The sequence below is a fragment of the Anoplopoma fimbria genome, chromosome 6 (genome assembly GCF_027596085.1).
Source record: "Anoplopoma fimbria isolate UVic2021 breed Golden Eagle Sablefish chromosome 6, Afim_UVic_2022, whole genome shotgun sequence".
Taxonomy (NCBI): domain Eukaryota; kingdom Metazoa; phylum Chordata; class Actinopteri; order Perciformes; family Anoplopomatidae; genus Anoplopoma; species Anoplopoma fimbria.
The window spans coordinates 979,990-1,098,859 of NC_072454.1; the positions used below are offsets into that span (position 1 = coordinate 979,990).

Here is a 118,870-nt window from a genome sequence, read left to right on the forward strand (position 1 = left end):
CCACACATATGTTTTTGCAAATGAGACGTGTTTCCAAGCATCATTTGAGCCATAAACATTTCCTTTTTTTATCTTGTTCATTGTCCAGTCATGACACAAATCCTTAATTCCACAACAATGTATTCAAGATTCAACAGCAGCCATTTTATTTGTTTACATCTGAATAAAAACAGCAGGATGTTCCAGATTACAGCTTTAAGAGAAAGACGCTCACGTTGTGGAGGACGAGACGAGGATTCTATTTCAGGCTGAGCTTCAACAAGAGAATCATCCTGAGGACTGACGTCTGCTGGACCCACACCAGCCTGATGATCCATCATCCATCATCCATCATCCATCATCCATCCATCATCCATCCATCATCCATCCATCATCCATCCATCATCCATCATCCATCATCCATCATCCATCCATCATCCATCATCCATCATCCATCATCCATCATCATCATCCATCATCCATCATCCATCCATCCATCATCCATCCATCATCCATCATCCATCATCATCATCATCATCCATCATCCATCCATCATCCATCCATCATCATCATCATCATCCATCATCCATCATCATCATCATCATCATCATCCATCATCCATCCATCATCCATCATCCATCATCCATCCATCATCCATCATCCATCCATCATCCATCATCCATCATCCATCCATCATCCATCATCCATCATCCATCATCCATCATCCATCATCCATCATCCATCATCCATCCATCCATCATCATCATCCATCATCATCCATCCATCCATCATCATCCATCATCATCCATCATCCATCATCCATCATCCATCATCCATCATCCATCATCCATCCATCATCCATCATCCATCATCCATCCATCATCCATCATCCATCATCCATCATCCATCATCCATCCATCATCCATCCATCATCCATCCATCCATCATCATCATCATCCATCATCCATCATCCATCCATCATCCATCATCCATCCATCCATCCATCATCATCATCCATCATCCATCATCCATCATCCATCATCCATCATCATCCATCATCCATCATCATCATCCATCATCCATCATCATCCATCATCCATCATCCACCATCATCCATCCATCATCCATCATCCATCATCCATCATCCATCATCCATCATCCATCATCCATCCATCATCCATCCATCATCCATCCATCCATCATCCATCCATCATCCATCATCCATCATCCATCCATCATCCATCATCCATCATCCATCATCCATCATCCATCCATCATCCATCCATCCATCATCCATCATCCATCCATCCATCCATCATCCATCCATCCATCATCCATCATCCATCATCCATCATCCATCATCCATCCATCATCCATCCATCATCCATCATCCATCATCCACCATCATCCATCCATCATCCATCATCCATCATCCATCATCCATCATCCATTCATCATCCATCATCCATCATCCATCCACCCATCATCCATCCATCATCCATCCATCATCCATCCATCCATCCATCCATCATCCATCATCATCCATCATCCATCATCCATCATCCATCATCCATCATCCATCCATCATCCATCCATCATCCATCCATCCACCATCCATCATCCATCCATCATCCATCCATCATCCATCCATCCATCATCCATCATCCATCCATCCATCATCCATCATCCATCCATCATCCATCATCCATCCATCATCTATCCATCCATCATACATCATCCATCCATCATCCCTCCATCATCCATCATTCATCCATCCATAGTGTGCACCTCTGTCTGTCCACTCGTCTCTCATTCTGCTGCATTAACTTCTTCATATTCTTCCAGAGACTCAGTGAGGGAAACAAATTGCACATTTTTATTGTTTTAGATGGAGTGTTTCAGCTAAGCGCTAACCGCTAACCACTAACAGCTAACAGCTAACATCTAACAGCTAACAGCTAACAGCTAACAGCTAACAGCTAACCTCCTCCTTCTCCTCCTCCTCCTCCTCCTCCTCCTCCTCCTCCTCCTCCTCCTCCTCCTCCTCCTCCTCCTCCTCCTCCTCCTCCTTAACCATGATGGCACCATCTGAGCCTTAATGAGATCAGTGCAGAGGTAAGTGGATTAGGTGGAGGTCCGGTGGGAGGAGGAGTCGGTGTAATTGACAGCAGTGATGGGACACAGATCCCTGCTGGAAGAGGAAGCTGATGGAGGAAACATCAGCGTTATTACGTTGATGGAATGTTCTGAAGAGAACGTTCCTATGGACGAGGAGCAGGAGGACATCCAGATGTAACGTCTTCTTTATGGTTCTGATATCATTCCCCCGTCACATGATCACCTGGTCACATGGTCACATGGTCACCTGCAACCAGTGATGGAATGTAACTAAGTACATTTACTCAACTACAGTATTTAAGTACAAATTGTACTTTATTTGAGTACTTTCTGCATTTCCTTCACTGAATCTCAGAGGTAAATAGTGTACTTTTGACTCCACTACAAGTTTTACTACTGCTACTATCAATGCTCTTTTAATAATACTACCCATAGTACTACTGACACTTCTTCGCTCTACACTGTTTCCTCTACTACCACTTCTACTTTTACTGCAATTCTTTTAACTACCTTCACTATAACGAGCAGCAGCACAACCCCGTCTACAGCTACCACTAACACTAATTTATCTTAAGGTCACTTAAGACTAAGATGTATATATATGTATATATATATATATATATATATATATATATATATATATATATAAATGAATAAAATCCTATGCGCTGACGGTCAATGGTGGTCGTCTCCCTCATGAGACACTTTGCATCAGGACTCTCAGCAGTGTGATGAGGGGAATCCCCGACTGAGAGCCTCGTCTGCACCACATTATCCAATTAACCACTCTGATGGCACATTACTTACTGACTCACCCTCTCTCTCTCTCTCTCTCTCTCTCTCTGTCTCTCTCTCTGTCTCTCTGTCTCTCTCTCTCTCTCTCTGTCTCTCTCTCTCTCTCTCTCTCTCTCTCTCTCTGCCTCTCTGTCTGTCTGTCTCTCTCTCTGTCTCTCTCTCTCTGTCTCTGTCTCTCTCTCTGTCTGTCTCTCTCTCTCTGTCTCTGTCTCTGTCTCTCTCTCTCTCTCTGTCTCTGTCTCTGTCTCTCTCTCTCTCTCTCTCTTATGTATGTGACGTGGAGTTATGGAATACAGGTTCTGAGGTAAGATGGAGATGTGGAACGATAGAAAGAGTGTGAAAATGTAAAATGTATATAAATTGTATATTTTTGTTGCTATCAGAATAAGATCAAGATAAACACACATTATTTATTGTGTTATAGCTGATAAGAGACAATAGCAATTAAGAATTTACTTAAAGTTTATTATTGCAAATGTTATAATATCTGAAATGTTGTATGAAGTATTTGTTAATGATAACCAAAATATGTGTAAAACATCGGTTAACATTCCACATTCCAAAGTTCTAACTATCTATTTCAATAATATTTATAGAAGTTTAACAAGTATCTATTAACCATTTAACAAAGTTTTAAATATGTATTTAAATGTTTTTTTCCTTAATGTTTGTCCGAACCATTTAGTAAAGTGTTAACTAGCTATCTTAATTATGGTAATAGATGTTTTACAAAGTATTTATTAATCATTTAACACAATACTATGTTTATTTCTGGTTAACAAACCAATTGTTAACAATTAACAAAGTGTTACAAATATCTGTTGCGTCATGTTTATAAATGTTTTACATAATCAACAAATACTTAACATAGTGTATAATGTTAATGTGTAAAACAATAAACTGCTCAAACAACATAAACCATAGCATTACTAATGATGAATAAACATTGTTAATATTTGGTTCATTGTTTGTTACAGTAAAATAACTATTAACTAAAGCTTGCTAATTTATTAAGCAGCTTCTTTTTTTATTTACACAAATTTAAGTAAGATATTTTTACACAAACACACTTCAACAACTTCATATTTTGGATCCAACATATATAGTAATAGTTCCCTACTTTGAGTCTCTTGAATAGAGCTTCTACCGATCGTCTCTTCATAGAAACTGAGCTGAGATCAACGTTTATATCTTCAAAATGCAAACAGAGCCATAGAATAGTATAAATAGTATTATGGTTATAGTTATGTCAGAAACAAATGATCTGTATCACAATACACAGGAGTAGACAACCATGGGATTCATGAACGTGCTGAGAAAAAAGTGTTCAGACATACTTTAATTATTATCACCTCGTTAAAAAAGTAATGTAACAGAGGAACACAAAGTCTTATCGGCACAAACAACCATATTTGGTGTTTTTCAACCTGAATCTTTTATCCACATCGCGCTGCCTCACCTGTCCAAACGGATGATAAATGAGTGAATGCTTCGTTCTGTTTGTGTTGATGGAGAGACATGAATGCATCACTGTGCTGCAGGATGAGTAACATCCATCGCTCTAACAGTGTTTGGCCGGTGAAGTCGGCATCGTCCCTCCACGGACAGACGGCCTGGACGCTCATCTGTGAAGCCGTCACAGGTTCCGGTGTCAGACCTTTGTGCTCCTGGATCAGCCAGGACCCGGTTGGGTTTGGGTGATGGATTGCCCTCCACAACCAGAGGAGATTACTCGGATAAATTAGGGCTAAACTCCCCTGATGGCTGAACCTGGTTTTCTGCAGCAGGAGACAGGCTGCGTTCAGAGCCGGAGAACGGAGACGACGGGTCAACGTGGCCGGATCAGATCTGGGAAATGAGCAGCATTAACGCTGTAATGCAAATGATGTGTTTACGAACACAAACCGCGTGGACACAACTTCCTCCCAGATGAGCTGGATAATAGCATTTACCGAGTCCGTGCCAGTTCCACCGGTCCAGCTGCTCTCTGCTGGTCTCCTCCGGCGTTCGTGGAAGTTCCTCCCAAAAGTAAAGCCCCACAAATCATAGATATCCCACAAAATGATGTTGTATGTTATTAACGTGATCAGGATCAACGATAAAGGCCACTAAAGCAGACACAGTGCAGGTGAGAGGGCTGGTCCAACAAGCAGAGATCTTTCCTCCAGGAGGTTCATATGGAACAGGAACTCAGTGTGGATTTATCTGTCAATGCACTTTTGAACTTCACATTTCCGTAGTAATTTCAACCCAAACAATGATCTTTTCTTGAACCTAAGTGAGTTTCTTTGTTGTCTAAACCTTACTGAGTTGTTTCCTGTAAAGACAGAAGTTTATTTTGAGATATTTGCTTATTTGTTTTCTTATCGAGCATGAGCTGAGAAGATCAACGTCTCTAACCGTTCTCACGATATCTTCGTAAAAGTTATTTTGAGTTATTTTGCGTGCGTTTTTAAATAAATGTGAATCTGAACTTATTGAAACAACTTGGTTAGGTTTAGGAAAAAAGATTGTGGTTTGAGTTTAAATAAATAAGTGTCTTACGTATTAAATAAAGTCAACATTGACATCTGGCTTCACTCAGGACATTAACGGTGGTCTGCTGGGTGAAAGTCTGCTCTTTTTATTACCAGACTTTGTAGGATTCAAGATACAGATCAATACTTTTTGTAACTATATGTAAGAACGATCTGCGAGAACCTGAGAAGATTGATATCAACATTCTGTGGTTAGCCTAGCTTAGCATAAAGACTGAACGCTCACGACTTCACGACTCCTTACCTCATGGTCACACCATTAAATAGCCTGAGCTTCTTTTGCTGTCTTACAGTGGTTCAACCCTGTCTTCTACAAAATGACGTCCTCAAACAACTAAACTTTATTCTCCATTACATTCTGAGGTACAAGTGTTTTCTCCCGGATTACAGTTGCAGGTTTAAACACAAAGTTGTAATTTGTAACAACAACACAGAAACAACAACAAACAGGATAACTTTGTTATATTTTGTAAAACATCATGGTTTGGTTTCAAACAAGAATTTAAGAATTCAAGTTACAGAAATGACAAAAAGGTCAACAGCGAACTTGGAGAAACACAGACTTTGATTCGAGATGTATTTGTGATTCGTGAAAAACATTCCAGGAGAAAATAAGTTTCCTTCAAAATGTAGTCGCAGGTTCGTTGTATTGGAACGACATTTTTAGTTTACCAGACTGCTTATACGACCTTTAGGTGGAAAACGTGATATTACTCCTCCTGACACAATCCTACAAAAGAAACAAACACAAATAGTGACTCTTCCTTTTTACTACGTCCAGTTTTTCATCTCTCTCTCTCTCTCACACACACACACACACACACACACACACACACACACACACACACACACACACACACACACACACACACACACACACACACACACACTCCCCGTCATCAGAGCCCGGCTCCCTGGAGGTTCCTTTAATGGACGCCTTGTTTTTGCGTCCTCCTGTACAGATGAATTAGAGCAGCAGAGCTCCATCGCTTCCTAAATGAACTAAATACATAAAGAGGTTTGGCCTGGATTCAGACCCACCGCAGACATTACGTACAGCAATGCCATCTAGAGACTTTAATTACCGCAACACACACACACACACACACACACACATCTCCATCATTAGATGTCATTAACCAGCAAAACCCTACCCATAATGCACTTGGGTCCGGCTCTCACTGGGACCAATCAGATTACATTGCTCTCCCTGTTCTAGAAAACGACGTAATCTATCTATCTATCCATCTATCTATCTATCTATCTATGGAGGTAAAGTGTGATAACGTCACACCAGATTGAAATCTTCACGCTCACTTTTTCCCTCCTCTGCAGACATTTTAACCCGTCGCACATAATAACATAATAGCGGCTGCGTTCCATTCAGGTGGTGCCCCGCTATAGTGTCAGCAGCACACCTGGATGTATCATGCTGTGTTCAATGACATAAGCTGTTCCTTTCTGCTGTGACATGTCAACATGTCTCTACCTGATGGAACCACAAACTGTTCACTGCATGTCCCAGAAGTCACTGAAGAAAGTTTTTCATTAGTTCTGAAGATAATCTGAACATATAAAGTTCCTTTTAGAACCAATGACTGATGATGTATCTTATCCCTCTTTGTGCTGGAGGTGTTTGGGTTGCACTTCATTGACAGGGCTCTAATCTCATTTACATGTTGTGTATATTCTTCAGATCTACAGTTTTGTGGCATCCTGGTTTTTGACTGTGGCCATCTTGTTTTTGAAAGGAGAGATTGGAGGCTGCTTTATGGTCTGTTTGACTCTAAATGGAGCATCATTTACTAAATGAACATCATGCTGTATTGAAGAAGACTTGAAACTAGAGATTGAGACCATAAACTCATGTTTACAATGTTTACTGAGGGAATAAATCAAGAGAGAAGTAGAGTCATTTTCTCATAGACTTCTATACAACCAGAGGAGTCGCCCCCTGGTGGACACAGAGAGAATGCAGCTTCAAGACTTTGCAGAACTTGAGGTTGTCTCCTGGTAATGACAATAAATCTGAACCTTGAACTTTCATGCACATAGGATTTGATAAAATATAAGAAGCAGCTTTCACAACAATGTAACTCAACCACTCCTTTTACAGGCTTTAATATGACAGTGGAGCTCAACCAGCACCTCTGTGATGCAGCAAAATGAGTCCATGTTTGTATGTGATGCATTGCTAAACTGCATCCTTCCCTCAGTGCCAGAGAAAGATCTGTGACGGACTGAAACATTGCAAACAATCAAAGCGTCCATGGCAGCGTGGTCCTCTCTGGGTGCCTGGTCTCGCAGTAGGAAAGCTGCAGCAGAGAGCGACTCCCTCCACGGCGGCTGCAGTGCGTCACCACAGACGGCTGTTGCTCTCGGATGCTTCAGCAGCTCTGCAGTAATGAAATCTGAGCGCCTGTTATGGCAGGATGACCTCACCTCAAACAGCCAACCCGCCGCAGCTAAATGAATATAATGAGGTGTCCGTCATGGATGTCTGGGCGGTAGTTGGTCTGGTTACAGTGCTGCAGAACTTAGTTTCCTTGTTTTCATGGAAAGGCAGCATGAAAAAAGGACAATTTTACACAACTTAATAACACCTTGTCCAATAATTATTGGAACATGAACTCTATTTTTCTTTCTGTTTGATATTCAGAAAGTCTGATGGCATCAGTACGACAATAATATTTGCAGATTAAACTGTACAATATTTCAGAAGCAAATCAAATACACTACCGGTGAAGAGTGTAAAATATATATATATATATATATATATATATATATATATATATATATATATATATATATATATATATATATGGTGAGAACGTCCTTCTCCCCAGCAACAGGAGGAGCTGGAAAGTGTTGCTGGGGAGAAGGACGTCTGGAGGAGCCTCCTTAGCTTGCTGCCCCCGCGACCCGGCCCCGGATAAGCGGAAGGAAAGGATGGATGGATGGATATATATATATATATATATATATATATATATATATATATATATATATATATATATATATATATATATATATATATATATATATATATAAATAATAACAGATATCTATGTGGAACTTCAACAATAAATTGCTTACATTAAGAGTATTAATTAATGTATTACATATTTGTTAAATGTTATGTTATGTTATGTTATGTTATGTTAGAGCTAATAGTTATAATAGTTATTCTGTCTGTATATATAAGATTTCAGTTATTGTGGATTCTTTACTGTTTTTATTGCTTATTTACTTATTTATGATACTTGTTCTGATCTTGTTTTTTTACTTATGTCTCTAGTTTGCTGTGTCCTCTCTGCTGCTGTAAATCCTGTGACTTTCCCCGCTGTGGGACTAATAAAGGATTATCTTATCTTATTTTATCTAATTTAATCTAATCTTATCTTTAAAATGCATATGAGCCATTATCTTATTTAGAAGAAATACTAATTTGCATACATTTCCTGTTTCATTTAGTTGACATATGAGAGTCAAAAAGAAATTCGTAAAGAATTTGGGATATCTCTTTGTATCACTCCATAAATCAGAAAATACTGTCAACAGCCATAAAACAATTCTCCATGTTTTCAGTAATATAATGTTGTATAAATCAGGCTGTGAATGATATATGAACAAACCCCTCTGTAGAAACCTTCAGAATATAGAGAGGAATGAAGCTGTAAAGTTTGGTGTATGTAAGAGCTACTGAAGTGGAGATTTATGGATCAGAGTCTGAGAAAAAACTCATTTAGAGAAAACGTCCTTTAAAGAAATGTTTAGTTAAATTACATACATGTTGAAGACTCTACAGGTGAATAGGGTAAAAAAATAACTAATAGATATCAACATGAAACTTCACCAGTTCATTACTGACATTAAGATGATTATTTTTTGTATTACAAGTTTTCTGTAATGTTTTAAATATGTAAATGAGGCATTATCTAATGGTAACTTTTAGTGAATGACACAAACAGACAAAGTAGTAAAATAAATGTTTTCTAGGCTGAAAGAAGTTATGGAAGAAAATTCTAACAATGTCTCTGAGCTGAGTGCATGAAAACTACGTTTTGTCTGTAGTTTCTCACCTTAATTGCACATGTTTTTCTAAGGTCCAAATATATATATACAATATATAATAACAGTCATACTTTAGTTTTCATGTAATACCAAGAAATATCTTCAGTGTTGTTGACATTAAAAGCTTATTTTCCTGAGAAATTCACTCAACACAATTAATCACTCAATGTTCTGGACGCGATGAATGATGGACTCATAAAAACAAAGCTTTTTACTACAGTTTGAGAATATATGTAAAATGAATGTCTTCACCTTCCTCACCCCAAATGGATAGAAATCCCCTTCAGTCACTTAAATTCATTTAGAAAAAACAGAGCGGAGAGACGAGGGAACGTGTGTGAGTCAGAGACGAAGTCATCAACGCAATATTGAGTCAGACCTGAGAAGACTTTACCTTTATGTGTCTTTTCTCATTCTCACCGTCCCTTTTATTGATTTCCCTCTGACACACACACACAGCACTCAGGGAGCTCCGCTGATATTGTCTGGGAGCGTTAACTCGGTCAGATCAGAGCGCGTTGTTGTGCGACATCCATCACCTCCATCAGCACCAGAAACACACACAAACACACACACACACACACACACACACTCCTCATTTTCCACTCAGGTGTAATTTCTGCTGATCTGATGGAAGCAGAGAGCAGAAGAGTCTGTTTACTCCACACTGGAGCTTCATGCTAGGTTGACATGTTTGAAAGTATATATAAGATAATATAAGATAAGATAAGATAAGATAAGATAAGATAAGATAAGATAAGATAAGATAATCCTTTATTAGTCCCGCAGCGGGGAAACTTACAGGATTTACAGCAGCATAGAGATAGTGCAAACAAGAGACATAGTAAACATTTTTTAAAATAAACAAGATCAAAACAAGTATTATAAATAAGTAATAAAAGTAATAAAACAGTAAAAAATATTAAATAAGTAAGAAAGTAAAAAAAAATCCACAATAACTAAAAATATTATATATACAGACAGAATAATTATAGTATTGCACAGAATCTTTAGTGCTTTGTGGTCTACTGGGATGGTAGATATATATATATATATATATCATATATATATACATATCAAGGAATAAGAGGACAAAGATGAAGATTTACTTTGTTAATAATTTTCTTTTCAATGGCTAACACACTGAAATGAAACATAAAGCACAATTATTGAGACTGAGGCCTTGTCCACACGACTACGTTTCCATTTTGAAACGCATTTCTTTTGCTGCGTTTACACTAGGTTGTAATTTTAGAGCTCTGAAGGGATGGGTTTAAAAAACTCCCTTTACATCCGAGTGTAAAACAATGACAGCAGTGTGTAACTGCAACTGCTACAAAATATGTTTTTTATAAATGATCATATAGTTTTGAATAAAGTGTTTCTTTCTGCTAAAAGTGTTTTGCTACTTACGTGTGTGTGTGAATCACCTGTGTTTTGACAAAATGAGACCTGTGTTTTAAAAATCCTGCTTCGTTAAAAAACCTTTATTGTACTTTCTAATAAGAGTAACAGTCTTAACAGCATGCTGTTTTTTGTAAACACACAGCTTAGTATTCACTGAAACAGAGTCTGAGTCTGAATCTTGGTGTGACTTTAGACAGACGCTGCTAATTACTCACCTCTTCAGCGCATAAATATCAGCGTGTTTATTCCTAATTAGAGAGACAGTGATCCTCTCTGCAACATTCATTAGTGTCCTCCATAATAAAGCCTCTTATCAAGGCTGAAAGTCAAGAAAACTTCAGTGTTCCTCTTTGTGTTATAATCAGAATAATTTAGTAAAGAATATATCTGATCAGCATGTTAACAGCAGGATCGCTGTGTTAAATCCACATGTAGCTCCTCAGCTTTGAGATGTGACCTTCATCTAATAGACAGATCCTGATGCTGACCAGATGTTTGTCCTCTCTGGATCTCACTGCTGGATTGTAAAAATCAAATCTCTCTAGTTTGTAGATAAACAATAAAAAAAACATATCAAGTAAAGTGACAACTTATGTTTTCAAGAATATGATTTTTATTTTTCTTTAATCAATGCATATATAATCTTTTTAATGCACAGTGGCAAAACTTAAATATTAGACTGTTTTGAGACCAATACATTTACAATAAATAAAAAAGAAAGAAGGAAAGAAAGAAAGCTTATTTCGTTGATTGATGTCTATTAACCAAAATATGCAATTAATTCAACGATGACATTCACATTTTGTGGGTGCAAACTGCAGTAAAAGTACTAATAACTAACTAAATACCTAAATTCAAAAAAAAATTCAAAAAAATAAAATAAACTTAAAGAACCAAAAGTACTCATTATGCAGAATTATATATATATATATATATATATATATATATATATATATATATATATATATATATTTAATTCTGCATAATGAGTACTGAAAGGAAAAGCAGCAAATCTTCATCTGGAATCTGGAACCACAGAAAGTTTATGCATAATTTAAGTAAAATACAATATTTCCCTCTGAAATGAAGTGGAATAGAAATCTAAAGTAACACAGAATGGTAATAAACCTCTGCTCCCAGCCGACCACATGATACATGACAATAAAAACATGACAATAAAAACCTGTGCAATACATTACACTGTGCAATAATAGTTAAAATAGTTAAAATAGTTTTTTTCTGTCTGTAAATATAATATTTCAGTTATTGTTGTTTTTCTACTGTTTCTTACTGCTTATTTATAATACTTATATTTATTTTTATTTTTATCTTGTCTTTCTTCTACTATGTCTCTTGTGTGCACTTTACTCTCTGCTGCTGTAAGCCTGCAAATTATTGATGACTAATAAAGGATTATCTTATCTTATCTTATCTTATCTTATCTTATCTTATCTTAATACTCCATAAGTAAAGTACAAGTACCTCAACATTACTTAAGAACAGTACTTTAGTAAATGTACTTAGTTGCTTTCCATGCCTGGACTGAGAAAAGAGATTTATGAATGGAGCTGCGCTGATTGAAGGCAGCCAATCAGCGCCGTCCTCCTCTCCTGCTCGCCTCTGATTGGTCGGCTCGGACAGGAAGAGGATGTCGGGACAGCAAAGATGTCCGCGCCCGTTTGAAAACCTGCGGCAGCCAAATCCTCCGTTTGGCTCCCGACCCGAGCCAGACCCGCCCAGAGGACAGGCCAGGACCAGGACCCGAGCCAGACCCGCCCAGAGGACAGGCCAGGACCAGGACCCGAGCCAGACCATTCCGTACTATCAGGTCAGCGGCTAACGTTAGCTAGCGTGCTAACAGAGCCGGAGAAAGCAACGGCGCTCTATGGGGACTAGCGTTAGCATGCTAGCATTAGCATGCTAACGCTAGGTAGCCTCTTGTAGCCGAGCTGCTAAACTGTCAACACCAGAGAAACAGGCAGTCAAGTGTCAGAGAAACAGGCAGTCAAGTACCAGAGAAACAGGCAGTCAAGTACCAGAGAAACAGGCTGTCAAGTACCAGAGAAACAGGCAGTCAAGTGTCAGAGAAACAGGCAGTCAAGTACCAGAGAAACAGGCAGTCAAGTACCAGAGAAACAGGCAGTCAAGTACCAGAGAAACAGGCTGTCAAGTACCAGAGAAACAGGCAGTCAAGTGTCAGAGAAACAGGCTGTCAAGTACCAGAGAAACAGGCAGTCAAGTACCAGAGAAACAGGCAGTCAAGTACCAGAATACTGGCTGTCAAGTACCATACAGGCTGTCAACATCAGAGAAACAGGCAGTCAAGTACCAGAGAAACAGGCAGTCAAGTACCAGAGAAACAGGCTGTCAAGTGTCAGAATATACAGGCAGTCAAGTACCAGAGAAACGGGCTGTCAAGTGTCAGAGAAACAGGCAGTCAAGTACCAGAGAAACAGGCAGTCAAGTACCAGAGAAACAGGCAGTCAAGTACCAGAGAAACAGGCTGTCAAGTACCAGAATACAGGCTGTCAAGTACCAGAGAAACAGGCAGTCAAGTACCAGAGAAACAGGCAGTCAAGTACCAGAATACAGGCTGTCAAGTACCAGAGAAACAGGCAGTCAAGTACCAGAAAAACAGGCTGTCAAGTGTCAGAGAAACAGGCTGTCAAGTACCAGAATACAGGCTGTCAAGTGTCAGAGAAACAGGCTGTCAAGTGTCAGAATACAGGCTGTCAAGTATCAGAATACAGGCTGTCGAGTGTCAGAGAAACAGGCTGTCAAGTACCAGAATACAGGCTGTCAAGTGCCAGAATACAGGCAGTCAAGTGTCAGAGAACAGGCTGTCAAGTACCAGAGAACAGGCTGTCAAGTACCAGAGAAACAGGCTGTCAAGTACCAGAGAAACAGGCAGTGAAGTGTCAGAGAAACAGGCTGTCAAGTGTCAGAGAAACAGGCAGTCAAGTGTCAGAGAAACAGGCTGTCAAGTACCAGAGAAACAGGCTGTCAAGTACCAGAATACAGGCTGTCAAGTGTCAGAGAAACAGGCTGTCAAGTGTCAGAATACAGGCTGTCAAGTGTCAGAATACAGGCTGTCAAGTACCAGAGAAACAGGCAGTCAAGTACCAGAGAAACAGGCAGTCAAGTACCAGAGAAACAGGCAGTCAAGTACCAGAGAAATATAAACATTTTGGTGGGAAACGTGTTTTTTATGTGTTCGTTCAGGCTGCAGTTCAATAAGGAGCTTTATACTTCATTGTATTGTAACATTTTTTTAACTACTTATGCATTTATGAATTTTAATATTTGTATATTTATTTTATGACAGAGTCGTCCCTCTTCTGTCTCAGCTCTCCTTCTATCTACGTATCTTTCTTATCTTTCGTCTGGACATCTATATCTAAATGTGATAAATTAATCACATTTTTCAACTTCATGACTTTCATCTGTTTCAGTGTTTGTCATTTTTAAACTTGAATGAATGTTTTCTTTTTTTCCCTCAAATCAGTGGAAGAGTCTGATAGTTTATGTTCAGATTGTGCTGTGACAAAAACATAAATGATAAAGTAAACATTTGTCTCTCTTCCTCATCCCCCTGTTCCTCCCAGAAATAATGCTGATATCTGGAACTCATGTCGGAAGTCGTGTATGAAGAGACAGCCACGATGATCGCAGCAGGGGAATTGCAGTCGTTTGTCCCGTTTGGCCGCGAGCACTGCAGGAACCATCCGAACGCCTTCAACCTGCAGCTCAGAGAGCTCCAGCCCGCCTCCGAGCTCTGGTCGTCAGACGGCGCCGCCGGCCTGGTGGGGTCGCTGCAGGAAGTCAGTCTGCAGGAGAGGGAGAGGGTGAGACTGCATGGATCATGTTTATGTTTTATGTAATCATACTTTTATTCCACTCGTACAAGCAGTTTGGTTTCTAAGATATTAAAGACGATAAAAGCAACAAGGAGTTAAATATTAGAAAGGATTCAGATGTTGTTTTCTATCAGGTGTGTTGCTTCAACTACTTTTCTCGTATGACACTGAAGGCAACATAGGAGTTGACATAACTGCATTAGATGGGACTACCAGATTTGTAAAAGTCATGAAAGCAACGCTTAATCATAACTTGTAGTTTGTATTATTTTATTCACTCACTGATTGGATCTGTTTTGTTTGTCAGGAATGCTGGCAGCTCAGGAAAGGCTGCAAGGGAGTCCGCCAGGAGGATGTGGAGTTTGAAGAGGAGCTCTACACAGCGGGGACCGTGGTGGTCTGGAGTCAGGGCAGTCGGATCCAAGCCTCCAACGTGTACAAGGCCTTCACCGTCGACAGCCCAGTGCAGCAGGTCGGTTTACTGGAGCTTCTACTGGAGAAAAGAGAAAACTGTCCTTCAAGTATTTTAGTATTTTATGAGAATCACTGGAAGATGTAGATGGTGATTAATGTGTCAGTCACATTTCATCCTCTAAGGTAAAACAAAAGCTTTTGACAAATCTAAAGGGATGTTTGAAAGTTTGTGAATGAGATTATGAGAATTGTGTCTTTTTGTATGGATGCATCAGTATATTTAATTCAAGCCGTAGTGTGTTTGGTTAACCCGAATCAGAGCGAAATTTATACTTTTGGTTTGTTTTCTATTTAATTTCACAGTGCTCAAATGAAAGCCGACTAAATAATCAATTTTCTGAGGAGTGTGTGCGAAGGAGCGTATCGATCTCCTCGGCACACAAATCCCTTCTGCTCTAGTTCATCTCCAATTACTTTGTAAACCTCACTGTTTCTGTAGACATGTTTGAAGCATGTTCTGTGTGTCAGATGACAAGTAAACATTGTAGTTTAAGATAAGATAAGATGATCCTTTTATTAGTCCTGTAGTGGGGACATTTGCAGCAGAGAGGATACTGCAAACAAGAGACATAGTTAAAAACAAGTATTATAAATAAGTAATAACACAGTAAAGAATATTAAATAAGAATCCACAATAACTAAAATATTACAGTCCAAGTCCGTCTTAAAACAATCTGTTGTTTGTGTCCATGTCAACAAATGCCCTGCAGGCCGCCTGCGTTTTGGTTCACTTCCTGCTAATGTTAAGGATTTTGTTCTCACTGCAATCAAACTAAACGGGTTGCTTTGAAACGTTCCACCTCTCAGTGTTCTTGGCTCGGTTCTTTTGGTCTGCACCAACTATTCCATTAAAACGGACTAAATGTTGGCTTGTGAACGCGTCATAAAACCCTCATTTCTAAGCACAGTTGAAGTGGATTCAAACATTTTTGTCTTTGCAAAACGTTGACCCTGTTTTTTTTTTCCGTCTGCAGGCCTTATGGTGTAACTTTGCTGTTCCTCAGAACAAGAAAGACGGTAATGAATCATTTAAAAAAAGCCCTTCAAGTTATCTATTAATATTTGCTGCAGTTCTGTTGACGTGCATCTTTGATGTTGTTTTTGCAGAAGAGGAAGTGGAGCAGACGGTGTGTATCGTCCAGAGTAGCTGCGTCAACGTTCACAGCGTGACCGGGAAGGATTTCATCTCTCCGCTGCCGTTCCAGGTGAGGAACCTTTTCTCCAACAGGAAGACGGGAGCAAAGAGAGATCAAACAGAAACATTTGATCTTTACCTTTAAATCCTCCGTGGTGACTTTCCTGACTCACCACAGCACAAACACAATGGTGATGTTTTATACTTATTAAAGTCTTTAAACTTTAATATCCAGGAACATGTTGGAGCTCCGTCTGGCTCCACCAGCGACTTCATCCAAAACATTTCTGTTGAGCGTAGTTTTCACTTTCCAACCTAGAGACATTATACCATTCTCACTGACTTTAATATTACACCAAGTACTTTACTTTCCTCCTCTCTCTCTGTGTGTGTGTGTGTGTGTGTGTGTGTGTGTGTGTGTGTGTGTGTGTGTGTGTGTGTGTGTGTGTGTGTGTGTGTGTGTGTGTGTGTGTGTGTGTGTGTGTGTGTGTGTGTGTGTGTGTGTGTGTGTGTGTGTGTGTGTGTGTGTGTGTGTGTGCTGCTCCCTACATTGAAACTTGTTATAAAACTCATCTGACTGCTGGTTTCACTGTGTGTTTACATGCACCAAAATATTCTGTTTGCCACATATGTGCTTCCTGTATCCATAGACTGAGATCAGACATGTCAAAGAGATTCTGGGCTTGATAGCATTAGTCTGATATTCTCCAGGGCAGAAACGATGCCTGACTCACCAATAATAATGGAAATTTTGGATCACTGACAAAGAGAATGAACTCAATCAATATCAGGTGTGTGTGTGTATTGGACTCATTAGTCTGTTGCACAGCAACAAGATGTATTTTGTGTTTTTACCAGTATGTAGCAGAAACAGTGTTGTTTGTTTTTCTTGCTTGAGGCCTGTGAAGATGGAGATGTGTTACTATTATAGATATATATTCACTATGGAGAGTGAGATTTCAATTAAACTATTAAAAAGATTCAAGAGGCAAAGAGACGACATGTTGGTGTTTATCTACAGCTGAGTAAGAAAAAACCTTTGTGAATGGAAGCATCATCACTGTTCTCTAGTTGACCCTTTAACTCTCTGTGGAAGAGGAGCTTTTCCTTATTCTGTTCATTTAAAATACATAATGAAACATCACAAAAAAGGCTGCAATTAAGGATTATTTTACCACGTGTGCGTGACGTCAGAGCGAGTCGGGTTCAAGTCGGACACAAATCTAACCAGCATGCATTTGTCAGGTGATCGATTCAGACTCATCTCAAAGGAGTCTTTGTCCCAACGTTGTTTCAAACGAGTCTGTAGTCGCAGGTTTGAAGAGTTTTCTTCAGCTCATCTAGAAGGTTGTAGGTTAAGTTGTAGAAATGGTTCTTTGTTTCTGTACTTAATCATTAATCACCATGTCTCTCCTCTTGTCTCCTCTTGTCTCCTCCAGGTCTCAAATGTCTGGGCGACAAAGTTTGGACTTCTGTTGGAACGAAAAAACACAGCAATCGATGCTCAACTCAGCACCCCCGGGTACACACCAACACTCACACACATGTGAAGTGATGCAGACACACACACACACACACGTACCATGTTCATCTAGCAGGTCACTGAGGTTCTGCGTTCTCTTTCTCTTCAGGGAATCTCTTCCCACGGTGTTCAGCATGCTGCATCCTCTGGACGAGATTGCACCTGTTGTGTGTAAACCTACAGGTACGACACACACACACACTCTCCGTCTCTGTTCAATGAGTCATCCTCATGTTCTGATCATAGACTGATTATAAGAAGTGGACGTAGTCATCATGACGTCACCCGTTGGTTTGTGGACGTTATGAAGCATTGAGTTTGGCGTCGCCATGTTGTTGTTTTTTTTTTTTTTTTTTTTTTTTTTTGCAACTAGTGAACAGGAAGTGACCATATTTTTCCATAATTTACTAAATGAACATCATGCTGTATTGAAGAAGACTTGAAACTAGAGATTGAGACCATAAACTCATGTTTACAATGTTTACTGAGGGAATAAATCAAGAGAGAAGTAGAGTCATTTTCTCATAGACTTCTATACAACCAGAGGAGTCGCCCCCTGGTGGACAGGAGAGAGAATGCAGCTCTAACACATGAAGCGTTGACTTCACTTTTCCGAACCGGAAGTTGCCGCCTGGTTATGACCTGTTTTTTCTGTGTGTGTGTGTGTTTAGGTCTGTTTGAAGGCTCCCGGGTGCAGTACGCGTCCGACTCCACCATGACGATGGTGTTCAGCTGCTCTCAGCCCTCAGTAGTCGTCTCCTATGACACAGTGCAGGGAACACACTCTGTCTGGGCGCTGCGCAAAGTCACACAGGAAGTGAGTGAACACACACACACACACACACACACACACACACACACACACACACACACACACACACACACACACACACACACACACACACACACACACACACACACACAGTCTACCTGTAACTCACCTGGAGCCTCTGACCTCCATCAGGAGCGCTCCTCAGTCCTGCGGTGTTCAGTGGATCCGGTCGGCACCCCGCTGGGTCTGATGGCGTCGGGCTTGCTGACCTCTCACCTCCGTAATATCTCCCGTCTGGACTCCCCCGGTGGACCCGGGGCAAGCAGGCTCGGAACCGGAACCGGAACAAGGTAAAAGTCACGTCAGTTTAAATGACGGATGTTTGAAATATGGAAATGTCTCATTATGTTTAAAATGAAAAGTTTTCTACTATAAAACGTCCGTCAGAAACAGAAACATGACAAACATGGCAACAATAGCAGTGTGATTAAAATGCATACGCAGAGAATTAACGTGAGAACACGTTCTGCAATACGACTATCTGCACGCTTTATTTCTTTTTTTCATAATATTTCCACTGGTGACTCTGAAAGGAATACTTCTCCCCCAAAACTTAGTGAAAGAAGAATAAAAAAACCCAGAGAAAAGTCTTGAAGAATTGAAGTAAATGGAGATAAAACTCAAATCATCTGTTTACAAACTCTGACTCAACTCCTCAGTTTAATCAGTCGCATGTTCACCACTTCACAAACATGCATCTTCACTGGAACATCATTCCAGATGTTTGTGACGTAGTGAACATACGACAATGGATGAATGAGACTTGGGTTATTCTGCACCAGTTAGTAAACAGGTGTTTTGATATAGTTTTTCATTCTTTTACTTCCATACACCAAGACTTTTTTATGTTTTTTCTCAGTTCAAAGTAGAGAAACATTTTCTTCAAAAAGATCAAGGTAATTTAATTTTGTGGCTTATGGTCAAGGATATGTGTGTTTATGCAGGGACAACTTTCCAAGAAAATATTTGTTGGTTAATTTGACCATATGTGTCTGATTTGTTATGTGTTGTTGTTTGAAAAAACTAAAACAAATAGGGGGGAGAGCTTTATTAACCCCGTCTGATCCCGTCTCCGTGTCTTTCGGCTCCTAGTTGCTCCGTTGGTCCCGGCTCTCCTCTCCACTACAGCGCTCTGCACAGCCACCAGAGCCGGATCATGACCTCCTCACCAGGATTACACTCCCGCGTTCATTCCCCGAGTATATCCAACATGGCTGCCCTCAGGTCAGTTTGAAGAGGATCGTAAATCTATTTTATTATAGTCAGATAACAATTTAAAACATGATGCGTTGATGTTCATCCCATTTCTAATGGGCCTAAAGCCAAAGAACTAAAATATTTATTATTGCCATCCACTATTTCCATGTATTTTAAGTCATCTATTGTGGTGATTTGCACAAAAACACACAATTCAAATGATTAAGAAATAAAATATTGTATTTTTATGGATTAAAACATCTTAAAATTAGTCATTTTAATGATGTATTATAATCTGTTTAGAGCTACTGTTAGGAAGTTAAACAGCTCATAATTCATCATTAATATCTATTTTATATTAATGTGAAAACATCTCCTTCAAACGACTGGATTTATTCTAGTTTATCACCAAAAACAAAATTTTACAAGATCAAAGATGTCCCAAAAACATTAAATATCATTTTTTCAGCACAACTGATAAATATTTTTAGATCAAAATGATTAAAATATAAAGTCAGCGTTCAACAGGAGTCATTACTCTGTGAACTCACTCTTCAGTCTTCAGAACTACAACCTTTGCTTCATCTCCTCTCTGAAGCCTCCACTGTGTTTCCTCCTCTGTCTCCCAGCCGGGCTCACTCTCCAGGCATGGCGGCTCCGTCCTTCTCCGGAGCGTCTCGTTTCAACACGTCGCTGCACAGCCCGTCTCCCAGAGGCCACCACGGCCTCGCCACGTCGCCCAACAGCACCGTCAACGACACCATGCTGGCGCCGGAGATGGAGCCCATCGTACCGGACCTCTGCATGGAGCAGCTGTGGAGCGAGACGGTCGCCGCCGGCTGTCACAGGTGATCACCAGGACAAATTGATTTCAACTTTGTCTTCTGAGTATTGGCCTTTATCCGAAGAGTTCAGAAGTGTTGCTTCTTAGCTTTCTAAGATATTTTAGCATCTAAACTTTAGGTATAGGCTGTAAAAAGATATATTTGGTAAATGGACTTGTATAGTACCTTTTATTGTCTTCGGACCACTCAAAGAGAACAGCCGATCTTCTGATATACCAATGTATTTAGGTACAAAGCTTTACAAGTAAAAACCAGAAAACATATTGACCTATTATCATACTATTGTGTCATCTGTGTTCACCAATGTCAGCTAACGTTAGCATCAGCTCGTCTCTCAGCTCCTAACGGCGTCAGAGAAACACATATCTTTAACGTGAAGCTTCATTCAGTGTTTTAATCAGAGGAGGTTAAAAACAACCTCCTGAACCATGAACAATGTAGGATGAAGACAACAACTCCCATGATCCCACGCTGCTCCACCACCTCACCAAACTACAGTTATTGTTTAAACTGAAACCCATAGTAGCAGAACATAACATACTGTTTGTTTAATCAACTAATCAAATCTATAAAATGTCAGACGATGTCCCTCAAAGTAACGTCTTTAAGTTGCTTCTTTTGTCCGACTAACACTCCAAAGTGTAGATTAATAATAAGAATCCAGTAATAATTACCCGACATTCATCACTTAACATAATTTGATGTTAAATTATAAAACTGTGAGTCCAATTTCCTTAAAAGTTGCTGTAAATTTAGACCGATCAATGCCGGCGTCAACAAGAAAACATCAGTCTCTTCTAATTTTTTCCAGCTCTGAAGTTGGAGATGGTTTCTAAATCACTGATCAGTTCAGGGCTCCTCACACAGATTATTCACATTGTCTCACATGAATCTTCACCTTCTTGTGTTTTTCTTTTAGGGAGATGAGCAGCCAGGCGTCCAAAGTATTTCTGACCTCAGACCTCTGCGAGAACCGCTACCTCTGTTTCCTGGTGGAGTCTCACCAGCAGCTCAGGTCAGTTTCCAAACACAATCAATATATTAGATCAATCAATCAATCAATCAATCAATCAATCAATCAATCAATCAATCAATCAATCAATCAATCAATCAATCAACAGAGCCCCACCTCATTCTGCTTCGTCTCTCTCACTCGTTGTTTCCACAGATGTGTGAAGTTTATCGAGAGCAACAACACGTCTCAGCTCATCTTCACTTCTGTCACCACCATCTCTGCCAAAGATGCCGAGCCTCTGCAGGTACGTCACTATATTTAGGCTTCATGTCTTTTGTATTTGTGATATCTGTTTGGATTTCATCGCTGGTCTGCAGCATCAGCATGTTTATTAAATATCATATCATTGCGTGGGAATGATTGAACGAGGTCTGATTTAACCTCGTTAACGCATCAGGATGTTTTCTTCTGATGTAATTAGTCTTAACTTCCTCCAATTATCTTTAGAAACCACAGTGTGAAGGTTTATCTGAGCTAATCTCAGTCTCATTGGACCAGAGATCAATACAACTAGTTAATAACCTGATTTATGGATCAATGAAGTTGTTGATCTGTGAGCTGAACTGTGTTTTAATTTGTCTTTAGTTTTGTATCTTGGACTTTAATTCCAGTTTATCTTGAAAAGGTTTGTATTAGATCAGGTTTATGTTTTAATAATTTCTATTAATAATAAGTTATGATAATGATCTTACAGTTTACTCCACTAATCACCTGATTCACTGAATATAAATCATGTTAATTATAAGATACTCTGACTAACCGATAGAAGAGAAGCAAAACAAACGTTACAGTCCTCAACACTTCAGTGAAAAACTGTAATACAGGTTTATATGTTGACTTAATTTTTCTTCTTTTGGTGACTTAAAGCAGAAACGAATCATACATTTACAAAAAATGAATCTGCAACAATTCAAATAGTAATACAGCTAATTATGGCCATTGTAGGTAAAAAAAATGATGATCATGGAGCCGAGGGAATGGGTTACTATTTACAAGAAAAAAATCCTTAGTTATATATTATATTAGTTTACGAAAAACAACTTTAGTTTTTTTTTTGCTTCACTTTGCCGCCATTTAACAATCCACTAACATGAGCTTTTTATTAATTAATTATTAGTATTTATTTATGTCAATAAAAGAAGATGAAAGACAACAAGTATATTTATCTTTCAGGACCTTCGTTGTGCTCACTTTTGGATCAACTAAACTGACACGGCAGCTGGCGTTTTGCACAATATATGATTTTCCTTCTCTTAAATTTATGACTTTATAATCTCAGAATATTTGCATGTTTTTATCAAGTAAATTTGCAATTTTAATTCAAAGTTTTCCTCTGAATATTACCCCCTCCGCCTGGCTCTGTATTTATTATCGTTATTGTTTACCTTTTATTGGCCCTAATACCCGGTTGTACTAATATAACAAATATTATATAAATAAAAAAAATAATAAATATACATAAAACAGTTGGTCTAGATTGTCACATCTGAATATTTGCCGTCTGTTTTGGGGGTTTTTGGACAGGTGGTCCAACAAAACAAGGAATTTAAATAAGTCAAGTTGGGCTTTTGGGAAATTATAAATTAATAGATATTATAAATGCGATGAATCAATAACAAACTCAAATGTTTGTGGCAGTCTGAGTGACTTAATAACATGTTTGTGACATCAGAATATCGACGCCATGCTGGTTCTGGAGGCCTGTGGCAGTCTGGTCCTCTACACAGGAGTCACCAGGGTAAGAACCAATCAATCACATCGGCTTCTTTTACACGCTGGAGATAACAAACACTAACGGACATGCCTGCTCGTTGACCTCCAGGTCAGCAAGGTGTTCGTCCCCGGCCTCCTGTCGCCCACCTTCAGCCTGACCAACCACCTGTCTCACCTCAGCACGCCGGCGGAGAACGTCAGCACGCCGGCCAACGCTGGCAGCCGACACCTCCAGAGACTGGATGAGGTACGGCCATAGCGTTGGAAACATATTGACCTTTATGCATTGATGCTTTTTGGATTTTTTCAAGTGGTATTGTATAAATACTGTGTCCTGAATGGTAAAATTATTGTTTTTGTGAATGGAGTCTTGTGGCTTTGAAGAGAGCGATATAACAGCAAATAATGTATTTAAGACACGTAAAAGAATCAGAATCAGTTCAGCATTATTAAGTTTACTCTATATTTAGAATATTTTCACCTCTTTACTTTGCTGTCAGACAGAACTTTGACAGTGAACTGAAGCCGTTATGTTGCTCTCTTCAAAGACACCAGACATTCACAAGTCATTTTACCTCTCGGATCACAGGAGTTGTTGCTTTTTTGGGGCGGCTGTGGCACATGAGGTAGAGCGCTTGTCCCGTAACCACAAGGTTGGTGGTTCAAACCCCTCTACCGGCAACATGCCGAGGTGTCCTTGAGCGAGACACCTAACCCCAAGTTGCTCCCCGGGCGCTTCATTGCAGCCCACTGCTCCTCCGGGATGGAGGTTAAATGCAGAGAAATAATTTCCCCATTGTGGGACTAATAAAGGATTGATTATTATTATTATTATTTACCTCTGCCTCCATCTGTTAGTTTGTTTCTGTTATTATGTGACTTTTCTGTCGGAAACAATTTCCACAATCTGTCACAGTCAACACGGAGGCTTGATTTGGTTTCCTGTTTTTATAATTATTCCATTTTTCCTGCTCGATAAAAATCAGAAAATGAATCTCCCCGAAACATTAACAGCGTGCAAACGGTTTAGTTACAGCCACGTCTTTTTGTTTCACCTCTTTGTTTCCCGTCTCCGTCAGTCCGTGATGCCGTCACCGGTGATGGAGCTGAGAGGGCTAAACATGAAACACCACGAAGGTTCATTTTTAGACGATTACACCTTCCAACATGCCACGCCCTACATCCACGCGCTGAGGGACCCCGTCTGCAACCGGGTCACTTTGGTAAGTGTGTCTCAGATGTTTTTCTACAGATCCAGTTTGTCTTTTAACGAGTAAGGGACTGATATTCCGTTTAAATTGCACCAACTTGGACTTAAAAAGGACGTCATCAACATGATTCCTACCTAAAATACATGTAGATGGATGGACTAAACGTCATTTATGGAATTTATTTTAGCAATTATTGAAAAATCTGAAGTCTGTCCGTCTTCTGTTTCGTGTGTGTTGACATGAAAAGTGACCGAACGGTTTGTGTCGTGTCTCTGTTCATCTTTTCTCTATATTCCTTTTGTAAATTAACAATCTATAAGCTCGTTTTATATATTAATGATTAAAAAACACACACACACATACAGTGCTGTGAGTACTCTTCAGCCCAAAACTCTCTATTGTAAGTATTGAAAAAACATTCAAAACATGTATTTATCTAACTGAATATCCTGCTTCAATCCATATTTATGGGTGTTCATCCTTTCAAAAACAACATCTTCACTGTGGTCAATGTCTTTGCTCTCTCACTTGCTGCTGCACACAAAGAAAGACTCTCACCTGAAAGAACAGAAACTGTGACCTTCATTCAAACCCTAAAGAGAAGCTTGAATGTATGAAAATGATAAGTACAGAGCTAGTGGCTTGTTTCCCGTTTACAGAGCAGGACTGTGTATGAACACCAGATCTTTACCCAGGCCACACTGAACAGACCAGATGTTCACTGAATCTCACAAAAAGTGTTGTGGATCAGAATCACAGACACCTCCTTTAAATACGTCTTTAGCCTTTCTGTCGTAAAATAATTATACAGAATTTTTACAACAATGCAACGAGACTCCTGCTGGGACAAGACGACTATTCTGAAAACATGTTCTCTTTCAACAGTCGTCAAAACTACAGCGTTTATCACGGCCAGAAGCTTTAAAAACCATCATGTCAGATTTACATCTTTCTGACGGTCCTTGAACACATCATGTGTGACGAACGCCTCCGTAAAATAAAGCAGCCAGAACAAAGCTTAAAATTGTGATATTTCAACAAAAACATTTTGTTCTACATGTCTCATTTGAATTCTCGCCCCCCCAAAAAAGTTTGCTTTAATCAGATTCTGTAAAAAACATTAAATTCTGAGCTCCTCAGTGAAACTATGAAGTCATGGTTGATTCATCTGAGACCAACAGTCATGTGACAACAAATCTGTGAAACTGTGACTGAACTGCTGCTGAACACAGAGCAGAGAGGAGAGGAGAGGCTGGAAATATATATAACATGTGAAGCCTCCATTTTTTACATTGGTAACACTTGTCGACACTTGAAAACATGTTGGATATATAGATTTTATTGTTTTCCAATTTTTGTAAAACAAATAATCAGAGAAATTAAAATTGCGTTTTTTTTACTTCACTATGACTCATAACTGTGTTATTCTGCACTAAAGACATGTTTGAGTTCTCTCTACTTCTAGTGATGATTGTTCTGTTTCCATAGAGGAGCAGGACTTTTATATAAAGTAGTGAAAATCAAGACCACAGAGAGAAAAATATGACATGAGCAAATGCCCCAAACTTGTTGGGCTTCAGAGGGTTAACGGGGTTTAATTCAATGTCTGCAGCAGTTTAAACCGTCGCTGATCGTGAAGTCTTCGAGGTCGAATAGATTCGTAATGTTTGTCGATGTTTTTTTGTTGCAGAAAATAAACACTAACTTGTGTCAGGTTAAATTATAAATATGAAGTGGCTTTATAGCGTAACTCCCAAAGAGAAACTCGTCCGTTCTGCCCGGTGAACATCAGACTGCAGCTCTGCTCCTTTTATAGAAAACCGCTCTGTGTGGGATTGTTTCTAGTTAGGTGTGTGTGTGTGTGTGTGTGTGTGTGTGTGTGTGTGTGTGTGTGTGTGTGTGTGTGTGTGTGTGTGTGTGTGTGTGTGTGTGTGTGTGTGTGTGTGTGTGTGTGTGTGTGTGTGTGTGTGTGTGTGTGTGTGTGTGTCCTGTCAGCCGTGGGACTCTGCAGAAAACACTGCTGCTTTGTGACAGGTGGCCTCTGTTCATTGATTTCTTTCCTTTGACCCCTCCGACGTGTCGATCTGAGGACTAATTGTTTTCTGACGCAGCTCTCTGGAGTCTTCAGAGCTCCAGCTGAAGTCTGCTCGCTGTCAGCAGGTCCACGCTTTACATTCTCATCAGGGTTTCCTTTGTCTAATCAGCGGCGACGAGAACGGGACCAAACCTCAGGGAGGAAATGTGACGTTAAAGTCCCAGTTTAATGATTCCTCTTCAACACACCTATTCATGAGGAACAATCTGAGCGGTGCTAAAAATATGGTTATTCATCTAGAACAAAAGGGATTTTATTGGCATGAAGTATCTGTTAAAACACAAAATCACTGTTCGACGCTTTATACGTTTAATGGTGAATGCTCCTGCAAATAACAACATAATATAAAATGTAAAACACACTTTGGTGCTTTTCATTTAACCTCTGAACTGCAGTTTTTTATTTTTTGTTCTACACAATGTTAACATTTACAATGTGACTGATCAGCGAGTGCTGCCCCTATTTGGGAAACAAAAATAATATTAAGAGTATTCTTTCAGTGGGTTGTAAATTATGACGGATAATTCAGGTTGGACACATATTAAAGGAAAACTTCACCCACAAAATGATCAACTGTACATCAGTTTCTTTCCTTGTGTTTCCTTGAATTCTTAAAGAAAACTTCTCTCACTAAGACCAAAGAATAAAAAAACTGAGAAAAGTCTTGATGAATTGAAGAAAATGGAGGCTATGTTTCAGCTTAAGAGTAACTTAAATTAATTCATAATTAATTAGGAATTTTAAAAAATTTAATTATTTTGGTTAAAGTGTTCCTTTTAAGAAAGAGGTCTAGGGGAAATTCTGAGTGTCAAAAACTTAATTTCCTGTTTTCTGGTGAATTTTTATGCACCAATTTATGGTGTTAAAGTCATCGCCATGTTGTTGTCTTCTCTCTCTCTTTAGGAACTCAGCAGTGGCTCGATGCTGAGGATCTCCATCCCAGAGATCGCTACCTCAGAGCTGGGTGAGACACACACACACACACACACACACACACACACACACACACACACACACACACACACACACACACACACACACACACACACACACACACACACACATAACCAAAGTGACGTTCCCATATTTTTTTACATTTTCATTCTTTTAATCTTCTTTATCTTTGGTGCACACGTTGGTTTAAAGTGGACTATAAATACATCTGACAGTCTCCATTTGGAGCTTTACGTTCTCCATTAACCCTTTAAATAAGACATGCTGATAATTATCTCCTGGGGGATTTAGAGAGGAAGCTTCATGTTTATGGATGAACTGAGAGACCAATTCACACGGGACCCGGTTTGTGTGGGAACCGCCGATAATTAACAAATGATGACCTCTGTTAATCAGCTCAATAAAATTCACTCCTCATATTTAAACACTTTACAAAAAGCATAAAACATAAAGAATATACCAATTTACATTTTAGATGTTATAAACAGATTAAAAAATGTTTTTTGTCATATATTTTAATCATGAACTTTTCAAAATAAAAGGCTGAGGACAAATATAAAGAAATGTGTTTCTGTCAAAAGGGGGATTAAGAACGTATAGTTAAGACATAATTAAGTATTATAATTATTGTGAATGAAACATTTGGGACTGTTTTCATAAACCTAGCACTTTCATAAAGCTCCACTTGGTATTTATAATAAGCTTCAGCCTACACCTTTAAATGAATACTTTACTGTTATTTAGTTATTTTTATTTTTGTCCATTTTTGGGGCGAAATTTGTTTATAAGGACTGAAATAAAATACTACTACTATTTAAATACAATCTAAAGTACTTTAAACAATATGTACTTGGCAATCCAGATCGTTAAATCAATTTCTTTTTACTTAAAATTCAAATGTTGGTAGAGTTTTGTGTCTGACATTCTTATAAATTAGTTTTTTTTCTGCAGACGCTGGTGTAGTTTTATGTCTCCTCAGCAAAAACTATCTGATAACCAAGAGTTTAGGAATAATTAATATGCATTATACTGACAGTATGTTACATTTATTAGAGCGTCTACCGGTGCATCTTTCATTTTGTCCGTTCAGCTCACAAACCTCCACGTTTCTCAATCTGCTCCATCTTAATTTAAAGCCTCCATCACGTGTGTGTGTGTGTGTGTGTGTGTGTGTGTGTGTGTGTGTGTGTGTGTGTGTGTGTGTGTGTGTGTGTGTGTGTGTGTGTGTGTGTGTGTGTGTGTGTGTGTGTGTGTGTGTGTGTGTGTGTGTGTGTGTGTGTGTGTGTGTGTGTGTGATGTCTCCGTCTGCCTCGGTGTCTTCTCCATCCGTCGCTCCCCATTATTTAGTAATCGACCCTCCAGACGAGGCTTTCTCCCTCTAATGAAATGGCATTTATCCCCCTCTTCCTCTGACCTTTCCCACTCTGGATGTCCAATTAAGATGCTGATTGGTCCGAGTCGTTAGGAGACACAGTAACTCTGATTACTGTTGTAATGCTGCTTCTTTTTTTTGTCCTTTTCTTCTTTTCTTTTTTTTTAAATGTCCTCACATTGAGGCGAAGAGGCCTAAAGAGAACAAAAATATATTCTGTTAGAATGAAGGAAATGTGATTTTTAAAGTTCTTTTCATCCAAGGAAACACAAAAGTTGAAAACACGCTACGCAAAAAAATATAACTTTTAGATCCTTGATCACTCTTTTTGGTCTCCATTACTAATTACCGATCATTGATGATCCATATTGTCAGATACAGATCAATATTGTTGTTTGATTTTAGCAGCTGGTCTGCAAGGATCCAGAATATTTTCATTTTCAAACATCCCAAAAATCATTTCAACGCTCTGAAGTCAGTAAACCATCAAAAATACTAAATGTTATACTTTTACTTTGTTTTAGTAATTTAAAGTGTTTTTTTCTTCATAAAAACACACAATTCAAATAATAAGGAACCAAAAGATTGTATTTTTATGGATTAAAACAAGTAGATAGTAGTTTTATTGATGTATTATAATCTATAATCATCTCCTTCAAACTACTGGATGTATTCTAGTTTATCACCAACACTACATTTTACACAGTTTTTGTACTTTAGTACGTTTAGTAAAGATGTGATCAGACAAATAACGCAAAATCGAAGGATCCGAAAAAAAACAAACAAACAAAAAACTATAATGAAAGATTTATTGCAAAATGAGAACAAGCTCAATTATTGGTCAGTGTTGCGTTATGGTCCTTTTTTCCATTAGAATAGGACTATTGGGACTTCATTTGATAGGTATTTCCTCCATAGAAACAACTGTCCTACTTCTTAAACTTGCATCTTTTCATTTCTCCATTGTCATCTTTTCTGTCCCTTTTGTCCTCTTGATTTCTTTCAGTGAGGAAATGCCTTCAGGCCGTGCGTTTCATTCTGCCAAAGGACGCTGCCATGAAGGTTTGTAGAACTGACGGTTAATCCTGGTTTAAGAAAAGAACTGTAAAAATAAACCGGATCACATGGATGTAAATCTTTAGACGTCTCTGAACAAACTGCTGAAATTTGAGCCCTAAGATTATAGTCATGATTATTTATAACTCGTTCTTTAATTGGCTTTCAGCTCTGGACTGCAGCTGTTACATTCAGGGAGGTTTTTCACAAGCTGTTGCTGCAGGGTGTGCTTGTTTTTTGAAGCCAAAACATGTTGATCGCTCCCTGGTGGCTGGCTGTTATAGCAACTCTACATTTCAAATAGAGCACTTCCTAAACTGTGACCAAGCATTTAACCCTCTGAATCCTCAAAACACGCCAGCAGGATCAAAAAGATTGTTTTCTTTAAACAATCGCCAAAACTACTCCGTTTATCAAAGCCAGTAGCTGTAAAAGTTAAGGTCTGGTTTTCATCTCTCCAACGCTCCTTGAACACATCTGTGCTACGAAACCTTCTGTCAGAAAAAGCAACCAAAACAAAGCTTAAAGTTGTGATTCATTTTGTTATAAATAAACCATATCTAGTGACCAGATTCTGTAAAAAACATTAAATTCTGACACCATGATTGGTTCTTCTGAGACCAACAGTCATGTGAGCGGAGAAGAGAGGCTGTAAAAATGTAAATAGTTCAATCTATATATATATATATATATATATATATATATATATATTTATTTTAAATATATACAGTGCTGTGAAAAAGTATTTGCCCCCTTCCTGATTTTTTATTTTTTTGCATATTTGTCACACTTAAATGTTTCAGATCATCAAACAAATTTTAATATTAGACAAAGATAACCCGAGTAAATACAAAATGCAGTTTTTAAATGATGATTTCATTCATTAAGGGAATAAAGCTATCCAAACCTACCTGCCCCTATGTGAAAAAGTAATTGCCCCCTAAACCTAATATTGTGCAACCCTTGGCGGCAACAACTGCAATCAAGCGTTAGTGATAACTGGCAGTGAGTCTTTCACATCGCTGTGGAGGAACTTTGGCCCACTCGTCTTTGCAGAATTGTTTTCATTCAGCCACATTGGATGGTTTGAGCATAAACGGCTTGTTTAAGGTCCTGCCACAGCGTCTCAATCAGATTCAAGTCCGGACTTTGACTAGGCCTCTCCAAAACCTTCATTTTGGGTTTTTTGAGCCATTCAGAGGTGGACTTGCTGGTGTGTTTCAGATCATTTTCCTTCTGCATAACCCAAGTGTGCTTGAGCTTGAGGCCACGAACTGATGGCCGGACATCCTCCTTCAGGATTTTCTGGTAGAGAGCAGAATTCATGGTTCCATCAATTATGGCAAGTCGTCCAGGTCCTGAAGCTGCAAAGCCGCCCCAGACGTCACACTACCAGCACCATGTTTGACTGTTGGTAGGATGTTGGTTTTATGAAATGCTGTGTTAGTTTTACGCCAGATGTAACGGGACGCACACCTTCCAAAAAGTTCAACTTTTGTCTCGTCAGTCCACAGAATATTTGCCCAAAAGTCTTGGGGATCATCAAGATGTTTTTGGCAAATGTGAGACGAGCCTTTGTGTTCTTTGGTCAGCAGTGGCTTTCGCCTTAGAACTCTCCCATGGATGCCATGTTGCCCGGTCTCTTTCTTATTGTTGAATCATGAACACTGACCTTACCTGAGGCCAGTGAGGCCTGCAGCTCTTTAGATGTTGTTCTGGGGTCTTTATGACCTCCTGGATGAGTCGTAGATGTGCTCTTGGAGTCATTTTGGTCAACTTCACTTTGTCACACAGGTTCTATTTAAGTGATTACTTGATTCAACAGGTCTGGCAGTAATCAGGCCTGGGTGTAGCTATTGAAATTGAACTCGGCTTTCCTTCATCATTCATGATTTATTAAGGGGGGGCAATTACTTTTTCACATAGGGCCAGGTAGGTTTGGATAGCTTTTTTCCCTTAATAAATGAAATCATCATTTAAAAACTGCATTTTGTATTTACTCGGGTTATCTTTGTTTAATATTTAAATTTGTTTGATGATCTGAAACATTTAAGTGTGACAAATATGCAAAAATATAAGAAACGAGGAAGGGGGCAAATACTTTTTCACAGCACTGTATATATCATTTTTTTAATATATAGATTTTTTTTTATATATATATATATATATTTTTTATATAGATTTTTAGATATATATTTGACGTAAAGCAACAGTTTTGTCCAACATTTATGAGACTTGAAACATTTAATATATATTCCATTGTTTTTCCAATTCTTTTAAAGTAACTTATCAAATAAATTTTACTTGCTAACTTTCTATTTTAGGATTTATGGTGTTATTACTGTTATACTGCACAAAAGACAGTTCTTGAGTTAAATATTCTAGTGACAAACACCGAGAGTACAATGTGTCAGGACTAAAAAAAAACAACCTAAAACTTCTTGGGGTTCAGAGGGTTAATCCTTCCATTGTGTTCTTATTGTTCTTTATTTTAAATGCCACACATTTAAACTGATTCAACGTATTTTTCTGTGATCGGAGAACCTTTCTAACGCGTTGTTCCTCAGGTTCTGGTGAAGTGGTACAACATCTACAACGCCCCCGGAGGCCCCAGTGCTCACGCCGAGTGGAACCTGTTTGTCACCTGCTTCATGACCCTGATGGGCTACAACACGGAGCGCCTGGCCTGGACCCGGAACGTGAGTCCACCACACCGAGGGTTCCTCTGCTCCTGAACGCTGAACTCCTGAACCCACGCCTCTCCTTCCTCCCTCTCCTTCCTCCCTTCCTCCTTCCTTCCTCCTCCTCTCTCCTCCCTTCCTCCCCTCTCCTCCTCCTTCCTCCCTCCTCCCTCCTTCCTCCCTTCCTCTCCTTCCTCCCTCCTTCCTCTCCTTCCTCCCTCTCCTTCCTCCCCTCCCTCTCCTTCCCTCTCCTTCCCTCCCTCTCCTCCCTCCCTCCTTCCCCCCTCCCCCTCCCCTCCCTTCCCTCCTCCCCCTCCTTCTTCCCTCTCCTTCCCTTCCCCTCCTCCTTCCTCCCTTCCCTCTCCTCCCTTCCCTCCTCCTCCCTTCCTCTCCTCCCTTCCTCCCTTTCCCCTCCCTTCCTCTCCTTTCCCCCTCCTCCCTCTCCTTCCTCCCTCTCCTTCCTCCCTTCCCTCTCCTTCCCTCTCCTTCCCTCTCCTCTCCTCCTCCTCCCTCTCCTTCCCCCTCCTCCCTCTCCTCCTCCCTCTCCCTTCCCTCTCCTTCCTCCCTTCCCCCTCCTCCTTCCTTCCCTCTCCTCCCCCTTCCTCCCTTCCCCTTCCCTCCCTCCTTCCCCTCCCTTCCTCTCCTTCCTTTCCTCTCCTTCCTCCCTTCCCTCCTCCTCCTCCCTCTCCTTCCTCCCTTCTCCCCCTCCCTCCCTCTCCTTCCTCCCTTCCCTCTCCTTCCCTCTCCTTCCTCCTTCCCTCTCCTTCCTCCCTTCCCTTTCCTCTCCTTCCTCCCTTCCCTCTCCTGAACTCTTAAACTCTCTGTCCTCTTCTTGGTTCCTCAGCTACATTTCGAGGTTCCTCTCTCTCCGGTGATCGCAGCGAAGAAGGCTCGTCCGTCTGACGGAGGATCTGAGGAGGTTTGTGAGGAACACCATCTCTGATAGTCGAGCATAAGCTACCTGGATAAGATGGATTATAACACCTGATTCACAGTCCCGAAAAAGTTTATTATTATTATTATTTGACTCTTAATTATCTCAGCTGTCAAAATGCTCTAAACAGATACATCATTATATTATAGCAACAAGTTTTCCAGATCGATCGCCGAGTACTTTATCTCTAAGAGGCTTAGGGAACATCCTGGGAATCAGTTTTTTATCGTATTTAAGGTGTAATTATTCTATAAACATTACATTCAACATTTACTTCAAAATTAGAAGTTAAAGCAAACAATTTGTCTGAATATTAATGCGAGCAACATACCTGATGTATTTAAAAGAGCTGTAAGTAATAATAAAATAATAGAAATATATTTTTACAGAGACTGAAACGAATGGGGCATAGAAAAGTCATTAAGCTTTCAAAATTTCATCTGGGTGGGAAAATGTATTAAAAAAAGACATTTTTAAATCAAGAAAATCATTTTACAGTAAATCTATAAAATTAAAAAATACATTTTTTAATTTAAATAAATAATGAAATTATTATTTTTTTTTTAAATAATTAAATGTTTTAATCAATAAACATTTTTTAAATTAAATTAAATCATCTTGAAATCTTTTTTATTAATAAAATAATCAGATTTCTTTTAAAAAAGTAGATAGAATAATTTGAAATCGATATTTAGTTTTGAATTATTGATAATTACCTGTGTAATAAACAGAATAAAGATCAGTGAGACGGTCATTATTGAGTAAATGAACCCTTATAAAAAACATTTTCCAAGATTTTTTAACAATGCAACAGTCTGATATAGTTTTGTCACCAACACATGCTGCTTTTTATGCATCTTGGAGATCATGACGCTGTGCACAAAGCATTTCTTTATTTTATATGCTGAACCCAACATTTACTGGTTCTAGAACTCGCCTCTCTTCTTATCTGTGTGTTCTCTCCCTGCAGGACTTGGACTACCTGTTGGCGTCTCATTACCACCGACAGATGAACTCTCAGCCCGTCTGCTCCAACAACACTCTCACCACACAGACTCTGGACCTGTCCTCTGTAAGACTCCCACTCTGACTCCATTGTATTATATTAATGTGAAAACATCTCCTTCAAACTACTGGATTTATTCAAGTTCATCACCAACACTACATTTTACAGATTACATGTGAACACATCACGATAACGTTATAATTTACCTTCACCCAATACTCATTTTCTCTAAACAGAACCTGAACGCATCATAATGTAACTGAACTGAACCTGCGTTTGTTAGCCGTTAGTGCTGCTGCTAACGTTACTAGCTCTCCTGTCAGAAACTTCAGCTTCATTCATAAAACTAGGAAGTGATCTGGATTCTATTCAGGACGATGAGACGGTTTATCTTTGTTTGATAGCAATAAAAGGAAAGTTTCAGCGGCGGTGAGATGCTGAGTGTTTCATCTCAAGCACAAATAAAAAACCATCAAACACTCAACAGATGATTTACTGAGGAGACGAACGCTCTTAAGTTAATACTCGACAAGTGGTTGTGTCTGATGTTCACTGATTAAAACACTATTTACATGTCTGAGGATTATACCAAGAAGGACAATTAGTTTTTTGATGCTTTAGAAACAGGAAGTCTTAAAAATCTACATTTCAGTAAATATTTTATCTCCCTTCCCTCTCCTTCCTCCCTCTCCTTCCTCCCTTCCCCTCCTTCCTCCCTTCCTCCCTCCTCCCTCTCCTTCCTCCCTCTCCTTCCTCCCTTCCCTCTCCTTCCTCCCTCTCCTCCCTTCCCTCTCCTTCCTTCTTCCCTCTCCCTCCCTTCCCTCTCCTTCCCTCCCTTCCCCTCTTCCTCTCCTTCCTTCCCTCTCCTCCTCCCTTCCCCTCTTCCTTCCCTTCCTTCCTCCCTTCCCTCTCCTTCCTCCCTTCCTCCCTCCTCCTTCCTCCCTTCCCTCTCCTTCCTCCCTTCCCTCTCCTTCCTTCCTCCCTTCCCTCTCCTTCCTCCTCCTTCCTCCCTCCCTCCTCCTCCTTCCTCCCTTCCTCCCTTCCTTCCTCCTTCCCTCTCCTTCCTTCCTCCCTTCCCTCTCCTTCCTCCCTTCTCCTCTCCTCCCTCTCCTTCCTCCCTTCCCTCTCCTTCCTCCCTTCCCTCTCCTTCCTTCCTTCCTCTCTTCCCTCTCCTCCCTCTCTTCCCTCTCCTTCCTTCCTCCTTCCCTCTCCTCCCTCCCTTCCCTCCTTCCCCTCCTTCCTCCTCCCTTCCCTCTCCTTCCTCTCCTTTCCCTCCTTCCTCCTCCCTTCCCCTCCCTTCCCTCTCCTTCCCTCCTCCCCTCCTCCCTTCCCTCTCCTTCCTCCCTTCCCTCTCCTTCCTCCCTTCCCTCTCCTTCTTCCCTTCCCTCTCCTTCCTCTCTTCCCTCTCCTTCCCCCTTCCCTCTCCTTCCTCCCTTCCCCTCTCCTTCTTCCCTTCCCCTCCTTCCTCCCTTCCCTCTCCTTCCTTCCTCCCTTCCCCCCTCCTTCTCCCTTCTTCCCTCCTTCCTCCCTTCCCTCTCCTTCCTCCCTCTCCTTCTTCCCTTCCCTCTCCTTCCTCCCTTCCTCCCAGGTGTCCTCTCCCTCCGGTCCGTGTCTTCAGTTGGACAGTGCGGCTCCTCTCTTCGTTCACATCCCGGCTCTCTTCTACGTTCTCCACCTGCTCTATCAGGAGCTGCAGCTGGACGAGCTGCAGAGAGCGAGAGCCTCGTCACTGGTCTGCCTGCTGCAACAGCTGGCCAGGTACAAAACACCTGTGTGTGTGTGTGTGTGTGTGTGTGTGTGTGTGTGTGTGTGTGTGTGTGTGTGTGTGTGTGTGTGTGTGTGTGTGTGTGTGTGTGTGTGTGTGTGTGTGTGTGTGTGTGTGTGTGTGTGTGTGTGTGTGTGTGTGTGTGTGTGTGTGTGTGTGTGAACATAGTCTAACGTTAACCATCACAGTGTGAAATGGTTTCTAACAGGAGGAGAGCTAGTAACGTTAGCAGCAACAAACATACATTATGATGCGTTCAGGCTCTGTTCAGTGAAAATGATTATGGTCCGAAGGTAAATTATAATGTTCTCATGATGCGTTCACATGTAATCTGTAAAATGTCTGATAAACTAGAATAAATCCAGTAGTTTGAAGGAGATGTTTTCACATTAATATAAACTAGATATTAGAGATGAATTATGATGTTTAACTTCCTAACACTAGCTCTAAGATTATAACACATCATTAAAACTATGATTGAAGAGATATGTTTTAATCCATAAAAATACTATATTTAATTTCCTTATCATTTGAATTGTGTGTTTTTATGAAAGAAAAAAAAAACACTATAAATGACTACAACAAAGTAAAAGTATAACATTTAGTGTTTTTGATGGTTTACTGACTTAGCTGCTGTAATCAAAGGATTTAGCAAAGTAACGCTTGCAAAGAATGGAAAACACCAGAACTGTTGATTTAATACTTAAAGTTGTACCTTTTTATGACTAAAAACAAAACCTGGTCTGATTTAACTGTGTTTAATGATCACCAGAAGAAGAAAACATCTCATTGTTCCAGTTAAAGTGTGTGTGTGTGACGCATTCTGAGAATGAAACTTCAGCTGGTGGTCAAGTGACTGCTGACCATGACAACAGAGCAGGTGGAGGTGGAGTGGGCGGGTGAAGAGCTCTTCAGAGTAATTGTCCCGTGTTGGTCGGTTCGTGGGCGGCTGTGAAGCACGGTGAACGTTTTTACTCTCTTTGAAGGCTAAAACGATCATCCACATGGTTTTTATGATGCATTTATGAGGAGAGATTTAAACATTTTATCTCCATTATTTAAAGAATATATTGTTTTTTTTATCCTTTTTAAGTTGAGTCATTTTAAAAATAAGTCTTCATAAACATTGATTTAGCTCACAAGGTGCTAAATAAACACAGTAATTTTTATTCCATTAATCTGATCCCTGAATATGATTTAGATTTAGTATAAAATAACACAGTTACAAAAACACATTTCCTGTCAATATGTTTCTTTGAAAAATGGTTGCAACACCATTGAAATATTATTTGTAGACTAAAAACTAAACAATCAAAGGATGCAAGTTTAAAAACTACATGTGGAATTGGTAATAAACACATAAACACATTACTATAAATACTTAAAAGTAGATGCATGAGGTCATTAGGCTAAATGAAAAAGAATAGGAATTAAGAAGGCTGAAAGCAGGCAGGATGAACACACACACACACACACACACACACACACACACACACACACACACACACACACACACAGATGGATTAAAAAATATTGATCCTCTGATTATAAAGCAGGATGGTAATGACTCACGGCTGTTAATTACTCAGTAACGTGTTTTTAATTACTGTTCAGAAAACAGGTGAAATGCCACGAAGGCTCTTTTGAGATTTGATTCAATGGCTCTTAAAGGGACAGTGCAGATGTTTAGAAGTGTGGTTGTATGAGGTTCTTCTTCATAGTGTTTTACTACAGAATAATGGAGCAAAGCAACATCAAATAATCAATATCAGTTTAAGTGTTCGCTACATAAGGATATGCATCGTTAGGATTTCATCAATACTAGTACTCTTATCAATACTGCTTATCAGTTTGGTTTACTGATCGGTTCTTTTTGATTATTTTGTCAGAAAAAAGGCATTTATTTAAGAAGAGAATCCACATTTCTTTATTATTACTGTATGTAAACAAATAAGAAATACCTAAATCTTTAAAACTCATCCTCAGCTAATCAATTATCTTTGATTGATGATCCTGTTCTTCTGATCAGACTACCGTTACCTTCAGTGGACGAGGATGGACGGCTGCATTCCAAACAGTATAAACTGATCATTTGTGCAGACTGATGTTTGCTGTTTCCTCCCTTAACTTGTGAGGGTTTTATTGAGTTTGAGACAACGAGAGTTCTCAGAGTCTACTGGAGGAACATGTAGAACCACTTTGGATCTTTGTGTTCTCTCTCCTCCCTCCCTTCCCTTCCTCCCTTCCCTCTCCTTCCTCCCTTCCCTCTCCTTCCTCCCTTCCCTCTCCTTCCTCCCTTCCCTCTCCTTCCTCCCTTCCCTCTCCCCCCTCTCTTCCCTCTCCTTCCTCCCTTCCCTCTCCTTCCTCCCTTCCCTTTCCTTCCTCCCTTCCCTCTCCTTCCTCCTACACATGATGTGTGTCTCATGCTGTACTAGAACCAGACTCCATTCACAAAATCAGTCATTCTACATCACATAAATACTAATGTACATTATAACTGTTTTTTGTTTTTGTTTGCAGAGACCTCCAGTTGGACGAGTATGTGGATCTGTACTGGAGAGACTACCCGTCATTGATTAGTGGCTTCACTGAGAGCTGCGTCATAGACCAGGGTGAGTCTGATGATGGTATCGAGTCAGGAAACAGACGACACGTGAAGATGTTCTGCTGAAGATGAAGGTCCTTTAACTTTCTTCCTGACTGAGTGAAGTGACCCTGAAGTGGCAGCTATGATAAGAGCTGATGGAATTCTCACAAATAATCACCATTATTGACAAAGGACGCAGATGATCTATATATTCATGCAATCATACAAACTGGGATTCATGTGGATGAATATGAGTGAACAGGAGGGTGATGAGCAGCCAATGTGACAACCGACGTTTGGAAAAACCCAAACGCCGTCCTGTCTGGGTTCATAGCATCATCTGGATCAACAGCAGTTTTAACCCAAAATAAATAGATTTAGCTGTGATTTAAATGCAATAAACAGATCAAATTGGAGGCTGAAATAACAACATAATTATGTAAATTCATAAAAAGTTTTAAACAACTTTTAAAACGCTTGTTTTCTGAATGGAGTTTGGATTGATCAGAGCTTTGCTAACATTTTAGCTGCTCCGTCATCACTCAACATAGCGCCATAGAGGTGTAAATACAGCAGTTATGGTTTCTACCATAAACAGTCTGTGGTTCATTCACATACATTTATACACACAGATTTCCTTCTGGCCTACAACAACGATAAATTAAATAAGAGTGGCTAATATCTGAATGCAGCAGTGTGCGAGACCTGTCAATCAGTGTGTAGCCCCGCCCTAAAGCATCCCCTGCTTTATGGTCTGTTTGACTCTAAATGGAGCATCATTTACTAAATGAACATCATGCTGTATTGAAGAAGACTTGAAACTAGAGATTGAGACCATAAACTCATGTTTACAATGTTTACTGAGGGAATAAATCAAGAGAGAAGTAGAGTCATTTTCTCATAGACTTCTATACAACCAGAGGAGTCGCCCCCTGGTGGACAGGAGAGAGAATGCAGCTTTAACACATGAAGCTTTGGCTTTACTCTTAAGATCCGAAGGTTGCCGTCTTGTTGGGGATTTTGTTTCTGTGCTTTATTTCCACACATTTAAATCTCATTTGTTGGCTCTCTTCTTCCTCCTCAGCTCTGATTGGTCAGATGCAGCGTCCGTCCTTCCTGAGGGCGGAGCCTCCCTGTGTGCTCAGCTGGCTCAGTGGCTGTCTGAGAGGAGAGGAGAGCCCGCCTTTCCCCTCCCTACCCGGCATCTGTCAGAGGACCCGACTCATGGTTCTGGTACGACCAAAGTTTGGACATTTATTACGTTTTTCTTGATTTGACAGTTAACAGTAGAAATAAAAAGGTAGAAACAAATGGAAGACGAGCTGGGGACAGTTACATGATATGTGTCTTATTTTTTAATGTAGAATTATTTGGACGCAAAACTTTCTTGCTGCTCGTGACTTGAGAAATGTTGCAGCAAAAAAAGGAAATGCACTAACTATGTTTTGCTAAAAAATAAGAAAGAATAAATATTATTAGTAATCACAATTCAGCAAAATAATGTGCAGTCATTTCACAAGTACTGATCTGATGGAGCCTAAAAAGAATCAACAAACAATCAGTTATATTTCTTTAGTACAATAATGAAAACACTTTTCAAAGTCCTCTATTTAATATTCAGATCATAAATATAGCAGCAAACAACTATCGTCTATGTGAAATTACCCCTCAAGTAAGAACATTTGAATTATGCACCTTTTTAAGATGATGAAAAGTTAAATAAATGATGAATTAAAGACATTTTTTATTATTGGGTCATGTATTCAACTCCACTCAGCCCGTACAACCTTTAAAGACTCCATCGATGAGCCAAAAACAGAGCGCTGCGTATTCATATTTACACAATAAAAAAGGTTAGTGTCTAGTCTGCAACAAATAGAATATCCATCCATCCATCTTCCGTAACCGCTTATCCAGTTAAGGGTCGCGGGGGTGCTGGAGCCGATCCCAGCTGTCAATGGGCGAACGGCAGGGTACACCCTGGACAGGTAACCAGCCTATCACAGGGCCAAATAGAATATGTCACAGCAAAAAAACAAATCAGAGTAAATACTAATTAAACAGTCAATGTTGTGAAATGCACAAAATGCAGAAAATGGGACTAAATCCAACTTCACTGAAGTCGTAATTATTTTTATTTTTTTTACACGTCACAGGAAATGAGGAATTGCAGCTTTAAATAAAAGGATAATTATTATTTGTAATGCAGCTTGACTTCGTTAAGAAGAGCAGATTAGATTTGTAGAAATGATTAAAAACTTTAGATTCTCCGGCTGCTTTCAGACTCGGAGCGCTGAGGGTGAAGAGTTCAGCTCTGATTGAGACGCAGTCCGACGATTTATTTATGAAGCATGACGGATTCTTTTTCTGAACATAAAGACCAATTACAGCGGTGATGTTCGTGTGAGTGAGTGAGTGTGTGAGTGAGCGAGTGAGTGCTGATGGGTTCAACCTTCACTTATGGAGAAGGGCAACTGGACAACAGGGTTTGTTTGCAACTGCTGTTTCTCTGGAGGATGACGGAGGTGATGACGACTGTGAAACAGATGTACATGTAGACGGAGAGAACAGAAGCTCCTGAGTCACTGAACACATTACATGTTGTGTTATATGACACATTTCACGTATCAAATCAGAACATTTTGATTCATATAGCGACACGTGTTCATCTCTGATAATCTGACTTCACGTCATTCATTTTATTTAAATCTCTGAACACATCAGAGACATTTCGAAGGTTTTATAACATTCTAGAAATGACCCGAAGTCAGTGGACAAACTGAAACCTCTGACTATTTAATACAGTAACCATAAAGTAAGTTCATTACTTCACATACTCATTCATCTTCACTAAACATCACTATTTAAATCACTTCGGCATAAACAGTCTGACGTAACCAGTCAAAAGTGTTTTAAATTGTGAAAGTTCAAAGTATGTAAAAATACTATAAACAATATGTACAACAGACATAAATATAGAAGAAAAATATGAAAGAAATATTATAAAAAATATGCAAAAGTAACAAATATAGAATAGATGAAAAATACAATTAGAATATGAAGGAATACTATAAAAATAATATATACAAGAAAGTTACATAAATATAGAATAGAAAAGAATATGAAGGAATACTATAAAAATATTATATACAAGAAAGTTACATAAATATAGAACAGAAAACAATATGAAGGAATACTATAAATATATATAGAATAACAAAAAATTAAATAGAAATAAAATACATTTATATAAATATATCAATATACAAATACAGAATATAAGAAAAATAAAAGAATATGAAGGATACTTTAAAAATATACACAAGATACATAAATATAGAATAGGGAAAAAATACAATAAATAGGAAATTATACTTTAAAAAAATGTGTACAAGAAACATGAAATATACAAGAAAAATATGAAAATCTGCTTTAATATGTGCAAAAAAAAAGGACATAAAATGACTTTTCCTCTTCAGTCCAGCTCTGTCTTCCGAGTTTGTACATCCTCGATTCCTTTCCTCGTCTCCTCTCTTAGTCCTGATTGGAGGAGGCAGGTGTAAGTCGAATGATGCTGATTGTGTGTTTATCTCTCTAGTATTGATCTCCGTCTCTGTGTTTCTCTCCTCAGAGTTATGCTCTCTACATCGTCGGAGATGAAAACGCCACTTCAACAGAAGTATCAAAGTACTTGTCCAAGCTCTCTGCAGGTATGTTTGATTGCATCCTGACTGAACCCTTTGTGTGTGTGTGTGTGTGTGTGTGTAAACATGTATTGACTTCCTGTCAGTCCCATAGTGTCCTACTTCAGGGTCCAGTAGCACGGAGAGAAAGACGGTGACGCATGTGTGTGTCAGCTGATTACCTCCGCTGGCGTCAGCTCGGTAACCTCATTCACACAATTGCTCGTTGACTTTGTGGGCGGATAGTTTTTTTTTTTTTTTTCTACGTTGACATTTTTCAGAAACAAAACCAAACAAATGTCGTCCCACATAAATGAAGTCCTCCACTCACCGGGAACAAAATGTCACCTTCAGTTAACACGCAGTTGAAGTGCTTTTTTTTTTTTTTTTTTTTTTTTTAGTGACTACCGTAGCGACCAATCACAGAAGGTTTGAGAATTATTTAAAACCGTCAAGGGTTGAACAGCTTCACTTCAGGAGTTATGAAAATGAGATGAGAATGATTTGACTCACAAATAAACGGAGAGCGAGTGAATGAACTCGTTGACCTCTCTCTCTCTCTTTCTCTCTGTCTGTCTCTCTCTCTGTCTCTCTCTCTCTGTCTGTCTCTGTCTGTCTCTCTCTCTGTCTCTCTCTCTCTGTCTTTGTCTGTCTCTCTGTCTGTCTGTCTCTCTCTCTCTCTCTCTCTCTCTCTCTCTCTCTCTCTCTCTCAGGTCAGAAGAACTGCACCAGTGAACCAAACTACAGAAGGTAATTATGTTCTCAGCAACGAGAGGAAGAGCTTCATGGACAGTTTATCTATGTCTTTGTGTTGTACAAAATACACCATTTATTATTTAAAACAACGTACAAACATTAAAGAGCAAAAGGTGCAATGTGTAAAATGCTAAAAAAAACATTAAATAAATTAACAAACATCATCACCAGAATGTTAAGAGGCAACAGTGTTGACGTTATGTCAAAGAGAAACCTGCTGAAGCTAGCATGCTAACGAGTTAGCCGCGTCCTGTCCTGTAATACCACTTGTAACCTGGAGAGGCAACAGAGAGTCACTGTAGCTTCCAGTCTGTCCTCAGTTTAAGATGAGAGGACGAAGACTTAGAGCTGCCGTAGGACTCGTGAATAAAACATCCGGGGTCCATTTTATAAGTTTCTTTATTGGATTACATCAAAAGTGGCAGAATGGAGAACACAACTCGTGTTTTCATTTGTTTCTCCCCGACAATAGGAGACGGCTTTTGGGAGGTTTAGCATGTGGCGGCTCCAAGAGACGGACCTTTAGTTAGTGAGTGGTTGGTTTTTTGTAATAGGTGATGACTTTATGGATGCAGTAGGAGAGGTGAAATGCTGCCCCCTAGTGGTTTGGAGCAGGTTGTCAGATGTTACACATTGCACCTTTAAAGTTTTTACACCCCTGTTAGCTAGTAGTGTTCTTTTCATAGTCTTCTGTGGTGCATTACATCAGTTTCGTAGTGCATCACTGCCTGCAGATGCTCATTTTTGATAACTGAAGTTTTATCCTGTCATATTCCATTTTTGTTTCACTCAATTTTCTCATAAATTAATTGTTGTGACTTAATGTTTGTGTGTTTTTCGTAGACAAAGCAGTGTGAAGGTGAACTTTTCCAGTGAGAGTCTGGCTGAGCAGCTGGTGGTCTGGCTCACCTCAGAAGGTGAGATGAAGACACCTCCTCTTCTTCAACACGACTATGAAAAACACACATTCAGACTGTCTCTTTAAGTGTGGAGTGTTTGTAGACGTTTTGTTTGTAACGTTTCCTTCTCCGGTCCAGGTTTCACCCTGAAGGACCTGGAGTCGGTCCCCTTCGGCGTGGCTCTGCCCATCAGAGAGGCCATCTACCGCTGCCGGGAGCAGCCGTGCTCTGATTGGTCGGAGGAGGTGTGTCTCCTGATTGGGCGACAGGATCTGACCAAACAGGCCCACAAGATGACGCTGGCCAAGAGCAAAGCTGTGAGTGTGAACTGGGTTTTCTATCCACAGTTAGATCAGCGCTCATGTGACCTCGTTCTTTTCATCCTTCGGGTATTGGATTGGATTTGCATTCACAGAAAAAACAATGAATGCAAATTCAACAAATCTTCAGAAGAAGTGTCAAACTGACTGCAGCTCACTCTAATTTTCTTTTGCTGAATTAATTCATCTTTAAACAAGTTTTCTAAATGTTGCTACAGAAGTTTAATTGCTTAACAACAAAAACCTGCAATACAGAGAGGATTTCATTATAAAAGAGTGTGTAAAGGGGGAAATAAAGTAAAAGTAAATTAAAAGTGAGATATTTTAGAACTCCTTTCATTGAATAAAAAAATGTGTATCAAATTATAAAAAAATAAATAAACACCTGCACACAATGTTTTTTTTTAATCGGCCCAAACTAATATCTGTTTTTTTTTTTGGTTTTTTTGAAGACTCACTTTTTTCCAGATTATTTATTTATTTATTCGAATTTTTAATTTGTGACAAAGCAGCTGTGTTTATTCCTTATAATTACAAAGAAACATAAATCATAAATAAATAAAACTTTGAGTAGCTGCCATTTCCCCCTTAAAATGAAAAGACATGCATGTCTCGAATAAAATCTTAAAACCAGTGATGTTGTTGAGATAAAAATGTTATTTTGGCTTTTTGTGAATCGTGTGTCTGTGTGTGTGTGTCTGTGTGTCTGTGTGTGTCTGTGTGTGTGTGTGTGTGTGTGTGTGTGTGTGTGTGTCTGTGTGTGTGTGTGTGTGTGTGTGTGTGTGTGTGTGTGTCTGTGTGTGTCTCCAGTCCGTTGGTTCAGGTCTTTCATTGGAGCCTCCAGCGGCCACAGAGGCAGACGAGGAGGAAGATGGGATGTCGGACATCATTCAGGAGGTAACACACACACAGATTAAACATGATCACACACACACAGTAAACATGATCACACACACACACACACACACACACACACACACACACACACACACACACACACACACACACACACACACACACACACACACACACACACACACACACACACACACAGTAAACATGACACACACACACACACACACACACACACACACACACACAGTAAACATGATCACACAGTACACACACACACACACAGTAAACATGATCACACACACACACACACACACACACACACACACACACACACACACAGTAAACATGATCACACAGTAAACATGATCACACACACACACACACACACACACACACACACACACACACACACACTAAACATGATCACACACACACACAGAGTAAACATGATCACACACACACACACACTAAACATGATCACACACTAAACATGATCACACAGAGTAAACATGATCACTCTGATTCCAGTCTATTATATTAGATATCTTGTTGTTGTTTATGTTGTTATGTTGTCACCTTATTTCTGCTCCTCTCCAGGTCACAGGACTGATCTGGAGTCAGGATCTCAGGGTCCAGGAGGTCAGGAGGCTCCTGCAGAGCTCCAGACCGGTCCGGGTCAGTGTGGTCCAGTTACCGGAGGTTTCTGATCACGAGTACATAGAGGAGAAAGAGAACAAGTGAGTGTTATGTGTGTGGGTGTGTATCGTAGCCAGAAGCTTTAAAGACCCTCATTATCGTCATCTTTCCCACGGTCCTTGAACACATCATGTTTGACGAACGCTTCTGTCAGAAAGAGCAGCCAAAACAAAGCTCAAAACTGTGATATTTCATCAAAAACATTTATTCTACATGCCTCATTTAAAATCTCGCCCTGAATAAACCGTATACTTTTATCAGATTCTGTAAAAAACATTAAATTCTGAGTTCCTCAGTGCAACTATGAAGACGTGATTGATTCATCTGAGACCAACAGTCATGTGACAACAAATCAGTGAAACTTTGACTGAACTTCAGGCTGCTGAACACAGAGCAGAGAGGAGAGGAGAGGCTGTAAAAATGTAAATAGCTCAATATATATAACATGTAGAGCCTCCATTTCTTTAATCCAACATTGTAGACACTTTAAAAATATTGGATATATAGATTCCATTGTTTTCTAATTTTTGTAATATAAATCATCACAGAAATTAAACTTCAATTATAACTTTGGAGGAGCAAAAAAAAGAATATATTTTCTTGATATTTGTCAGTCTCTCTTTCTAAAACATCTTCCTTTGACTTTTCTTTTTTCACTGTGTACATCAGTTGTTTGTCTCTGTTTTACACAGAGAACTCATTTCCGAAAACAAGGCTGACCTATCCCCTTATATATTCATATAAATATTTATATATATGTTTTACTGTCTCCTCTAGACTCCTTCAGCTGTGTCAGAGGACCATGGCTCTCCCGGTGGGCCGAGGCCTCTTCACGCTCTTCTCCTATCAGCCGGTACCGACCGAACCGTTACCCGTCCCGAAGCTCAACCTGACAGGTGAGCTGAACATGTGGAGGTGTGAACGTCACTATCCTGTCTATGCTTCGGATCAAATCCTTAAATATATGGGATGTATCGAGAAGTTTGTTCCAGAGAGGGAGACCCTGAAAAAATGAGGTTGTATCAAGGAATTAGAAACTTAATAGGAATATAACTTTTGGTCAGTTGCAGCTATAAAACATCATTAAAACTACTAATGCCAAGATTTTTTTCGTGAAAGTGTTTACTTAAATAAAAATATACAAAAATAATTTATTTCCCAATGTTTTAAAAAACACTATAGATGACAATAACCAGATAAAAAGATTAACATTAACAATTTTTGACGGTTCACACTGACTTGAAATTGTTTTTCAAGTCAGTCAACAAATCCGTTGTTCCGTCTTATTCTTTTGTATTTTTACTGTTGCTCCTTAATAAACCAAAAGTGTTTCTTATCCAGTTACTCAATTAATGGATGGAATAATCGATGGAATACTTGATAATTGTGTATAATTAAATACAAAGCAGAGATCTCTATTTGCTCAGTTGAGATCTGGTATTTTACCTTTCACTTTTTAAATCGGTCCAACGTGTCGTTGTCTAAACAGTTGAGAAAATGAGAGCAGTGTGATGATTGTTAAGTAAGATTACATTTTTTTTTTTTTTTTTTTTTTTTAAATATGGACGATATACAAAGATTGAAAACGATGTTTACTTGTGAAACACATACATTCTCCAGGTATTTGTAGAGAGAAAAAACTCTTGGCGATATAATCTGCAGATTTTTAATGGTTTTGGTTTTTTTGGACACAGAAATAAAGATCTTGAATGAATATTGTGTACTTCCTTTTTTTCCGACTCCAGGCCGCGCCCCCCCGAGGAACACGATGGTGGACCTGAACAGCGGGAACATTGATGTTCCTCCCAACATGACCAGCTGGCCCAGCTTCCACAACGGAGTCGCTGCAGGACTCAAAATAGCTCCGGCTTCACAGGTCAGTCTGAATCCACAGGTTACTTTATTATATTAAAGTCACTGTGAGGAACTCCTGACTGGTTATGAAACATAAATCAATACTTCTGTTAAATGTATTAATCTATTTAATATTTATTATTCCCCGTTATTTATTTACTCTTCAATCAAATTTTTACATTTATTTATTTTCACTAACTTTGACTTTCATTTGTTAATTTAAATGCATTTGTAAGTTTTTTTTTATTCATTATTAAATGTTTGTATTTATGCATTTATTTGTTGAATGCATTATTCTTCCTTTTATTTTAACTTTATTTAAGTATTCTTTTCTTTATATATTTATATAATTATATTTTTTATATGATATATTATATATATATTTATATATTTTATATATATATATCTATATTATATATAGATTTATATATTATATAAAAATCGATATATTATATTTTTCGAAAGAGTATACATATTTATATTTTTTTAAAGACAAAAACACACACAAGGCACTTTACAATAATTCACTACATGTTTACAATCAGTCAAACTCATTAAAACATTTACTAATTTAGATCACAGTATGTGAAGGAATGGAGGTATTAGAATGATCCAGAAGAGACTGATCATAGAAACTGTTCACGTCTGCTTTGTAAACGTTCTCACTCCTCCTCAGTAAACAAACCCTCCTTTGGTCACGTGACCTTTTTCTCCTCGTGGTGCGTTCAGGTGGACTCGGCCTGGATCGCCTACAACAAGCCGAAGAGCCCCGAGCTGGCCAACGAGTACGCGGGCTTCCTCATGGCCCTGGGCCTCAACGGACACCTCACCAAGCTGGCCACACTCAACATACACGACTACCTCACCAAGGTACACACACACACACACACACACACACACACACACACACACACACACACACACACACACACACACACACACACAAAACGTACATGTGCAGAAACTGTCAGCATTTATTTCACAGTACAAACATGCACATTTGATTTAAAACCCGAGAAACTACCTTAAAGCTCAGTTTACAGAACACAGTGCTCTAAATTACTGTTTATTTCTGTAGAACTAACACACACACACACACACACACACACACACACACACACACACACACACACACACACAGAAACTGTCAGCATTTAACCCTCCAAACAAACACAAGCGGACACATTCTGGGTTTACTTTCTACCTTAAAGATCAATTTACAGAACACAGTGCTCCAAATTACTGTTTATATCAGCAACACACACAAACACACACACACACACACACACACAGAGTCACAAAGAATGAAAGGAAAGCACAACAAATATGAACTTAAATACAGTTTATTCAAAGACACGTTTCTCTGGATGACTGTACATCAGATCCAGTCAGAGTGAAACTTTAAGTTTAGAAACTCGACAGGAAGCTTCGGAGCCAGATCCTCTTTTTACTTAACGAGTCGCCGTGTGAAGATGAAGAAGACGTGTTCGAGATCGATTCTTTTTAAAGTCACGTATTGATTCAGGATGTGAATTTAAAGCTGTAGGTCATAAAGATCAAAGAGTTTTCCTTTTTAGTCATCTCTCTATAAATTAAATTTGAGGATGTTCTCACGCACATTTTAAAGTTCTCTTTCTGAAATTTTTTAATTTGAATATTGTTGCCCACAAACCAGATCATCCAGTAAAACAGTTTGGTTCCTAAATGCTTCATGTTCCAGTCTCAAATGTTTAGTTTTATAAAGTTTTGTTGTGTGTGTGTGTGTGTGTGTGTGTGTGTGTGTGTGTGTGTGTGTGTGTGTGTGTGTGTGTGTGTGTGTGTGTGTGTGTGTGTGTGTGTGTGTGTGTGTGTGTGTGTGTGTGCTTGTGTGTGCTTGTGTGTGCTTGTGTCTTGTTGCTGCAGCCTTCTGCAAAGACAAACGTAGCCAGCGTCATTTTTACGTTTTGTTATTTGTCTAAATTCTTAAATATTGCTATTTTTAAATTCCCTGTGTTTGTTTGAATCGTCTGAGTGTCTGATTATTAATTTGAAATAAATGTGTTTTTATATAATCTCAGCCGTTAAATTTTGTATCTTTAAGTTTGATTTTCTCTGAATCCACAAGAGAAACTAAACTAGTTATGTTCCTTTTTCTGTTTATTTTTTTAGTATTTCTTAATGGTTTATGTTTAAATTAAAATAAGTGGATCAAAGTTTACTGACTGATTGAGGCGTTAATTCATTAACTGAATCGTGTGTTTTGTTTTTTTTACATTCAAAGCTTCTATTGAGGTTTTTCAAATGAAGCTTTTAGTGTCTGTCGTCATATTCATTTTTCATCACCCCAAACATTTTTAAATCCTCCCACAAAATCCTAAATTTACAAAAGTTCCTCGTTGGATTAAAGGAGTCAGTAGAGCAGAAATGTCCAATATTTACTTTTTATGTAAAGATGATCTATTTTTAGACACACACACACACACACACACACACACACACACACACACACACACACACACACACACACACACACACACACACACACACACAGGGGTCTAATGAGAGCTGTCAGTCGTGTTGCTCTGGTCGGAATCATCACAGTTAGAGCTACCTGCAGGTATTTCCTCTCACGCTGCGGTCTGATGTCATTACCTGAAGTCTTTTAGGATGTGAACGTACCTGTGTATGAACTCTCTGTCTCCCCCTCAGGGCCACGAGATGACCAGCATCGGGCTGCTGCTGGGCGTGTCTTCGGCCAAACTGGGCACCATGGACATGTCCATCACCCGTCTCCTCAGCATCCACATCCCCGCCCTGCTGCCCCCCACCTCCACCGAGCTGGACGTCCCGCACAACGTCCAGGTGAGTCTGAAAACAAAAAAAACATCATTATCAGAGAGTCAGCTCAAAAAAGAAATATTGATTCTGGGCTGTGAAATCACATTTAATGAAGGTGGAGTCAGTAATGACACGGCTATTAGTGTGTCTCTGTTTGTTAAGATCTGCACACTGTCACACTTAACTAGAGTGTATTAAACACACACACACACACACACACACACACACACACACACACACACACACACACACACACACACACACACACACACACACACAGAATGATTGAGTTTTCTCTCCGTCTGTTCTGCAGGTTGCTGCTGTGATTGGCATCGGGCTGGTGTACCAGGGAACAGGACACAGACACAACGCTGAGGTCCTGCTGTCTGAGATAGGTGTGTGTGTGTGTGTGTGTGTGTGTGTGTGTGTGTGTGTGTGTGTGTGTGTGTGTGTGTGTGTGTGTGTGTGTGTGTGTGTGTGTGTGTGTGTGTGTGTGTGTGTGTGTGTGTGTGTGTGTGTGTGTGTGTGTGCGTGTGTGTGGAAAAAAACAAACGTGAAATCTAAAAACAACAATTAATTACAGTTTAAAACAGGGTCCTCAAACTTTCAATTAAGGTTCCACATATTGATTTTGCATATGATCAGAGGAGCTGAATAATTCTGTCAAGAAGCACCAACATAAATAGACAATCAGTCCATAAATTGATTATTTGATTGACAGGAAATATTGAATATTTTCATAATAATTTAAGGTTTAATAACTTTTCTTTATTAAAGTGTCAAAAACAACTAGACCGTTGTTATATATGTGGTAGAGTTTTGTACTTACATTATCACAATTGTTTCCAACATCGTTCAAACAGAGAATTCTGTAATTATAATTAAGGTAAAGGTGCGTTTCATTTGTTCACCTGTCAGTGACGGTGTGATTCTGTCTCGGTGTCTCTCAGGTCGGCCTCCTGGTCCAGAGATGGAGTACTGCACAGACCGGGAGTCCTACTCTCTGGCTGCTGGTCTGGCTCTGGGGATGGTCTGTCTGGGGGTGAGTCACCTTTAATAAAACTCTACATCTCACCGCTAGGAGGTCCAGGAGGATTTGGTTTGGTCTGGTTTTAGGGAATAATAATTTGGTGTTTTTACGTCACGATTAAATATGAAACTTTATTTAAATCATTCTTTCTAAACTAAAAAGGAAAATCTGTTTTTTAATTGATATGAAAATTTTGTTGATGTATTTTTAGTGGGTTTTTTCTCTGGATTTCTCTCTTTATATTCGATTATCGTTGGTGTCGAACCCTGAAGCTTCTCATCTATATTTCAGAACACGCAAACATTCGTTTGCTGTTAAACTTCATCGTAGTTCTTTAAATCTGACAGTTAGAAGCTGATTGATCCAGTCATTGTTTTTATTTGTAATAGTCCAGAAGTGACTCTGAGTTTTCCTGAAATGAACGTCTCCTCCCATAAAAGAAACCCAGCGATGCTGTTTGTTCATTCTCACTGACACAGAAGAAGCTATCACACAAGTCTACAGTCATCTCTGTATTATGACGCTCTCTTTGTTTCGGTCTTATGACGGCGTATTAGGGCCATTGTAGGTAAAATAAAATAATAATTAAGGTGTTCTCTAATCTCTGAATTTCCAAGATTAAAGTCGTAACTTCACAAGGAGAAAAAATCTATAAAACTTTCATCTTCTCTGAGATTATAAAGTCATAAATTTGCAAAAAAAACAGATATTCTTTGAGATTAAAGTCACAAATTGAATTCAACAACATTTATATACATTAAACATTGATGGAAGTACAATTAATCCGATTAAATTCAGCAGAAGTATATAACATGTTACCTGGGTCCATAATAAATTAAATAAAAATGCCACTAGAATGTCTTTCTTGTTTTTAATTTTACGGTGTCTGGGGAAGAATAAATCCAAACAACTTTGATGCCGTCTGTGACGAAATACAGAGACAGAATCAAAAAAATTATAATTTGTACATAAATAGTGTTAAACAATTTTTCTCACTAATCTTTAATTTTATAATCTCAGAGATTATCCAAGTTTTCTCTCTTAAATATTCAACTTTAATCAAGTAAATTTATTTATTTATATTTATTTCTTTAATATATCCTCTGGCTCCTTTGATTATTATTATTATAATTATTATTATTATTATTACCTTTTGTGTTTTAACCTTCCATTGATTTTGTTATATCACCTTTTTCTGCTGTTTTCTCTCCACTTAAGTTATTTACCTTCCTCTGTCTCATCTTTCCAAACTCTTTTTCCTTTATTCCCTCCTCTGTTTCCTCCACTTCCTGGTCCCACTCTCGTCTCATCGTTCTCCCCCTCTCCTCCCCCTCTCTCTCCCCTCAGCACGGCAGTAACCTGATTGGGATGACGGACCTGAACGTCCCGGAGCAGCTGTATCAGTACATGGTGGGGGGGCACCGCCGGGCTCAGGCCGGAGCCAACAGGGAGAGACACAAATCCCCCAGCTACCAGATCAAGGTAGAGGGAGAGCAGAGTCACTGTTTCTACATTTATGAAGTCGAAGGAATCATCCATAACACTGTTATTACAGTATTTACACATCAGAGCTACAACGGATCAATAAACTCACAGATTTGAGTCACAGATCTCGGATCAGCACAAAAGAAAAAAAGGAGCAAATATGACTTTAAGAGATCCCTGATCACTTTTTTTTGCCGCCGGTACCAACTGCCAATCATTGATGATCCATAATGGCATATACGGATCGTTTTGTTCTGTTTTGTAATATCAGCTGGTCTACAAGGCTCCAGACTATTAAAAAACATATGTCATCCCTCTGAAGTCGGTTTAAAACATCAAAAACTCTTAATCTGGCTGATTTTTTTTTAGTTTGTTATAACAAAAAGTACAGAAAAACAAAAGATTTGTTTTGTAACATTGTCCAGAGGATGTTGTTTTTAAACCACCGTAAAAATGATACCGAGACATAAATATTATTTTCTCTCTATAATAATAATAATAATAATAACAATAATAATAATACATTTTATTTATAGAGCACTTTTCAAAGTTCTCAAAGACGCTATGTAAAGTAAACTGTCACAAATATTGAGGTTATCTTTTCTTTCTCCAAACATCATGGTCGGTTCCTCCAGGAGGGCGACACCATAAACGTGGACGTGACGTGTCCCGGAGCCACGCTGGCCCTCGCCATGATCTACCTGAAGACCAACAACAGGTGAGAGGAAGACAAACGGACGAGCTGAACTCTTGTTTTCTACTAAATGTCGTTCAGTATTTATTATCTTACGAATATAGTTTATTTATTAATTTGTGTTTAATATTTTTAATCGCAAGTGAGATATCTGCATGTTTGGATTGATGTTCTTTCTCTTCCTCTGCTTTTGCTCGAATCCAAACCTTTTAGTCTGCATACTAGACTGAGTTAGAGTCAACAGATTCATCTGTAGTCGTGACATGAAGCAGCGTTTTTTCTCATTAACGCTCTACTTTTAAAACACTGCGCACAAAGTACGTTGTCATGGCAACACATCACCTTAAACGATGCTCAAAGTTTGAAAAAATCTTATCAGATCAGGGACACATTATGTATTATTGATATGAATGTGTGGGATAGAAGATCAAAAGGGATTTCATGTGTCAATCAATCAATTTCCATTTTATTTTAAGTTTTAAATATAGTTAAAAACCACATAATCATCTGAAGAGGATGATCGTGACATAAAATAACTCGTATACGGGATCAGATTTACAAAGAAGCTGAGTTTCATAAATCCATGGTGGTGTTTCCTCATTATCACTGATGTGAGCGAGGAGCAGAACATCCTCACCCGATGAAGAGTCCGGCTGTCAGAAGACAACGCTCTCTGCTATTGGTCAAGAGGTTCCCGTCTCCCTTTTGAAGGCTCATCCGACGCCGCTCCTCTATTGGTCGAGAGGGTGTTGAAGGAGGGTATTAACACCTCCTCGTCTCTTCCTGGTTCTGTCCACCAGGTCCATCGCTGATTGGCTGAAACCTCCGGACACCTGGTTCCTGCTGGATTTCATCAAGCCGGAGTTTCTGCTGCTGAGGGTTAGTGTTAGTGTTAGTGTTAGTGTGTGTGTGTGTGTGTGTGTGTGTGTGTGTGTGTGTGTGTGTGTGTGTGTGTGTGTGTGTGTGTGTGTGTGTGTGTGTGTGTGTGTGTGTGTGTGTGTGTGTGTGTGATGTCAGATGTCATTCACACCTCCATAATCTGCTATCTCTCTCCTCTTCTTCCCTCTCAGACTCTTGCTCGCTGTATCATCATGTGGGATGAAATCCTCCCAAATACTGAGTGGGTCAAGAGTAACATACCGCAGGTGAGAAAACACTTACTCACTCACACACACACACACACACACACACACACTCACTCACACACACAGCATTATTTAGCTTCGGACCTGGGAACAAGTCACGGTGACTTGTGAAGTTTGGTTCATTTCTGTGGTTGTTTTTTTTAAAGTAACAGAACAAATAAAGTACAGACTTTGGGAGTTTCTTAGAGAATTATGGGATATTTTAGGGTAATGCAATAACAGTTTAGTCATAAATATATCAGTTTTCTGTAGAAATTATGACAAAGAATACTAGTAACCAGAGCCTTTAGCACAATCAGAACACTGCAGGTACAAAACGCTGAACTTTAGCTACAGAGTCGATCCAAAACTGGTCCAGAATCCAAAACAAATATATATATATATATATATATATATATATATATATATATATATATATATATATATATATATATATATATATAATTGCTAAATTGAATTCCACACAGCTTAGTTTCTTACTTCAGACTGTCAATAACAGGACTGGTAACATCATTTTTCTACTTGATTTACTCATATTTTCATGAATTACACTGTTAAATGTTATAAAATGCTCAGACAGCAGGTCACATACTAATAGTGTCTGTAGAAAGTATGTCAGTATTTGTTTTGTTTTTCAGATCATGAGGGGGACCTTTGACCCTTCAGATGACATAAACATGGAGACGATGGCGTGAGTACTAAAGCCAAACACTGACCTCATATACATTCTGGGTTAATCCTTAAATATTTGAACTTCCTCTCCTTCCTTTATGTCTTATCATCATCATCATCATTGTGTTATTGGTTTCTCTCAGCCAAGCCCAGGACTACATCACGGCCGGCGCCTGTATGGCGTTGGGTTTACGCTTCGCCGGCTCCGCCAACTCGGACGCCTTCGACTGCCTCTACGAGTTCGCCAGGACCTTCATGAAGATCATGTCCTTCGCTGGTACAGCTGCTGTTGTAAGTGTTTACAATGTGTTTCACCATCTGAAAAAAACAATCCCCAAAGACTACCCTGTTTATCAAAGCCGGAAGATATAGAAACTGTCATTAACGCCACTATTTCGTATTTTCGACAGTCCTTGAACACATCATGTGTGACGGCTGCTAAGCTCAAAGATGTATTATTTCATCTAAGAATTTATTCTACGTGTCTGATTTAAAATCTCGCCACAAATAAAACGTTTGCTCTATGCAGATTCTGTAAACATTTTATTATGAGCTCCTCAGTGAAACTAGGAAGCCATGATTGACTTCCTAGTTTTGTAGGAAATAGTTATATTATTTTATTTTTAAATTCTTAATTTAATTTCTGTAATTCTCTCAATAATTTCATGAAACTTCTACTGAACTTCAGAGAGGAGAGGTTGTAAAAATGTGAATAGTTCAATATTAAATATATATATTATATATATATAATATAGCAAGTGGAGTTTGTTGGAGGATTTCCAACATTGGTAACACTTGGACTTGGAGAAATGTTGGATATATATATTTAATTGTTTTTCCAATTTCTTGGGAAATAAATGATCAAAGAAATTTAAATTACGTTTTTTTATTTATTTATTGTATGGTAACTGTTATTCTGCACTAAAGACATGTTTGAGTTCTCTCTACTTCTAGTCATGATTGTTCTGTTTCCACAGAGGAACAGGACTTTTATTTTGAAATGAAAATCAAGAACACAGAGAGAAAAATGCCCTGAAGCTTCTTTCAGAGGATTAAAGTTCTACTTCTGATGCTGTGTTCACATACACATACTTTAGATAATGATTAGTTGTATGTGCTGTATCATTCTCTGTCTGCGTGTCTTCTGGTTCTGCAGCAGACGGGTTACTACAACCTGCAGACCGGCCTGTCCATGATCCTGCTGGCGATGTCCATGGTGATGTCCGGCACCGGGAACCTGAAGGTCCTGCAGCTCTGCCGCTTCTTCCACAAGAGGACCGGAGGAGAGATGAACTACGGCTTCCACATGGCTCATCACATGGCTCTGGGCCTGCTGTTCCTGGGGGGGGCGGTGAGACCATCACACACACACACACACACACACACACACACACACACACACACACACACACACACACTCACTCACATAAACCCACCGTAAAGACACAACTGAATGGACCTTTTTTCCACAGCATCCATTTAAGCGTTTTATTTAAGGGATCAAATCACAACATAAACAAGTGTTGGTTACAAAAATATGCAAATTACATGAACACAAAAGTGACTAAAACATTATTGCATTGATTCCCTCTCAGAAAACAGAACAAAATTAAGCTTAAAACCTTGAAACCCGAAATAGTGATCCGTATTAATACATGTAATTAGTTTTTTCAAGACAAAAAACTGTTATCGTCATTGAGGTTGTCCATCGTCCGTTTATTATCTACAGTAGAGGTATTCAAAAATCAACAATCTGTTTCAGTGGAAGTTATATTTAGGATATTTTTACCGCTTTACCCTTCGTTATCTGAGCTCTCTTCAAAGACACCAGACTCCATTGACAAAAACAGTCGTTTTACCTCTCAGAACTCAGGAGTTTCTGCTCTACTTCTGCCTCCTTGTTTGTGTTGTTGTGTGACTTTGGTGAATCTGAACAAAATCACACAATAACACAAACTAATGGAGGCCGCAGTAGAGCAGCAACTCCTGAGTTCTGTGAGGTAAAATTAATGTTTTTGTGAATGGAGTCTGGTGTCTTTGAGTTCCCCGTCAGAAACATTTACATTGCTTTGCCAACAAAACCCAAAATGCCCACAGACACAAACACACTGGATGACGTGGGACTGTTGTCTCTGGAAAGACCAGGTACACACACACACACACACACACACACACACACACACACACACACACACACACACACACACACACACACACACACACACACACACACACACACACACACACACAAACAAGTCTGTTTTGTTTGTTTTTGTGCATAATGAATGACATTTACACACAAACCAGCCTCCTCCATCCTCTGACCTTGTCCTGTGTATTTCTACTCTCTCATTGCCTGTTGCACCTTCAGCCGTATTCAGATGAACAGGGACTGTGTGTGTGTGTGTGTGTGTGTGTGTGTGTGTGTGTGTGTGTGTGTGTGTGTGTGTGTGTGTGTGTGTGTGTGTGTGTGTGTGTGTGTGTGTGTGTGTGTGTGTGTGTGTGTGTGTGTGTGTGTTATCGTGGGTCTGCAGAGGTCATGAGCTGCAGACTCGGGCCACGTCTCTCTCTCTGCTCGTCTGCCATTCTGTTTGTCGGCCTTTTGTTTTGAAATGTTCTCATGTTTAATCATCATTATCGCCACGTCGTTGACTTTCATTTTATTTCATTGGTTTTCTCACGTTTATGGTGATGACAGCGGATCTGGCATGTGGGTTTCATTTGTTTTATTAATTCTTGTTTGCTTGGTTAGTTTCTCTTCCCTTTTATTCAGTTTTTTTTTCAGCCTGAAACTGAAGTGAAAGTTAAGTTTCTTCCACCCAAAGTCTCAACTGCCGATTTGTAATTCTCAGAATTTCACCAGCTTTTGGACGGAAGTGTCAGTTATTTCATACATTTGTCACATTTCTAAACATTACATTTGATATTTTTGCACTGGTGCGTCTCACTGAATTATAAGCGTTACCTTTTTTTTTTGTCAGTTGCCAAACACATTGGTCATTTAAACACTTTATGTAAATGATTGTAAACAGGAATAAAGGTGCAGATAAACGTTTTTTGAGTCAGATGAGGCCTTTTCTGCAGAAGATGTTGGGTCAGAAGGTTGTTGGAAGTCGGGGTTAAAGGGGTCATTGGTCCCTCACATCGGTGTCTCTCTTTTAAATAGTTTAAGCTGTAAACTGGTAGTCAGAGGATGTGATGTTCCGTGTTCCTGAGGCTCTTAAACGTGATAAACAAGCCTCAAGCAGCCGTTTAATTGAAGAGCAGCGTCCTCCGTTATGACGTTCTCTCACGTGACCTTCCATGTGAAGTCTGACCCGACTCCATTCTAACGACTCCGTTAGTTTAAGCACACACTTAACCTCCAACCGTTATGTGAAAGAGGCTCTGTGATGACGTCTACTAGATTACAGCGTAAAAAGTGTTTGATTTGGAGCAGTGTGTCTTTGAAAACTTGATAAAGATAATCCTGTATTTCATTTTCATTTCATTTTGATCATGAGCATTGTTATTTTAAATCTCCTGTCCCATAAGGAGGCTCTACACTCCCGTCACAGATCGTGTAAATGTCAAGCAAACTCTGTGTTTCCACCAACTGGTTTGGAGAGCAGAGCGTTTTCTTTATCTTATTTAGTCAAAAAAACACCTCAAACCAGCTTCAAATATTTTTTTTCCCGTTCAGTTTTTCTAATGTGATACTTCATGATAAGAATTAAAAAAACGTTAATAGAAACTCTGCTCGTGTGCAAATATGTTGCAACGAGTGGAAGTCCTTCACAGACTCCGTATGTACTATTCAAGATTTTAATAATAATAAAATAACTTTATTTATATAGCACCTTTAAAAACACAGTTTACAAAGTGCTTCGACAGACAAGGCAGCAAAAGCAAACAAGACAATTAAACAAAAGAAAGCTGAGAAAAACTAAGGTGAGACTTCCACCCTGATGAAGATAAAACAGAACAGAGATGAAACTATAAAAACAATCCATAGGATAAAACTAAACTAAGAAATAACTTAATAATTACAAATGAGAATCAATAAAATGAATAAAATAAAAATGAAATGAAATAGATAAACATAAAATAGTATATGAAGATAAGATAGTAAAACCAATAATAAAAACATTAAAGCGACGACATCACATAAAAGCCATTCTGTAAAAATGATTGTGATTGAACTGATTTGATATTGAATGCAGTCCGGGACATTTAGGCTGTACACACTTTGCACACACATGACAAAGGTTACGACACAACAACTACGCCCTGAAACAGAATACGCACATTACGCTCGCCTCTCTTTTTAACCGGACGGACAGACTTTGGTTCTGCTTTCTTCTTGCTGCCGGGAAAAGAAAAGAGGACGTCCTGCTTTAATCCAGATTTTCACAAAAACACTGGGTCATATGTGTCCAAAGGGGGTCTGTTTAGGTCCACAAGCAGCTTTTGCGTCTCCGGCTGTCTGTCTCATTTAACATTATGAGTTTAAAACTGTGTCTCGCACTCACTATTCATATATGTCAATAAAGCTTTTGCAGTTTGAATAATGAAAACTGGGCATTAGTACGCTGTTAAAAGACAATTTAGTGACAATTTGAAGTGACAAATAATTGTGTTGATTGATTGATTTTAGAGACCTCTGAAGTTTTTCTTATTGGCTCTTTCAGGGGGTCTGCAGTGTCAATCAAAGGGTCTCGGACCCCCTGAGACCCCCCCAGTATTTACACACTGTACCGTGCAGACTGTTCGTGGTGAGTTTAATTATGATGTGATGTTTGATTCTGTCTTTTAGATACACGCTGAGCACCTCCAACTCGGCCATCGCCGCTCTGCTCTGCGCCCTCTACCCACACTTCCCTGCTCACAGCACTGACAACCGGTGAGACACACACACACACACACACACACACACACACACACACACACACACACACACACACACACACACACTCACACTCACACACACACTCACTAAATGAATTGTCCCATGTGATGAGAAGCTGCAGGTAGATTTGTGCGAGGATGTGAACATTGTGACATCCAACTGAATCTGAAGTAATGACTTCCTGGCTGCTGCTCATAAATGTTAAATGTTGTCCCGAGCAGCAGGGGGAGCTTGTTTCAGGATTCATATCATACTGTTACTGAATTTTTTGCATTTAAAATCTAAAGAAAATGTGCACAAGATCAAAACATATCATGTTTCTCTGAAAATGTTGCTCCTGACCGTGTAGAAAAATAACATTTACATCATTGTGGAACATTAAAACAAGATAAATGAAGAACCTTTCAGGGGATTCATAAATGTAATGTGCAATGAGGACACAAACGATATGAAACGATACACATTTTGAATAAAATCATGTATATACTCATCAGGTCTTTGATAACAGGAGAACAAGACTCTAGATATACTCAGGAGAAAACCTCTGAACACATAGCAGTCTCTGGATGAACGACATATTGTAGATATCTGAGTGTTGTTGTTTCTGCAGCTATCACCTTCAGGCCCTGAGACACCTGGCCGTTCTGGCTGCAGAGCCACGTCTGCTGGTCCCTGTGGACGTGGACTCCCTGAAGCCCTGCTACGCCCTCCTAGAGGTCACCTACAAGGTCAGTCATCAGTCCCACCTGGCTGAACATGGAGGTCAGACGACATCCACAATCACAGACTGGTTTACTGTTACTGTCCCCAAACTCAAAGTACAATCTGTACGTTGTTCCTCTGAATGACAGCATTCACTTCCTCCCTCTCTTCTCATTCTCTGTCACACAAACTTTCTAAAATGTCAATGAATGCACTTCCTCCTGACGAGTTGTTTTACATGCAAACACACACACACACACACACACACACACACACACACACACACACACACACACACACACACACACACACACACACACACACACACACACACACACACACACACACAGATTCTGTAGGTCATTGGAGGAAGCTTCATTTAAACTTCTGCTTCTCTTCTGCTCCGCTGAGCGACTTCCTCCACAAGCTCTCGTTTTCTTTTAAAAATGAGTGAGGAAGCAAAAGCAAAGCCTCGGACAACTTGTAATGTTCTTAAACAAAGAGAGAGTCTCTCCCCTCCTGAATCCATTCTGGAGAACTTCCTCTTTTATGAATGAAGCGGTTCACGAGTTGAAGCAGCAGCGCCTCAGCAGCCTGAAAGATCCTGTACTCTCTGGAGGTACTTCCTCCACCAGACCGTATTCTTCTCCAGACCAGGGCCTTTATGGGGGTCCCTAGAACTCCATGAAGAGGTTCCTAGTGATCCACAAGGGGCTTCAGTCTACATTGTTTCTGTTTGATTCATTAGATCTGAACTCTGTTGTCTGCAGTTTACTTACTTTAAATAGAAAAATGTATCTTTATTTAAATAAATGTCTACATGAAATCAAACAACTAAACGCTGTTAGAAAAAACTTATGAATAAAAAGTTTTAGTGCACTTACCAGCAGCATCAACAGTCCCAAACTTACATAAATAAAAAACCTAAATGAACAAGAGAAGGCTGTCTGCAGACTTTGACTCGTTAACGCATACAACGGTTATTTTAAAATGGCATTAATTGATCATCATTCATTTTGAGAGCAGTGATTTTACGTGTTTTTTTAACCAGGTGAAATTATTAATTGATTAAAGGATTTGTTTCTGCTAGTCCTCCTAGAGTCTGTAAATACACACAAATATACAAAAAGAGGTTAGAAGTTATAAAAGAGGCAAAAGAAAATAACAGGAAAATATAGAATACAAAAAATGATTGTTAAAATATGATGTTATTCTTTCTGCACCTATACGTATATGTATGTATCGGGACTATAAATAACAGTAGAAAACAAGGAAATGCAAAAAAAATGGAGCAGACTAGTCGGTTTCTAACAACTTCTGTCCCACGTCATATGCACATATTTCTGTGTCATAAATTGACATAAAGAAGCTCTGCATTAATCTCCTAGTAGTGACTGAACCCTTCCATCTGATGGGACAGAAAGCTACAGAGCTTTTATTATATATAGATATAAAAATGGTTTTCAAGATGATGATAGAAACGGAAACAAACTGCTGCTCCTGAAGCCACAAACAACCTTCTGTTCTAACGAGAGAAAGGAGATGCTGAGATGAGAATAGCTGCAGATGGTTATTTTTCTAGTGTTCCATGTTTACTCATACATTATTTCTATGTGGAGCACATCCATTGTTTCAACACTGAGGCTGTGTCTTCACAGATGCAGTAAATAGCAGCTGAATTACAGCAGCAGTACGTTCTCAGACGCCCTCACAGAGGTTTTGGTTTGCTGCTCTGTAGAGATGTGGTTATTGTAGAAACACAGCACCGTGAGGTTCTGCTGATGGAGCTTTGTTTTCGTGAAGCATTTTCATTTCGCAAGGATAAATTATGCGTTTAGAAATTCTTCTTTAAAGCTTTCAGTACACAGACGCTCGTTGTGGGTGTGTGCTGAAGCAGAATGTGTGAGCTTTAGGGAAAATGGAAAACACTGAGAGGAGGAGAAGTTTAGGAAGGAGAGTTTTAAAGAAGCTAGACAGGATTTAAAGGGACAGTAGTGATGTTTAGAAGTGTGGTATTTGAGGTACTTCTACATAGTCTGTGTACTACTGCAGTAGATGTACTGCTGTAGACACCTAAAAGAATCAATGTCAGTTATGTTTAGAATATGTTCACCTCTTCACCTTTCTCACAGAACTGCAGCTGTTATCTAAGCTCTCTACAAAGACTCCATTCACAAAAACAGTGATTTTATTGAGTCGGTTTGTGTTATTGTGTGATTTTGGTTTTAGAGTTTGTTCACACAACAACAAACACATGTTTATATTTGAACATGATTATAGAGGGGGTAGGGTTACAAATGAACACATCACAAATAGAGGAATACAACCACAAACACACAACACAAGTAGAAGGAATAGGATCACCAGAGGCTCTACGATATGAGACTATCGTCATGCTTCAGTCATGATGCGATGTCTTTGCGATTTTAAACATTTAGCGATAAACATTGCGAGTATTGAGATCACTTATATTGCGATTTATTACCTTTGTTCATCTGCAAGTTATCAGTTTTATCTAAAAAGACAAAGTTTTCCCTCATTTTAAATGCAGCAGAATGGTTTTGTCAGACAGACTGACCAACACTGTCATAAAAATGTCATAAATGTTGCATCATGAACCTGAAAAACTGAGCTGTTTGTATCACAGTCTGCAGAGTCCAATCCTTTAAGACTTCTGGTGGTTGTAACCAAAATGTTTATTTGTATTTGTAGTATTAATAGCTTATATAATAAAGGATCAATACTTTCTTTCTGTGTATCGATGCAATATTTACACGCAAAATATCGTGATACTTCGTAAGAACATTTATTTAATTATAGTAATCTTTGCCCAACTGTAAAACTGTTGTTCTGCCTTTTTTCTGCTTTCAGTATTCTGCTAAAATACAACAAATTTCTTGTTGAAATAAGAAAATAAAACATTATTTTATTGAACAAATGAACATCTAACTGACTTCAAAAAGACATCAATAAAAACATTCAAATAAATTTGTGAAAACAGTTTCTCTGATCTCATCAGGTGTGTTTTGTGTGTTTGATTTCAGGAGACCAAGTGGTACAATGAGACAACGGTGGAGCTGATGGCCCCCACCATGCTCCCCGAGCTGCACCTCCTCAAACGGGTAAAGAACACGAACACTTCACAGCTCTGTACCTCAAAATATATATCTTATAAATAAATATGCATTTATAAACATGTTGGTGTAGGGTTTTGATATTCGACACAACATTAACAGCGTTGATTCCTAACACCAGATAGGATGATATGCAGATGAATCAAACACACCCTGATCTCTGAATCAGATGCTGACTCAGTGTTTGTTGATCTCAGGTGAAGGTGAAGGGTCCGCGGTACTGGGAGCTCTCTGTAGACCTGAGCAGAGAAACACAGCATCTACAGTAAGTAAAGAGAATACCTGTTTGAAACCACTAAATACAGAGTGTGTGTGGAAATGATAGCGGAGCAGCTTCGTTGATTTATAGTTCACTTTGGTTGAAATCAGAGAGGAACCACACGTTTATATAATCAGACCTCTGAACCAAAAGCAGTGTAAAGGTCGTATTTCTGCTTTGTCACATTTTTTTCTGTGGCTTTGATTTTCGTTTCAAAATAAAAGTCCTGCTCCTCTATAGAAACAGAACCATCATGACTAGAAGTAGAGAGAACTCAAACATGTCTTTAGTGCAGAATAACACAGTTATAGTGACATAAGTGGAATTTCTTTATTAATTTATTTAGCAAAAATTGTAAAACACTGGAAATTTTACCAATGTAGAAAGAAATGTGAAAAAAACGTGTTATATATTGAACTATTTACATTTGTACAACCTCTACTTCCAGCCTCTCCTCTCCTCTCTGCTCTGTCTTCAGCAGACTGAAGTTCAGTCAAAGTTTCACAGATTTTTTTTGTCATACGATTGTTGGTCTCAGATGAATCAATCATAACTTCATAGTTTCATTGAGGAGCTCAGAATTGAATGTTTTGTACAGAATCTGTATAAAGTAAACGGTTTATTTGTGGCGAGACACTAAATGAAACTTGTAGAGCCAATTTTTTGGGTTGAAATATCAAAATTTTTAGCTCAGTTTTGGTTACTTTTCTGACGGAAGCATTCCTCAAAAATGATGTGTTCAAGGACTGTCAGAAAAGATTAAAATCTGACAATAATGAAGTTGTTTTTTTTTACAGCTTCTGGCTGTGATAAACTTTATATATTTTTAAAGTTTTTTAAGAAAACATGCTTTTCAACCCTGCTAGCGAGTTTTGGGGGTTCACAGTGTTAACATACAGGAGATAGAGACCGCAAACATCCAAATGTGCACTTCAAAACAAATAAATCTTTAATGTGATATTTAGAAACCAGAACCAGACAATGCTGAATGTGTGTTGGTGCATTTAAGAGACAATGATGAAGCAAATTAAGTTGTTTTCTAAAAATCACAAAAACAAATGTGCAAAATTATTCAAAAGAACCAGATGAAGCTGAACGAAAAACAAAAAGAAAACTTGTAAAGTATCTAGAAAAACAGCTGTGACATGTACTGACGGATGTTTGTCCCTCAGGTCCATCCTGTCCAGAGACGGGGTTCTGTACGTTAAACTGAGAGCCGGCCAGCTGCCCTACAAAGACGACCCTCAGGGCTGGAAGAGTCTGCTGGCCTCCACCGTCAACCACCGCACCTCTGGAGTCAGAGCCTTCAAGGTAAACACCACCCAGTAACACCAGCTCACACCAGTAGAGGGTCCACTCAGAGACCAGTGATCTAGTGTGTCACATTTAGAGCCCGAGACCTGGTTCTAAACAGGAACTGGTTCTAAATGAGTAGAAACTCAGAGTATTGATGCGGTTTGGAGCTAACGGTTCTGCTATCGGTACCTTATAAGACATAAAGTAATTTGCCTCTGCACTATACTTTTGCTCTGGTTTATGCTTTAAGATGCTTGTTTAAGAAAGGAGATGCACTGATGACTTCTGGTGACTAGTAGTTCTCTTGAATACCTATGTTGAATACACTTTTTTAAGTCATGCTTTGGTATATATAAATAGCGATATATATATGACTGTAATGTAATATAATGTAATAAATGTATATATGTTTAGTATATAACACAATGTAAGGAAACCTTGTATAAGTGGAGGTGAGCGGGGGTTAGTGGAGGTAAATGGAGGTGATTTGAGGTGACGACACCTCTGCTGCTGGTGTCTCCTGCTGGCAGCTCGTCACTGGTTGACAGACTATTACTGGTTTCCTGATGGGCTCAGTGTTCGCCGTCAACACACTTCACCACTTCTCCTTGTCCCCTTCTCTTCCCTCTCTGTCTTTCATATCCTTTTCTTGTTCCTCTAAACTTCTTCTTTCATGTTGCTTCATGCACATAATTGTACGTTTTCCCGCGGTGTGTCTGCAGCCTGAAGCCATCTCTACGTTCACCTCAGAGCCGGCGTTGGTCTCCTTCGCCGAGTTCTTCTGCAAAACGTCTGAGGAGATTCCACACGTGAGTTAAACGTCAGACATTCACCTCATGACAGCCTCTCTGTTGTCTGTTGACTGTTTTAACGATCTAAAACAACGAATCGTACCAGATTACATACAGTTACTATTTTAACTGTCAGTGTTTTACCTTTTTATAGAAAACATAAACAACAGATAAATGTCATAAAGCAAAGTAAACACTCTGCTGGACTGTTCCTGAACGCATCCCTAAGTTACTGTGTAGAACATCCTGAGCTTCATGGTCATGTGACTGGATCATGTGACTGGATCATGTGACTGGATCATGTGACTGGATCATGTGTTTATCTAACATATTGGGTCTGATTAAGAGCTGTCTTGGGATAAATAAGTGGACGTTGCATTGGGAGGGAGGAGGAGAAGGAAGAGGGAGGAAAACAAGGAGGAGGAGGAAGGAGGGAGAGGAGGAGGAAGAAGAGGAAGAAAGTAAAAGACAAAAAATGAGTCCTAAAACTGATAAAAAGTCAGTTTATGATGGAGGAGGAAGAGGTGGAGGAAGAAGAAGAAGAGGAGGAGGAGGAGGGGGAAGAGGAAAACAATTAAACGTGGTTGCTTTCATACAGACCATCAAAAGGTTTACGTCTCACTGACAATATGTTTTAGAACCCAAAATACTGAAACGAAATCTTTAGGATGTCCGTTATCTCAGAGACGATTGTGTCTCATGTGTGTGTCTCATGTGTGTCTCATGTGTGTGTCTCATGTGTGTGTGTGTGTCTCTGTGTGTCTCTGTGTGTCCTGTGTCTCCTGTGTGTGTCTTGTGTCTCCTGTGTGTCTTCAGAGAGGAGACACTCTGGTGTTGTTCTCGGCGATGCTGTATGAATGTGTGACTCAGGAGTGTCCAGAGATGCTGCCCACATACATCGCTATAGAGCAGGTGAGAACACCTTTAAAGTTCTTGTTGTGGTTCTCAGAGGTTCTGCTGGTTGTGAGATATCCAGAGACGGCGCTCTAACCCCCGGTGTCTCTCAGGCCGTGTCCGCTCTGCGCCGGGCCGACCTCCTGCAGACCTTCCCTCTGTGGCAGATGCGTCTGGTGGTGGAGCTGTGGGACAGCCGGGTGCAGAGAGGACCAAACAACCGCCACGACGCTCTGCTCACCTCAGAGTTCATGCCCGTCATGAAGAACATGGTGGACGAGGAGCTGGACCGCTGGCTAGCAGGTGAGGAGGAGGAGGAGGAGGAGGAGGAGGAGGAAGAAGAGGGGGACGAGGGAGAAGAGGAGGAGGAAGTGGGGGAGGAGGAGCAGGAGGAAGAAGAGGGAGAAGAGGAGGTAGAGGAAGGATGGGGGAGGAGGAGGGGGGGAGGAAGATGATTGGGAAGAGGAGGAGGAGGAAGAAGAAGAGTAGGAGGAGGGGGAGGAGGAGAGGAGGAGGGGGGGAGGAGGAGGAGAGAGGAAGAGTAGGAAAAGGGAGGGGGGGAGGAGAGAGGAAGAGTAGGAAAAGGATGGGGAGGAGGAAGAGGAAGATGATTGGGAAGAGGGGGAGGGGGGAGGAGGAAGAAGAAGAGGTGGAGGAGAGAGGAGGAGGCAGAGGAGGAAGAGGGGGAAGAGGAAGACAGGGGGAGGAAGAAGAGGAGGAAGAAGAAAAGGAGGATGAAGGAGAGCGGGCTCCATGTTGGGAGCATTTAGTTTGTTACAGTACGCACTAAAGTACCAGGATGTTTCTCATTCTGTTCTGTCTATTCTGACCCACAATCCTTTGCACCGCAGGGTCAAAGTTCAAGGTTCAGTGTTCAGATTGTCCAGGAGGCTTAAAGTGTGTTAAAGCTGCATTCTCTCTCCTGACCATCAGGGGGCGACTCCTCCGGTTGGTTCATTACCTCATCAAACATGAGCACAGGTCGTCATGGTAACGTGACGTGTTGCAGCAGAGCGCTCCTCGCTCGTATTTACCCAACATTCACCAGGTGACTAACTGTGTGTGTGTGTGTGTGTGTGTGTGTGTGTGTGTGTGTGTGTGTGTGTGTGTGTGTGTGTGTGTGTGTGTGTGTGTGTGTGTGTGTGTGTGTGTGTGTGTGTGTGTGTGTTTTCTCTCCCAGACCACAGCTCCGTGTTGAGGTCCTACATGAGGGGTGAGGCCCTCCCTAAGGCCGCCCAGTCCATCATGCTGGCCAGCTTCCTGGTTTACCGCTCCATCCCCTGTCTGAGGAACACACACACACAGCTGGAGGGTGAGACACACACACACACACACACACACACACACACACACACACACACACACAGCTGGAGGGTGAGACACAGCTGGAGGGTGAGACACACACACACAGCTAGAGGGTGAGACACACACACACAGCTGGAGGGTGAGACACACACACACACAGCTCTAGTACTTGATTTAACACACAGCTAGTGACCTTTACTACTAAATGGTACTTTTACAGTACTTTTACTCTGGTACCTTTACTCTGGTACTTTTACTCTAGTACCTTTACTCTAGTACCTTTACTCTAGTACCTTTACTCTGGTACCTTTACTCCAGTACTTTTACTCTAGTACCTTTACTCTAGTACTTTTACTCTAGTACCTTTACTCTAGTACTTTTACTCTGGTACTTTTACTCTGGTACTTTTACTCTAGTACCTTTACTCTAGTACCTTTACTCTAGTACTTTTACTCTGGTACTTTTACTTCAGTAAAGTACTTAAGGAGCCTCCTCTGTGCCTGCAGGCTGCAGCTCTCTGGGGGATTTACTGTGGAGGAGCAGCCGGCTGAGGATTCCTCTCCGAGACCTGCTGAGGCTGGTCCCCGTCCTGCTGGGCCCCGGATCCGGACCCCACGACCTGCCGGGCCTCCCTCTGCAGGCCTTCTGATCCAAGCCACGCCCCCAGAGGAGGGTCGCCTCCCTGCATCACGGAGGAGAAGAACTGTTCCTCCTCAGCTTCAGACTTTTGTAAAATAATGTTTCTTTTTTTACTCTGCAGTAAAGATGTAGTACTGCAGTAAAGCTGTAGTACTGCAGTAAAGATGTAGTACTGCAGTAAAGCTGTAGTACTGCAGTAAAGATGTAGTACTGCAGTAAAGCTGTAGTACTGCAGTAAAGATGTAGTACTGCAGTAAAGATGTAGTACTGCAGTAAAGATGTAGTACTGCAGTAAAGCTGTAGTACTGCAGTAAAGATGTAGTACTGCAGTAAAGATGTAGTACTGCATCGTGGGGAGGACGAAGAGACAATAAAAGAGAAAAGTACCTCTACTGCTCCTGAGTACTGTGTTCTGTTGTGTTTAAACAGTGTAAACACCAAAGAGGAGTACTCTGCTGCTCCACATCACGTTCCTTCCTCCTCCTCCTCCTCCTCCTCTTCAACGTCGTTGGGTTTTTCTTCTTCTCTTCTTCTTTTGAATGAACCTTTCAGTCAGCAGGTGAACTTCCTGTTGAGGTGGAGTTGGTTTGTTTGTACTTCATACTATTAGTAACCAACTAAATAATAGTTATTCTTCCAGCTCTGTGTTTCTGTCTCTAACACTTTATGAATATATTAAACCAAATAATACCTTTTACATAGATCACAGCTCTTTGATATAAACAGAATAAACAAAGAAATCAGAACTATTCGCCTCACAGAAAGTTCCACTGCTGCATTAAAGTGACAGTAGTGTGTTTGTATGAGGTTCTTCTTCATGGTCAGTTTAAATTTACACTATATTTATAATATTTTCACCCATTAACCTTTCTGTCTGACGGAGAACTGAAGCTGTCATGTCGCTCTATTAAACGACACCAGACTCCGTTCACAAAAGCAGTGATTTAACCTCTCAGAACACACAGCAGCTGCTCCTCTCGCCTCCGTCTGTTAGACTGAGTCTGTTATAATGTGACTAATGTTTTAAATGGTTAGTTCAGATTCACTGAAGTCACACACTAACATAAACACACTAACTCTTAGTTCTGGGAGGTTAAATCACTGGTTTTGTGAATGGAGTCTGGTGTCTTTAAAGAGGGCATCCATCCAGTCCGTTTCTCTGAACTCCATCTTCTGCATGTGAAACACTGACTGTACAGGTACCTCCTAACATCTCCACTGTTACTTTAAGGCCTAAAATAAATATGAACCTGTAACCCAGAGAAGTTTAGCTCTTTAAAATATTGTTTCTGTTTTGAGATTTGCTTAATAAAATACCGTTGAGCAGTAAAGTAAAGTCTTCATTGCGCACCATTCTGCTGGACGGGGCAGCTGAAGCCCTTCTGTTCACCGGACAGATACATGTGTGTCTGATCCTCTGCAGGCAGCGCTCAGGGTTTGTCTCTCTACCTTCTTCTGTGGAGTCTGGATCATCCAGACAACCAAGTCTTTGATGGCGAGCTACCCACTGGGTTATTATTTATTTATGGTTTTAGGAGAACCAACTCCCCTCTCCTTCCCACGAGTAGTGTGGTAGGAAATGAACTCATCAATGGAATGAACTGCATCATTCATTTATTCCCCCTGCTGACGTCTCAGAACTCCATTATATTAGATATTCTGAAGACAAATGTATGTTATGAATTAATGTTTTGATGAAATCTCAAATATAAATGCTGGTTCAAACTTACTTTTTGTTTCTCAGTGGTTCTTTCACACACATTGGGCTCCCTAGACGAACCTAGTGCCAACTCCTAGATGACTGGTCCATAACGTCTCTTTTTTTAAACTTTAAAACAATCGTTACAATATGTTTCCTTATGTGAAGTCTGGGGAGTCCAATCGGGGATTGGCTGGACAAAACGCTATTTTATTCAACAAATCTCAAAACAGGAAACAATATTTGAAAGCGCTGAACTTCCCTGGGTTCCAAACTTCTATGGGCCATTTGTGTTATTGTTTGTTAAAGAAATGCAGTGTTGCTTTTCTTACATCAGTTCAGTCACATGATGCTGTTGATGCTCAGGAGGCTGAATGTCAGCGTTATGTTTAGCCAACAACTTTGAAACCCAACACTGTGGGGAATTTCCCACGGGTACCTGAACGCAGCATTAATACCTTGAAGTTGACTTTGAAGACTTTCGCCTTCAGCTCCTTGAAGCCTGGTGTTTTGAAGTGTTTGGGAGTCGTCATGTGATGCGGTCATGGCGTGGGAGGACAGACGGAGTGTCTCACATGTTTTTCTCACCAACAGCTCCGAGCACATTCCAGAACAAATGGAAAACATCCAAACAAACACAGAGCTGCAGCACACAGAGCAGCTGCTCACAGCTCTGAGGTGACTGATGTCAGGAGATTATTAGATGATGACCTGCAGGAGAAGCAGCTCCTCCTGAGTCTCACAGCTGTCTGTCTGGTGTCTAATGTTATTTCGGCTTTTTACAAAGTGATGAAACAAAAAAGACCAAGTTCATTAAATAAAGGATGAAATCAAGATTATTCACCTAGTGGAACAGAATATCTCTGTTAAAGGGACAGTAGTGATTTATATGAGGTTCTACTTCATAGTCCGTTTAATGTACGTTATATTGAGAATATTTCTACCTTGATGAAATATCGCTCTCTCCAAAGACACCAGACTCCATTGACAAAAACAGTGATTTAACCTCTCAGAACTCGAGCTGCTATACTGCTGCCTCCATCTGTTAGGTTATCTGTTATTGTGTGACTTTAATGTTTTACAGGGTTCGTTTGTTTTCCCTAAAGTCACAACAACAACAACAACAACAACTAACAGACACTTTTTATAGACCAAACTGAGCTTAAATGCGCTGACCAAATTAAGGAAGCAAATAAATCAACCAAACACAGAAACAGAAGGATTTCATTCCTGAGGTTCCAGACAACCTTCACCAAGTAGAAAAACATCTCATGATAAACAATACATGAGAACAAAAATACACATCAATAACCTGCTAAATATTATAAAATAGATTTCATGAGTGTTGAGATGAATTCAAGTTCAAAAGGCAGTAGAGCTTCTGCTCCTGTGTCCTGAGAGGTTAAAGCACTGGTTTTGTCAGTGGAGTCTGGCGTACATCTCCATCCTCAGTGGAACAAAACAGACTGAAACCCTGAAGATGGTCTGTGAGGAGCAGCTGCTCTGTGTGCTGCAGCTCTATGAGGAGGGCGTTTACCGCCTGTTTGCCCGGATGTTTTCTATTTGCTCTGGAATGTTCTCGTCAACTGAAACTCACAGTTTGAAACATCTGTTGTTCTCTCTGATGAACAAAGTATTCAATAAAACGATCCTTCTCTAAAAGACTTACTCTGATTTTTAACTGTGAAAAGACGCCAAAGAAGGAGACATATGTGATTCAAATCTGAATGTGACTGAGTAAATATGATGACTCATGATCTGCAGTTTATTGTAATCTACTGTGGTCATGGATCACATGTTCTGAACTTCTGTTCTAACTTTGACTAATTTCTTGGTTAAGCTTCATATCTGGTCAAAATGTTAAATTTCTAAGTATCCTGTAAACCGCACGCCGTTATCTGGAGGTTGGATTGCCGTTTATTTCGATTTGATTCTCATTTCAAAAGTAAATGATTCATATTCAGAAGATTAAAGGTCAGCGGTCATGTTGAAGAACGTGCTTTATATATATATATATTTTAACATTAATAAAACTGTTAATGCATTGGACAAATGTTACAAAATCACCATAAAAACAAGAATATGAGACTAAAATGACGAAGTTATTCATCATGTATATGTATTCAATATATATATTTATATAATACAAGAAGAGAGAATATTAATATGAGCAGAAACATCATGCAGGACAAACTCATAGTACATAATAATGTACTTAAATAATGTTCATAAAACAACCAACAAACAAATAAATGATGGATTATTATGTTAATAGAAACATGGACAGAAGATAAAATGATGCATGATTAGACACTAAAAACATCCAAAACATAAAAGACATGCAGAGTAAAGATATGAAATATATAAATGTGATGATGCTTCTGGGTGAAAAGTAGTTTATTCAATAAAAACGTATCTACATGCAATGAAAACTGTTGGAAATAAAAAGAATACAGTTTACAATCTGTGGTTGTTTTTTGGATCATTACATATGGATTTATTGTATTTCTTTATGGATTAAATGTATTTAAACTGACACAGAGGTCTGCAGTAGATCCCGTTAGAGATCTACAGTCTGAACTTATGAATGGACGGTAATCACTGAAAATATTAAAGTGGATTGTGCTTCATTTGCTCAGTAAGAATTTTCTGTTTTTGCAAATTTACCTCGTTGTGTTTGAGTCATGTTTTTACTTTTGTGTGTTTGTGAAGGATTCATGTGTTCATTCTGGGATGGCAGTGTGACGAGCCCTCCTTTCCAGTCGAGTTCTGTGTTCTGTTTGTTGATGAGCCCGTAGAGTCCAGCCGTAGAGACTCACCTGAACAGGGAGGCCTCTCTCCTCGTGGGGCTTTTCCTCGGCTGACCCAGCTGCTGCTTTGTTGCCGTTGTTTAGTTAATGTGATTTGTTAATAGTATTTGTTAAATAAATGTGCCTATTTATCAGATTTGCACCCGTCTGTCTCCTTCATGTTGCAGCCTGAGAGCCGGGCTGTAACAACGAGGAAAGGGTTCAAGTGAACCACATGAGCATGTTTGTTTAGAAATGAATAATAAACTTTTAGGCCCCGGACTGTGTGGAGTTTTATTGGACGTGTTGTGGTTCTTTAACAAACGTTCTTTAATCGGCACAATACATTCCTGTTCCTCCAGACTGCGTTCTCCGAGTCAAAACCTCTTTAAGTAATCAGAAGAAAACTGAAGACGTATGTAGGAAGCACTCATCTTCTCTGTTCGTTAGAGGAATGATTGCATTTGACATTTAAAGCTTCACTCGTCACTATTCTAACGTGGACAATAAACAGAAACAGACTGGACAGCCTCCTCGTCTCCACCGAGCCTTTTAGCCTCTTTTAGCCATCGTTTTGTTTTTCTGCTCTCATCCAGCTGGTTTCCTGTGAAAGAACAGATGAAGTCCAGCAGATAAAAAGGAGGATGAATAAGAGCCATAAAGTCTGCAGGACGTGTTAATAGAACTGTTTGAAACATGTTCAGATGAGAGAAGTCAGTAAACGTGTTTCCATTCACATATTTTATTCTCATTTTGAAGTTCTGCAAACAGATGAATTCAATAAAATATCTCAAATGTGCAAAAAAGTGTTTACGCTCCATTTAGGTTGTTTTTGTCAAAAAAGAGTGCAGAAAATGCAGAAAATGCAGCTTTAATGCTCCAAAACTACAGAATAATGTTAAAACGTTTCTGCAGTAATCAAACAGCAGATCTTTATTTGTCACGCCTCCAGCGTTCTGCTGTGTTTGATGTTCGCCGGTTTCCTGGAAACAAACGTCGCTTTCAGTCAAACACGTCTCAACAAACATTCCTGGGAAACGTCAGGTGACCAGTAAACCAACAGGAAGTGGAACAGGACTGGTGTTTGCTTTAATGGATCCTGGAATCAATGTGGGTTAAAAAAAGGAGTCAAAGAGAAGAAGAGGAAGGAGAAGAAGAAGAAGAAGAAGAAGAAGAAGAAGAAGAAGAAGGAGAAGAAGAAGAAGAAGAAGAAGAAGAAGAAGAAGAAGAAGAAGAAGAAGAAGAAGAAGAAGAAGAAGAAGAAGAAGAAGACAGAGAAAGTGAAACTGGAGCTTTATCTTCAGTTCTCTGCGGTTTCTTTCTAGATTGAAATAGCAGCAGATAAAACTCAAACAGAAAACAGGATTGACATCAGACTCAAACTTAAAGGGACAGTTCACCCCGAACATTAAACACACATTCTTCTCTCAGATACAGAGGAATAGACGCCACTCTGTGGGCGGAGCTTAAAGCGCCAAAAAAACATTTGAAAAACAGAAAGGTCTCTTTCTATAAATCCTGGAGATGATCCACAGACCTTCTTGTGATCATTCTCACGTAGGATCTAGTTTCTGTCTACCGAACTACACCCATCAACCAAAACACCGCCCAGAAGGAAGTGTGCATGGGGGCTAGAGGTCAAAAGGTTACCTCCTAACGTCCTTTCCTAACCACTTCTCCTTGACTTGGATGGAAAAACGTCATGAGGTCAAGGAAAGGTGTGAAGGAGAAGAAGAAGGATTTAGGAGAACTAAACTACGTCATGATGATGCTTCACTGACGTAGGTCCGCCAGGAAGAAACTACAACGAGGAAGGACTACAAAAAAGGACTACAAACCGGAGCTCCTTCCTTCCTGCTGTCTCACAAACAATCCACTCAAGTGAAGCATCAATGAAACTGATCAGTATCAATATTCCCTTTGTGCAATAATGTAGATTCAACCTTTTTATGTTTCCATAATTCATTAAAGGCCGAGCTCGTTGTTTTGTTTTTTACTGACGCTTCTTGTCATCTTTCATGTAAAGAATGAAGTTTATTTTGAAAAGACTGAATTCATGTTTGCTGGAGTTTAGTCGGAAAAACGTGAGAGTTGAGGAGTAAGTTATTGTGAGATATGATTGAACCTTCATGGTTCTTTAAGAGTAAAGCAGGACTGTGTGAGGACGAGGGAGAAGAGTTTAGTGGAAAAAGATCTTCAGGTAGAAAATCCTATTTGTGTGTTTCCACAATAAAGTAAGTTTGTCTTTTCTCACGACTCAACCTGAAGAGTTTAACCCTTAAAACACCGAACAACAGAGCCAGGAAGCTAAATGTGTTCACGACATTTAGCTTCTTTCCCCTGATTTAATCTTCTGTTCATTCTCTCATGGCTTTGATGATTAAAAGCACAAAGAGAGTTTGTTCTGAATAATTTGTGGTTTTATGACGGGTGTGCTGTTAATATCTCATTACATTACATTACATTACATTACATTAGAGTCATTTAGCAGAGGCTTTTCTCCAAAGCGACTTACAGTCAGTAGTATGTTACATATCATTCACCCATTCACACACTGATGACAGGCTACCATCAAGGTGCCACCATCAGACTCTAACTAACATTCATCATCCAGTCCACACCGATGGCCTTCAGGAGCAACTTGGGGTTAAGTGTCTTGCCCAAGGACACATCGACTGCCGAATCTCTACACTGAAGCATAAACATGGTCTGTTTCCTCCTGTTTTCAGTCTTTATGCTAAGCTAAGCTAATCACTAGCTGGTTCTTGCTTCGTATTTAAAGCAGGCGGCAACATCTGTGCCTGAAAAGTGAAGACAAGTCTTAAAGCTGCATTCTCTCTCCTGTCCACCAGGGGGCGACTCCTCTGGTTGTATAGAAGTCTATGAGAAAATGACTCTACTTCTCTCTTGATTTATTCCCTCAGTAAACATTGTAAACATGAGTTTATGGTCTCAATCTCTAGTTTCAAGTCTTCTTCAATACAGCATGATGTTCATTTAGTAAATGATGCTCCATTTAGAGTCAAACAGACCATAAAGCAGGGGATGCTTTAGGGCGGGGCTACACACTGATTGACAGGTCGACACCACAGCGTTTTCGTCTTCCAACTTTAACCTTTTGTCACTTTATGCAAGTTAATTGTAATATTTTGGTCGCCTAAAAATGTTTTATTCAGTATTCAGTTGTTCCTTAGCTCCTCCCTCTGATTGCGGAAACCAAGAGGGCGACGGTGAAAACCAGCCGATGAGACAAGATGCCGATGGCCAAAAAACAGGACGGCAACGTCCCAAAAAAAACAAGAAACCAAGATGGCGACGACCAAAACGGCGATCTGGAGGCTTCAGAACCGTAGAACACGTCAACGCCTGCTGACGTTTTATGTTATGTATGTCAGGAGACGTCATTATGATCCCTCATTATGATCCTCATTATGATCCCTCATTATGATCCCTCATTATGATCCTCATTATGATCCTCATTATGATCCTCATTATGATCCTCATTATGATCCTCATTATGATCCTCATTATGATCCTCATTATGATCCTCATTATGATCCCTCATTATGATCCTCATTATGATCCCTCATTATGATCCCTCATTATGATCCTCATTATGATCCTCATTATGATCCTCATTATGATCCTCATTATGATCCTCATTATGATCATCATTATGATCCCTCATTATGATCCATCATTATGATCCTCATTATGATCCATCATTATGATCCTCATTATGATCCTCATTATGATCCCTCATTATGTTCCCCCATTATGATCCTCATTATGATCCCTCATTATGATCCCTCATTATGATCCTCATTATGATCCCTCATTATGATCCTCATTATGATCCCTCATTATGATCCCTCATTATGATCATTATGATCCTCATTATGATCCCTCATTATGATCCTCATTATGATCCCTCATTATGATCCTCATTATGATCCTCATTATGATCCTCATTATGATCCTCATTATGATCCCTCATTATGATCCTCATTATGATCCTCATTATGATTCCTCATTATGATCCTCATTATGATCCCTCATTATGATCCTCATTATGATCCTCATTATGATCCCTCATTATGATCCTCATTATGATCCTCATTATGATCCTCATTATGATCCTCATTATGATCCTCATTATGATCCTCATTATGATCCTCATTATGATCCTCATTATGATCCTCATTATGATCCTCATTATGATCCTCATTATGATCCTCATTATGATCCCTCATTATGATCCTCATTATGATCCGTTATTATGATCCTCATTATGATCCTCATTATGATCCTCATTATGATCCTCATTATGATCCTCATTATGATCCCTCATTATGATCATTATGATCCCATTATGATCATTATGATCCTCATTATGATCCTCATTATGATCCTCATTATGATCCCTCATTATGATCCCTCATTATGATCCTCATTATGATCCTCATTATGATCCTCATTATGATCCTCATTATGATCCTCATTATGATCCTCATTATGATCCCTCATTATGATCCTCATTATGATCCTCATTATGATCCTCATTATGATCCTCATTATGATCCTCATTATGATCCTCATTATGATCCTCATTATGATCCTCATTATGATCCTCATTATGATCCTCATTATGATCCTCATTATGATCCTCATTATGATCCTCATTATGATCCTCATTATGATCCTCATTATGATCCTCATTATGATCCTCATTATGATCCTCATTATGATCCTCATTATGATCATTATGATCCCCATTATGATCCTCATTATGATCCTCATTATGATCCCTCATTATGATCCTCATTATGATCCCTCATTATGATCCCTCATTATGATCCTCATTATGATCCTCATTATGATTCCTCATTATGATCCTCATTATGATCCCTCATTATGATCCCTCATTATGATCCTCATTATGATCCTCATTATGATCCTCATTATGATCCTCATTATGATCCCTCATTATGATCCTCATTATGATCCTCATTATGATCCTCATTATGATCCCTCATTATGATCCCTCATTATGATTCATTATGATCCTCATTATGATCCCTCATTATGATCCCTTATGATCCTCATTATGATCCTCATTATGATCCTCATTATGATCCGTCACAGATTTCTTACTTTAGTAGTCTGATGTTCAGTTCTCTGGTTTCATCCTGTTTGATCTGAAAACATCCAGACCTTTAAATCTAAAACACATCAAACATCTCACCGTTGTAAAGGTCAGTGATAGGTGTGTGTGTGTGTGTGTGTGTGTGTGTGTGTGTGTGTGTGTGTGTGTGTGTGTGTGTGTGTGTGTGTGTGTGTGTGTAGTGTGTGTGTGTGTAGCAGCAGAGAGGGAGGGCCTTAGAGAAGGTGGGCGTGCGCGTAAAACACATCCTAAATGATTTCCCTGAACGCCTCGCGGTGCCTTCAGTATGAATGGTGCAGCAGAGTGAGACAGACACACACACACACACACACACACACACACACACACACACACACACACACACACACACACACACACACACACACACACACACACACACACACACAGTGTGTTGGAGCAGCTGAGACAGAAGAAGCGGTGCTGTGAGGTGAGTTGGATTCCTTCATGAATTAAACTTCTCTCTCTTCTCAAACAGAGTTTATAATACTACTACTACTAATAATCATAATAATAATAATAACAATAATAACAATAATAATCATAATAAACTCTTCATTGAGCCTCTTCAGTGCAGGGCTGATGTGTAATGGAGAGTTTGTGCCAAGAGGAGGAAGCGGCTCAGATAGTAACGCGCTCTTCCTCTTCCTCTTCTCTCTGTGAACACTTATTGAATGACTTCACCTTCTCTCTCTCTCTCTCCTTTCTTTCTCTCTCTCTCTCTCTCTCTCTCTCTCTCTCTCTCTTCATTCCTCTCGTGGACGCGCCGCACGCTGCCAGGCGCGTCCCCCTTCAGTTATTAATATTCATATTCATTCCTCTGACTTGTTTGAACTTCTTTGATCTTTGACTTGAATCAGTGCTGCGTTCAGGTACTGTAGGAAACGTGCTGCAGCCTCCTAATTAAGACTCCAACAACACACCTGATGTGCTTTAGATTAAAAAAGGAGGACAAAGTAAATGAGAATGTATTTATGTGTGTTTATAGAAACATAGTGAAGAATGAAGAAAGAATCAGTTTATTTTTAGTTTTTTGTCCAAATGACCTTTGATCTCTTTTTATAAGAGTGGACGTGGTGGTCATCGGTTTGTTGATGCTTTAAACAGTTTTGGTGTTTTTGGTCGTCGCCATCCAGTTTTTTTTGTAACCAGTGAACAAGAAGTGACATAGAGACACCTGTCAATCACTGTAGCCCCGCCCTAAAGCATCCCCTGCTTTATGGTCTGTTTGACTCTAAATGGAGCATCATTTACTAAATGAACATCATGCTGTATTGAAGAAGACTTGAAACTAGAGATTGAGACCATAAACTCATGTTTACAATGTTTACTGAGGGAATAAATCAAGAGAGAAGTAGAGTCATTTTCTCATAGACTTCTATACAACCAGAGGAGTCGCCCCCTGCTGGACAGGAGAGAGAATGCAGCTTTAACACATGAAGCTTTGGCTTCACTCGGCATCAGTTGATTCACTTTTCTGATGGTATAATCTTATTTAATCTTTGGAGAGGTATCAGTCAAAGTAAAGTCTAAAGTCAACAGATCATGTGACTCATTTGTTTGACGAGATCTTCCTCAGCAGTTGTTTTGTGTTTTTGGAAATAGAACCAAGAAACTGAAGTTCTGCTTCCTCGTTTTTTCTTGAGCTTCATCAGACGATGAAAACTGTCCAATGATGAAGACAGTGAGATGTGGCTGAAAGCTCAGAGAAACCCAGCAAGTGGACCTTATTTCTTGTCAAACTAGTGTCATTTTTATGATGATTATTTTTTCTTTACAGTGAGTAAAGTTAGAGCTGAGAAGTTTAATCGATTCGTTTGTATTAACCTCCAGATATTTTGATAATTGATTGATCGGTTTGAGTTATTTTCTAAGAACAAAAAAGTCTAAATCTTTGATTCCAGCTTCTTAAATGTGAGTTTTTCTTGAGTTTTTCTTCTCTTTGACAGTAAACTAAATATATCTTTGAGTTAAAGACAAAAAAAAGGACGTCTTCTTGGGAGAACTTTCTGACATTTTTATAGACCAAACAACAAATCGATCATCATTATTTGCAGCTCCACTATAATTAATGTGACTTTTTCAGCATTTTTGTTTTTTCGTTTAGTTGCAGTCACATTGTTTTAACATTTCCCACAGTCTTTGAACTCATTGCCACACTGGAGACAAACATTTTACCTCATTAAGTTTCTCTTAATTACACAACTTGTTCTTCATGAAATGTCTTCGTTCTGTTTCCTGCTGTGAGGAACTTAAATATTTAGAGGAAGTAGTGTGAGTTGACTTCCTGTTGGCTTCCTCTAGCTCAGCGTCACGTCACCATTTGGACTCATTAAAGAGTAAAGATGGAGGTGGATTATTCGGTGTGTAGTGTGTGTGTGTGTGTGTGTGTGTGTGTGTGTGTGTGTGTGTGTGTGTGTGTGTGTGTGTGTGTGTGTGTGTGTGTGTGTGTGTGTGTGTGTGGGTGTGTGGGTGTGTTTCATAATGAGTGACTCGGGGTTTCCCTGCCCCTGTTTCCTCCATTCATGTGGCCGGAGCTGAGAACGCGGATGTGAACTGACACCAGGACGGGACGCGAGCTTTATTTAAACAACCTTTATTTAAACGAGCTCTTCTTTTGACAGTGTGTGTGTGCGTGTGCATGTGTGCATGTGTGTGTGTGTGTGTGTGTGTGTCACTTCCTCTTTGTGCTTCCTTGTTACCTCAGCAGCCTAAGTTTCCTCCTTTCACTTGCACCATTTTGCATCCCCAGCAACTGAATGTGACGCCTAGCAGGAGGAAGCGAAACACGGACACTTAACGCTTTACGTTAAGTGTGATACATATCATATCATATATATGATATATATCTGATATATATCTGATATATATGATATATATGATATATCTGATATATATCATATATATCATATATATCATATATATATCATATATCATATATATCATATATCTGATATATATCACATATATGATATATATCATAAATATCTGATATGTATCATATATGGACACACTTGTCTCATTATCTCTGGAGATATTCCAGCTCCTGCACAAAGTTAAACTGCTTTAGAGAATAAAGTCAGAACCTGCAGTGGGAGCTTCTGTGTTCTATTAAAGATGGAACCACAAAGCTCTGTGTTCTATTAAAGATGGAACCACAAAGCTCTGTGTTTTAAATACATTCGTAGCGTCGTCCTCTGTTGTTGAGCCGGTGGAACGCCACTAGGGGGCAGCAGCGGCCTCAAATGAGTCGTCACAGTGAGGCGTTGGGGAACCAGTGATCCGAGCGTGTTAAAGTCATTTATACGCTATCGGAAAGAGAAAAGCGTCAATATGGAGATGCAGGACTGACATCCCTGAATCGTCTCTCACAGTCAACGTCACCAACACCAACACGGCCGTTAGCTTAGCTTGCTAGCCAGCTAGATGACTTATCAATGTTCCAAATGTGACGTTATCCGGTAACATCCTGGTACCAAACGCACAGGCATCGTATTCTCTGGTATTTATTCTTTAGAATTACGTATTTTTTCAGTCTTTTCCTTCAACATTTTTACTACAAAATGCAACTTTCTTAACGTGCAAAATCAGCCAGAATCACATTAATAATAATCATGAATATAATAATAACATGTGGGAAGAGCTGTTGATGGGTCTGATTCTTGTCTTTCGACTTTGTGTCATGTGACTTGTTGGTGTTTTTTAGAGTTTAGTCCTTCTTTGAGTCTAAATATTGAAACATTTTCTGGTGCTTTTCAGGATCATTTGCTGCTTCAATTCATTTAATTTCACCTTAATATCTTTGGACTTCATTTAATAGTCTGTAGATTGATAATGAATAATGAAAATCATCGTTATTTGAAGCCGTACTCATTTCCTTAATGTTATTGGTGTACTTTGTGCTTTTAGCTCCAATGAGAACGTGATCTCATGGTAACGAGTTAAAGGAGGTCACGCCACCTTTTGAGGACGTTTCTCTTTTCACAACTCGTCACATTCAGACACGTTTTAAACCTCCTTTCTCGCTCTTTATTTCGCCTCTAGGTCACCTGACTTCCTCTGAGCGTTTCATATTTTGCTTCAGCATGAAATGATGTGCGAAAAAAAGCAATAACACACAGAACGACTTTAGAAAATTGCTGTGTTATTTACATGCCGTCTGGGGAGAGCAGGCTGATGAGATTACATATACTTATATAAGATAAGATAAGATAAGATAATCCTTTATTAGTCCCGCAGCGGGGAAATGTACAGGATTACAGCAGCAGAGCTATAGTGCAAACAAGAGACATAGTAAAAAAACTAGATCAAAACATGTATTATAAATAAGTTATCACACAGTAAAGAATATTATATATATATAAACGTGTGAGCGCTGATCTAAATTCAAAGCAGGAACTGGCTGATTACAGGCCGCTTTTAGAGGAAGCGTACGCCAGAGTTGTTGCCATGGAGACGCAGATAAACGGTAACAGCCTGAGAGGTGTAAAGTTCACTTCAAGTTCAACTTCATCCGACGCTGCCCACGTGTTGATACGGAGCAACATTATCAATTATTATCAGGTGTGTTAGTGCAGTGATCACTTTCCTTTAAGCTCCTTTTAGATGTTCAAAGCTCCTCTGTGCTCACCAGCCGTACATCACCTGTGTCTGTCTGCTGCTGAACACATCTTTATTTAAAAACAACGATGGAAACCATGAAAACAAACCAAAACATGAGCAAAAAGACGCCACAAGGAGATCTGCAGTCAGGTGATGATCCTCTGAGGGGTTCTCCCTCTCACATACATGAGGTCATTTCATTTATTATTATTATTATTATTATTATTATTATTATTATTATTTTCATTATTAGCTCCTGCCGGTCGGCTGCAGAACAATCTTCCACCGTTTCCTCCTCAGACGGCGTTTCTGCTTCTCTTCTTCCTGCAGCCTCTCGATGATACTTCTGCTCTTTCAGCTGCAGAGAGAAGAGAAGAGATGCAAACCACAGAGAGCTCATTCAAATGAAAGTGAACCGACACACACACACACACACACACACACACACACACACACACACACACACACACACACACACACACACACACACACACACACACACACACACACACACACACACACTCACACAATACTCACACAATGAGTAGGCAGCTTTTACATCTCGCACAAATTGAAATGAGCTCCATGGAAATAGACGGGATGCTGTGGATCACTGTGTCACATAAAGATCTGATTGTTTGTTTGATTAAATATAGAAAAGAAAAACTCTAAAAAAACTTTAAATATTAAAAACAAATAAACAAAACTATTGATAGCAGACCACCTCAGAGAATATCAGGAAATTCTGATGTTGAATTTCAAAATTAAAGCCCTTCAAATCCCATTTATGAGGCATTTTATCTGTAATATCACATTGGATTTAAAAGGAATCGGTCAATAGTTACAAATGAATTTCCCTTCAGATGGATAGCAGACAACCTCAGCTGCAAAGCTTACTGGTGTTACAGCTGCACCTCCGTTTTCATGCTTTCACTTCAGCTGAAGGAGTACCTTGTTCCTCCTCTTTCTCCACCTTTTGCTCTGATGAAACCTGTTCTGAACCGCGGTGGATAAAGTCACGGTTGTTTCTCGACACCTTTTTGAACGGGCCGTGTTTCACTTCATGATTGTAGTTTCAGTGGAGAGTTGTCGGGTCTCTTTGTGGTCTGAAGGGAATAGTTTGAGACGTTGCTCTCTTGTCTGTGCATTAAGTATGGATCAGAATCCATTAGCCTAGCTTAGCATTAAGCCTGGGAGCAGGGGGAAATGACTAGCTAGCTCCTTCAGCATGAAGTCACCATGAGGTCAACGAGGCTAAAATAGCTTTGTATCAGTACTCTACCAAAATAACAAAATCACCCCGTACCAGTAGTATTAAAACGTCTCCTGTTAAACTACACCGACAATAAAATATACTTGCACTCCTTTTTGTACCCAGATCTTGAAAAAAAGACGATTTGAAAGGTTTTGCTCACAGCAAATAACCTGCAGCGTCCTACGCTTTAATGCAGAATGTCATCGGCCCACTGACGCAGCAGCTACAACCCACGAAGCTGTGATCTGTAAACAGTGCAAACAGTGCATACAGTGTAAACAGTGTAAACAGTGCATACAGTGTAAACAGTGCATACAGTGCATACAGTGTAAACAGTGCATACAGTGTAAACAGTGCAAACAGTGAATACAGTGCATACAGTGTAAACAGTGCATACAGTGTAAACAGTGCAAACAGTGCAAACATTGTTAACAGTGCAACAGTGCATACAGTGAATACAGTGCAAACAGTGCATACAGTGCAAACAGTGTAAACAGTGCATACAGTGAATACAGTGTAAACAGTGCATACAGTGCATACAGTGCATACAGTGCATACAGTGTAAACAGTGCATACAGTGAATACAGTGTAAACAGTGTATACAGTGTAAACAGTGCATACAGTGCAAACATTGTTAACAGTGCATACAGTGTATACAGTGCATACAGTGCAAACAGTGCATACAGTGTATACAGTGTATACAGTGCAAACAGTGCAAACAGTGCATACAGTGCATACAGTGCATACAGTGCAAACAGTGCATACAGTGCATACAGTGTGCAGTGCATAAACAGTGCATACAGTGCAAACAGTGTAAACAGTGCATACAGTGTAAACAGTGCAAACAGTGCATACAGTGTAAACAGTGCATAGAGTGCATACAGTGCAAACAGTGTTAACATACAGTGCAAACAGTGTAAACAGTGAATACAGTGCATACAGTGCATACAGTGCAAACAGTGTATACAGTGTAAACAGCACAAACTGTCCAGGCAGCAGTAACAGTGCTAACAGCTAAACTAGCGCAAGAAACGCAGACCGTGTGAAAACTGATGAAACTTTCATTCCTTCAAACATCTTCTCTAAAAGGATATTTGTTCATAACCTAAAACCTGTTGATATCCAAGTCCTTCATGACGTAGGTGTTTCTCCTTCTTTGCTAAAAACCTCTATAGAGACTCATATAGTCAATGAATATATATATATATATATATATATATATATATATATATATATATATATATATATATATATACATATTTATATATATATATATTTATGTATATATATATGTATGAACAAAGAATGATCATAAAACCTTAATAAAATGAACATATCACACATGTTTTCATCTGAAAATGATCCATTCAGAATAAGAACTAACTAACAAAATATGATGTTGATCACATTCACTATATTGTCATATTCGTCCCCTTTGCGTCTCCATGGCCGTTGCCGCGGTGACGAGACGTTTTCTCGTACAGAGAGGCTATATTAACACGTTAACAGGAACACAGGCGTCAGGGACAAAATGTACTTCCTCTTCTGTCGCCGGCCGAGCCTCGATTTTTGACGTAACACATGTCAACTTTTCAGGAACTGGTGACAGCGTGTGTTGCAAATATTTCAGATGAGCCAATCGGCTTTGAGCGTTTCTCTGAGAGGAATTAGTTCCTTCTACGTGACGTTAAAACATGAGGAAACCACACGATGTGTTTAGGGAGATCTTCACATGAGGAGAGTGTTCAGGGAGGGTTGTGTGTGTGTGTGTGTGTGTGTGTGTGTGTGTGTGTGTGTGTGTGTGTGTGTGTGTGTGTGTGTGTGTGTGTGTGTGTGTGTGTGTGTGTGTGCATACCTGCCGTTCCTGCGGTCCAGCTGTAACCTCTTAAAGTGAAAGTGTTTTCCAGCCTGCAGCATTCCTGTCATATCTGGTGGATCATGTGTTCACGTCTCATCTCCTCTAAAGCTTAAAACATGAAGTCAGCTGATCATTCACAGAAGATCAGAACGTAAACATTCATTGAATGTTCTGGAAACGGGACGATAAAGCTGCTTGGATTTTGATATGTTTAGTATTTTCATTGCAGCTGCAGGGTTATTGAATATTTATTCCCAGCAGAAATAAGTAGTAAACATAAACTGTTGTTGTTGTTCTGGTGGTTTGTACTGGAGCAGGACAGTGAAACCATCAGGAGCTGGTCTCTCTCTTCATTCCCAGTTCAGTCAGAACATTCCCTCCCTCCTCTTATCAGTCCTTCAACTTTGTGACTTTGTGACTCACTCTTGTCACAATTGCAGCTCACACCCATAAACACACACACACACACACACACACACACACACACACACACACACACACACACACACACACACACACACACACACACACACACACACACACACACACACACACACCACACACACACAAACACACACACACACACACACACACACACACACACACACACACACACACACACACACACACACACACACCGCTGGTTTGTGTGCTGGTTTTACAGTTGAAGCTACTGGTTTCCAGTAAGAAGCTGCCACAGGGTGCAGCTGGGTGGCTGATGGTCGACAGGGGTTAAACTGTCTCTCTCTCAGCAGCTCGTCGGGTGCTGCTGCAGTGGGGTTTTTAGTCAGAGCTACTGGTTTCCAGTAAAGACCTGCACCCAGTGCCTTCACAGCAGAGGAAGTGGTGGAGGAGCCTGAAACTCTGTTCAGAAAAAAAACCCAGCTTATCACGCGTCGGTTTCTTATCTTCAAATGTTTTTTTTGTCTTTTTTGCTTCACATGCATTTACATCTCTGCTTTTATTTAATTGAGCTGCAGAGACTTCCTGTGAGCAAACGCCCCGCAGAGAAGGTCAAAGGTCAACGACCACCTTCAAATGTTGATTAGGTATTTCTTTATTCTGTATAACCAAGAATCAGCTCAGAGTTTTCTGTCAGTGAACTTGATATTATTAATCTTGTAGTTTGACCTTGTGAATGCAGGTGAACGTGTGAAACACAGACTGATGTCGCCACCTAGTGGGCAGACACAGACGTTACGTTTAGAGATCCACAGCAGATCACAGGCTTTTTTTTAAACTTTATTTTTCATGAAGCCTCTTTGCAGAAACTCTCCACTGAATCAAAAACATGCAAAATATACACAAATATCCTCAATCTCTTTTTTACAAAAGGCAGATAAATATTTCTTTCCACCAGCTGACGACCATGAACATTAATGTTGTTTATTCTCAACATTCATAAACTCAAAACTAAATGAGACACACAGACTTCATCGTGACATAAACACTGTTTCTGTGTTCAGATGTAAACTAAATACAGTGTTTGAAGAAGAGGAACAAACCTGAATCCTCTTTATAGAGTTCAAGCGCCCCTCGTTCTGGGCTCAAGAATATTATTTAAATTGCAGTCAAAATTATTTGAATTTTAATTAAAATGTAATTTGTTAAAAATTATTTAAAAAAAAGTTACATTTATTATCTGCCAATATATATAAAAAAGTGATCAGGGATCTCATAAATTAATATTTGCTCTTTTTTATCTTTTGTGCTGATCCGAGTTTTAGGATCCGTTGCCCCTCTAGTAAAATATATAATTTTTTTCATAAATCATTAAGTTTTTCAGTGACCTAACAGTGGATCTTATTCAATTAAAGAAAAATCCTTTATGTTTTGGTCAACTTTTCGTTCATCTTTAGCAATGAAGGAACTACAAACCAACAGAAACTCAGACCGCTAACACACGTTAGCATCAACTGATGGAACAGAAAAGAAGCTTAACAACAATATGATTATTTTTATTTGTAACGTGGCATAACTAAAAAACAGTAATGCAGAAGAAAAGAAACAAAATAGTTAAATATTACAGACCTCAGCAGTCAGAAGGTTTCCACTTTGACATTAACCAGGTTTATGTGATGATATTAAACTATGTTCATAGAGGAGGATTCAAAAAGCTCTTCATGTTTATCCTGCTGTTAAACGTCTAAATGTGTAAATGGGCCTTTTTCACTATTGTCTGACATCTTATAGAGTAAAAGATGAATTTAAACCAGTATGAAGGAATCTCTACAGCAGCAGTTTGTCTCCATCTGCTGGTCGAGTTTGAAATCTGCTGAATTAAAAAAATCCAAACCCTTAAATTACTCCTTCAATTTATTCTTTTAAAAGCCTTTTATTAGTGTTAACCATCATTTTAATCTCATTATATTCTATTTTATTTCATATATCTCACACTGTTTGATATTTGTAATCTTTTAATGCTTCAATCCTGATTCACCTCGAGGGCTGAGAAAATATATTCAGTTTTTTTCTGAATGAACAATATTCCTCAAACCCCCAAAGAGAAGCTCTCATTATATCTGTATAGAGATCCAACAGGTTGAGTACAACACTGAGAACCTGAAGACTAACGAGCAGAAACCGATCAGAACCAGAATACGAACATCAGAGCCCTGAGGAAAAAACAAGCATTTTGCTGAGCAGATTATTTTTGGAGTTGTAGCAGTGGTAATAAATAAATATATGCTGCGATATCCTAATATTATTATTATTATTATTATTATTATTATTATTATTATTATTATTATTATTATTATTAATAATAGTATTAATAGTATTATTATTATTAATAATATTATTAGTATTATTATTGTTATAATTATTAATAAAACAATAATAACAATAATAATGTCATGTTATCATATCTACTATTACTACTACTACTTACTACTGGGGTGGCTGTGGCGTAGTGGAGAGCAAGGTAGTTCTCCAATCAGAGGGTCGGTGGTTCGATACCTGGCTTCAGCAGTCGATGTGTCCTTGGGCAAGACACTTAACCCCAAGTTGCTCCTGAAGGCCATCGGTGTGGACTGATGATGAATGTTAGTTAGAGTCTGATGGTGGCACCTTGATGGTAGCCTGTCATCAGTGTGTGAATGATATGTAATATATACTACTGATTGTAAGTCGCTTTGGATAAAAGCGTCTGCTAAATGACTCTAATGTAATGTACTATTATACTACTGCTACTACTACTACTGCTACTATTACTATTACTATTGTGACTACTACTACTATTACTACTACTACAAATAATAATAATACCCGTTGCAGGTATGTAATTATCTGACTAATCTTCACAGAACATTCTCTTTAAAGGCCCCTACAGTATATTATATATAATATACAGTATATATATAATATACAGTATATATATATATATATATATATATATATATATATATATATTAATATTCAGTTCAGTCAATAGCAGACAAATGAAATGTGAATCTTTTATCCTCAGTCATCGTTCAGTCGAGCTTCTCTGTGTGAATCGTCTCTCTGATGTTAAAGCAGACGTCGTGACCTCACTGACCTCTTTGTTGTTGCTATTGGTTACCAGAGGAGGGCGCTGGTTTCCTCCTCATCCTCCTCATCCTCCTCATCCTCCCTCTCAGCTGTGTGTTTATGGATCTGTCCCTCGTCCCCCCCGCCGAGTTATGGGGGTATTGATTGGTCGGCTGGGTGTCAGCTGGCTGTATTGATCGTTGTGCTTAAAGACAACAATGAAGGAGAGCAGTGAGAAGCAGAGAGGATTCAGTTCACACAGTGTGTGTGTGTGTGTGTGTGTGTGTGTGTGTGTGTGTGTGTGTGTGTGTGTGTGTGTGTGTGTGTGTGTGTGTGTGTGTGTGTGTGTGTGTGTGTGTGTGTGTGTGTGTGTGTGTGTGTGTGTGTGTGTGTGTGTGTGTGTGTGTGTGTGTATTGGAATATTTTGCAGCCAAATCAAATAGTTTACAGGATATTCAACCTTTGTTTGAATAAAGTAGTCCATGAATATGAAATATGAGTTTACAGATCTTTGTAATTCTTCCTCTGCATTGTGGAGGTTTGTACTTTATTATTATTCTTTGCCGGTTACACTTATCGTCTGAAATGAACGGCGTGTTGAGTGTTTGTGTCCGACTCAGAGGGATCATCTCTGTAGAGCTCACTAAACATGAGCATCCTCCTGTAGGAGTCCTTTCAGAGACGATTACATACTTTCTTTATTTGCTGTGAAATCAAATGTAATGTCACGTGACAGACCTCCGAGAACAAAACTACAAAATCATTTCTTTTTTCATTCATCGTTGAATTCAGCTGTTCAGTTCAAACTAGTTGCTGATTCAGTACAGTATTGTATCGCGATATCTGTCATGGCGATATTGTATCAATACACGGAAGTATTGATCTTTATTTATAAAGTAAAGTTTAACCTTTTAGTAACGTTTTTGGTGTTTCATTCTACATGAAGGTTCAGTGGGATCCACAGGAAGTTGGTCAAAACAAATAAAAACAGCCTCGTTTGTAGCTTAAAATAAAGCTAATAAATCCCAGTTGATGATGTCACAATACTCAGCATATCAATAACCACATATCGGGTTCATACCGTACGGTGGAGAGTGAATACTTGATATTGATCCAGTTTAAGGAGTCAGAGACGTCCCACCAGGAGGTCCCAGTCATCACATGCTCTTACCCTCTGTAACACAGGACCACACACACACACACACACACACACACACACACACACACACACACACACACACACACACACACACACACACACACACACACACACACACACACAGCTACATCATGTCTGAGTCTCGGATTTATCAGAGAAACAGCTGGAAACTACGAGTGTTTAGACTGAAGCCGGGGTGAGTCAGATCCTCTGCTCTGAATCACCAGGACCAGGACCAGACTGGACCAGACTGGACCAGACTGGACCAGACTGGACCAGACTGGAGGAATGTGTGTGAACGTTGTGTGAGGGTCCTGTTGGAGGCCGGCAGCTGCTCTGTGGTTTAAATATCCTGTTAAACGTTGTGACATCATTTCCTCTTATTTTAGTTTTCCGAGTTTTTCCACTTTTTATGTTTCTTGTTTGTATGTTTGTATGTTTGTATGTTTGTATGTATGATCTATATGTGGGTGCAGGTCTTTACTGGAAACCAGTAGCTCTGACTAAAAACCCCACTGCAGCAGCACCCGATGAGCTGCTGAGAGAGAGACAGTTTAACCCCTGTCGACCATCAGCCACCCAGCTTCTATGTGTGCTTAGATGGATTCTGATGCAGCACCTTGGACAATAAAGACCGTAAAATATATCTTATCTTATCTTATAAGAGCAACCAGTGATCATACAGTAGCACCACTTTTTGCAGGGTATGCTTAAGGGCGGGGCTTACACAGTGATTGACAGATCTCTATGTCACTCCTCCTCAGTCCTAATATGGTCACTTCCTGTTCACTGGTTGCCAGCAGAGGAGGCAGCTTCACTCAACACACAGTAAATGGAGAGACATGGACTGGTTTTTCCTCCACTGCTTAATTGTGATCTGTCTCTGAGCCTTTGATGAACTTGGGTTGCCAGATTGTTTTAACAACATAACTTCAAACCAAACTGTAAAAAAGACCGAAATAAAAAAGTGACATGCATCAGTCTGACAAACAAATACACAAATACACAAATACACAAATACACGTGTCAGGGATGATGATTTATGTCAATTATCTCTCAAATGAAATGAGTCAATAATATGACTTTAATTTGTGTTTTTGATAATAATAGTAAAGTTGCAAAATGTATACAAAAGAAGTTTAAATTGTATCTAGCAGCCCAACTTAATCTAAATGAAACCAGCCCAATCTGGCAACACTGAGCTCGACGAGCCGTCGCACGCCGCCGAACCTTTCCGTGCCGAACAGTCCGTATACGTCATCTTTGTTAACAAACTGTAAAAACGTTCATCAGCAGAAAACCTCCGCCGTGACGCTGCAGAGCGGTCACTTCCTGTTCATCAGCAGAGTTCTCTTTAGGCCTTCAATCAGGGCTGAATACTGAAGCATCCGAGCCGCGATCTGTCTCCACCCGAATGAGTACACATAATAAACACCAGACCTCATGTCCGAGTCCATCTGTGCTGGTGTGCATGTGTGTGTGTGTGTGTGTGTGTGCATGTGAATGTGTGTGTGTGTTGGGAAAAGCGTGGGAACAGTAGAGGAGGATGTGTGTAATTGTGAACTTCCCATGACTTCCTCCAGATAGAAAATACCATTTATCCCAGCATCCCCGAGGCAGACTGGTTCAGGCTGAAGCCTCAGAGCAGACGGAGATGAAACGCTCACGGCGTTTGGTATTGATGATGCTTTCAGGTCGGTTTCTCTCTGCAGAACGCCGTGGGCTGTGAGGTGACATCTGACTGTACGAGAGCTTTGAATATAACTGGAGGAGACAGCATGATGCAGTCGTTTTCTGTGTCCTCACTTCATCTCATTGCTGCTGTGTCAATACGCAACAACAAGATGACGAGTTCCTAAATGTCACAGAAAGTGCTGGTGGGGGGGGTGGGAGGAGGCAGATGGTTCAAGACTTATAATGAAACCATTTCCAGTTGAGCTCAAGTGGGTTAAAATAAAGCTCAGATACTGGACTAAAGGTGCTTCCATCTGTAAAGAGTCACAGGTCATTGAACTTGACCTTTTGTGGTCCAAGCTTGTGAATTCCCTCAGTTCACCTTCCTGTTTCGACCCGGCGTCACTTTTCCTTTCACCTTGTTGGTCGTACGCTTCTGCTGCTCGTCTCCTGAAAATACATCATTTTGTTTTGTCAGTGATTTGCAGGATTTCAGTAAAAGTGATTCAGAGGCAACCTGCGTCTCAAACTTCCTAAATCGCATTAATTGTCTTCCTTCATCCAGATGAGAAGTAATAAAGTTTTTGGGAAATGTGCTTGTTTGCTTTTTGTCCGAGAGTGAGATGTTGTCAACCTTGTGTAATGAGAACAGAGCTGCAGTCAGCACCTGGTTGGATTAGCTTGAGGGGAAACAGCTAGCATTTCAGAAAAAGTATATTATATTTTAAAGCTGACTTATTAACACGTTATACCTGCTGCTCTGCAGAAGATAAATGTGCATGAAGTGACGTAGGTGGTGGAACTGTTCCTCTGAGAACAACAGCTGGATTCTTCATGTCATAAAGGCCGAAACTGAAAACCTGCACTAGCTAGAGATGTTCATCAGAAGATCATCTGATATAAACACCTCATTCTACAGCTACCAAAACCTGACTCTCATTTTCAGGTGATTATACCCTCAAACATATTATTAATAATTTCTAATGTTAGCTAATGTTTGAAAATAACTTTATGTATATAGCACCTTTCATAAAAACACAGTTTACAAAGTTCTTTGACAGACAAAAACAAAGCAACAGCAGGGCAATGTAATGCAAGACAAACTAAGTTAACATTTAAACCCTGATTAAACTCATTAAACGATACGTTAGCTACATACTGAACATACCAGACCGATTAAAGCTTTAGCAACTAAACCCCAAGAGTCTATTAGATCGCTCATGAAGTTAGTGTTTAGTTTATAAAAGAAATAATCGGTTGTTTTCTTCACTAAAAGCGTCAATCGTTTTAGACACGTCTAATCCCACTGCTCCTCTTGACCTGACCCGCCCTGTATAGCTGGTTGAGACTGAGTTGATGGTTGAGGTTCGGCATTGACCTCTTATAGTTAGGGTCAGGGTAGACCATTGGTCAGGGAATAGGACCTCAACAAATCAGGTTACCTGAACCTCGTGGAGCACGGATGCCTGGCCGATCCTAGAGCTTGAATGCTGCCAAGAAAAGCAGTGGGATTCATATTCGGGTTAGGGTTAACCCTAACCCTAACCACTTAGGTTTACTTAGTTTTTAGGTTTTCCTTGGTTTGTATCAGGCAACATAACTACTTAGTTAGTTAGGTTTAGGAAAAGATGGTGGTTTGAGTTGAAATAAGTACCTTTTATTACATAAAATAACTTGTAGCGGGCGTAAGTAAAGTTACATAACAAAATTGTCCTTTTTAAACTACGTCTAATAAAGACGTGAATGAGTTTACATGGACACGAGGTTGATACTCATCTCCTGATTTCACTCTCAGAAAAGAACAAGTCAGTAACCCTCTCCCGGATGGATTAAAAGTTAAGAACCTTGGACACCATCTGGGAATTCTGGGAAAAAGCTGTTTATATCTGAATGTAGCAGCAGAGCGTGTTGTTTCTCATGACACAGGGGTCAGTATACGGGTCAACTTCTCACGCCTCCTCTTCCTCAGCAGATTGACACTTTAGTGCCGAAAACAATTGCAATGTGTGTGTGTGTGTGTGTGTGTGTGTGTGTGTGTGTGTGTGTGTGTGTGTGTGTGTGTGTGTGTGTGTGTGTGCGTGCGCTCACCTCACAGAGTTGGCGACTCATTAGTAGAGAGCTCTGAGGAAGTGGTGGTTGCCGATGACTCAGCCTGTAGAGCTAACATGCTTTCATTCTCTCTCTGCGTTCTCCTCTCTTTCATTTCATTTCTACATTCTCTTCATTCTGCTTTTCTGTTCAAGCTCTTTTTATTTTCTGTCCTTTCATTCTCTTCATCGCTGCCCCCTCCTTCCTTCTTCTCTCTCATCTCCTGATTCATCCTTGACCTTTGGGGGTGTGTGTGTGTAGGAAGATCACTTGCCTCCTTCAGACTGATTAAAACATTCCTTCTCTGCTCTTCTTCCTCTTCTCCTCTCTATTTCTCTGCTCTTCTTAGTTTGCAGTGAGGACTTTCTGATGAAGATGAGGATGAAGACGGAACTAACTGGTGAGTGAAAGCAAAGCTGGACATTCGTTGTTTTTTATTTGTCTTTTTAACATCGGCTGGTCTTCCTCAATCTGAAGAAGGAGTGAGATTCCGGTGTTGTGGATGGTAGAGGAACGTTATTCTAGATCAGCGTTTGTGCTTTTAAATGTTTCCTAAAAGAAACCTGAAATTGAAAAAAGTTTATTATTTGTAAGTCTGGAGAAAACGCCGTGCTAAAGAGCTGGATGGAAAATATATATATTACAAACGTTTTCCGAACTTTGGTGGATTGAACTGTGTGTGTGTGTGTGTGTGTGTGTGTGTGTGTGTGTGTGTGTGTGTGTGTGTGTGTGTGTGTGTGTGTGTGTGTGTGTGTGTGTGTGTGTGTGTGTGTGTGTGTGTGTGAGGCGCTGAGCGGATATGTGATGTTACAGACTTCTTATTTCTCTCTAGTTTTCTTGAAACAGTTAATAACTAGATCAAAGTGAGGGATTTCCCTTTATTAATTAATAGAACAGCATAGTAGAGATGTTAGTCCGAGAGGCGAAACATCACCGTGAGGTCGGCCAGTTTGTTTGCCGTCACATATCGTCTGTATTTGACACTTAACCCGCTGCTTTAAACTGAGTCATGTAAGTGTATCGTGACGCCCTGACGCACCTGTGAGGGTCTGAAGTGAAAGTGTGGTACATCCGGGTGATGTCACAGCAGCTGTGATCAAACTCACCTCCATCATCCTTCTAGTGAGTTTCACCTTCTGTTCTGATGGACAGGAGGTCAAATCTGTGGACATCAGGCTCAGCTGAGAGGCTTCACTGACTCTGAGTCAGAGGTTGATGGTGTAGTTTATTAATAATGTGTTGCACATGCATTCAAACTTAGACATATTTCATTTTTTTTAATTATCTCTTGGAAATTGAAGAGTATGTGTTTGTTTGTTTTCCTCAATGGAAAATCACAATTTGCAGGTCCAGTGACACTTTAGACAAATAGAGCCACCATATATCACTTCATAACTATTTATTTATCTGACAGCCATGTTGCAGGTTTGGTTCTTGGATGTGCTCATGTTGAACATGGTTACGATCAATGTAACTGATTGGGTTGTGTTTATATCGACCACGCATCTCTCTCTGATGGTCTGATCTCAGCTAGCTGGTACTGGCATGAAACCATCATGGGGGCATTCATTGAACTGGTTGTTCCAACAAGTTGCTGGCTTCCTTACAATGAAAGTTGCACACCAGGTGGTTTTAACTCAATAAATCTAGTGTTTCTGACTCTAGATAATTCTCTAGATAATATGCAGTCATCGTTTTTCAGCCATTTAATTTGAATAATTATGTATGGGGAATGTTTTTGGGCCAGTGGGGGTCATGTGACTTGTAATTCTGACTGTTTTTCACGAAGACAAGATGGCCTCCACTGTTCCTAGAGGCGTGATCACTGCACACTAGCTAACAGAGCTAATGGATGCTAGCCTTAGTGCTGGCTAGCAGTTGCATCTTTCAAACATACTTTCATACATAGCTAGCTTAAAATTAGTGTTGCTAAACGTGGGTGTTGCTCAACATCGGTGTTGCTCAACATCAGCATTCTTAAACATCAGCGTTGCTAAACGTCCGCGTTGATGAACATTAGCGTTTATGAACATTAGTGTTTATGAACATTAGTGTTTATGAACATTAGTGTTTATGAACATTAATGTTTATGAACATTAGCGTTTATGAACATTAGTGTTTATGAACAATAGCGTTGATGAACATTAGTGTTTATGAACATTTGTGTTTATGAACAATAGCGTTGATGAACATTAGTGTTTATGAACATTTGTGTTTATAAACATTAGCGTTGATGAACATTAGCGTTTATGAACATTAGTGTTTATGAACATTAGCGTTGATGAACATTAGTGTTTATGAACATTAGCGTTTATGAACATTAGTGTTGATGAACATTATGAACATTGTTTATGAACATTAGCGTTGATGAACATTAGTGTTTATGAACATTTGTGTTTATAAACATTAGCGTTTATGAACATAAGCATTTATGAACATTTGTGTTTATAAACATTAGCGTTTATGAACATAAGCATTTATGAACATTAATGTTTATGAACATTAGTGTTGATGAACAATTTATGAACATTAGTGTTTATGAACATTAGTGTTTATTTATGAACATTAGCGTTTATGAACATTAGCGTTTTTAAACATTAGCGTTGATGAACATTAGCGTTTATGAACATTACTGTTTATGAACATTAGCGTTGATGAACATTAGCGTTTATGAACATTAGCATTGATGAACATTAATGTTTATGAACATTAGTGTTTATGAACATTAGTGTTTATGAACATTAGCGTTTATGAACATTAGTGTTTATGAACATTAGTGTTTATGAACATTAGCGTTGATGAACATTAGTGTTTATGAACATTAGCGTTTATGAACATTAGCGTTTATGAACATTAGCGTTTATGAACATTAGCGTTTATGAACATTAGTGTTTATGAACATTAGCGTTGATGAACATTAGCGTTTATGAACATTAGTGTTTATGAACATTAGTGTTTATGAACATTAGCGTTTATGAACATTAGTGTTTATGAACATTAGTGTTTATGAACATTAGCGTTTATGAACATTAGCGTTTATGAACATTAGTGTTTATGAACATTAGCGTTTATGAACATTAGTGTTTATGAACATTAGCGTTTATGAACATTAGCGTTTATGAACATTAGTGTTTATGAACATTAGTGTTGATCAACATCAGGTTGCAGTTATATTTTATCGTGTTGAGTTTAGGAAACATTAAGGAATATAAAACTTGTATCTTTCCTTTGTCTCTAATAAAAATAACGGACCAATTGTCAGCACAATAACAGTAGTAGTGGAGCTACAGCAGACTCTTCACAAGGCTCGTGGTTTATTGCTGCATATTTGAAATTTAAAATGACACCTTTAAGTCTCTTATGACTTGTTTGCTATCAGAAGCCTGTTGTTGTTTTTTTCAAGATTAATTTTGACCTTCATAAATGTCTTTGTTGATCAGGATCATGAATGTATACTCATCTGTATCTATTTCACTCTCTGTGAATCTACACACTCATGATAATGATGATCTATAACAGGTATCGGTTTCCAGATATTGTTACACACACACACACACACACACACACACACACACACACACACACACACACACACACACACACACACACACACACACACACACACACACACACACACCTATGCCAGCGCAGTTCTGTAAAAAGCCCCCCCAGTTTACGGTAAATGTGTGTTTTTGTCATCTGTGGGCCTGATGAAGTGATGCAGGTAGTTTTGGTATCGTGTTCATGCGTCTCCACCGCTGAGAGAGACCGAGAGCAGTGCAGCGTGGGTAGGCGTGGGAGGGCAGCGACCGAGATGACTCAGCGCTCTGTTGCCGGGTAGATAAGCACCGAACGCATCTGATGCCTGGATAAACACACTTATTTAAAACCGAGCATCGATTTGAGTATTTGCATGAGGCATTTCACAGAAACCATTTTCCTTCCATTGGAGAGTTGTGGAAAGAATATAATAGAGAATAAAAGCAGGCAAAGAAACAAGAACATACCAGGAACAGATGTGGGACTGATGTTTAAGCAGTCAGTCCACTAAAATACACTGTTCAGTTAAATAGTTTGAAACCAGTGTCAACACGTTCACTCTTAGAGCTAAAAATAAAGACACCCAGTAACCAAACGTGTGTTTGTTAAACAGCCCTGATGAGACACTTTGGTTAGCTGATCTGGTTTTAAAGAGGCTCCACAACAGAGCCCTGTTGGACGCCCCCGTAGATGAGACACGATAAGGAAAGAAAACGTGGTTCCATGCTGGAAAACTTTCTGCATGCTGCTGCCCATTCATGTAGTTTCAGTATTAATCATTTAAACATGTTATCATCTTCCCAAAATAGCCCACAATCTCTCTCTGAAGTATTATTTTATTAACTTAAATGGTTGTAATGAAATTGATCCATTGAGATTTTAAAGGTCAACCCAGTCTGCATTCTTATCTGGGTTTTCCAGATGGAAACGCCAACTCAGCTGATCAATAAGAAAACTAAAAACTAATCAATAAGTAATAATGTGAACAGTGGCACGAGCTGTTGAAGTGGGGTTGTGAGTATATGTATATGTATATATAGACTCTGTGTTCTCTGAGGTAAAATAATGGAGTCTGGTGGCTTTGAACAGGGTGATATAAAGGCTTCAGATTACCTTGAAGTCAGTTGTTCCTTTCTGACAGAACTGAAGCTGTTGTTTCGTTCTCTTCAGAGACACCAGATTCAATTCACAAAAAGTCATTTTACCTCTCAGAACTCCGGAGCTGCTGCTCTACTGCTGCCTCCATCTGTTAGTTAGTTTGTGTTATAGTGGGACTTTATGATCTGAACTAGAACACTGCTTATCTTCTCCGATCTTATTCTATGAGTAAAGATATATGTTTATATAAATATATATGAAACCTACGTCAGGTCATGTGGGAAAACATTCTGAGAAGAACTTAAATAGCATTTTAACGCTAAAACATACATACATCAACCAAAATGTGAATGTTTGGATATAACTACATAAGGAACTCCATCGAGTAGCTACACAACGATATAGAAACCTAAAACAAATATAAACAAATAATGAACCGGCCCTTTAATCACACTGTAAGCATTATTTTTGGCTGATGAACTTTAGAATCTTTGAAAATAAAAAGAGTAAGAGCAACAGGTTTATATTGATTTTACAAATAAATCCCACTTTTGTCATTAACAGTCTCATCATGGTACAAGCATGACATGATATTTACTGTACATTCAACTGATCAGAGGAATCTAATGCTCTGATATTAAATCCACAGGACTCATTACAGCGTGATTAAAGAGTTCTCAGTGGGCTGAGGTGGATCTTTTATTTTTCATCTGAGATTGAGAGCAGATAAGAGCAGCGAAGAAGAAGAAGAAGAAGAAGTGAGAAGCTGCTTTGTGTCCTCCAGATTAAAACAGAAACAAGAGATTAAACACGACTTTTCACCACAGCTCCCTCCTGAAATATGATGAATAAATTCATGAACATTCAAATTATTGTTCACATTAAAATGCATTAATCTCAAGAGAATATGTACTTTTTATGTAGAGTAAAATAGAACCTAAAAATCTTAATCAAAAACAATCCCACCACAGAGTTCATTTAGCTGTTCCAGAGCTTTCGGTTGTGTTACACAACCGAAAGCTTCTTCAGCAGATGGAGTTTGTCCAGTTGTTAAGGATTCAAACTCTCCGTGTGCTTTTTATACATTCTGTTTTTATTTTTGCTTTAAATATTCAGATTGAAAGTTAGTTCCTTCCTGACGTTGGGAAACTTAAAAATAAATAATAATTTAACCACAATGTCCTTTTAGTGGCTGTTCTGGAGGGTTTGATAGTTTTAATTCTCTACAACAGAAACTTAAATGGACTTTGTTTTGGCCGTTTTGTCAACAGCTGTTTCCAGGATCAAGAAGGAAATTAACATCAAATTTTGAATAAAACTTATTTGAATAAATTCTGAATCTTGTCGATACTAAATTCCTCTTATCTGACATTGACATACACATCTTTGTTGCAAATGAACATCTGGCAAATCAATCAATACAAATCCTCCCGTTTCTTCTCTGGGTTCCTGTGAAACAACAAGAACAGAAAATGATCCAAGTAGTCGTGTTTTTATTCTGCCAACGTTTTACAGTAAACGGAAGAAAAACAACAAAAAACAGAGCAAAACGGGGCCAGAATGATGTGTGTGTGTGTGTGTGTGTGTGTGTGTGTGTGTGTGTGTGTGTGTGTGTGTGTGTGTGTGTGTGTGTGTGTGTGTGTGTTATCAGTACTGGTTTGAGTCAAACTGGTTTTGGTTTGTCAGAACGTGAAACCGTGACATGGTCCTTAAAATGACGGTAATGTGTTGTCTCATGCGGGCGCAGTTGTTGGAAATTAGAAATAAAAGTTAAATTGTTCTGGTTGTGTTTTTAATCAAATTTAAATTTGGTTAAAAATAGAAAATAATTTCTCAGAATGGGTCGTGAGCTGATTTTTATGGTCTCAAATATAGAACACAAAAGAGTATTTTTTATATATTATTAAGAAAATATATACAAAGCATAAATCTAAATGATTTCACTTGCAGGACAAGGTCTCTTTTGTGTGTGTGTGTGTGTGTGTGTGTGTGTGTGTGTGTGTGTGTGTGTGTGTGTGTGTGTGTGTGTGTGTGTTAGACCAGTGGTTCTCAAATGTGTGAGATTTTTAAAAAATATATTTAAAATTAGCATCCATTCAAACATCCTTTAAAAATTGTTATGAACTGAATTCAATGCAACAATTCGTCAGTGTTGATCAATAAATGTCACTGAAAAAAGGTTGAGAACCACTGTGTTAGAGTGTGTGTGTGTGTGTGTGTGTGTGTGTGTGTGTGTGTGTGTGTGTGTGTGTGTGTGTGTGTGTGTGTGTGTGTGTCATGAGTCAGATGTCAGCTTCCCATCAATAAATGTCAAAGCTGAATATCCTGTAAAGCTAAAAACAGTAGTAGGTCACCACTCTGTGTGTGTGTGTGTGTGTGTGTGTAGGTGTGTGTGTGTGTGTGTGTGTGTGTGTGTGTGTGTGTGTGTGTGTGTGTGTGTGGGTGTGTGTGGGTGTGTGTGTGTTCTGTAAATGAGTAACAACACACTCACCACTCATTTAAACTCAGGAGTGTGTAAGAGAAGACGTCTCATGTCGACTCTTTTTAAAGACTCGTTCTGCTGTGTTGAGGTCAAAGGGTTCAACTATCCTTTTAACTTAAAACAAGACGCCGTCTGTATTTTAAAATGTAAATATTTTTATTGATATACAATCATGAATCAGTTAAAGGATTTGCAATTATAATTTTAGTGTTTAATATAACTACAAACAGAGAGAGAACCAGAGAGAAAAGAGGTGAATACTTTATATTTATCCAGATAAACACATGTATATAATGTGTATGTTGTTTATATGTGCATGAATAATTCATTCATTCATTCACATCAAGAGATAAACATTCATCCACACATGTTTTATGCAAAATAACGAGAAAAAATATATTATTACTTTCTTTTGAGAGAACTGTCTGCCTCCAGTGTGTATCAGGTTCATGTTGTCACCTGTCTGTCTGACTGTTTCTTTGTGAGTGTATCAGGTTCATGTTGTCACTGTCTGTCTGTCTGTATCAGGTTCTGTTTCTTTGTGAGTGTATCAGGTTCATGTTGTCACCTGTCTGTCTGACTGTTTCTTTGTGAGTGTATCAGGTTCATGTTGTCACCTGTCTGTCTGCCTGTTTCTTTGTGAGTGTATCAGGTTCATGTTGTCACCTGTCTGTCTGACTGTTTCACTGTGAGTGTATCAGGTTCATGTTGTCACCTGTCTGTCTGACTCAGGTGTAGTTCCCGTGTTTGTCCTCTAGAGGGAGACTCCGTCCTTCAGGAAACATTCTGCTTCCTCACATTATATATTTTCTCTCATTAATTCATTAATTCATTAATTCATCAGGTGTAGTTCCCGTGTTTGTCCTCTAGAGGGAGACTCCGTCCTTCAGGAAACATTCTGCTTCCTCACATTATATATTTTCTCTCATTAATTCATTAATTCATTAATTCATTAATTCATCTCCTCTTCGTCTCAAACTCGTTTCATTTCATTTAAATGTGATTTTTTGACACTTTTCTGTTAAGAACCACAAACATGAATCACAACCAGCCTCAGCTTCACATCATAAACACAGAGTTTCTCTCAGGAGGAGATTTACAACCTTTCCTCCTCCAAATAATCACTTCATTAATATTATGAATATTTCATAATGCTTCATAATTATGTATTAGCACATTATTATTATTATGAACTCTCTCTGTTTTATTCTCACGTTGCTACGTCGGTTTTTACATTTATTTAATTCTCTTCTTCTTTAAATGGTCGTAATTAATTCATTAAAAGCCACATAATAGATATGACTGTTAAATATTAAACTCTAGTTTGTCACTTGGTCACTTTTCTTAACAGCAGTTTATTTATTAGTATTTCACCATAAATAAGTAAATAAATAAATAGGTGTTCAGGAAAGGCTTTTTATAATCAAATGATTTATGAATAACAACATATTTGTGATGTCGATAAACACGATGCAGGAGCTTTGTTATTAATCAGTTGAAGTATTAATGTAAAGTAAAGTAATGTAAAGTATTAAAACGCGTCGGCACATCACAAGATTCAATTAAAATTCTGAATTTATTCATATTTAAAAAGAGTGAAGTTTCTCTTTCTAATGTTCTTCTGTTGCTGGAGATGAAACATGAGAATAACTGGTGTTCAGTGTGAGAGATGATCATAACTACAGATATATAACTACAGATATATAACTACAGATATATAACTATAGATCATAACTACAGATATATAACTATAGATCATAACTACAGATCAGAAATAAGCATTGAACACTTGAACGCATCTTCTCTGGTCTTCTATCCTGTTCTTCACTCTTTAGTTCGTTTATTAATCTCTTTTATTATTTCACTAAATAAAGGTAAACGTGTTTAGTTATCTATTAAAATAGATCCCAGACCAGTGATATGAAACACCTCATAATAAAATAGTTTTCTTCTTTATTATCGGTTTAGTTCTCAGGATAAAAACAAAAACACTGATCTGAATAAAATAAAGATGTCACGACTTCCTCTGCTTCATGTGAAACGAGTGTTATTATCTCTAAATTATCAAAATGTCACAAACTTCCTGTGTGACGGTGAGAACATCTCCACAGAGAACACCATGCTGTCAGATTAATTATAATCTAATAAAAGTCTGAGAAAAACATTTCATTTAGATTGTCTGTTTTAAGATTTTAATTATCAACGTTTTAAAAACAGGAAAAGTAATTTAAGTTAATTAGCAGAATACAAGACAGATATTAAATATGTTTTATTGATACTATACATTTAGAGGGATATTTGTGTGTTATTCTGCTAAATATGATATTGAATATTATATATATATTGTGAATGTCTCTTGTTCATGATCTGCGTCTTGGCAGATGATGAAAGAGATTAAAACTTGTTTAAAGAGACTCTGAGTTGTGAAATCATATTCAGCGTATTTAAATTTCATTCTCTTTGAACTGTGAAAACATAAAGTTTCATGTTTGTGTGTTTCTGAGTCAGCTGCGGTCGTGAGGAAGATAATATTCATCCTCTGCTTTAAGTCAGCGTAAAATGGATGTTAGAATATGAGACCAGTTAAAGGTCGACTGCACAGTTCAGACATCATACACACCTACACACACACACACACACACACACACACACACACACACACACACACACACACACACACACACACACACACACACACACACACACACACACACACACACACAGTAGTGGAACATAAAGGAATTCAACCCTCTGAAACACTTTGAACCTTCATGGAGGATTTGTTTTGTTCTAATGTTCCAGTTTTACCTGATAAACTGGATTCAGGGTGTTTAGAAGGAGACGGACTTGACTTCAGTATTTTAATGTATCTGGTAGTTGAGTTTTTTTAATGTTAGATGTGATTAAAGGAAGTTTTACAAGATAAAAAACACAACTCTGCACAGTAGAAATATATATATATATTACAATAAATGGGTAAAATGACATTGTACATGAATAAATACGCTGCAATGATATATTTAAAAAGTCACAAAACTTAATGCCAAACAAAGACCCATGCAATGTATTGTTGTATGTTTTATTAATTAAAATAATTCACACTGTGTTTTAAGCTGCATCAATACACACTTGAATTATGTTTGGAATATTGTTTTTAAACATGTGTTAGAAACTGTGCAGAATGTAAAAACATATCTAAATATCTAAATCATAAGATGTAGAAATGATAATGATAATTTAATATTGATGAAAAGAAATGAAGGCAGGACAAAACCAAAACCAAACATCCCCCACTGGTCTATTTAGCTTCAATAACACGTCTTCTTTCAGACCAGTGGAAAGAAAAACATTTATTTTTCTTCTTTGTCTGTTTGTGTCTGTAGATTTCTCCTAAATTCACAAAAGTTACCATTAGATAATGCCTCATTTGCATATTTAAACATAACATTTCAGAAAACTTGTAATACAAAAAACATTTGTCTTAATGTCAGTAATGAACTGGAGAAGTTTCATGTTGATATCTATTAGTTATTTTTTTACCCTATTCACCTGTAGAGTCTTCAACATGTATGTAATTTAACTAAACATATCTTTAAAGGACGTTTTCTCTAAATGAGTTTTTTCTCAGACTCTGATCCATAAATCTCCACTTCAGTAGCTCTTACATACACCAAACTTTACAGCTTCATTCCTCTCTATATTCTGAAGGTTTCTACAGAGGGGTTTGTTCAGATATCATTCAGAGCCTGATTTATACAACATTATATTATTATGTCTGCTCTTATAGAATTGATTTTACAGGGTGTGTTTTTAGGCTGAATGTCGGCTTTAATGTTGTTTGTGTCTTATTACATGAACGTGGTGGGACTGTTGGCCTGCTGCAGGTCATAACATGAATATAGACAATAAGCTCTGTGACGTTGTTGTCATCGGTTCATCTCAGATGTAACATGTGCTAGATGCTGTGATGCTTTGTTTGTAGCTGTTGGTTTTTTTTGGTTTATAAATTGAAGCTTTGGCTGCTGTTTTTTAATTCTTGTCTTGTTAAGAATGTAAACATTTCACTCTGCAGCTGCTGATTCAGCAAACTCACATCTTTACATTATCAGATACATCTCTACGGTCTGTGTCCTTTATGAGACGCTGGTTTGTCTGGTGTGCGTGTTACACAGAGCAGGTTATGTGAGGCCTCCATGATGTCACAGTGTTCACGTCTGTCAGAGATGAGCTGCAGTGAACCCGGTGTAGGACCTGTTCACCACTAAAGGCTCCTTCAACGGCACTTAGAAAAGCTGAAGTGATTAAATCCAGACGGATCGTATCGATGGAGCTTTCTGTGTTTTTAAGGAGGAGAAGTCGAAGCGGACGTTTGTTTCTGTTGTTGAGCTTCATAAGGAAATCAGGGACCGGCTATGGAAATGAGTGATTATTATCATGACATCACACACACACACACACACACACACACACACACACACACACACACACACACACACACACACACACACACACACACACACACACACACACACACACACTGTCTCACGCAGGTAAACATTCAGAGATCTTCTTTGCCGTTAAACATCTTCCTCGTTTTATTCTGAGCTCGTTGTACATCACTGATAAATATCTCTGTTGTTTTCTTTTGGTGTCACTAAGTCTGAATTTTACACAATGCATTCAAAACATTACTGAAATTAAACGTCCAAATAAAAACATTAGAATATTTTTAAAAAGAGACATTTTGGAGGCAGAAATATAAATTAAATACATCACATTGTGCTAATACTACTTCTACTACTACTACTACTACTACTACTACTACTACTACTACTACTACTACTACTACTACTACTACTACTACTACTACTACTACTACTACTACTACTACTACTACTACTACTACTACTACTACCACTACTACTACTACTACTACTGCTACTACTACTACTACTACTACTACTACTACTACTACTACTGCCATCACTTTTATTACTGATGATAAGTACAACTACTACTAATACTACCACTGGTACTACTACCATTACTAATATCCTTGCTACTTACAATGTCAATATTTATTATACTATCATAATATATATTACAATATTGCATCAACTGATACTACTACTATTATTATTATTATTATTATTATTATTATTAGTGAGTATTCATATTATTATGATTACAACAAGTACTACTACTACAGCAGCAACTACAACTTCTACTAGTGCATCAGCATAACATTCTACCTCTAATATTACAACATTTGATCCTACAGTATTTGTACTATTACCATTACTACTACTACTACTACTACTACTACTACTACTACTACTACTACTACTACTACTACCACCACTGCTACTTACGCTGTGATATTGCTACAACTGTAATAATGATTTTTGTTAAAAATTCTATGATGACTAATATTACAACAAGCGATATTACCATTACCACAAGTACCACTACTACTACATCATATACTACAACTGCTACTAGTGCATCAGCATTACTGCTATTGTTTTTACCATTTTCACTACTAATATTACAACATTTGATCACACAGTTTTTGGACTTACCACAGTTACAATTACTACTGTTACTATGAACATAACCACAGTTACTACAGTAATAAATATACTACTACAGTTATTATTACTAGTACATGTTTACATACCAGGTGTTTTACATTACCTTCATCAGAAGAATGTTCTAGTTTAATTTGAATGAAGTAAATCAAACTATTCTCAATCTGATCTCTGTATTTGTGTGCGTGCGTGTAAACACTCTGTTTATAGCTGAAAATATTTCAGAATTTTTTACCCTTAATTCGATTTGAAACAGATTTTTTCATTTTGCACTTAAGTTCTTAATCAAATGAGGAAATACTTTTCATTTGTCGATTATTTAATTCACACAGGAGTTTACTAAAACAGGACTTTGCCATGTGCATTAACATATTTATGTATTTATTAATCTACCAGAAAACCGTGTACATCTTCAAATATATTTTTATCTAGATATGAAATTATCTATATTGTAATATATATGGTTATCTAGATATGACATGATCTATATCGTGATATGTATATCAATATCTAGATATGACATGATCTATATCGTGATATGTATATCAATATCTAGATATGACATGATCTATATCGTGATATATATATCAATATCTAGATATGACATGATCTATATCATGATATATATATTATCTAGATATGACATGATCTATATCGTGATATACATATCAATATCTAGATATGACATGATCTATATCTAGATATGACATGATCTATATCATGATATATATATTATCTAGATATGACATGATCTATATCGTGATATATATATCAATATCTAGATATGACATGATCTATATCGTGATATATATATATTATCTAGATATGACATGATCTATATTGTAATATATATCGGTTATCTAGATATGACATGATCTATATCGTGATAAATATATCAATATCTAGATATGGCATGATCTATATTGTGATATATATCGTTATTGAGATACGAAATTATCTATATCGTGATATATCATAATCCAGAGACGAAATTATATAAATTTCGTGATATATGTTGTTATCCAGTAGTAATTTTTTCATATCATAACAGAAATTATCTATATCATGATATACGTATGTCTTTACCCTTATATATAATTATCTATATCGTGATATATATCCTTATCCAGATATGAAATGATCTATAATGTTATATATATTGTTGCCATGATATGAAAGAAGGTGTATTGTGATAGAAGATTGTTGCCATATCACCAAACCCTGTGTACACTAATTAAATACAGTAAATATAGATACTTTCCCCCTACTGGTAAATCATATACTAGATAATGTTTTCATACATGTGGATACAGTATCATGTGTTTAGACACACGAGGGAGGATGTACAGCTGATGTAGAAGCATTTCATATACATATATTTATATATTAATAGAATGAGATATGAACCACCTGGCTCGTCTCTTCAGTCAGAAATGTCACTTTCCTCTCTGCAGTTTGATGCATTTCCTGATGTTCCTCACGTTGTCATCGTGGCCTTTAGAGCAGCTGAACGTGACCTTTGAACGTTAACATTAGGAGTGAAAACTCATTTGAATGCTGCACTCTGCTGTGAATAGAAGGCACATCGTTAGTGCAGGAGTCTAAAAATATGCAGCTGTGCAGCTAATTTTTTTTTTTTTTTTTTTTTTTTTCGTTAACATCTGTCTTTGTTGGAGAGTAAATAGCTCAGCTGCTCCGACATATTTAGACAGAAAACATAATCTAATAATCCAAATCTAAATGAAAAAAAAATCATAATTTGGAACCAGAAACCCAGTGGATCATTAGAGTCAAACATTTAACTTATAGATGTCAAGATGAAACTTCCCCACTTGATTACTGACATTAAGACCATTATTTGTTTGTATTACAAATCTTCTGATTAGTTATGTCAAAATATGCAAATTAGGCATATCTTATTAAATATAAACACATTTTCATATATTTCTAGAAGATAAATGTGAACATTGGATAAAGCCCGGGTTAAAATGCTTTTACTATTTTGTTAACATATTACAGTCAAAAGTTTGGATTTCTCTTTGTTTCACTGTAAACAGCCATTTAAAAAAATCCATTTCCTCCATGTTTTCAGTAATATAATGTTGTATAAATCAGGCTCTGAATGATATCTGAACAAACCCCTCTGTGTTAACCTTCAGAATATAGAGAGGAATGAAGCTGTAAAGTTTGGTGTATGTAAGAGCTACTGAAGTGGAGATTTCTGGATCAGAGTCTGAGAAAAAACTCATTTAGAGAAAACGTCCTTTAAAGATATGTTTAGTTAAATTACATACATGTTGAAGACTCTACAGGTGAATAGGGTAAAAAAATAACTAATAGATATCAACATGAAACTTCACCAGTTCATTACTGACATTAAGACAAATGTTTTTTGTATTACAAGTTTTCTGAAATGTTATGTTTAAATATGCAAATGAGGCATTATCTAATGGTAACTTTTGTGAATTTAGAAGAAATTTACAGACACAAATAGACAAAGTAGAAAAATAAATGTTTTCTTTCCACAAATCTGTAGAGCAGACTAGTGATGGAAGCTACATAGACCAAAATCTCTGTTTTTGTCTCAAGTGTCTCACCTTAAAAAAACGTTGAATTACTAACTGATTAACTGACTGAACTGTTCCACGTGTCTGCTGCATCACCCAACATCTACAGAATAAGAGAGTGTTGAGTTTCAGGTGAGAGGAGTGTGTGGGCTCAATTTGGCTCTAAAAGATGGCACACACACACACACACACACACACACACACACACACACACACACACACACACACACACACACACACACACACACACACACACACACACACACACGTATGTTAAATGTCAGCCTGCAGTAATACCGTCTCCTCCTCTCTCATATCTCCCTGAATAGTAAAGCATGAAACCCACAAAGCTTTTCTCAGTTTTGTTTTTGAGAACTCTACAAGAACCAAAAAAAAAAAAATCTGTTGTTTCACGTTGAAGCTGAGTGAATATAGTTTGTTTTTGAGCCACGATATATTTTCATAATTCCTGGAACTCACATCCCCTCCACCCGTCAGCTGTTTACTTTACAGAAACCAGTCGGTCGGTGGAGGATACCCCCCCCCCCCCCCGACCTGTCTGTTCCTGTAGTCGCACGGCGCTCTGAGAGGAAACCGTCCGCTGTATTTGAGGTGGAGATCATGTGCCGAGCGATCACAGATCTCCACCTGCTTACCGGACGCCTCTTATCTCATCTGATCTGCGTCACCGTTAAAGCAGAACTCACTCAGCTGTTGTGCACAAACTGGACTTTCCCAGTTTATCTTCTCATCTCTTCAGCTGCAGTCTCTCATCTCACCTGTCTGGGTGATGCTGGGAAACAAAATCACAGAATGAGTTTATTTTTAACAACCAAATCAAAGACACAATGTTTTTCTGTTGTTGGTGAAAGGGGAAATAAAGTCATTTGTATTCGAGCTGCACACATGAATTAGCTCGGCAGATATTCCATTATTGCAGTGACATGTTAGTATAAGTTGGACATTAATCAACAAGAAACTGCAGCACAGAAAAGCCAAATATACAGAACAGTTTGTGACTTTAAATGTTTCTTAAAGGTAGAGTCAGACCGGATTCTGCCAGGTGAGATATTCTCACATGATGCAGCTAAAAAGCAGTTTAGCAAGTCGAGGTGCAGCTCTTCACATGTGCTCATGTTTGTAGATATGCAGACGACATAAGCTGGAATGTGGACTCTGTATCACTAAAACCTGCCTAATTTATTAAATTGAATAACTTTAATTTGGATGTAAAGCTTCCTGCTTTAAATGAAACCAATAACTTAACTCGTTTTTTACTTTAAATGTTGCGTTCGTCAGCTCCCCTCCTCCCCTCCTCCCCTCATCCAAACTCCAAAAAAGGGAATGCAGCTTTCTGGGAGGAGATCCCGGATGAGTCTTTGGTTATAAAACTTTACTGCTTTAACCACAGAGAGTCTGTTGGCATAACAGTGATATGGACACTTGCCAATATATATTTTAATGACACAATGACGGTTCTGGAAAGTCACTTTGTTTAGGTTGCACTCATGATGTTTGTTGGTTCATGTTGTTACATAGTTTGACAAGATTTTGCACTCTTTTGTTCTTCTGTTGCAAAACTGCGTGTTCACACTTATGTAGGTGGTCTTTATATGTATCTGTGTGTATGTATGTATGTATGTATGTATGTATGTATGTATGTATGTATGTATGTATGTATGTATGTATGTATGTATGTATGTATGTATAAACACACACACACACACATGAACATTAAGAGAGGTGAATGAAGAGGAACTTTTAATGGGAAACTTTCTGATCAAATCAAGTAGAGTCTATGTTTCATTATTGTTCCATCTTTTATCTGAAGTTTGTCGTGCAGGGTGTGACTCAGACAGATCAAAATGGTCTTGTATTCACGTTTCTAGCTAACAAAAGCAAAGCCAGAGAGATCTGCAGAATTGACTGGCTTGGATTCCACAGTTTGAGAAGGGCGTTCCCTGTAAAGTATCATTTTGACAGACATGATTCAGCAGTGAGTGGCTCGGACCCGTTTCCTGTTTGGAATGTCCAGAGATGTGTGCTCCATGTGGTCCGGTGATTTATTGAGCTCAACGTTGTCTTGTGGTTTTCCTGACTTCAGTGAAGTGAAGGACTGAAAGTCTGCAGCCCTCCAGGCTCAATAAAACCCTTTCAGAATATAAAATGAAGGAGTCTGATATTATTAAAAAATATGTTAAATTGACTTTCATACTTTAGAGTTGAACATTTTGCAACGTTTTCTGAGAAACAGTGAAGTAGATTTGCATTATGACCAAAATGATAAACAGGATTATTAATGACGATTATTCTTATTGTTTAAGGGACCAAATATTTTACGTTTCACTTTTACGTTTAAATAAACAAAGAGTTTCTTTTACTTCCATGTTGTGCTAAACTCCTGTTAATGTCCAAATCTTTGCATCTAAATATGACTTCTTATTATTCTCTGGATCTCTCTCTTGAATCAGGATTATGGTACTAGTCTGTCTTGACTCAGGACTGGATTTAGGATTTAAATCCAGACTTGCCTATCTTTACTTGGGACTTGCTTATCTTGACTCGGGACTACGGTACTAGTCTGTCCTGACTCTGGACTTGTCCCTCTTGACTTGGGACTAGTTTGTCTTGACTCAGGACTTGATTTAGGACTTGTATCAGGACTTGCTTATCTTGATTCGGGACTACGGTACTAGTCTGACTTGACTCAGGACTTGTCTCTGTTCTTGACTTGGGACTTAAATCAGGACATGTTTATCTTGACTCTGGACTATGGTACTAGTCTGTCTTGACTCTGGACTATGGTACTAGTCTGTCTTGACTCTGGACTATGGTACTAGTCTGTCTTGACTCGGGACTTGAATTAGTAATTCAGTCAAGTTTCAGTTGTATTTTCTCACTTTAGGATCCAGAGGTCACATGACTCGGACTCTTGTCACATCTTTGACTAAAAAAGCTTAAAAGCATGTTATTCAGAAAATGTACCAAGAATCATTTTTCCTGAATCAACTCACTGAGACCAAAGATCATTTGTCTCGTGAACCACAACTAGCCATGAAACGTTTTTGTTTTTTAATGAAACCAACAGACAGATTGTCTGTGAGAGACTTCTCCCACCTGTGGTTCTGTTGTCTCCCAGACAGTGGGAGGCCTGCAGTCTGTCACATCAGGGCAGCTAGACGTGTGCGTGCCACCAACAACACACACACACACACACACACACACACACACACACACACACACACACACACACACACACACACACACACACACACACACACACACACACACACACACACACACACATTCTGTAATGGTGTTAGAGTGAGTCAGTTCACCTCCCACCTGACCAGATCAAATCTACGTCTCACTGTCAGAAGATGCTGCGACGTGTTTGAAGTGTAAATACAAATAAGTTTTTAAGGAATGAAGCTTTTTTAAAAAAGTCTTCATGTCTCAGAAACACAGACTTAACGGTTCTGCAGCACACTGTAAAGCTCTTGTTTCTGTAGAAGTCCTGTTGTTGTGTTAAGAGAGGCAGGCGAGGAGCGATGAAGGAGATGTGGTAGATTGATCTGTTGATTGATAAAAGCTCTTTTTACACATGCATTCTGTTGCTGAAATGTCCTGCATGTCTGATGTGAGAACGTGAGCAGGGATCAGTATTCAGGGAAATCTGTATCGCCTCCTTGTTCCTGATAACATTTCAGGGAAGATGATGTGAATGAGAGCAGTAACTGCAGGAAATGAGCAGTTAAAGGGTGGGTCTGTCTGACAAACCACGCTTTCACCACAGACGCATAACAAGTGACCGTAGTCATGGTAACGTCTCATTCGTTTGTGCTCTGAAGTTATTTTGTCATCGTGATCTTGTATTACGGTCGTCACCCTGTTGTTTTCTTGCACACAGTGAACAGGAAGTGACCATATATGGAGTGAGGACGAGTGACGTAGAGACGCCGTATACGTCTCTGGTGTCGACCTGTCAATCAGTGTGTAGCCCCGCCCTAAAGCATCCCCTGCTTTATGGTCTGTTTGACTCTAAATGGAGCATCATTTACTAAATGAACATCATGCTGTATTGAAGAAGACTTGAAACTAGAGATTGAGACCATAAACTCATGTTTACAATGTTTACTGAGGGAATAAATCAAGAGAGAAGTAGAGTCATTTTCTCATAGACTTCTATACAACCAGAGGAGTCGCCCCCTGATGGATAGAGTGATATGACTTTGTTTCGCAAACTTAGTCACCGGATTAAAACAGCTCCACGCCGCGTGGATATACAAACCGTTTGTTTGCTTCTTGACTTGGGTCGTGATCCGCTAGAAAAGAAATTCAAAATCGTCTCTAACTCGCCTCATTCTGATCCAACTTTCATGACATTTGGTTTGCTATAAACGTAAATATATAAATGTTCCTCAGTGTAGCTTCATGTGTGAACAGTGAAAATCCAACGAGGTTATCCCAGGAATTTACCAGGAACGGGTCCCATTGCATGATGCACTGGACATTCAAATGTAAACTGGATATTTGAGCATTTAAGTGAGAAACGTAAAGAGTTCCATAACAGACCAACAAAGATTTCAACAAATAAACCTCTTACTCCTGTTTAAGTGAGTATGACCTTTTAAATCAAGGGTAAGAGCAGCCATGCTAAATGCTAACATCAGCATGCTACTATGCACACAGCGAGAATGCTAACATGCTAACGTTGTTTACGTCGTAGTTTAATGTGTCGGCATGCTTTCTATACTATGTTTGTTTTGAGTGAATGAAGCGTCTGTAGAAAGGCTAGCAGAAAGGACGGGGTGAAACAAACACAGGACTTTCACCCCGGAGACAGCCGTCACTGTCAATGTTGAGTTACATGATGTCAGTTTGTTCCTGAAATATTTATTTCTTTGAACTTTTTTGTCTTGTTGTAAAACTTATAGAACTCTTAAATTGTACATAAACATTTATTTCGTATTTTATTTTGGTCATTGGTGCTTTATATTTTTCACTGCTTGTGTTCATAACCGTCTATTCTTTGCCTTTATTTGTTGTTCTTCTCTCCAGCTCTTATTTCTATTTCTGCGTGAAAATATAGAGAGATGCTAAAAAACGTATACATAACCATTAAACCTCAAACTGCGACCGTTTCACCACATTAACCATTTGTTTAAATCTGGGGCCGATGCGTTCAGGCCTCTGTTGAGCCGGTTTAGGGAACGCTCCCGTGGGTGGAGTTAAAGCGTGTTGCCGTTTTAAAGGTTTCACCTCTCAGATAATAAACTCTTCTGTAACTCGAGTAACCGGAGGACATCAGAGCAGACCGGTCTCTTTGTTTAAACCTTCTCACTTTGCATAGAGGAAGAGAGTGGGAGTCTCTGTCCGTCAGGCTTCACTGCACCGGGAAACCAGAGATATTAGAATATAAATGAATGGATGTTTGGACCTAAAAGTCTAAAACAAAACATTTATTTACTAAATGAACATCATGCTGTATTGAAGAAGACTTGAAACTAGAGATTGAGACCATAAACTCATGTTTACAATGTTTACTGAGGGAATAAATCAAGAGAGAAGTAGAGTCATTTTCTCATAGACTTCTATACAACCAGAGGAGTCGCCCCCTGATGGACAGCAGAGAGAATGCAGCTTTAGGACAGGAAGCTTTAGCTTCACTGTTCAGAACCAGAGGTTGTCTCCTGATATGAATCTGATCACGGTTTCTTCTGATTTCGGAGCACTTTGGAGCGTAGGAAGGTTTCAACTTCTCTCTCTCTTTTTTCATTCTTTACACAACTATGTCACTTTTTATGGAAACAATAAGACGACCAACTGTCAGTAGAGACGATCTGAAGATGTGCAGCCGCTGTTCAGAGCGTTTGGAACAGGATATTTAGATTTTTATGCAAAAATCCAAATCCTCTTGCATTTCTTTTACGCCATAGTTTCACCTGTTTCCTTATTTAACTTCTCTTTTTTACTTTCCTTTCTTTATATTTTCAGTCATTCAGTTTTTTCTTACTAAAATATTGCTGCTTCTTGGGTAAAATGTTTTGATCTGATGAAGATGGAAACGTAGTGAATACAACGGTGTTATGGTGACGTGTGCAGGCGTTACCTTTGTCTTTATGAAGCTGTTCTGATAGCTTTGGATATTGGTTTGTTGATGTGCATATAGAACATTATTTATCTGCTGTGTGTCTCTTTTCATAATTTATTTGAGATATTTGAATGATTAGGGACGTATTACTTTGTGTTTTTCACAGAGTTTTGTTCTGTTCTTCATCATCTTTAAGTCCTGAACACAAACATTCCCACAATGCAACATGAAATGAGCTTTTTGAGCATCTGATGCTCAAAGGAGGAAATCTGGACACAGAGCCAAAAGTGCATTGTGGGAGGTTCAGCTCAATCATAGTTTGTTTTACACAGTGCCTGTAGTCATGGCCGCTGCAGACTAAAGGTTTGTGTGTGTGGAAAACATGATTTGGGGTTTAGGTGCCTCGCTGGTACGTCTGAGGTGGGTGGGGTTAGTCGTTAGTCGTTACTTATTCACTTTCTCCTCCAAGTTCCACCACATGATTCACAGGACTAAGAGATTTCTTTGATCCATGGTGGAAACATAGAGAGAGATGATGGTGTTTCTGGGGGTGGTGCGTTGAGTCCAGGTGCAGTGTGAGAGTTCAACAGATGGTGGTGTCAGAGTTTCTGTTTGTCACGTCTCTCCCACAGACTCTTGTTTTGTCTTCAGACTGCAGCAGCTCCACTCGCACCACATTTAAGTCCTCCTCCTCCTCCTCCTCCTTCTTCACGTCTCTTTTCTCTTCTCCGTCGTTGTTTCTGCTTCAAAACATCCAGAAGCACATAAAAGAGATTTGTTCTTCCACTCTGCAGTGAAACTGAATCAGACAGAGAAGCACTTTGATCGATGAGGCTTAAAAGTGTCATGATTCAGACTGAGCTTATTCTTTAACTATGACTTAACTAATACAAACCACAAACATCTTTCAATATAAAAATTTAAATAGTCCTATTTTCAGAATTGAAAATTCGTACATATTTAAATTCTCTTTGACTTTACTTCTCTTTAATTTTCACTCTGTTTTATCTCCTGAAACATGTTGTGAAACAAAAATGGAGGACAGTGAATTTGAGCTGATGTTCTCAGGCTGAATAATGGCTGCTTTTAGGTCTGCTTTTATTGATTTCCAAACACTCTAATTTAACACTCTTGTGTTAAATTCTTTATTTTGCTCTTAATTCCTTCCTTCTGTCGTTTGTGTTCTCTCTCTTTCATTTTCTCTCCTCTTTCAACTTAAAAATATCTGCGACAGAACTCAGAGCTCCTCTGCTCTCTCTGCTTCCTTTTTCACTTTTTGAAACCCATCAAAGCGTCGATCGTCTCCTCCCGTTGCTCTCTGACTAATGTTGATAGTAAAGACATGAGTGAGTAGAAGCCGGTCCTACTCTCCTCTTTTGTATTTTTAGTCGTTGCAGTCATGCTGCATTATGTCACGGTGTTTTTTTTGAAGCCTTGCTCTGTGAAACATGTCGGCGGGTCGATGGTCTCCTGAGATGGCCGTCCTCGTCCCACGGAGACCAACTCTGGCTCTGCTGTCCGGGAAAAAATTGTCCACCTCGGTTGTGATTGTACTTTGTGTTTGCTGTTTCTGTGGGACTCTAGAAAATTGTAGTCGGCCGGTCGGTGCTCTGTCTCAGGCCTCTCTGGTGGAGCAGCAGAGTCAGAGTGGAGAAGCTTCGTCTGTGTGTTCTGAAATAATAAATAAAAAGCTGCAGTGATAGTGAA

The 118,870-nt window shown here is 39.0% G+C and overlaps 1 protein-coding gene and 1 long non-coding RNA gene across 4 annotated transcripts in view; both read left to right on the forward strand.

Annotated features, from left to right (window-relative positions):
- Window positions 1-12,568: 12,568 nt before the first annotated feature.
- Window positions 12,569-70,367, forward strand: anapc1 (anaphase promoting complex subunit 1). Its single transcript, XM_054599983.1, has 54 exons — window positions 12,569-12,738; window positions 14,516-14,755; window positions 15,075-15,239; window positions 16,216-16,258; window positions 16,349-16,446; window positions 17,816-17,898; window positions 18,008-18,081; window positions 18,570-18,715; window positions 18,863-19,020; window positions 19,823-19,954; window positions 20,557-20,775; window positions 21,692-21,787; window positions 21,941-22,031; window positions 23,460-23,525; window positions 23,610-23,747; window positions 24,580-24,723; window positions 27,710-27,770; window positions 30,139-30,194; window positions 32,756-32,887; window positions 33,714-33,788; window positions 34,774-34,875; window positions 36,398-36,567; window positions 39,095-39,186; window positions 40,246-40,394; window positions 42,793-42,871; window positions 43,558-43,594; window positions 44,444-44,517; window positions 44,638-44,816; window positions 45,630-45,716; window positions 46,272-46,411; window positions 47,148-47,266; window positions 48,116-48,246; window positions 48,954-49,094; window positions 50,913-51,065; window positions 51,355-51,436; window positions 51,992-52,083; window positions 53,419-53,553; window positions 54,192-54,274; window positions 55,051-55,129; window positions 55,321-55,395; window positions 56,034-56,086; window positions 56,211-56,358; window positions 57,224-57,418; window positions 57,800-57,801; window positions 60,863-60,949; window positions 61,566-61,683; window positions 64,702-64,779; window positions 64,989-65,056; window positions 66,223-66,361; window positions 67,069-67,155; window positions 67,954-68,049; window positions 68,145-68,334; window positions 69,212-69,343; window positions 69,843-70,367. Exons 2-54 carry the CDS (start codon window positions 14,540-14,542, stop codon window positions 69,983-69,985), a joined length of 5,928 nt encoding a protein of 1,975 aa, XP_054455958.1. The 5' UTR covers window positions 12,569-12,738; window positions 14,516-14,539; the 3' UTR covers window positions 69,986-70,367.
- A 9,631-nt stretch (window positions 70,368-79,998) lies between these two features.
- LOC129092652 (uncharacterized) overlaps window positions 79,999-118,870 on the forward strand; it is an 87,194-nt gene continuing 48,322 nt past the window's right edge. For all 3 annotated transcript variants that reach the window (XR_008531264.1, XR_008531263.1, XR_008531262.1), the window contains exons 1-2: window positions 79,999-80,075; window positions 96,141-96,191. This is a non-coding gene — a long non-coding RNA (uncharacterized LOC129092652). The remainder of the gene's footprint in view (window positions 80,076-96,140; window positions 96,192-118,870) is intronic.

What these genes read in the sequence shown, in the direction of transcription:
- anapc1 (XM_054599983.1), top strand. Translation starts at nt 14,540, where the DNA reads ATGTCGGAAGTCGTGTATGAAGAGACAGCCACGATGATCGCAGCAGGG. An exon ending in AGTGAACCAAACTACAGAAG is followed by an intron (nt 43,595 to 44,443) that starts GTAATTATGTTC and finishes TGTTTTTCGTAG; the next exon opens with ACAAAGCAGTGTGAAGGTGA. An exon ending in CCCGAAGCTCAACCTGACAG is followed by an intron (nt 47,267 to 48,115) that starts GTGAGCTGAACA and finishes TTCCGACTCCAG; the next exon opens with GCCGCGCCCCCCCGAGGAAC.